The sequence below is a fragment of the Aquarana catesbeiana genome, linkage group LG13 (assembly GCF_042186555.1).
Source record: "Aquarana catesbeiana isolate 2022-GZ linkage group LG13, ASM4218655v1, whole genome shotgun sequence".
Lineage (NCBI taxonomy): Eukaryota > Metazoa > Chordata > Amphibia > Anura > Ranidae > Aquarana > Aquarana catesbeiana.
In genome coordinates this window covers 171,395,328-171,501,941 of record NC_133336.1, presented here as the reverse complement: position 1 = coordinate 171,501,941, position 106,614 = coordinate 171,395,328, and the positions used below count along the sequence as shown (strand labels likewise).

The 106,614-nt window shown below is 45.4% G+C and overlaps 2 protein-coding genes across 2 annotated transcripts in view; both read left to right on the top strand.

Annotated features, from left to right (window-relative positions):
- Positions 1-15,038: 15,038 nt before the first annotated feature.
- LOC141117161 (ankyrin repeat and protein kinase domain-containing protein 1-like) lies at positions 15,039-69,476 on the top strand. The gene is made up of 10 exons (XM_073609830.1): positions 15,039-15,270; positions 22,550-22,883; positions 26,075-26,205; positions 27,985-28,034; positions 28,124-28,282; positions 43,984-44,090; positions 56,244-56,301; positions 63,488-63,549; positions 66,158-66,221; positions 68,596-69,476. Exons 1-10 carry the CDS (start codon positions 15,137-15,139, stop codon positions 68,847-68,849), a joined length of 1,353 nt encoding a protein of 450 aa, XP_073465931.1. The 5' UTR covers positions 15,039-15,136; the 3' UTR covers positions 68,850-69,476.
- Positions 69,477-106,391: 36,915 nt separating this feature from the next.
- LOC141116441 (uncharacterized) overlaps positions 106,392-106,614 on the top strand; it is a 1,633-nt gene continuing 1,410 nt past the window's right edge. The window contains exon 1 of the mRNA XM_073608720.1: positions 106,392-106,614. This exon is cut by the window's right edge and continues 1,410 nt beyond it. The gene's annotated coding sequence lies outside the window, so the exon portion shown is untranslated.

Below are 106,614 nucleotides of genomic sequence, written 5' to 3'. Positions count from 1 at the left end.
AGGTGCTATTTTTAGCGCAATAACGCCTGCAAACCGCCCCAGTGTGAAAGGGGCCTTCCTGTCCCTGTCTCCAAAAGATCTGGATTTCCTTAACTCACCATTTTCACCAAGGGAAGTAGAAACACTTATAAATGCATTGCCTCATAATAAAGCACCTGTCCAGGATGGTTACTCACCTGAATACTATCAATAGTTTCACCCAATATTAATCCCTCACTTGATCCCGGTCTTCAATGCAGCTGTAAAAGATGCCTCATTCCCCCCAGAAATGCTATCGGCCACCATTATAACATTACCAAAACCTGGCAAAACCCCAATGTGCCACAGATTTTCAGAATGATTTCCTTACTGAATGTGGACGTCATATTATACGCCAAACTGATCGCTAACAAGTTATCCATACTTTTACCCCTATTGGTGAAACAAGATGTCCATGTGCTTGTCTGACCTTCTAATAGAACCGCTGGCAGAAAAGATTAGATCTCACCCAGAAATACAACAATATGGTTTACCCATATTAAAAGATTATTACATAGCATCCCTTTTAGATCAGCTGGGACACTAGTTCCTCCCCACTCATCCAAATCACTGGGTCAAGCTTGAGAGAGGGGTAGCACACCCACACTCCCTTGCAATCTCTTACTGATAGGACCTCGTCTAAGCGGGAAATGTCTCCCGGATCATCCGACCATCCGTCCTTCAGTGACAGCTTGGAGTGAGCTTATATCTCACCGCTCCCAAAGATTGCCACTTGATCCAAATACCTCAGGACTCCCTAAAACTGTTATCTCCAGACATCTCTTTCATTAAGTGGAAGGAGCAAGGCATCAGTACCATAGCTGACGTGACAAGAAGGGAGAAAATTATCCCCTTTGAGACTCTAGTCAAGAATTATTCGCTGCCCAATAGAGAACAGTTCATGTATATCAGACTCACACATCTGCTGACCTCCACGCCTCTCTCCCAAGTACTCCCACCATAGGCATGGAAATTTTGGAACCCCCCACACCCACAAGTAAGGGTATTACTTTGTTCTAAGACATACTACATGCTAAATCCATATTTCTTAAAACTCCCCAATTACTCAAATGGGAAAAAGATCTTAACAGCTCATTCTCATATTTGCAATGGGTGAAAGCAATTGATGTAACTATCAATTTTTGCGATGCTCCAACTATTGGGAAACTACCCAAAAGCTGCAACAGAGGTGTTACTTCACCCAATATCTTATGGCTAAATTCTCCAAAGGAACTTCAGACAAGTTCTGGAGGGGATGTGGTCAAGTAGGAACACTGCTCCACATAACCTGGTCCTGTCTCCATCTTCAGAGCTTCTGGGCAGCAGTGTTCAAACTAATTTAGAACATCACAGGTTATTTTCTCAATCCAGATGTAGCCACAGCCATTCTGAGCATTATTGCCCACGATATACATATCACCATTAGGCCAATATGTATGCATATTCTACATGGTGCCAGAGCCACAATACTAAGAAAATGGAAATCAGATGATGTCCCAGAAATAGGAAAAAGTGACCAAGCTAGTAAATGAGGTTCACCTCTTTGAACAAATAATGGCTTCTAAGAAGGGTAAGATGGCTAACTTTGAAGTAATCTATTAATTTTAAAGTGAGAGCGCCAAGGACACCATAGTTGTTCAAACAGCACCTGGGTACCCAATTGATACACTTTAATTCCTTGTTTTTTCTGGTTCATACCCTTTTAGAGCTGTAGATTTAAATGTGTTTTTACATAAGCTGAACAGGTTTTCCCTTTCTCCTTTCCCCCATTTTCTCCTTGTTCTTCCCCCTCTCTTTTCTTATCACCTTTTGAACTAAGGCCAAGGTGCACCTTTTTGTATTTAGTGAGTTTCAAAATATCTAGTGCCTTTAGTTCCATGTAAGCTTAGCTTTTTGACTAGTCGAACAAAAAAGAGTCCGGCTCTCACAACGACAAATAATCTTTGACACTCTCAACAACTTTATTGTGTGTCATGATTAGCTTTGATTACATCATCTTTTTTGTCTTAAAAGTTTGTTACACGCATTGTTACCTTACCTCTAGCTGTTCCCATAACAAATGTCACACCTGCAACATGCATTGTACCTTTCTGTTTATTGAATTGAAAGTCAGCAGCTAATTCAACTACTTAAAAGGGGTTGTACCCCTTTTTTTTTTTAAATAACAAACTTGGTATACTTACCTCCACTGTGCAGATCGTTTTGCACAGAGTGGCTCTGATCTACCTCTTCTGGGGTCCCCCGGCGGCGCTGGTAGCTCCTCTCCGCATCTGGTGCCCACGTTGGAGAAGTGCTCTCCTTGGTGGACACCTGTGCGGGCGTGCTCTTGAGTCCTGCTTTTGCATGTATTCACATACAAAGCAGGACTCGGCCCCGGCCATACCAGACCCTTATCCGAGCACGCAACCTGGCAGGCCACAGGAAAAGAGGGGGGGACGAGAGAGCGCCCCCCCCATCCTGAACCGTACCAGGCCACATGCCCTCAACATGGCGAGGATGTCCCCATGTTGATGGGGACAAGGGCCTCATCCCCACAACCCTTGCCCTTACCCTTGTGGTTGTGGGGGTCTGCGGGCGAGGGGCTTATCAGAATCTGGGGCCCCCTTTAACAAGGGGACCCCCAGATCCCGCCCCCCCCATGTGAAATGGTAATGGGGTACAAATTTACCCCTACCATTTCACAAAAAAAGTGTCAATGTTAAAAAAGACAAGAGACGGTTTTTGACAATTCCTTTATTAATGTCTTCTTCTTTCCCCGCTTCTTCTTCCATGTTCTTCTGGTCTTCATTCGGTTTTCTTCCTCCATCTTGTTCTTCCCCCGCTTCTTCCTCTTCTTCTTCCTTTGATCCTCAGCTTCTTCCTTCGGTCTTCTTGTCCGCATCTTCCTGCGGCGTCTTCTTCCCCGCTTCGTTTTCCGGACGATCCTCATTCATGAGAGGTTCCCGCTGTGTGACGCTTCTGTTCTTCTGACAGTTCTTATATAACTGAGGGTGGGGCCACCCGGTGACCCCGCCCCCCTCTGACGCACGAGGACTTCACGGGGACTTCCCTATGGCTTTCCCCGTGATGTCAGAGGGGGGCAGGGTCACCCAGTTACGTCCCGCTAGTACTTTAGTATACCTGTAAAGCGGCGCATGTTCCCTGTGTTTACAACAGTCCGAGAGCAAAATGACATTTCTAAGAGCCCTTTCACACTGGGGCGGGGGCGGCGTCGGCGGTAAAACGCTGCTATTATTAGCGGCAGTTTACTGTCGGTATGCGGCCGCTAGCGGGGGCAGTTTTACCCCCCCGCTAGCGGCCGAGAAAGGGTTAAATACCACCACAAAGTGCCTCTGCAGAGGCGCTTTGCCGGCGGTATAGCCGCGCCGTCCCATTGATTTCAATGGGCAGGAGCGGTAAAGGAGCAGTATACACACCGCTCCTTCGCGGCTCCGAAGATGCTGCTGGCAGGACTTTTTTTACCGTCCTGCCAGCGCATCGCTCCAGTGTGAAAGCCCTCGGGGCTTTCACACTGGATACACAGCAGCGGCACTTTCGGGTCGGTTTGCAGGCGCTATTATTAGCGCAATAGCGCCTGCAAACCGCCCCAGTGTGAAAGGGCTCTAAAGGAAAAAAAGTCATTTAAAAGTACTAGTGGTAGAGCCGGCAGCTATAATGAATTGTCGGGTCTCTGCAATACTCATAAAAGTCATTGAAAAAAATGCACTGGGGTTCACCCACAGTCCATTACCAGGCCCTTCTGGTATGGATATTAAGGGGAACCCTGCGCCAAAATTAAAAAAAAAATGCGTGGGGTTCCCCCTGTCACGAAGATCCTGCCAGTAACCGGCGTCCCAGGCGCACGGGAACCCGGCCACGGGTCCCATTGCGCATGCGCGCGAGTTCACGGGTGCGGTCACGCACAGGCATGCGCGCGCGCACTCCCGCTGGTGTCAGGCGGGCTATTTAAACCTGCCTGTCACACTCCATCCCCGCTGTCTGCTCTACAGCGTTCTGTGAGTGTTACCTGATCTGATCTGTGTTTCCTGTTATCTGACCCGGCTTTCTGTTTGACGATCCTGCTATCTGCCTGCACCAGACCCTCTTGGCTTGCCTGACCTTCCCTCTGCATTACCCCTGGTACCTCTGCTGTCCGAACGTTACTGACCACCGGCTTGTTGACCCTCCGCTGTGTTCATCAGCTTCCAGTCTGCTATTACTTGCTGTTGTTCCTGGTTCCAGTCCAGCTTCCAGTTTGCCATTACCTGCTGTTGTTCCTGGTTCCAGTCCAGTGTTCCAGGCTATCTTCTGCTGTTGTTCCAGTCCAGCTTCCAGTCTGCTATTACCTGCTGTTGTTCCTGGTTCCAGTCCTGCATTCCAGTCTCTGACCTCAGTCTACTCCTCAGACTACTGACTCCAGAAGGTGCCACCACTACTGGACTTTCAGCAACTGTTGATCCTGCCAGGCACCCATACCACTCTTCACTCCTGGCCCTCTGTCTCCATTCCAGGGGAACGGGAGTGGGAGCTGTAAGGGAGGTCTTTTCCTGCACTTCAGGCTCACAACCTACCAGGTACGTGACACCCCCCAAATTCCATACCGGGCCCTTCAGGTCTGGTATGGATATTAAGGGGAACCCTGTGCCAAAATTAAAAAAAATAAATGGCGGGGGGGTCCCCCTCAAAATCCATACCAGACTCTCCATACCATATAACAAAAAAAGTGTCAAAAATGTTAAAAAAAACAATAGATGGTTTTTGACAATTCCTTTATTAATGTCTTCTTCTTTCCCCGCGTCTTCTTCCATCTTCTTCTGGTCTTCATTCGGTTTTCTTCCTCCATCTTGTTCTTCCCCCGCTTCTTCCTCTTCTTCTTCCTCCGATCCTCTGCTTCTTCCTTTGGTCATCTTGTCCGCATCTTCCTCCAGCTTCTTCTTCCCCGCTTTGTTCTTTGGACGATCCGCACCCATGGGAGGTTCCCGCTGTGTGACGCTTCTGTTCTTCTGACAGTTCTTATATAACCCAGGCCGTTTTTTTCAATGACTTTTATGAGTATTGCAGAGACCTGACAATTCATTATAGCTGCCGGCGCTACCGCTAGTACTTTTAAATGACTTTTTTTTCCTTTAGAAATGTCATTTTGCTCTCGGACTGTTGTAAACACAGGAAACATGCGCCACTTTACAGGCATACTATAGACACCCCCCAGGTACGAAATTTAAAGGAATATTACACTTTTATTGTTTAATTTTAAGCATTATTAAAAGCACTGCTCCCGAAAAAACGGCCGTTTTTAAAACTTTTTTTTTGCACTGATACATGTCCCCTGGGGCAGGACCCAGGATCTCAAACACTTTTTATGACAATAACTTGCATATTAACCCTTAAAATCAGCACTTTTGATTTTTCACGTTCGTGTCCCATAGACTTTAACGGTGTTCACGTGTTCAAACGAATGTTTTGCCTGTTCGCATGTTCTGCTGTGAACTGAACAGGGGGGTGTTCGGCCCATCCCTAGTCCTGTGCGAGTGTGATGTAATTTCAGCCATACGATCTTTATGGCTGAAATCACATTGCACAGAGATCGCAAGTGATTTTCACTGCAGTACGGTGCGAATCACATCCGATCTCTGACATCGCACCAGTGTGAACTGGCTCTTAATGCATAGAATGCATTAAGGTGAAAAACTATGAGGGTTTACAACCCCTGATTAAACTGATTGCTATTTTATTTTTTTTTAAACGAGACTTTACAAACATGTCATACTTACCTTCTCTGTGCAGTTGGTTTTGCACAGAGCAGCCCCGATCCTCCTCTTCTCGGGTCCCTCTTTGCTGCTCCTCGCCCCTCCCTCCTATCGAGTGCCCCCACAGCCAGCAGCTTGCTATGGGGGCACCTGAGCTGAGTCAGAGCTCCGTGTATCCATTCAGACACGGAGCCCCGACCTGGCTCCCCCCCTTTCTCCCCTGATTGGCTGACTGACTTTGATTGACAGCCGCAGGAAACAATGGCGCCTCAGCCAATCAGGAGGAGTGTCCCGAATGGCTAGACATTCGGGGACATTGCTGGAGAGAGATGGGGCTCAGGTAAGTAATTAGGGGGTGCTGAAGGCTTTTTTTATATCTTAATGCATAGAATGCATTAAGATTGAAAAAAAAATTCTGCCTTTAAAACTCCTTTAACTATTTTAGCTCTTTGTACATAAATACCTCCCAACATTTTGAGATGGGAATGAGGGACACCTAATAACAAATGTATGTAGGCATATGACACACCCCCTGCCACACCCCCTTAAAGGAGAATTAACCAAAAAAAAAAAAAGGTTAATTAAATCCAGAAGGGCTTTTTTTTACCACTACTATTCCTTTATATTGGCTTTTAAAATGTACAAATGCAGCAATTTAGAAATCAGATGAAAGGTTTAGTGCTGGGAAACACTTTTTGAAAGATAAAAAGTGCATTTTATATACAACTGTATAGATCAGACCAAAATGAGGGACAAATGGAGGGGAAAGAGGGACAGAGGGACATTGCTCCAAATCAGGGACAGTCCCTCGAAATCAGGGACAGTTGAGAGCTATGTACATATGTAGCACTAACTCACGGTGGAGCTGCTGGTTTAAGCGGGTCTGTTACCTTCACTCTGCTTCCCTCTGTTTCATCGGCACCGGGTCTAGGGTTCCGTTGAGTTTTCAATGCTTTATTAAACAAACGACTTAGGAAGTAGCAGGAAAGAGGTAGAAAGGAAACTCGCAGAAGAAACTCAAATATTCTCTGGTAGGGTTCTCTTGACAAAATGTCCTGGTAGAATTCAAATACTATTTGAAATGCGCTCCCCTCATGGGACACACTCCTTGCTCCCCTAGATAGGCTTCTCTCACCGGTCTAGCAGCCAGCACGCAGCACGAATCAAAGTCTCTGCCACAGACTTGTTTGGGAACAAAATCCGTACGATCAGGGCCGGATTAACATAGGGGCTGGTGGAGCTGCAGCTCCAGGCCCCTCCCTCAATATAGGCCCATGGCAGTGAATATCTGTGTGCCTTCCTGAAGGAAGAGGAGCCCTCTGTGCACACATGGAGGAGACAAGTCAGTGCAGCCGAGTCCTGTCTCTGTGGATGCCTCCTGACTCCTATCACAGGATCTGTTCACTCACACAGATCCTCCTCAGTGTCTGGGAGCTGTCTGGGGGAGGGGCGCTGATGTTCTAACCAGCAGGAGCCCGGGAGGAAGGACATCTTACATGCTGTTGTTGAGATAAGGTCAGTACATTTGTTAGGGAGATGTTTTATTGTGCTAGGGGAAAAACTGCTGCTTCCCCCCATGTAATGTGCCCACCATGTCATGTCATGTGCATTGCAGTGCCCCCATGTAATGTGCTGTGCCCACCATGTCATGTGCCTTGCAGTGCCCCCCATGTAATGTGCTGTGCCCACCATGTCATGTCATGTGCATTGCAGTGCCCCCCATGTAATGTGCTGTGCCCACCATGTCATGTCATGTGCATTGCAGTGCCCCCCATGTAATGTGCTGTGCCCACCATGTCATGTCATGTGCATTGCAGTGCCCCCCATGTAATGTGCTGTGCCCACCATGTCATGTCATGTGCATTGCAGTGCCCCCCATGTAATGTGCTGTGCCCACCATGTCGTGTCATGTGCATTGCAGTGCCCCCCATGTAATGTGCTGTGCCCACCATGTCGTGTGCATTGCAGTGCCCCCATGTAATGTGCTGTGCCCACCATGTCGTGTGCATTGCAGTGCCCCCATGTAATGTGCTGTGCCCACCATGTCATGTCATGTGCATTGCAGTGCCCCCCATGTAATGTGCTGTGCCCACCATGTCATGTCATGTGCATTGCAGTGCCCCCCATGTAATGTGCTGTGCCCACCATGTCATGTGCATTGCAGTGCCCCCCATGTAATGTGCTGTGCCCACCATGTCATGTGCATTGCAGTGCCCCCCATGTAATGTGCTGTGCCCACTATGTCATGTCATGTGCATTGCAGTGCCCCCCATGTGCTGTGCCCACTATGTCATGTCATGTGCATTGCAGTGCCCCCATGTAATGTGCTGTGCCCACTATGTCATGTGCATTGCAGTGCCCCCATGTAATGTGCTGTGCCCACCATGTCATGTCATGTGCATTGCAGTGCCCCCCATGTAATGTGCTGTGCCCACCATGTCATGTCATGTGCATTGCAGTGCCCCCCATGTAATGTGCTGTGCCCAGTATATCATGTGCATTGCAGTGCCCACCATGTAATGTGCTGTGCCCACCATGTCATGTGCATTGCAGTGCCCCCATGTAATGTGCTGTGCCCACTATGTCATGTCATGTGCATTGCAGTGGCCCCATGTAATGTGCTGTGCCCACCATGTCATGTGCATTGCAGTGCCCATGTAATGTGCTGTGCCCACTATGTCATGTGCTGTACATTGCAGTGCCCACCATGTCATGTGCTGTACATTGCAGTGCCCACCATGTCATGTGCAGTGCCCACCATGTAATGTGCTGTGCCATGCAGTGATCCCACCAAGTAATGTACAGTGCCCACCATGTAATGTGATGTGCCATGCAGTGCCCACCATGTCATGTGCAGTTCCCACCATGTCATGTGCCCACCCTGCCATGTGTTGTGCCCAGCATGTAGTGTGTTGTGCCCACTGTGCAATGTGCTGGGCTGTTCAGCAGTGCCCACCATGTCATGTGCAGTTCCTAACATGTAATGTGCAGTTGCATTGCCCACCATGAAATGTGCTATGCCATGCAGTGCCCACCATGTAATGTGTTGTGCCATTCAGTGCCCACCATGTAATGCGCTTTGCCCACCACGTCATGTGCTGTGCCATGCAGTGCCCTCCATGTAATGCGCTGTACCCACCATGTAATGTGCTGTGCCATGCAGTGCCAACCGTGTCATGTGCAGTGCCCACCATGTAAATTACTGTGCAGTGCCCACCCTGTTGTGCTGTGTTGTACCCACCATGTCATGTGCTGCGCCATGCAGTGCTTACCATGTAATGTGCTGTACATTGTCCACCATGGCATGTGCCGTGCAGTACCCACAATGGAAAGCGCTATGCAGGGCTCACCATGTCATGTGCAGTGTCCACCAATTAGGCCTCATGCACACAGGCTGTTAAAATAACGTTATGAAAACGCCAGTATCTTTGCAGTGATTTTTTTTTTACTTTTTTCAGCTTTTTTCAAGGTTTTTGCAATAGCGTTTGAGCGTTTTTGAGCGTTTTTCCGCGTTAGCGTTCTTGAGTGTTTTTGAGCGTTTTTCCGTGTTAGCGTTTCTGAGCGTTTTTTAGCGTTTTTTTTTTTCAATGGACCAAAAATGTCAAAAAACGTTGGTGAATGACGTTTTTGAGCGTTTTTGAGCGTTTATCAGCGTTAGAGCGTTTTTACAGCTGAAAAACGTCTCTCAGAACCCACTGGTCCTGGGTTTTTTTTACAGCTTAAAAACACCTATGCCATTTGCAGCTCAAAAAGGCCTAGGTGGACATGAAGCCATAGACTAACATAGACGGGCCTTTTTAAGCTGAAAAAAAGCTCAAAAAAGCAGCTGTAAAAACGTCCGTGTGCATGAGGCCTTAATGTGCTGTGCTCACAATGTAATGTGCTGTGCTGTGTCATGCAGTGCCCACCGTATCATGTGCTGTGCAGTGCCCACCATGCCATGTGCAGTACCCACCATATAATATGCTGTGCCCACCATATAATGTGCTGTGCAGTGCCCACTTGTAATGTGCACTGCCCACCATGTAATGTGCTCAGCTGTGCCCGCCATGTCATGTGCTGTGCTCACCATATAAGGTCCTGTGCCCACCGTGTGCATGTGCTGTGTTGTGCCCACCGTGTGCATGTGCTGTGTTGTGCAGTACCAACCATGTCATGTGCTGTGCCCACCATATAATGAACTGTGCCTACCTTGTAATGTGCTGTATTGGGCAGTGCCAACAGTGTAATTTGCTGTGCCCGCCATGTAATGTGCTGTGCTTTGCCCACCATTAAATGTGCTGTATCCATGTATCCACCATGTAATGTGTAGTGCCAACCATGTAATGTAATGTGCTACCCCCCCCCCCCCCCCCCCGTGTAATGTACTATGCTGTGCCCCCCTCACTCTCACCCCCCTCTCTCTCTCTCTTTCACCCTGTTCTCTCTCTCGCCCCCTTCAACCCCCTCTTTCCTACCACCCTCTCTCTTTCACCCTCTCTCTCTTTCACCCTCTCTCTAGTCCCCTTTTTCTCACCCCCTCTCTCTCGTCCCCATCTCTCTCATTCAATGCCTTTCTCTCTCTTTTCCCCCTATCTAACTATCACCCCCCCCCCCTCTCACACCCCTCTCTCTCTTTAATTTAATTCAACAAAAAATTGTTTGCGTTTTCATTTTATTTATTTTCATAAAAAGGCCCACCAAAATCCTTAGCACCAGGCCCATGTTGCTCTTAATCTGGCCCTGCGTACGATCCTCTGCCACAGGATGCATTGGTTTTTCTGTAGTGAAAGTCAGCCACAGTGCTTGAACCTTTAAGCCGAGCCGGCAACACTATGCTGTATAGTTACTTTTGGATACGTCCTCCAACCGAGTCACCAGGCCCCTCTATAGACCAGCACACCGCGTGATCTCTCCAAGACGGGTCCTCCCCTGGGATCTCCTCGGCTGTCCAGCTTCGTCACACAGGACCGACAGCTCAGGACCATTCCTCGGCCGTGGTGGTAGGCTCCAGACAAGCCTCTGGACCCACCCCTGCGCCGCTGTATCGTGGGCCTCCCTAACAGAGGACCACGAGGTAGCTCCTTAATGCATACCTGTCGGCCAGGAGGGCCAGCAGGTGGCTGTAAAAACGAACCCCAAAATATGGCGTCTGTCCCATAAATACCCTCGCCCAGAATGCAACTTGGAGGACCACCTCCACCGAGCGTGCCTCCGGGACAGAGGAGCATCCATTAGCTTCAGCACGTTGCCTTTCCAACCCTGACCAGTGAAAACAGCGACACCCACCGGTCAGCACGGAAACACCCACAACGTCAGCCAAGCTGGAACAGAGGCGAACGTTAACCTTCCTAACGCACAATTTACTAAATTTACCTAATCTGCGGTAGATTGCAAATCTACCAGCGCTACACATAGTACGTCCAAAGAGTAAAGGAATAAGCACAAGTAGCAGCCATCAGCTTGAGCCGGTTTTCCTTTAGCTAGCTCCCAGCTGTAAAATGAATGTCATCCAGTGTCTGTAGAGCTGCTTTACAGTGTGGGCAGTGTGGATACCTCCCCCCATGGGGTTCCTGGACTACCTCGCTGTTCAGGAACCACATCCACTGGCTTCAGGATGCCGAGTAGGAGGAGAATAAAGAATATCTGTTCCTTGAACAGTGAATAAAGCTGGAATCGGCGATGATTTAGTCAGTTCTGGTTTCTGAGCCATCATTCTCTGGCTGACACAGTCAGGGAGGAATGGAACTAAACAGATCCCTGTTAGCTGCTTTGAAAGGGCAGAGGAGACATTGGGGTCTATTAGAGGAGGAGTACCTGTCACCTGCCCAATGCTATCACATGGGGGGTTTGTTAACCCCTTGCGATAACAATAAAGTTAACTATTTCACGACTGCCCTAGAGCAGTTTTTCTGGGTCGCAATGCGCACCACCGGCAGCCCACTCCCATTGTGATTGTGCACAGTGGGAGCCGATCAGCAGGTATCACGGACTCGATGTCAGCTGGCACCCACCGATCCTTCTGTACACAGGCAGAGTGGCGATCTGTCTATGTAAACAAGGCAGATTACCGTTCTGTCAGCAGGGAAGGGATGGATCCTGTGTTCCTGCAAAGTAAAAACATGGATTAATGCCTTCCCCTAGTAAAAACACTGGCTAGGCACACAGTTAACCCTTTGATCGCCCCTGATGTTAACCCCATTCCAGTCAGTATCATTAGTACAGTGACAGTGCAAATTTTTAGCACTGATCACTGCATTAGTGTCACTGGTTCGCAAAAAAGTTAGTGTCCGATTTGTCTGCCACAATATCGTAATTCCCAGGGGCGGACTGACCATTCGGGCACTCAGGCACTGCCCGAGGGCCCCATGCCACTAAGGGGCCCCATCAGGGTTGCCAGCCTCAATAAAACCAGGGACAGTATGTAAAAATCTGTGTTTTTTAAAAATCCCAAGATTATAGCTGCCCCGCCTCTCCAGTACCTTTTTCAGTGTGTGTACATGTATTCTGTGTGTGTATACTGTGTGTGTGTGTACTGTATGTGTGTATATTGTGTGGCCCCATAATCTTCTCCTATTGCTTGGGGGCCCCATAATCTTCTCCTATTGCCTGGGGGTCCCATAATCTCCTATTGCCCGGGGGCCCCATGAGTTGGCAGTCCGCCCCTGGCAGTGCCGCTATAAGGCGCTAATTCACCACCATTACTAGTAAAAAAATTAAAAAAAAATTAAAATTCCATAAATATATCCCATAGTTTGTAGATGCTATAACTTTTGAGCTACTTTTGGGATTTTGTTTACCAAAAATATGTATCAGAATACATATTGGCCTAAACTGATTAAGAAATTCGATTTTTTACATTTTTTTATTGGATATGTTTTATAACAGAAAGTAAAAAATATTGTTTTTTTTTTAGCAAAATTGTCGCTCTTTTTTTATTTATAGTGCAAAAAATAAAACACTGAAACAACAGCAACCTCCGCGGCAATGGTGTCAATACTTATAAAAACATGAATGATTCATAAAAAAATCATAGACAAAGTTACCACAAGTGAGAAAATATATAAATTAAAAATTCCCAAAACACATATAACAAGCTGCTCCCCAGATTTGAACAAAAAAGGTCAAATGTGAATAATATTTGATAAAGGGGGCGCTAGAAAACTACAAAAAAAATTGTTTGAGTGAAAAAAACCAAAAAACCCAAATGGATTAGTGTGCTAGTTAAGAAAAATATATATGTAAAAGAGTGACAATCACAATAAGTAAGTGAAAAGACTTATATATACAATAATGCTGTATTGAAAATAATAGTAATTAATTGTCCCAATCCAGTGAACAATACAAAAAAAACACAGAAGTGATATCTTCACATATGTGCCAAATTCTTGCTGATGATATAAAGAGTTCCGTACTTCAAGGTCTAATTTTCCTCTTTGGTGACGGAACTCTTTATATCATCAGCAAGAATTTGGCACATATGTGAAGATATCACTTCTGTGTTTTTTTGTATTGTTCACTGGATTGGGACAATTAATTACTATTATTTTCAATACAGCATTATTGTATATATAAGTCTTTTCACTTACTTATTGTGATTGTCACTCTTTTACATATATATTTTTCTTAACTAGCACACTAATCCATTTGGGTTTTTTGTTTTTTTTCACGCAAACAATTTTTTTTGTAGTTTTCTAGCGCCCCCTTTATCAAATATTAAAAAATAAAACACGCAGAGGTGATCAAATACCACCAACAGAAAGCTCTATTTGTTGTAAAAAAAGGACATACAGTTTATTTGGGAACAATGTTGCACAACTGCGCAAAAGTAACGCAGTGCCGTATCGCAAAAAGTGGCCTGGTCATGAAGGGGGGTAAATCTTCCAGAGGGCAAGTGGGTAAAAAAAAAAGTAAAAAAAAAAAAAATTATATATAGAAAATATAAATTTATAAAAAAAAAAAAAATCAAGTAACCCCTGTTGCCCCGCACACACCCACAAACGCAAATCCTTGCCCAGGCTGCGCAGGTGTTTGTAAACTGCAATCGCACCACACATGTAAGGTATTTCTGCAAATGTTGGAGCAAAAATTCTAGCAGCAGAGCCAGTGGTGGCCCATAATGCAGGGTGCCGCCCCCCCCCCCCCCCCCAATCTATGCGTCTGGCCCCTTAATCTAAATGCGGGGTGGGGTGCCGCTCACGTGGATTCCAATGGGTTTTTTTTTTTTTTTTAGAAACACGTGATTAGAACCAAAGGCTCATATAGGCTTCAAAAAAGGGTGGGCTCAGGGGGCAGAGCACTGCGCTCAAGCCCACTCAGTTGTGTGACAATAGTGAAATAATATTCGCTATTGTCTTCCTGATTCTCCTCCTAGCCAGTCAGGAAGCGGGTCCTGAGACCCCTCACCCGATTGGCTGAGAGGAGAAGCGATCCTATTGGCCACCGAGGAATAGGAGGGAGGAGACGCAGGGGAGACACCATTGTTTGCTGCCCCCCCCCCCCCAAAAAAAAACAAATATACCACCAGCCACCAATGAGCAGAGCTCACAGCTAACAACACTGAACTGATGAGCAGTAAAGGCTTTAAAAGTGTCACTAGTGAGATTTTCAGTATCGCTGTATTTTGTAATATCACAGTTGCACGCAATTTTATATTCTTTTAAAGAATTTTAAATATTGACATGTTTGGTATCTATTGATTCGATGCAACCCCATCTTTTATATTACACGAATAAATTGGGTATTATGTTATACAGTATATCTTAATGTATTTTTTCCTGAAAAATTGCATGTGATAAACAGCTGCGCAAATATTGTGAAACCTAAAAAATTAGAACAGCCATAATTTTCTTCTGCAGGGCCTCTGCTTTCAGGAAACACAACTTTTGTTTTAATGGGGGAGGGGTTACAGTAATGTCTATTAAAATATGCAGATTCTGACACATGCAAAAACCTTGAAAAAGTTTCCCCGGCAGACAAGTGGGTAATGCTTTCAACTTCCAAAATGCTGAGGATTTAATACTAACTTCAATCTCTGTGCTTGTTAGCAAGCAACAGAAGGTCAAGTCGGTTCTATTGGAATTCAACGATTTGGACCAGCCGGCCTCATGCATGCAGCAAAGGTCCTGCAACCAGAATACAGGGGAGCTGGGGCAGCACAGCTCGGAGGAGCTCATAGTGAAAGCATCTTAGAAGAGAAGGGGCGGGGCTGACAACTAGTTTCAAAGCAGTCACGCCCCCTTTCTCGGGCTGTACGTGACAGCTTGGCGTGGCTTGAGCCACAACTCCGCCCCTACTCCGGCTTTGCTCATGCGCAGTTTAGCTGTCCCGGTGGGAAGGGCGGGGCTGTTTATACAGATCTGTCATCTGTCGTTCTGTATCGGGGAGGAGCCCGGCCAGCACACAGCGGAGACATGCTTAGCTTACCGGCCGGAGATTTACAGGAGAAGCGGGTGATCGGGAGCGGGGGGTTCGGTGTGGTGTACAGAGCACGGAGCAGGAAGCTGGGGATGGAGGTGGCGGTGAAGATTCTGAATCGGGAGAGCTGGTAAGAGACCGTCATGTGATCGTACCGATCATTCTATAGACCGATCAGATCTCATCCGATGTGTCCTGTGCAGAGTCCTCCTGATCCCTAAAATACAATAGAGGTCTGATCAGTGGTGACCCCACAATCCCATCACAACGTCCCATCGATTATTAAAAATCAATTGACTTCATTGAAGTCATTCTGATCGATCCAGAACAGAAGAACTGATCATAAGAAACTAGATTGATCAATATGATTGGTAACGGTGGCTGTACACACTCCAATCAATCATCAATTCAGTTTACGATCGATCTCTTCTAACGGAAACAATTTTATCTTTAGTGTACAACCCGTTTGATCGATATGCCACACACACAGGGAAGGGGATTCCGAGCAATCGTTATGATATGATTGTCGTTTACCATCGTTAGTTATTGATCGTATCTCTGTTTCCTCCATGTGATCTCATCGTCTAATCCAAGTGGTCTCCAAACCGCAGCCCTGGGGCCGAATGCGGCCCTTTGCTTGCCTCTATCTGGCCCTTGGGGCACTATTCCATTCACAACAGACACCAATGATGAGGCATCATTCCTCCCACTGACACCAATAATGGGGCACTATTGCTCCCACTAAAACTAATGATGGGGCATTTGAGGCTAGGCAAACTAATGATGGGGCATTTGAGGCTAGGCAAACTAATGATGGGGCATTTTCTACTCCCGCTGGCCACAGTCCGGCCCTCCTAAACTCTGAAGGACAGTAAACTGGCCCTTTGTTTAGAACAGGGGTCTTCAAACTGCGGCCCTCCAGTTGTTCAGGGACTTCAATTCCTATCATGTCTAGTCATGTCTGTGAATGTCAGAGTTTTACAATGCCTCATGGGAAGTGCAGTTCTGCAACAGCTGGAGGGCTGCAGTTAGAGGATCCCTGGTTTAGAAAGTTTGGAGACCCCTGGTCTAAATGATTGAAGCCCCATCGTATTTATCAACACAGGATCTCAGTGCTGGTGATCCATGAAAAATGATCGATACAATTCCACCCCGGTTCATCGAATCCCGATCTGCATTGAGTCAGACACATTTGTGGTGCCCTTAAAGCGGTATTAAAGGATAAGTTCACTTTAAAAAAAATAAATAATAATGCACATTTTGTTGCAGGTAAAAAAAAATTATTATTATTTTTTTTTTTTTTATGGGAGCCTGTAAAGCATTGCACCAGGGATCTGCAGATTGTTGGTGCCAAGCAGGTCTCCTGCAGATCTGTCAGTGTATCTGTGTGCCGTTCATCCCGTACATCGGCAAGCAGATACAATGTCAGTGGTAGTACAGTGATAACTACAAGCCGACAGCCGCAAAGGATGTTGGGACTTGTAGTTCATTCATACACAGAGCTGTGTGAATGAATGACGCGGCTCTGTGGGAGGAGCCCTGCACGGCCACGCTGATTTAAAAAAGCTGACAGATAGTGCGGGGAACTTCTCCCCATACTGCTGTCACAGGGAAGGGGATCGGGCGGCGGCTGCAGCATATCAAAGCTTATATCGCAGCTTATCCAATCATTGGATGATATGGGCTGTTTCCTTTTTTTAGGCTTTTTTTTTTTACTGGTGATCTGGCCAGTAAGGCTGGCCATACATTATACAATTTTCTTGTTCAACTTTCCTTTAGATTTACCAAAACCATATAATATGAGGTCAAACCTAAACACTTTTAATTTGTATGCAATCAGGCAGGCCTTTTCACTACATAGTTGAAGGTAAATCTAAAGGAAATTGAATAAGAAAGTTGTATAGTGTATGGCCAGCCTTATGCTGGCCATACACTATACAGAAAATCGGCCGAACCCATTTTCGAAAAACGAACGTTCGACCGTGACCGCAAACGATCGTGCCATCATATAATGTCCGATAATCTGTTCAGTGGACATGAATAAATAATTTTGTGTTCGTTTTTTTACATATACCTAGTGCAGGCAGTTCGGACGGGAAACACATTAACCTTGCAATTTATCGTACGTTCGGCAGAAATTTTCCAAACATGCCGTTCGTTTTTTTTCCACAAAAACGTCACAAACGATTATCGATTTGTACCCACTAACTTGCCGAAAAACGAACGAAGTGTCCATACGAACGATTTTTCGGCCGATTTTTCGTATAGTGTATGGCCAGCATTAGTCTGTCATCTCTCAAAAGAACAAGCTCTCCAGCAAAATGTATCAGTTTACATGGATGACACAAACCAGGGCTCAACAAACCCCAGGTCACCAATGGCGACAAGAAATTTTGTGCTGGCGCCAGGGGTGCTGCCTCAAAGTCTCCCCGCACCCTGCGTGTGCCCTTGGGCTCCGCTTGCCCTTCGGCAGGCCTGGGGCCGGCATAGCTGGTGCCGTCAGGTAGAGGGGGCGGGAGGAGAGCGGACATATGTCCACTCCTCTCCCCTTCTGGTTGTTGATCCGGAAGAGACATGTGACATTATTTCCGGGTCCCCATTCACAATTTCACTCTGCCAACACTGTCAGTGAAGAAAGGAAAGCCATTAACCAGCTTTCCTGTGATGGCAGACATTTACACTGATTATCAGTGTAGCCTATCAGTGCCCATGAATCAGTGCAACCTATCAGTGCCCATGAATCAGTGCAACCTATCAGTGCCCATGAATCAGTGCAGCATATCAGTGCCCATGAATCAGTGCAGCATATCAGTGCCCATGAATCAGTGCAGCATATCAGTGCCCATGAATCAGTGCAACCTATCAGTGCCCATGAATCAGTGCAGCCTATCAGTGCCCATGAATCAGTGCAGCATATCAGTGCCCATGAATCAGTGCAGCATATCAGTGCCCATGAATCAGTGCAGCATATCAGTGCCCATGAATCAGTGCAGCATATCAGTGCCCATGAATCAGTGCAGCATATCAGTGCCCATGAATCAGTGCAGCATATCAGTGCCCATGAATCAGTGTAGCATATCAGTGCCCATCATCAATGCAGCCTATCAGTGCCCATCAATAATCAGTGCAGCCTATCAGTGCCCATCAATCAGTGCAGCCTATTGTTAAGATTAATATTAAGAGCTTCAATCGAGCTCAAAGGTTATCTGCTGCTGTCTCTAATTGGAAAGTGTGGATATGCATGCATATAAAAGTAAAACTCTGAGACACACTCACAGCAGGATTACTTCTTACACTTCTGATTTAATAACCCTTTCATGACTAAGCCTATTTTTGAAATTTGGTGTTTACAAGTTAAAATCCGTATTTTTTGCTAGAAAATTACTTAGAGTTCCCAAACATTATATATATTTTTTTAGCAGAGAATCTAGAGAATAAAATGGCCATTGTTGCAATATTTTTTATCACACGGTATTTGTGCAGCGGTGTTTTAAACGCAAATTTTTGGAAAAGGGACACTTTCATGAATTAAAAAAAATCCAAACAGTAAAGTTACCCCAATTTTTTTGTATAATGTGAAAGATGATGTTACGCTGAGTAAATAGATACCAAACATGTGACCCTTTATAATTGCACGCACTCGTGGAATGGCGATGAACTACGGTACCTATGAATTTCCATAGGCAACGCTTTAAATTTTTTTTATGGTTACCAGGTTTGAGTTACAGAGGAGGTCTAGGGCTAGAATTATTGCTCTCGCTCTGACGATCGCGGCTTTACCTCACATGTGTGATTTGAACACCGTTTACATATGCGGGCGCGACTTCCGTATGCGTTTTCTTCGCTGCGCGAGCGAAGAAAAAAATTTTTTTTTTATTTTATTTATTTTTTTACTTTATAAATTGTGTTTAAAATTTTTTTTTTTTTTTAACTTTTATTGCTGTCACAAGGAATGTAAACATCCCTTGTGACAGTAATAGGTGGTGACAGGTACTCTTTATGGAGGGATCGGGGGTCTAAAAGACCCCCGATCCCTCCTTTGCACTTCAAAGTATTCAGATCGGCGAAAACGGCAATTCTGAATACTGTATATTTTTTGAAAACCGGCGCCATTGGCAGCCGAGTAAACGGGAAGTGACGTCATGACGTCGCTTCCGCGTTTACAATGAGAAGGCTGGAACGAAGCCGCCCACAGCTTCGTTCCAGCCCGCCCCCAGCCGCCGAAGGCACACGATTGGACACCGGGCACGGTGTGAGCAAGTCCGTTCATTCTGAAAGTCCGGCGAAAGTCCGTCGGAAAGACGGGCGGACTTAGCCCGCCGGAAAGTCCGGTCGTGTGTGGGCAAGTCCGTCCATTTTAAAGTCCGGCGCACCTGGCGGACAAAGTCCATCGGAAAGTGTGCCGGACCAAGTATGCCAGAAAGTCCGATTGTGTGTACGCGGCATAATAGGTACATCTCATTGGTTAAGATAAAAAGAAAATGGAGAATCTTCATGTCAAGGTTTGGCTGCCCTTGATTTTATCTTCAGTTCCGCGTTCTTCTGATGTGTGGGATGTAGGGTGTACCCGCCATCTTGAGAAAATACTTATATAATGAGTAAGGAAAAAAATATGTATGCACATAAGAAAATAGACATTTTCAGATTATTATTATTATCTACATCACATTCCTTCACACTATCAGTGCCCATCAATCAGTGCAGCCTATCAGTTCCCATTAATGCAGCCTATCAGTGCTCATCAGTGAAGGAGAAAAAATGCTTATTTGCAAAATTTTATTACAGACACACAGATTTTTTTTTTTTTTAGTTTGTTTAGCAAAAAAAAAGAAAAGCCCAAGTGGTAAATAAATACCACCAAAGGAAAGCCCTATCTGTCTAAAAAAAAAAAAAAAAAGGGATACAAATCTCATATGAGTGCAGTGTAGCATGACTGCGCAATTGTCAGTCAAAGTGTGACAGCGCTGAAATCTGAAAATCGGCCTGGGCAGGAAGGGGGTGAAAGTGTCCGATATTGAAATGCTTAAAGTGACTGAAGGTTCTCACTTGTGACATTTTAATAAAATTCTGATTACGGCTGCTTGTGTGAATCAGCCCTAAAACTCAGGCAACATTTTTACTATTCCAATGATAAAAATTCTATTATCACAGAAAAATCTGCAGCTTCTCCCACAATCCACAGGCGCTGTGATAGGTTACAGGAAAACCGCACCCAAACTAAAAGGTCCCATTACTTTTCCGGGAACTTGGCATATGAAGCTTGCCTGTGTGCCTTTGTGGGTATATTTGCCATGTCAGGTTAAAAAAGGGAAGCGAAATGATCGTGTTCAATGCGGTTACTCAACAGGAAGGTCAGAATGAACAACATTTCTACTATTTGTGTGGTCTTCCCTTTTTTTTGTGGCAGTGCTTTACAGAGAACAGTGAACAATTTAATATTACCATGACTTTTTAGATGAGCTCAGCCTGTGTACCGACAGCAGCAGTAAACACTTACTTTACATTAAGGTCGTCTTCACATATGTGGTGAATAGAAGGTAAAAACAGATGGGTGGTCCGTGTTTGTGCCACTCACTTGACCTACCAACTGTTAAAAAAATACATGTATAGGCCCTTGAGAGAGGAGGTGTTGTAGGGATAAGATGGTGGAAAGTAGCTGGGGAGGCTAAAGGTCCATGGTAATATCATGAGTGGCTTTAGAACCTAATTTGTATGTTGGCATAGACAGTGGGAAAATGGGCTTGACAATGGGGGAGTGTGCCCCGAAATACAACCTAGTTACTGCACACAACCTGAAAGAAAGCAGGCAATCGGCTTTTTACGAAAAAATTCATGTTTTACTGTACTAGGTCAGTATACTACTTTGGTGGAATTCTCCCATTTTTCAAAGAATCTTCAAGATCATGCTATTTCCATCCAAAGATTTACACTTCATTTCAATTACTGACACCCAGTTATACTGTAATTATACTCTGTAGCGGTCTTTTTTTCAAAAATGTTTAACCTTGAAATATTCAGATCTCAGTTAACCTCTGCTAAAATAAATTAATTGGGGGGGGGGGAACGCCCCTTTTACAGTGACAGAAGGCCACCCTTACATTGGTTATCAGTGGGAAGAATTGCCCCCCCCCTAGAAAGCCACCCTTAAGGACAGGTAAAAAAATGTCATGTCTGCCAAGTGGCATTGGACCCATGTAGGCACCATCAGATGGGAGGTCAATAGCCACAGCTCAAGGAACCCCCTTGCAACCTCTGGAACAGTCTTTCTCAACCTTTTTCATATTGAAGAACCCTTAAGATTAACCTTCTGGCACGGGGAACCCCTGCTAAAAATTACTAAATCTACAGCCCTTGGCACATTATGATGATGGTTAGTGAGAAGAATGCTCTATACCAGGGGTCATCAATCTTTCCAAACAAAGGGCTAGTTTACTGTCCTTCAAATATTAAGGGAACCAGACTGTGGCCAGTGGGAGTAGAGAATGTCCTGCTGTCAGTGGGAGTAAACCTCTTTCTAGGGCGAGGGATAGTGCCCCACCGTTTGTGTCAGTGGGAAGAATAGTGCCTCATCGTTGGTGTCAGTGGGAAGAATAGTGCCCCATCGTTGGTGTCAGTGGGAAGAATAGTGCCCCATCGTTGGTGTCAGTGGGAAGAATAGTGCCCCATCGTTGGTGTCAGTGGGAGGACTAGTGCCCCATCGTTGGTGTCAGTGGGAGGACTAGTGCCCCATCGTTGGTGTCAGTGGGAGGACTAGTGCCCCATCGTTGGTGTCAGTGGGAGGACTAGTGCCCCATTGTTGGTGTCAGTGGGAGGACTAGTGCCCCATCGTTGGTGTCAGTAGGAGGACTAGTGCCCCATCGTTGGTGTCAGTAGGAGGACTAGTGCCCCATAAACTGTGTCAGTAGGGGGAATAGACTGGCACGAACTATGCCCCACTGTTGCTGGCCGGGGGGGGGTGGAGTGTAATGTCCTAAGAGCTGGATAAAAGCAAGCAAAGGGCCACAGTTTGGAGACCACTGCTCCTATACATTTGTGGTCAGGGTGAGGAAGTCACCCTTATACATAGCTAACCATGGTCAATGGTGTCTGTGGTTACTTACCTGAGAGACAGAAACTGCTCCTTGCTGAAGGAACTCCTAGCAACCTCTGGAGGAACTCTGGTTGAGAAAGGCTGCTCTGGAGGAATCTGGAATTATGCAGGCACCATCAGATGGGAGGTCAATCAGCCACCGTTCAGGGAACACCTTGCACCCTCCAGAGGAACGTTAGGGTTCCATGAAACCCTGGTTGAGAATGGCTGCTTTAAAGTATTTCGTAGATGGTTTTATTCGCTTAAGTGGTTTATGGGCAGTATTGTTTGTGTTTTATCAATTTATGCAATTGATACATTATACTTTTTCTTTTACTAGTTTAAGTGCCGAGTTTTGCAGTCTTATGAAAGAAAAAGACATGATGATGAAAGCAAATTCAACATATGTTCTTCGTGTTCTCGCCATATATGAAAATGAGGATAAAGGGCACATTGAGTATGGATTGGTAATGGAGTATATGCCGCATGGTTCTCTCCACTCTCTTTTCAACACATTTAATGAGAAGAAAGTCCTCGTCCCATGGCCTCTGAGATTTCAGATGCTTCACCAGGTGGCTATAGCAATGAGTTTTCTTCACAGTCTCAATCCAGCTATAATTCACCAAGATCTCAAACCCCAGAATGTCCTGTTACGGAAGGATTTAGATGTTCAGGTCAGTTGCATAGACTGTTAATTTATATGTTGGAGATGTTTTGCCCCGCTTACCTGTGACCAAGCCCCGGTGAGTGGGGCGAAACCCATGGGGGGGGGGGTGGCTGGAGCAACGCTGGCTGTGGCCACATTCATCTACAAACTGGGTTGGTGAGCAGCGCCTTCTCTTCTCTTTGATAACGCTCTTACAACTCTGAATGGTATACTGATGCCAGCTCCGTGCACTGCAACCGGCGGGGAGATCTCTGTCTCAGCTTAGAGCGGCACTGCAAGTTTCATTTGGATCACTATATGTTGGAGATGTTATAATGACCAATATGCAAATAAAACTGAACGTGGCTGTTCTTCCCTATGATGGGATGCTGTTTACAAAGATCACTGGTCCATAGATGGAGTGGATTTGTATATTCAAACAATGTGCAGCGCTTTAACAAGGTAATAAAACAATGAAAAATCGGTATAATATAGCCCAATAATCATAATATTGTGCAAGGTTGTGATTGAGAGCAAAAGTCAATATAAAGGAAAGTTTTTCCAATATACAGTAGACAGTAGTACTAAAAGTAGCAGATATTAACGCATAGCATAACATCCATCCATAAGGTGCACTAAGAATGTGAAAGGTTGTAATTAAAAGCAAAAGTCCATTTAGAGAAAAATTCTTCCAATATACAGTTGCCAGCATAGCATAACATCCATCCATAAGGTATCACCAGGTACATAAGGACAACTCCACACGTGAGACTTCACCCAAACAATGCACTCACCAGATAAAGGAAATAAATAAGCATCAATCTGTAGTTAGGACTCAATCCTCTTTGGCAAATGCCATATGTTGGGGGATAATATCCAGAACACCGCACTAGGTAAAAAAGCTCACCAACCAGGAGCCCAAGAAGATTTATATAGTGTAGTATTTATTGAATTTTAAATTTGCAGCAGTATTAAAGTCACCTCGCCTCAGGCATTCCCTTGATAACGTACGTGGCACGAAACACGTCGGGAGAGGCCTATTTGCTGACGTCTTACTGCCGCTTCCATGTGTTTGGAACGGTGGCTAACAATGTAAGTGCACTAACTTTATATTTTAATACTGCTGCAAATTTTAAAGTCATTAAATTCTACACTATATATAAATCTTCTTGAGCTCTTGTTTGGTAAGCTTGTTTTACCTAGTGCGGTGTTCTAGATATCCCCCAACTTATGGCATTTGCCAAAGAGGATTGAGTCCTAACTATCGATTGATGCGTATTCATTTTCATTTATCTGGTGAGTGCATTGTTTGGGTGAAGTCTTACATGTGGAGTTGTCCTTTGCACCTGGTGATACCTTGTGGGTGGATGTTATGCTATGCTGGCAACTGTATATTGGAAGAATTTGTCTCTATATGGATTTTTGCTTTTATTTACAACCTTTCACATTCTTTATACACCTGGTGAACCATATGGATGGATGTTATGCTGTGCGTTAATATCTGCTCTTTTAGAAGAACTTTCCTTTATATGGACTTTTGCTCACAATCACAACCTTCCACATTATTATGATTATTGGGCTGTATTATACAGATTTTTCATTGTTATATTACCTTGTTGAAGTGCTGCACATTGTTTGAATATACTGATTACAAGGGCTGTATAGTCACCTTGGATGCTAGCTGCTGATGTAGGTGGAGCGCTCGCTATTTATATTGCTGTTTGAAGGAAGGAAATTAGCTTGATTTTCCCATCAACACAGAAGTGCTGACAGAGTAATCCCTCCCGCTGAGCTATTTTGTTCATCCAGGTGGGGCAGGGGAAAACGCCGCACCATCCCCCTCCCCGAGAGAAGATGGTGATCATTGCTAGCGGCTATAACAGCCTCTTGCAATAATCGCATGTAAAATCTGGCAGGCTGATTGTACCCAAGTTGATCGCTCAACTTAGGTACATTCTGCCTGCCCATACATGGTTGAAATCTCGGCCAGTTGCTGCTGAACCAACTACTACAGAGATTTTCAGCTTTCCTAGCAACAAGCTAGACCAGGAGTCTCCAAATTTTCTAAACAAAGGGCCAGTTTACAATCCTTCAGACTTTAACCCCTACAAATGGCGGCTGTGCCAAATAAACAACCCCCTGTGGTCCGTGTACAGAAAGGAAGCTGCTCACATAGGACCTAGAAGATTGAATCTATCACTGTAGAAACACTGACTACTACAGTAATTGTCAGCTCTTCCAGTGGCCCCCAGTCATTTGATGGGAATGCACTCTCCTCCTGCTTATAATTATAGCAATATAACATCAATATAATCCAGTATATCATTACTCACTATTTGGAGAATAAGGTTTTTTGATTCTAGGTCAACCTTTTTCTCCTACAGGAACCCTTTAAATAATTTTTACGTCTTAGGGAACCCCTGCTAAAACCAATTCATTGGGAGTGAGTGGGGAAAACAGCCACTTACATTGGTGACAAGTGGAAAAGAGAGCCCCTCGTATAGTGGTGGCCAGAATGCAACCCTTTAGGCAGACAAAAATATCATTGGTGTCCTGTAGCTGGCGCTGCCAAGTGGCTTTGACCGCAAAACTAGCTATACACCATCACATTTGAGGTCAGTTAGCCACACGTCTAGAGAAACCTAGGACTCTATGAAACCCTGGTTGAGAACGGCTGTTCTAGGTCCTCTTTTTGAAGGTGTTCTCCTTGTAAATTGTAGTTAAGTTCTTGAATGCATGTCTACTAAGCTACATGTTGAGCTTTTTATGCTTTGTGAACTCTGCTTGCCCTGACCTAAGCTTCAGCTAAAACTGTCTCCCTCCTGTGCCTTGTTCTTGTGTTAACATCTAACCATTAGGTACCTCAACACTGTCCTTTGGCTTCACTCTATCTGTGTTTGACTACTTGGCAGCTCATCTGACTGGGTAGTTTAATCCTTGGATTGCCGTGGATTGACCTCAGAACTTTCATGCTTTCCTCTCTGGCACCTTCCCCTCTGCGGACTCTTCTCTGTTTAATCCTTATCAGGGTACAGTCACTCAGTTCAGGTTAGTAAACCACTGAATGAGAACCAGTCCCTTGTAATTATGTTCAGAATGTCTTCCTGTATGCTTGGACCTTGTTAGCTCATTTTTTTTCTTATCTTTACTTCTTGTGATTTCTAAGGTCATAACTAATCTTTTTGGACTTTCTAAAACATAATTCCCTGAAAATTTTAGCTAACAGATTTTGGCCTTGCCAGAAATGAAACTTCTGCTTCGATCAGTATGGCTGGGACAGTTTCCTACATGCCTCCAGAGTCCTTTGTATGCCTTGAATACAAGCCAACTAAAGAGTTTGATGTATACAGGTAAGTTTTTTGTAAAGAATTATACTAAACCTTAGACCAGGGATCTCCAAACTTTTGAAACAAAGTGCCAGTTTACTGCTTTTCAAAATTGACATCATTGGCGTCAGTAGGAGTAATAGTGCCCCATCATGGGTGGGAAGTGTGAGAATTGGTTCGCCATCTCTGGTGTTGGTGGGAGGAATCTTGCCCCATCTGCCCCAAGAGCTGAATAATGGCAAACAAAGGGCCACGGGCCTCAGTTTTGGAGGCCCCTGCCTTACAGCCGTGTGCTTCTAGATGTAAGCATATGTGTATTTTCTGTACCCCAATTGACATGAATAGGACTGTTGGCATGGGGATGCATGGAACATCCTGTGCGGGCAAAGATGGCTCTCACACGGGCATACACCCATGTGAATGATGCCTTACAAATTTCCTTTACAGTAACTAGGGCTGGGAGATTTTCTTAAAAAAAACTTGATTCACGATTCGAACCTAGTCCGCAGCGTCCGGCCGAAGCCGCGGACTAGGCCGAAGCCGCGGCCTCGCCTACAAACTCATGCCCGCAGCGCCTCAGGGCCGGCGCGGTGAAAAAAAAAATGTTTAAAAAATCGATTTGCTTAAATTTTGAATCGATTTGACCTCTCAACTCGATTCAAGATTTAAATCGATTTTTTTTCCCCAGCCCTAACAGTAACAGATTTTAAGTTCTGTATATAATTTTATTCTATTCTGTATGTATTGCACACTGCACTTGCCACTAATAATGTTTTCAGTTTGCATTCTTTCGCGTCCTGATTAGAATTAGCCTGCCTATGTTACGCCCCTTGTTACTATAAAAGTACAATTGTAATATTAATGCGATGCCTACATAATCATGAGTATAAAAACCTTCAATTGCGTCAAAATAAAGCAGAATAGTTATTTGGAAAGATGTGGGGTGTATCTTTTGTGTCTGTTCTCTACTACAGTTGTTCTTATTCATTTGGAATCACTAATCAATATGAGGATAGGAGTTGCCCATCTATAAAATATCCAGGACAGTTACTGTGTGTACATGCGAACACTGCTACTATAATCCTAGCACATTATGAAAGACTTACCTTGAGCCCAAGTTCATACTAAGCTGCAGGACTGAAGCCCCGCATGTCAGTCCCGATTTTGCAAAAAGTAGTACAGAAACTACCTTTTGAAATCAGTGCGGTGTCATTGCCGGCAATTGCCGCTGATTTGACATGCGATTTGACGTCAAATCGCATCAATGTGACCAGGGCTAAAATGAAGCTCTCCAGCAGCTTGCTGATTGGGTGAAGATGGAAGCCCAATCTGCAGGCTCCATTTGAATGGCTGAGCTGCAATGACGTTGTGGCCACGGCACAGCTTTCTCAATAGATGGCATGCTGTACATTGAGCGTGCAGTGCACATGTGCTGCTGATATTACTAGCTGCTATTAAAGTAAATATCACATGTTTTGGGGATATTTACTGTACCTACAGGTAAGCCTTATTATAGGCTTACCTGTAGGTATAAATAAAGCAGACTTTGCTATCGCTTTAAAGTGATTGTAAATGCAATGTAAAAAACAAAAAAATAAATAAACACGTTATACTTTCCTGCTCTGTGCAATGGAATTGCACAGAGTGGCCCTGAACCTTTTCTTCTTGGGTCCCCTACTGATGGAATGCAATAAGGTTTACTTATAAGCTAAGTAAAGAGGTGTCCTACAGTATTTAGCCCTAGAGAACATGTCAACAAAATGTGAACTTTTTATGTTCTTATCTCTGTCCCATTGCTTTCAGCTTTGCCATTTTAATCTGGTGGATGTTGTCAGGCTGTGAACCCTATAATGGTATGTCCCAACCTTCTCTACACTTCAAGATTTCCTGAACATCTGTTTATACCCATCTTGGTATATTGATTAGTCTTTTATATCTCCAGCCATAAACCGAGAAATCATTATTTGTCGTATACCAGAAGGTATCCGACCTAACATGAAACTTGTGGATTGTTGGAAGACTGAGAAGATGGTTCCTGAAGCCATAGAGATGATGAAGCAATGCTGGGATGGTGAACCCAGTAAACGACTTTGCTTCGCAGGTAGAAATTTCAAATGATTTATTTGCACACTGCTTATTTTATGGGCCCTTAAAGTGACTTGAGTCTAGAAAAGGTGGACTTGATTAGGAAACCTGGAGCAATATGTGCTCTGGATTTTTATGTGGTCTTGAAAAGGACCTGTACTGAAAGTAAAAGATCCTTTCCTTTCCCATAACTACTTATACTTTTGATCTCTCTCCTTCCAAATACCTTCTGCACTGAACACATCACTACCTAGGAAACACTACCTGGAAGCCTTGGCCATATGTATGGTGGACCACCTGCCTGGAATCTACTGTGGATGGACGGCCCACACAGGCAAAGAAGCTGCCTGCTTCCGGGGCTAGGGTGTGCGCCCCCCCCACTGGCACCCGCTGTGATTTTACACAGTGGGAGCCTATCAGCAAGTCCTGCCCAATGGCCAGGATCTGCTGATCGGCTGTGTCCAATCACTCGCCCAGAGCTCTGTGTTGACAATCCTCACAGTGCTCTGTACAGAGGGAACCATCTCTGTGTTTCTTATCTCTGCAAAGCAGATCTGTACTAAAAAGCAGCAAACTTTCCAGCCAGTGTTATTAGTACAATGACCGTGTATAGTATTCTCACTGATTACTGTATTCATGTCACTGGTGATTAGAGATGGGCTTGGGTGACATTTCCTGATCTGTGTAGCTGCGGACCGAGAAATGTCTCACTGCCTGTAATTGGCGCTGTGCAGTGTCAGCTTCCTGGCGGGATCGGACATGTGGGTTTTCGAACATGCCTGAGCCCATCTCTACTGGTGATGTCAGTGGCAGTCAGTTCCCCCCAGCGTCAGTTCGTTTTAGATTACCCGCCGCACTATCCCAGTCCCGGTATAGGTCTCTGATCACCTCCATTAGTAGTATAAAAATAAATAAATACAAATTCCAGTATCTATACCATAGTTTGTAGGCGCTATAACTTTCAGGCACACCAATTAATATACACTTATTGTGATTTTTTGTTATCAAGGACATATAGCAGAATACATTTTGGCCAAAATGTATGAAGAAATTTGATTTTCTTTTCTTTTTTTTTTTTTATTGGAAATGTTTTTTGTAGCAGAAACTAAAAAAAAAAAATGTATGTACATTATCTCACAAAAGTGAGTACACCCCTCACATTTTTGTAAATATTTTATTTTATCTTTTCATGTGACAACACTGAAGAAATTACACTTTGCTACGATGCAAAGTAGTGAGTGTACAGCTTGTATAACAGTGTAAATTTGCTGTCCCCTCAAAATAACTCAACACACAGCCATTTAATGTCTAAACCACTGGCAAAAAAAGTGAAAATGTCCAAATTGGGCCCAATTTGCCATTTTCCCTCCCCGGTGTCATGCGACTCCTTGGTGTTACAAGGTCTCAGGTGTGAATGGGGAGCAGGTGTGTTAAATTTGGTGTTATGGACACCAAATTGAAATTGCTTCCGCCAGAGCAGCTGGGGACTCCACACCCAGACACTTATGAAAAAATTTGCCCAGGCAGTGGCAACCCTGATCCTCCCCTGCAGAAATTGATCAACTCTGGAAGGAACTGGGAGAACAGACTCACAGACTGACAGACACTGAATGTCGGATCTCAGCGCTGGAAGATGAAGTGTACCAGAACAACGGTACCTTTCAACAACACTCATAAATCTGCTCTATCATCCAAGAGAAACTGGAGGATTTAGAAAATAGATTCCGCAGAAACAATCTACGGATCATTAGATTGCCAGAAACTTATCAAGCAAACACACTGCTTCACATCTGTGCATCTTGTATACTTGAGGCACTGAGGCTCCCTGATCATTGTGTGGCTGAATGAGCACACAGAATGGGCGCACCAACCACCAACCGTAAGTCACCCAGACCAGTGATAGTTCAATACCTAAAGTATGCTGACAGGCTGGCTATCCTTCAAACCTTCCGCAAGACACGCTTGATGAAATTGGACGGACATAGCATTCTGATTTTCGCAGACTACTCAGCCGAAGTCTCCCAGAGGAGGAAAGAATTTCAAACTGCGCTGAACTTTTTATACAGGGTCTCCGCTTCGTGCTTGGCTACCCATCCACGCTACAGCTCCAAGCGGTGACCAACTCACTTTCCACTCCCTGGCAGAAGCGGAATCCTACCTTCGCCCTCTACTACACCGCACGGGAAGCTCATCCCTTCATGCGGAAAAAGCTCACACAGAATCAAGGGAACAACGCAGTCCCAGGAAGGATCCCCCAAGTGCCTCTGAGTTACTCTAACGGGACAAGCAGGAACAAGTAAATCTCACTGGCCCCAATCTCTTTGCTACTAGAACTAAGTCTACCCAACAGTCCAGCCCGCCAGGGATCGCTTGTGTGAGACTTAGAGAACCTGAACGAGCTAGTTTCTATCTACTTGTCTATTGTGGTTAATTCAGTTACTTGTTATAACATTGTCACTACAGCTGAATAGGGGAGAACTGCATAGACCATGGTGGAAGTCCCACCGTATTTACCTTCTACTGAAGGGCTGATGCCTGGCTTCTCTCCTACTCAGGGCACAGGGTTGCACTGTGTGGTTTAGGCGCACACATGCAGAAAAAAGTGAAGTCGACACTGATTGCTGTACATTTTTGTTTTACTTTTATTTATTTTTTTTGTTTATTTACAATATTTGTTCTCCCCTTCCCCTCTCTCCCTCCTTACTGCAGGATCTGACTTATGTTCACTCGCGGAGATGTCAGCACCTTCATCCTCTAAAATGTGAGTCTCCCTTTTACTCAGCACACTGTCAGGATGCTTTTAGAACCAGCCAATCATATCATCCCAACACACGCCTATGTGAATAGTCTCGGGGAATATTAAGGGCCTCCGCTCCCCTTCCAAACGCATGAAAATCTTAAGACACTTATAGCGTCTAAAGACATAGCCCTTCTCCAGGAAACACACCTATCCCAAAAGGACTATTTTCGCCTTCAAAAACTATGGGTAGGAAAGGTAATAGACTCAGACGCAATGGGAAGAAAGGCTGGGGTGATCATTTTAATACATAAACGCCTAACTTGTGACCTTCTAGCGGTATATAGTGATGACTCTGGATGAATGATCACAGCCCACCCTTAATTTCACACCAAAGAAATGTTAATCACCAACATATATGCCCCGAACTTCCCATCGGCAACCTTCTTTCAGGACGGTACTAGATGGGTACTAAAAAAGCCACATCACCCTCATTTGATAGGAGGGGACTTCAACACTGTTCTAAGAAATTGGGAAGACCGATCGACCCGGGATTCCTCCTCCTCAGGGGAACCACAGGGGCGCATCACACTCTTAGAACAATTCACGCTGGGAGCCAACCTAATAGACATTTTACTCCCCCCCTCACAAACTCTTTGCTAGGTTAGATTATTTCTTTTGTTTCCCCTCCCTACTTACACATATCAGGGAAGCCACCATTCACAAATTGGTGATATTGAACCAAAGTCCGATATCAGTACATGTCAGTGACTTCCTCCCAACTAATGCAGCCAAGCTATGGAGAGTTCCCTCCTTTCTAGCTCATGGTGACAGACTGCAAAAAGTTCTCCAAGAAGCATGGGACGAATTTGCTGAAACAAATGGCGCCCACTCACAACAACCCAATCTATTTTGGGATGCAGGAAAAGCCTTTCTGAGGGGCAAGATTATATCCTATACCTCATACTATAAATCTAAAACCCTTAAGCAATATAAACAGGCAGGCAAGCGACCGACTGCCCGCAGCTCAAACCCAACTTACCCAAAGCAATTCCTCGGATGACAGGAAGGCTTGGCACGAGGCCAAGCGTTCCTTTGATACCAGGGCTGAACAACAAGAACGAATTAAGTTTGCATAAGCAGCTCTACACTACACAACAAAGCCGGAAAGCTCCTTTCCAGACTTTGTAGGGGCCGACTAAACCTACACACATTACATCTCTAAAAGACCACCAAGGTCACTTAGTGTCCTCCCATTCGGACATCAATAAAATTCTGCACACCTTTTACTCGACCCTTAATGCCGCAGACACCATAGATAACCTGCAAGCCAAACAATTTCTAGAATTAACCAAACTCCCTCACATTTCCCCAGAAAACTCCTCACTCTAAACGCCCCCATCTCTCAGGAGCAAATAGAGGGAACTATCAAAAACCTAGCTAGCAGCAAATCACCATTTACCAGATGGTCTGTCAGGCGAATTCTACAAATTGACAAGTAGCTTTCTATCTCCTACTCTCCACAAGGTGTTTAATGGGATGTGGGAGGGGTGGGGGGCTACCTCCCTTCAGGTAAGCAGGCCTACATTAAACTAATAACTAAAAAAGGCAAAGACCCGACGGAGCCAGGCTCCTATCGTCCCATCTCATTACTCAATGTAGATTCAAAATTATCCAAAATTATAGCCTTGCGACGGGCCACTATTCCATCCATGATTCACCCGGCACAGGCAGGCTTTTTCAAGGGCCGCTTGGCATCTTCAAACATAAGAAAAGTACTTGCAATACTAGAACACGCCAAGGCCAACTCCTCTGAAGACATTGCCATTGTCACTTTAGACGCCGAGAAAGTTTTCGACAATGTAAGCTTTCAATGGTTGACATTTGGTCCTCGAAAGACTCGGCTTCTCCGGCTCCTTTTGTACACTTCATAGAAAGTCTATACGTGTCTCCTTCAGCTAGGATTGTAGCAGCAGGACACGTCTCAGACCCCATTCCCCTCTACAAGGGCACACGCCAGGGCTACCCCCATCACCCCTACTTTTTAACCTGGCTATCGAACCCCTATTTCGTTATCTTAGCAGTGAGGCATCCTTTCATGGCATCAAAATGGGCAAGGAGGACCTAAGAGTAGCCCTCTTTGCAGAAGACATTTTGATATTTACTGCCGATCCCCAGGCAGACAACCCTTTGGTCCAACAAACCTTTGATTCTTTCCGCGCGTGCTCAGGACTAAAAATCAACTTTTCTAAAAGGGAAGTGCTACTGCTTTGAAAAGGGGCAGAAGATCCTGGATGACCTCCTCACCCTTCCTCATAGCGCCACACCACATCACATACTTAGAGTGAAGAGGGTTCTTTACCTATGTTCACTCCTATCAGCTAAACTATCCTCCTTTTTGATATCTAAAATAATGAGTGAATTGCAAGCATGGATGGACCTTCCTTTATCGCTCTTCAGGAGGTGCCACCTCTACAAGATGGTTAGCTTCTCTCGACTGCTATATCCAATGCAAATTACACCCTTATTAATCAAACACAAAGACATACAAAAGATTAACAGAGCTCTTTCGACCTTCCTATGGCACCGCAAAAGACCGCAAATTGCTTTATCAAAATTATATCTCCCGAAGAGCGAAGGAGGGGCAAGTCTTCCTTTCATTAGATTGTATAATTTATCTTCCTTGCTACGTACAGGCAGTCCCTGAGTTCCGAACACCCGAGTTACAAACAGCCTCAATGCCGACAGCTTGTGCTCCACGCTGGTCCTTTGATACCTCAGAGCAGCTATCTTGCAGCGTTGGACACATCCCACACTGCAGTATTACATGTACTGCATGGCCAGAAGAGCCCCAGATACCGTGCTGCATGCCCAGAAGTGCCTGGAACATCCCACATTCCTGCACAGGCGGAAGTTACACTTACAAATACAGTGTTCCGACTTACACACACATTCCACTTACAAACAAACCTACAGTCCTTATTGTGTTCGTAACTCGGGGACTGCCTCTATTGGCTTAGACTGGATAGTTCAGGGCTCAAAGTTCACTAACTTCGGAATGGAGTCGGCCATGGCGCACCCGTACGAGCTATCATTCCTCCTCCACAGCAACCTAAAATCGCTACCACCTAACCTCCAACAAAATCTACTCATTCGGGATACAGTCATCACCTGGAGAGACACCAGAAAGCGCTTGGGGGTATATATATATATATATATATATATATATATATATATATATATATATATATATATATATAATGTGTGTATATGTCTCATCTACCGATATATGGTAACCACATGTTCCCACAGGCTACCCACCACAAAGCCTTTTACATATGGAGGCTCAAAGGCCTAAACCAAGTTGCCTCTCTCTATGATACAGCCACCGGCCGACTTAAATCCTACCAAACAATAGCCTCTGATTATGATCTTCCTGTCCAACATGTCTTTCACGTCATGCAGCTCTCAACCTTCATCAACAAAGTATGCCCAAAACTACATCTGACGTTTTGAACCACTTGCATAGACAAGCTCATTGCTGCTCAGACCACCTCTACCTCTGAGCTCTAATACCCTCTCCTGCCTTTTTTCACTAAATCGCTTTACTGCGCAACCTCAAAAGCCTGGAGCAAGGACCTTCCTCTAGATGACCTTACGCACCTACTACTGAAGGGGTACAAAACGACCTTGAAACTTACACCAAAAGAATCTTGGAGAGAAACCCAATTTAATTTACTCCACTGGGCTTACATACCCTACATCACCCCCCAGGACACACCAGGAGAGAAGCTGTGCCCTCTTTGCAGAGAAACCCGACCTACACTTTTCCACTGTTTTATGGACATGTCCATCTATATCCACGTTTTGTGACCAAGTCCAATCCTACGTGTCAGGCATGTCCCAAATCATAATACCTAAGGACCCCATGCTGATGATATTCAACTGTGATCGGCACACATCATCAGACTTGGAGGCTCACACTTAACCTCGACATCTCTCACAATGGATTCTCATCTGCCTACTCTCGGCTCGAAGGATTATCCTCAAACACTGGATCTTACCTCAAAACCCCTCTATTATGGAAGTGAAGAGGGAACTGAAGCTACTGCTTTTCAAGGAACAACTAGAGGTATGGACCCCCAAAACAGGCTCTGCAAAACACTTCTCCCACCGTTGGCAGACCTTTTTATAAATGCAATTTTCCCAACTCACAAGAAATGGTCCTTACGATCTCCTTACCTCTACGAGTTATGGCACACGGCCTACCACAAATCTAACTCTAGACACACCCTATCACAGTCACAACTAGACTTTTCACAGGTGGCCAGGCAAAACAATGTCCACCAAGGAGATCCAACCACAAGTGTCCTGCAGGCCCACCCTCACTTCCTGTTAGAAACGGGATTCAGATACCGAACTCGGACAGGTAAAACCCAAAGGTATCCTGTCACTTAGTATTTGTAGCCATAAGCTTTTACTTTATCTTTATCTGGATATGTTGTATTGCTAGTTCCACTGGGTTTGCACACCAAATTTGGAGATTCGGGGCCCCAAAGTTGGTCAACTGTGTCCATCTGCAGCAATGTCATTTCAGGACCCTTTCGGTCCAGAGACCCCAAATTTTGGCTGCAGCTAGGGGGCATCTAGGAACCCTTAACTACCGAGTTTGAAGTTTGGGGGACCTATGGCTGCAAATGGGCACAGTGAGGCATGCAAATGGGAATTGTTGACCCTCTTTTCCACTTACAGTAGCTGTGCATTTCTCACCCTAGACTTATACTCGAGTCAATAAGTTTTCCCAGTTTTTTGTGGTAAAATTAGGTGCCTCGGCTTATATTCGGGTCGGCTTATACTCAAGTATATACGGTAATTTTGATTTGTTTTTATATTTTTGTCACACAATTCCTTTCAATAGGGGTTCTGAGTGCAATAGTCACTTCATACCAGATGTGCTTGTGTATTTATGGACTACTTTTTAAGTATTTTCAATTATTAACTCGCTAAGGTTTCAGTGTTGTATGTGTTAAACTCAATACTGATTTAGATTTTTACAAGGTTGATTGCTTTGCTTTGAAAAAAATTTTTTTTTTTTGATCCATATCTTTTTATGCAAATAGGATATAATGTTTTTTGAATGTCACCATTAGTGCACTAGTTATGTTTCACAACTACCGACTGATTGCCAAAAGCTAGTTCTTTGTCCAGGCTGGGAACTTTGCTTGCAAAAGAGAGAGGGAAAAGATAGGGGCGCCAGGCAGCAGTATAGTGTTAGTAGTTAGTTTGTTTTCTTGTGAAATAAACAGTTAAAACTACACACACAAGCACTCTGTGAACAAAGGCATGTCACTGTAGAGAAGATGTGCAGGATCCAGGATCTGGAGAGCCCGATGGATGGGATGGTGAACTGCTGCAAGCCAGATTCCTACACTGGAGCCGGTGTAAAGATCGCTGGTGCCACTGCAGACTTCTCTTTCGTAGCACTGCCTAGAAGAACTGTCATGAGCACCCTCTGGTGGTCGGAGGTCGGCAGTTCAAGATGTGTTGGCTCGCTCTGCTTGCTGCCAACCCCCGGCTCACAGCATGCCACGGACCACCACCGGTCTGTGGTTGGGGAACCCTGCTGTATGTCTCCATCTGACATAGAGTACATGTACTTTACTCCAATTGTTAATATAGTTTGCTTAGACGATGATGGTCCAAATTAACTATTTACTTCACTAACTGATGTGTTACTGGGAGCATTGTACAAACGGTATATAGCATCAGCTACATACAGTATACAGCGCTGTGTTCCAGCAGTAGAATAAAGATTTCCCATCCTGCTCCCTGAACAAAATCGAGTGGGGCATAGCACTGCACACCCTTTTAATTGAAGCCTTGCATGTTTTGAATGCGTACACGTCTTCCTCTGATTGGCTGAAGTGGAAGGAAAGAAAATCACTCGATTCCCCCATCAACACAGTCAGTATTGATGAGGGAATGCCTCCCACAGCTCTATTATGTTCTGCCGGCAGGGAGCCGCTGTCACAATACAGCATGAAGGATTCATCCATCCACCTCAAATGTGTGAATGGGAAAAATCTGTTCAGCCCGCTGGCTGACTGAAAACATATTAAAGTGGAAGTCCATGCAAAAACTAAAATCCCTACATCTAAAGATACCAGGGATCTAACACTAACCTCTCTATCCTTGTAAAGAAAAGATGAGTATGTATACCTTTTTGGAAGCCGATCTGACCCGCTCCGACCTAATCTCCAGCGCCGGAAGCTCTGCAGAGAACATGGCCGACAACGGCAGTGAAATGAATGGGAAGTGACGTCACCCATAGAGTTACTATGGGCATTCCGTTGTCATCCATCTCCTCTGCACCCGCCTCTAAAGTGAACTCGCGGCTGACAGCTCAGCGTGGGATCTGGTTGGAGCGGGTCAGATTGTCTTCCTAAAAGGTATGTATACTCGTTTTTTTCTTTACAGGGATAGAGAGGTTAGTGTTAGATCCATGGTGTCTATAGATGCAGGGATTTTAGTTTCCACTTTAATCATGTATGGTCAGCGTAAGGGCTCATTCACACAGGCAGCCAGGGGACAGTAAAAGCAGGAGGTTGTACCACTGTTTCTTTATCATACATCACTGGACACAGAGCCTCAGTAATTACTGATGGGTTATATAGGTATCACTAGGTGATTGGACACTGGCACACCCTAACCAGGAAGTTCAACCCCCTATATAATCCCTCCCCTTGCAGGGATACCTCAGTTTTTACACCAGTGTCTTAGGTGTTGGACGTGTAAAGATGTCCTGTGCTGCGCTCCAAAGGGAATATCCTATATCCTATACTGGGGCAAGCCAGGCGAACCGGATCCATTTCAAAGTGTCCTTTTTAGGCCGAATTGGATGGTATCCGGGCCTCGTGTCCAAAGAAACGAGGTTTTACCTGTAACGCTTCCTCCTTTTTAGAGAGCTGGACCCCGCATTTCAGAAAATGTTTTTTCTAGCCTTATTTCTGGCCGGGTGCATTACAGGCCCAGAACTGCGGATCCCCCTATCTGTAGGGGGCCCCAGTCTCTGAAGGTTTTTCCAAACAGAGCCCACCATGAGAGGTGAAGATTGGGTCTGTATAACAGAACCCTGCGGCTGGATAAGGTAAGGGAGATTCCACAGAATTTTTTAATTCTAGTAGGTTTTCTCCTTTAAGGTAAATGCATGCTATGCCTATTGTCGCCACCGGGGGCTGCCAAGAGCACATACCTTCTCATGCTGATGTCTGTCTCAGTGTTTCACGCTGCACAAGCTCCTCCAGCTGGCTCCAGGTAGGATGGGATGGGGGGTTCTCTTCTGGATATTCCCCCCAGAATAGGGGGAGGCCGCAGGTGGCCTGTGAGGCGGTAGTATACCGCACTATCCCTGCCGCCGCCATTGCCACGTGCAGGCCCCATCACTGCCGGCCCCTCTCCTTCCCCACCCCCAGCCTTTCCTCCATGCTTGTCCAGGAAGGTCGGCTCGCTCGGGAAGCGCACGTTTTTTGAAAAACGAGGGGGGCGGTAGAGTGGGGGGGCAGAGCGTCAGCGCGTCCAGCGTGCTTAGACGCTCCCATTGCCGGCTGCATGGCTTAAGAGGCATACTTTACAGGTGCACACAGCCTTTGGAGGGACACAGAGCTGACAGTCGCATGTAAGGTGGGACACGGGCATTCTCCTAGGCAGCATTTACTAAAAGAACACTAGACTGGGCATTGGTAGCAAAGCTGTGGCTAGGACTACATCGCTCAGCAGTCAGTGTTCATTTTGTGATACCTCCACCTTGTTGCTTTGCACTATGGGTAGAAGAGGTTCACATACCCCAAGAACCAGAGGCTCTAGGGGATCTTCTTTCTGCAGCATCCTCCCCCCCCTGAGGGGCTAGGGACAGCTAGCCAGGGAGAGCCGTTGGGGTCAGGGGCTACACCTGCTTCTGGCACTTCAGCCCCTGTATACATTACACAGGAGGTTTTTTCCTCAACCATTAATGGATTAGAGGAAAGATTAATGGCCGTGATCGCATCTTCACTCAGTGGAAGAAAACGCACTAGGCCTTCCTCTTCTACCCAGGACCCTCAGGCTGAGGAGCTCTGGGATAGAGGAGAAGAATCCCTTTTAGAGGATCTGGACGGGATGGATGATTCCTCTTCAGAGGAATCAGGTGGAGAAGGGTCCTCTGCAGCTTCTCAGGACGAGAAAGTCTTAGTGCAGATCCTTACTGGATTGGTCCGCTCCACATTTAAGTTGCCCGTATCTGAATCAGTTAAAGAACCCTCTTCTTCGTTGGGGTCACTGAAGCCTCCTCAAACAACACATGCTTTTCCAGTTCATAATTTACTTGAAAAGCTCCTTTATTCTGAGTGGGATCACCCAGATAAACGTTTTTTTCCACCAAAAAAGTTTTCAACACTTTATCCTATGGAAGAAAAGTTTATTAAGATGTGGGAATACCGGCCGTTGATGCCGCCATTTCCTCCGTAAATAAAAGCCTGACTTGTCCTGTAGACAATGCTCAGATGCTCAGGGATCCTGTGGATAAAAAGATGGAATCCCTGTTGAAAGATGTTTTCGCCTTAGCAGGCTCAGTGGCCCAACCTGCAATAGCAGCGATTGGAGTCTGTCAATACTTAAGAGACCATGTTAAGCAGGTCATCAAAGTTTTGCCTGAACAGCAGGCCCAGGGGTTGGCTAACCTTCCAGCGGCCTTATGTTTTGCTGTTGACGCCATCAGGGATTCTATCATGCAAACCTCTCGTCTTTCGCTTGGGTTGGTGCATATGCGTAGAATCTTATGGTTAAAGAATTGGTCAGCTGAAGCACCATGTAAAAAGCTCCTGGCTGGGTTCCCATTTCATGGTGCAAGGCTGTTTGGAGAAGACTTGGATAATTATATCCAAAGGATCTCTAGTGGGAAAAGCACTCTTTTACCTGTTAAGAGAAAGAGTAAGCGTCCCTCTTTCAAACTGACTCTTTCCCCAGCGCCAGGGGCATCAGCCTCCAGGCAGTCGCGACGGCCTCCTCCGTCTGGGTCAAGAAACAAGAGTCAACCCCAGGGACAAAAGAAGTCCTGGGGGAAGAAGTCTACTAGACAAGACACTAAGTAAGACCTCTTTATGAAGGGGCGCCCCCGCTCGCTCGAGTGGGGGGGGAAGACTGCTACAGTTCTCAAGGCTCTGGCAGGAGGACTTCCAGCACAGATGGGTAATCTCCACAGTAACCTTAGGGTACAAGCTGGAGTTCCAAGAATTCCCCTCTCCTCGTTTCCTCAGATCAAGTGTCCCCAGAGATCCAGAGAAGAAGCAGTCGCAAGAGGTCATCTTGGTGGTTCCCACGAAGGATCAAGGATTGGGCTTTTATTCCAACCTTTTTACGGTCCAAAGGCCAAATGGGGATGTCAGACCCATTCTGGATCTAAGGGATCTGAATCGTTTCCTAAGGATTCGGTCCTTCCGCATGGAATCATTTCGGACAGTAGTCTCCATCCTGCAGGGAGGAGAATTTCTGGCATCGATAGACATCAGAGATGCATATCTGTATGTGCCCATTTTTCCTGCTCATCAGAAGTTTCTGCGCTTCGAGATAGGAGGGCGCCATTTCCAGTTTGTGGCTCTGCCTTTCGGGATAGCCACTGCACCTCGAGTGTTTACAAAGATCTTGGCCCCTCCTCTGGCCAGATTAAGGGCTCAGGGTATAACTCTCATAGCATACCTAGACGACCTGCTCTTAATAGACCGGTCGGTGGCCTCTTTGAATGGGAACTTGAGGACCACAGTCAAGTATCTGGAACACCTGGGTTGGATTCTCAACCTAGAAAAATCTTTCCTAAAACCAGTAAGAAGACTGGAGTATTTGGGTTTGATCATAGATACAAGCCAGGAGAAAGTATTTCTACCTCAGGCAAAGATCACTGCTTTAAAGGAGCTGGTTCTGGTAGTCAGGACCAAGAAGGGTCCTTCTGTCTGCCTTTGTTTGAGGCTGCTAGGAAAGATGGTGTCTTCATTCGAAGCAGTTCCCTATGCTCAGTTTCATTCAAGACTGTTGCAGCACAGTATCCTGTCGGCCTGGAACAAAAAGGTTCAGGCATTAGACTTTCCGATGCACCTGTCTCATGCGGTGCATCAGAGCCTCAATTGGTAGTTAATACCCGAAAACCTACAGAAGGGGAAATCCTTTCTACCGGTGACCTGGACGGTGGTAACAACAGATGCCAGTCTGTTGGGTTGGGGAGCAGTTCTGGAACAGTCTGCAGTCCAAGGGGTATGGTCCAGAAACGAGAGAGCCTTACCCATCAACGTTCTGGAGATCCGTGCGGTATATCTAGCCCTAAAGACTTGGACTCTCAGGCTACAGGGTCACCCGGTCAGGATCCAGTCCGACAATGCCAAAATAGTGGCTTATATCAATCATCAGGGAGGCACCAGGAGTCGAGCTGCTCAAAGAGAGGTGAACCAGATCTTAGTCTGGGCAGAGAAGCAGGTGCCATGTATATCGGCAGTCTTCATTCCAGGGATAGAGAACTGGCAGGCGGACTATTTAAGTCGCCAGCAGTTACTCCCAGGGGAATGGTCTCTGCATCCCGACGTTTTTTGGGCCATATGCCAAAGATGGGGGGTTCCAGATGTAGACCTCTTTGCATCCCGATTCAACAAAAAGATAGACAAATTTGTGGCAAGGACAAAGGATCCTCTTGCATGCGGGACAGATGCGTTGGTGATTCCGTGGCATCGGTTCTCACTGATTTATGCATTCCCGCCTATTCTGCTACTGCCACGACTCCTTCGCAGGATCAGGCAGGAAAGGAAGTCGGTACTTCTGGTAGCCCCCGCTTGGCCCAGGAGGACCTGGTATGCAGAAATAGTAAGGATGACGGTGGGTTCCCCGTGGACCCTACCGTTACGCCCAGACCTGTTATCTCAGGGTCCAGTGTTCCATCCTGCCTTACAAGTGCTAAATTTGACGGTTTGGCTATTTTGAAATCCACATTTTGAAAAATCGTGGGCTTTCAGGTCCTGTGATATCTACCTTGATCAATGCAAGGAAGCCGGCTTCTAGTGTAATTTATCATAGAGTCTGGAAAGCTTATGTATCCTGGTGTGAATCCAGGGGGTGGCATCCCAGAAAATATGTGATGGGTAGAATCCTTGATCTTCTACAATTGGGATTAGAGATGAAGTTGGCCTTGAGTACCATCAAGGGCCAAGTCTCAGCCTTATTAGTATTGTTTCAACGACCACTTGCTTCGCATTCTTTGGTCCGAAGCTTTATGCAGGGGGTGATGCGTCTTAATCCTCCTGTTAAGGCGCCCCTAAACCCCTGGGACTTGAACTTGGTTCTGTCTGTTTTACAAAAACAGCCTTTTGAACCGATACCTCAAAGTCCTTTGGTCTTGTTGACAAGAAAGTTAATTTCTCTGGTAGCTATCTCTTCTGCTAGAAGAGTATCAGAATTAGCAGTTCTTTCCTGTAAAGAGCCTTATTTGATTATACACAAGGATAGAGTGGTATTGCGCCCTCATCCTAGTTTTTTACCGAAGGTGGTTTCAGATTTTCATCTAAACCAAGACATTGTTCTGCCTTCCTTTTTTCCAGATCCCTTTTCTTCGGAAGAGAGGTCACTACATTCTTTGGATGTAGTAAGAGCAGTCAAGACCTATCTGGAAGCAACTGCTCAAATTCGCAAAACGGATGTTTTGTTCGTGCTGCCAGAGGGTCCCAATAGAGGACAGGCAGCGTCAAAAGCTACCATTTCTAAATGGATTCGACAATTGATTATTCAAGCTTACGGTTTGAAACGGAAGATTCCTCCGTTTCAGATCAAGGCACATTCCACAAGGGCTGTTGGTGCTCATTGGGCAGTGCATCACCGGGCCTCTATGGCTCAAATCTGCAAGGCCGCAACCTGGTCTTCAGTTCATACATTCACCAGATTTTATCAGGTGGATGTGAGAAGGCATGAGGATATCGCCTTTGGGCGTAGTGTGCTGCAGGCTACAGTACAGGGTCCTCAGGTCTGATTGCACCCTACTTGGTTGTGGTTCCCCTCCCCTCAGGTAGCATTGCTCTGGGACATCCCATCAGTAATTACTGAGGCTCTGTGTCCCGTGAAGTATGAGAAAGAAAATAGGATTTTTTTATGACAGCTTACCTGTAAAATCCTTTTCTTTCGATGTACATCACGGGACACAGAGGTCCCGCCCCTCTTCTAATACACTTATATTGCTTGGCTACAAAACTGAGGTATCCCTGCAAGGGGAGGGATTATATAGGGGGTTGAACTTCCTGATTAGGGTGTGCCAGTGTCCAATCACCTAGTGATACCTATATAACCCATCAGTAATTACTGAGGCTCTGTGTCCCGTGATGTACATCGAAAGAAAAGGATTTTACAGGTAAGCTGTCATAAAAAATCCTATTTTTACTGCCCTCCACCCGCCCACTTAAACACAGAAATGAAGCCACATAGGGCTGGACGCAGACCATATCAAGGCATCACACCCACAGCAAAAATTAAATGTCATGTCAAAATTGCAGGTGGTACTGCCGCCGAACCTGACCCATTCAACTGAATAGGGACACGCCCAACTGCCCTGCAACCACGTGCAGTTGTGGCACTATGAGTTGGCACTGTGAGAGTTAAAACAGGCGGTGAAAAGGTGACCCCTGTCAAATGCTTTCTGAAAAGCAGATCACTTTTCAGAGAGGCAGCAATAATAGCCGCACGTGTAAACAAGTAGGGAGTTCCCCTTATTTTGTAGATATTTTCCTTCATTTCCTGTTGTGTCTCCGGGGCTTGAACTGAAGTGAAATCTCCCCAATGGGACACACAGCAAAAAATAAACTGACGGGTTTAAATCCATCCTTATTCTAAGTAAAAAAAAAAAAAATGAGGGTTTGGCGGTTTGGCTCTACATTATAAACGAAACCTACCTAAAATGGATTGCCTCTGTGTGTCTTATATAGAATGTATGGAGCAGCTGGAGGAGATGAAGAAAGCGTATGAAGGGGAAATCGAAGATGCTGTTTTGGAGGTTTTGAATAAACTCCGAGCCTTTTCTTCACCCTCTCAGGTATTCTGGGACTCATAATATACCAGTTCTACAAAGTATATGTTTTGATATTTGTGTGTAGACAGTTACCACATGTTCAGTTTTTATGGCAACTTAAAGCCCAACTCCAGAGAAAATATGCCTAGGGTATGGGAAAAGCCATTGTACTTACCGGATGCTCTGATCCCACAGCAGCCGGAGCTCCCCTACGTTCCGACAGTGAACTGTTCCTTGTAAGGCTATTGACTCTCTGCATTGGACTTGAGGGTATCGGAGGATCGGTGACTGCCAGGGCTTAGAGGAGAAGAGGCTGTAGGGACCGGTCTCACAGCCCGGAGGGAGCCTGCAGAAGTGGAGGGTTGGTTAAGTAAAAGTGCTTTTTTGCACCCCCGTAGAACTAAACATGCAATTAAACCCTTCAGAGCAGATGTAACTGAACTCTGCTCATTAGAAGAGAATAAGGCCATTCTGCCTTAGAAATTGACAGACAGCTCAACCCTTTCAGCTTAAAGTAGTTGTAAAGGCAGAAGGTTTTTTACCTCAATGCATTCTGTGCATTAAAGTGGTTGTTAAGCCACTCTCTAACCTGTATATACCATCAGCACTGCCTCCTATTGTAGTATCCCCCTCTGTATGTGATTTATAAAAATAAATGCTGCAAATACCTCATTTCACTGCTGGGATTACAATCACATGACCAGCCAGCTTTCTCCTTTCCTCCTCTAAGAGATGCAGCGGCGTGGCTGAGATTCCTCTGTTAATGTCAGTCTGAAGGGGAGGAGGAGAGAGCTGGCTGGTCATGTGATCGCAATCTCGGCTCTTAAATGAGGTGTTTACAGCATTTATATTTATAAATCATTCACAGAGGGGGGCACTGCAATAGGAGGAAGTGCTGATGGTGTATACAGGTTAGTGTTATGAGAGCAGCAGGAGGGGGTTGAGGGGAGTCACACACAGACAGAGAGGGGAGCGTGGAGGAGGAGAGCAGATAGCCGGTTGCTGATGATGGAGGCACGTAAACTGACCACGGTGTCAGGGCTCAGCAGCCATGATACACTGTGGTCAGTTTACAGAGGGGTGGGGAGAAGCTGGCAGGATCAGCCAAGTTTTTTTAGGTGTTACAGGGGGCCAAATGACACAGGACAAGCACTGTGTCATATATGACATGCTTTAAAGGAACAGGATCCTTTTTTTTTTTTTTTTTTGGATTAACCACTTAAGCCCTGGACCATTTTGCTGGCCAAAGACCAGAGCACTTTTTGCGATTCGGCACTGCGTTGCTTTAACTGACAATTGCGCGGTCGTGCGACATGGTTTCCAAACAAAATTGATGGGTTTTTTTCCCCCACAAATAGAGCTTTCTTTTGGTGGTATTTAATCACCTCTGCGGTTTTTATTTTTTGCGCTCTAAACAAAAAAAGAGCGACAATTTTGAAAAAAACACATTATTTTGTGCTTTTTGCTATAATAAATATCCCCCAAAAATATATAAAAAAAACAATTTTTTTTCCTCAGTTTAGGCCGATAACGTATTCTTCTACATATTTTTGGTACACAAAATCGCAATAAGCGTTTATTGATTGGTTTGCGCAAAAGTTATAGCGTCTACAAAATAAGGGATATTTTTATGGCATTTTTATTAACTTTTTTTTCTATTAGTAATGGCAGCGATCAGCGATTTTTTTTTTTTTCTTTTTTTTATCGTGACTGCGACATTATGGCGCGATTTTGGGACCATTCACATTTATACAGCGATCAGTGCGATTTGATTACTGTGTAAATGTGACTGGCAGTGAAAGGGTTAACACTAGGTGGCGCTGTAGGGGTTAAGTGTGTCCTGTGGAGTGTTTCTAACTGTAGGGGGGATGGGCTAGCTGTGACACATCACTGATCATAGCTCCCAATCACAGGGAACTATGATCAGTGACACTGTCACTAGGCAGAATGGGGAGATGCTTGTTTACATCAGCATCTCCCCGTTCTTCCTCTCCGTGAGACGATCGTGGGTATTCCCAGGGCGATTGAGTCCGTGGGACCCGTGACCCGACACGAAGCGGCCGGCGCACGCGATGGCACGGCGGCAAATTTAAAGGGACGTACAGGTACGCCCATTTGCCTGTCCATGCCATTCTGCCGACGTACATCGTTGTGCGCCGTTCAGGAACCACTTAACAAACGTTTTAAGATAAAAAGCTATCTGTGTGTGCTGCTCCCCCCTCAGCCACCCTAATACCTGAGGTCCATCTCTATCCAGCAATGTACACTCCTGCCCCAGCCATCCAGTACTGTCCCTCCTGATTGGCTGAGACACAGCAGCGGTGCTATTGGCTCCCACTGCTGTCAATCAAAGTCACCCAATCAGGAGAGAGAGGGGGATGCAGCCGAGGTCAGATGCCCCCATAGCAAGCTGCTCGCTGTGGGCGCATTTGACAGGGAGGGGCCAGAAGCACCAAAAGAGGGACCCAAGAAGAGGAGTATCTGGGCTGCTCTGTGCAAAACCATTACAAAGGGCAGGTAAGTATAACATGTTTTTTATTTTTATAGAAAAAAAACGAAACTTTACAGTCACTTTAAGGCTGGCCATACACCAGTCGAATTACTCCATTTCCCCATCCACACACTGGATATGGATGGAGGATTCCCTCCTGCTGAGCCTTTGTATTCTGACAGCAGGGAGATTTCGCTGCTGTCAGAATACACTCATCAGCACCACTAGTTATGGCTTGTGGCACTGATCAAGATGACATTTACCAACAGGTTGGTTGTACACAAGTTGATCGATAGATCGACTGTTGCGGCAGTGCTTATTTCTTTCTCGAACATCACGGGACACAGAGCCACAGTAATTACTGATGGGTTATATAGGTATCACTGGTGATTGGACACTGGCACACCCTATCAGGAAGTTCAACCCCCTATATAATCCCTCCCCCTTGCAGGGATACCTCAGTTTTTACGCCAGTGTCTTAGGTGATGGACGTGTAAAGATGTCCTGTGCTGAGCTCCAAAGGGAATATCCGAAGATCCTATACTGGGGCAAGCCAGGCGAACCGGATCCATTCAAAGTGTCTTTTCATGGCCGAATTGAATGGTACCCGGGCCTCGTGTCCGAAGAAACGAGGTTTTACCCGTAATGCTTCTCTTTTTAGAGAGCTGGACCCCGCAGATCAGAAAATGGCTTTAAACTTCCTAATTTCTGGCGAGGTGCTTTACGGTCCCAGAACTGTAGGATCCCCCTACTGATGGGGGCCCCAGTCTCTGACGGTTTTTTCAAACGGAGCCCACCGTGAGAGGTGAAGATTGGGTCTGTGTAAACAGCACCCTGCGGCTGGATAAGGTAAGAGGAGATTCCACAGAATTTTTGAGTTCTAGTGGCTTTTCTCCTTTAAGGTAAATGCATGCTATGCCTATTGTGACCACCGGGGGCTGCCAAGAGCACAAACCTGCACATGCTGACTCTGTCTCAGGTGTTGTAATCGCTGATTATGTCCCAGCGTCTCAAGCAGGCTGCAAACAGGTAAGGTGGAAGGGGGGATTTCTCATGTTTGAATGTTCCCCCCCAGGCTAGAGAGGGGCCACAGGGGTCTAGAAAGTGGTTATACCACCCGGGCTCTGCGGCCTAATGGCCACCATCTCTGAAGATAGCCATTCAGGCAGATCTTGTTACCAGCCTCCCTCCCCCCCCCCCCCCCATCCCCAGCCTTTCTCCAGAAGCATGACAGGAGAGTCGGCAGTGCGGGAAGCGCTCGTTTTTTTCAAAACTCGAGGGGTGGGGTGGGGGGTGGGGGGGCGGTAGAGGAGGGGGCGGGACGTCAGCACAGAGTGCTTAGACTCCCACTCAGGCCAGCTGCAGGCTATTAAAGGCACTCTGTACAGGTGCACTCAGCCTTCTGAGAGACACAGAGCTGATGGTCGCATGTAAGGTGGGACACAGGCATTCTCCTAGGCAGCATTTACTGAAGTAACACCAGACTGAGCATTGGGTAGCAAGGCTTTTAGCCAGACTACATTGCTCAGCGGGCAGTGTTCATTTGTATACCTCACCCCTTGTTGCTTTGCACTATGGGTAGAAGAGGTTCAAGCACCCCAGGAACCAGAGACACTAGGGGATCTCGTTCAGGTTCTGAGGGCCCCCTGTCGGCAGCATCCTCCCCCCCTAAAGATGGGCCAGGGACGGCTAGCCGGGGAGAGCCATCGGGGTCAGGGGCTACACCTGCCTCTGGCACTTCAGCCCCTGTATATATTACACAAGAGGTTTTTTCCTCAACCATTAATGGTCTAGAGGAAAGATTAATGGCCGTGATTACGTCTTCACTCAGTGGAAGAAAACGCACTAGGCTTTCCTCTGTTTCCCAAGACCCTCAGACAGAGGAGCTCTGGGATAAAGGAGATGAATCCCTTTCAGAGGATCGGGATGGGACGGATGATTCCTCTTCGGGGGAATCAGGTGGAGAGGGACCCTCTGCGACTTCCCAAGAGGAGAAAGTCTTAGTGCAGATCCTCACTGGATTGGTCCGCTCCACATTTAAGTTGCCCATACCTGAAACTGCTAAGGAATCCTCTTCTGCTTTGGGGTCACTGAAACCTTTCCAAGCAGCACATGTTTTTCCTGTCCATACTTTACTTGAAAAGCTCATTTATTCTGAGTGGGATCACCCAGACAAACGTTTTTTTCCGCCGAGAAAGTTTTCAACACTTTATCCGATGGAAGAAAAGTTGATTAAAATGTGGGGAATACCGGCTATTGATGCCGCCATTTCCTCCGTAAATAATAGCCTGACTTGTCCTGTAGACAATGCTCAGATGCTCAGGGATCCTGTAGATAAGAGGATGGAATCCCTATTGAAGGATGTTTTCTCCTTAGCAGGATCAGTGGCCCAACCTGCAGTAGCAGCGATTGGAGTCTGTCAATACTTAAGAGACCATGTTAAGCAGGTCATCAAAGTATTACCTGAACAGCAGGCCCAGGGGTTTGCTAACCTTCCAGCGGCCTTATGCTTTGTGGTTAACGCCATTAGAGATTCTATCGTGCAAACCTCCCGTCTTTCACTGGGGTTGGTGCATATACGTAGAATCCTATGTTTGAAAAATTGGTCAGCCGAAGCACCATGTAAGGAGCTACTGGCTGGGTTTCCATTTTGTGGTGCAAGGTTGTTTGGAGAGGACTTGGATAACTATATCAAGAGAATCTCTTGTGGGAAAAGCACTCTCTTACCTGTCAAGAAGAAGAGTAAGCGTCCCTCTTTCAAACGGACTCTTTCCCCAGCGTCGGGGGCTTCAGCCTCCAGGCAGTCTCGACGGCCGCCTCCATCGGGGTCCAGAGACAAGAGTCAACCCCAGGGACAAAAGAAGTCCTGGGGAAAGAAGCCTACTAGGCAAAACACTAAGACCTCTGCATGAGGGGGCGCCCCCGCTCACTCGAGTGGGGGGAAGACTGCGACAGTTCTCAGAGCTCTGGCACGAGGACTTCCAGGACAGATGGGTAGTCTCCACGGTAACCTTAGGGTACAAGCTGGAGTTTCAGGAATTCCCTTCTCCTCGGTTCCTCAGATCAAATGTTCCCAGAGACCCAGAGAAGAAGCAGTCGCTCCTTCTAGCGTTAGAGCGACTTTTGTCGCAGGAGGTCATTATGATAGTTCCCGCAAAGGACCAGGGATTGGGCTTCTATTCCAACCTTTTTACGGTCCAAAAGCCAAATGGGGATGTCAGGCCCATTTTGGACTTAAGGGATCTGAACCGATTCCTAAGGATTCAATCCTTCCGCATGGAATCAATTCGAACAGTAGTTCCCACCCTGCAGGGAGGAGAATTTCTGGCATCAATAGACATCAGAGATGCATATCTGCATGTGCCCATTTTTCCTGCTCATCAGAAGTTTCTGCGCTTCGAGGTAGGAGGGCGCCATTTCCAGTTTGTGGCTCTGCCTTTCGGGATAGCCACTGCACCTCGAGTGTTCACAAAGATCTTGGCTCCTTCTCTGGCCAGATTAAGGGCTCAGGGTATAGCTGTCATAGCATACCTAGACGACCTGCTCTTGATAGACCGGTCGGTAGCCTCTTTGAATGGAAACTTGAGGACCACGGTCAGGTATCTAGAACACCTGGGTTGGATCCTCAACTTAGAAAAGTCTTTCCTAAAACCAGTAAGAAGACTGGAGTATTTAGGTCTGATTATAGATACAAGCCAGGAGAAAATATTTCTACCCCAGGCAAAGATCACTGCTTTGAGAGAGCTGATTCTGACAGTAAGGACCAAGAAGGGTCCCTCAGTCTGCCTTTGTATGAGGCTACTAGGGAAGATGGTGTCTTCATTCGAAGCAGTTCCCTATGCTCAGTTTCACTCAAGAATGCTGCAACACAGTATTCTGTCGACCTGGAACAAGAAGGTTCAGGCATTAGACTTTCCGATGCACCTGTCAGAGCCTCAATTGGTGGCTCATACCCGAAAACCTGCAGAAGGGGAAATCCTTTCTACCGGTTACCTGGACGGTGGTAACAACAGATGCCAGTCTGTCAGGTTGGGGAGCAGTTCTAGAACAGGCTGCGGTCCAAGGGGTATGGTCCAAGACAGAGAGGACCTTACCCATCAACATTCTGGAGATCCGGGCGATACATCTAGCCCTAAAGGCCTGGACTATCAGGCTACAGGGTTGTCCGGTCAGGATCCAGTCCGACAATGCCACAGCAGTGGCTTATGTCAATCATCAGGGAGGCACCCGGAGCCGAGTTGCTCAAAAAGAGGTGAACCAGATCTTAGTCTGGGCAGAGATGCATGTGCCATGCATATCGGCAGTTTTCATCCCAGGAATAGAGAATTGGCAGGCGGACTATCTAAGTCGCCAGCAGTTACTTCCAGGGGAATGGTCTCTGCATCCCGACGTCTTTTGGGCCATATGCCAAAGATGGGGGGTTCCAGATGTAGATCTCTTTGCATCCCGATTCAACAAAAAGATAGACAGATTTGTGGCAAGGACAAAAGATCCTCTTGCATGCAGGACGAATGCGTTGGTGATTCCGTGGCATCGGTTCTCACTGATTTACGCATTCCCGCCTATTCTGCTACTACCACGACTCCTTCGCAGGATCAGGCAGGAAAGGAAGTCGGTACTTCTGGTGGCCCCCGCTTGGCCCAGAAGGACTTGGTATGCAGAAATAGTAAGGATGACGGTAGGTTCCCCGTGGACACTACCGGAACGCCCAGACCTGTTATCTCAAGGTCCAGTGTTCCATCCTGCCTTACAAACGCTAAATTTGATGGTTTGGCTATTGAGGAGTCGTGGGCTCTCAGGTCCTGTCATATCTACCTTGATTAATGCAAGGAAGCCAGCTTCCAGGATGATTTATCATAGAGTCTGGAAGGCTTATATAACCTGGTGTGAATCCAGAGGTTGGCATCCCAGGAAATATGTCATAGGTAGAATCCTTGATTTTCTACAGATGGGATTAGAGATGAAGCTGGCCTTGAGTACCATCAAGGGCCAGGTCTCTACTTTATCAGTATTATTTCAGCGGCCACTTGCTTCGCATTCTTTGGTCCGAAACTTTATGCAGGGGGTGATGCGTCTTAATCCTCCGGTTAAAGCGCCCCTAAACCCCTGGGACTTGAATTTGGTCCTGGCTGTGTTACAGAAATGGCCTTTTGAACCAATAAGTCAGATTCCTTTGGTCTTGTTGACAAGGAAATTAATTTTTCTGGTGGCCATCTCTTCTGCTAGAAGAGTATCAGAATTAGCAGCTCTTTCCTGTAAGGAGCCTTATTTGATTATACACAAGGATAGAGTGGTACTACGCCCTCATCCTAGTTTTTTACCGAAGGTGGTTTCTGATTTTCATTTAAACCAAGACATTGTTCTACCTTCCTTTTTTCCAGATCCCTGTTCTCCGGAAGAGAGATCTCTACATTCGTTGGATGTAGTAAGAGCAGTTAAGGCCTATCTAGGGGCAACTACTCAGATCCGCAAGACGGATGTTTTGTTTGTGCTGCCAGAGGGTCCCAATAGAGGACAGGCAGCGTCAAAAGCTACCATTTCTAAATGGATTCGACAGTTGATCATTCAAGCTTTTGGTTTGAAACAGAAGATTCCATCGTTTCAGATCAGGGCACATTCCACAAGGGCTATTGGTGCTTCTTGGGCAGTGCATCACCGGGCCTCTATGGCTCAAATCTGCAAGGCCGCAACCTGGTCTTCAGTTCATACATTCACCAGATTCTATCAGGTGGATGTGAGAAGGCATGAGGATATTGCCTTTGGGCGTAGTGTGCTGCAGGCAGCGGTACAGGGTCCTCAGGTCTGATTGCACCCTACTTGGTCGTGGTTCCCCCCCCTCAGGTAGCATTGCTCTGGGACATCCCATCAGTAATTACTGTGGCTCTGTGTCCCGTGATGTTCGAGAAAGAAAATAGGATTTTTTAAAACAGCTTACCTGTAAAATCCTTTTCTTTCGAAGGACATCACGGGACACAGAGGTCCCGCCCCTCTTCTAGTACACTATATTGCTTGGCTACAAAACTGAGGTATCCCTGCAAGGGGGAGGGATTATATAGGGGGTTGAACTTCCTGATAGGGTGTGCCAGTGTCCAATCACCAGTGATACCTATATAACCCATCAGTAATTACTGTGGCTCTGTGTCCCTTGATGTCCTTCGAAAGAAAAGGATTTTACAGGTAAGCTGTTTTAAAAAATCCTATTTTTCATATTTTAAAATGGCTGATGGGTTCACTTAATTGTGCTTAAAGATTATGTTCACCCTTCGAGCTAACTTCAAATATTCTGGCCTCCACTCTGAATCCCCTGCACATAGCAGCCATGCTAACCTGTGCAACCAGTATAAGCTGTCCATACATCGTACACTGCAATACACAGCCCCAGAGGGGGTATCTATCATAATGCTTGCAATGGCAAGCACTCATTGTTCAGCACAGCCACATGGCTATGCTCACCAATGAGAAGCACATCTTATGCCCCGTACACACGATCAACAAAACAGTGGCTTTTTGTTCGAAGGATGTTGGCTCCAACTTGTCTTGCATACACACGGTCACAAAAATGTTGGCCAACAATTATGAACGTAGTGACGTACAAGACGTATGTGTTATCTCCATTACGAACGCTAGTTATATCTCTGGCTCGTACTTTATTCTGAGCATGCGTGGACTTTTGTCCGACGGACTTGTGTACACATGATCGGAAAGTCCGACAACAAACATTAGTTGACGGAAAATTTGAGAACATGCTAGCCAACATTTGTTGGCGGAAAGTCCGACGACAAATGTTCGATGGAGCATACACACGGTCAGGCTTTCCGCCAACAAGCTCACATCCAACATTTGTTGTCGGAAAATCCGATTGTGTGTACAGGGCATTAGGCTTCCAGTAAAGTATCACATGACTGTGCTGACCAACGAGTGCTTGCCATTGCAAGCATTCTGATGGATACTCAACCTGGGACAGTGTCTTCCAGTGTACAGACTGCACGGGTAATCACGGCCGCTATGTGCAGCAGGGCCTGGAGGGGTGGACAGAATACTTGGAGTTAGTTCAACTTTTCATTTTTCGTGAAAAAGTGAACTTAGGTTACGAAAGTAAAATCTGAACATGTGTAATCATGGTTGTACACAGTAAGTCTTGAATTGGAACACCAGATCCTTTTTTTTTAGTTTTGCAAAGAACAAAGATAAGTTGTATCCTTTGTGCTGGATGTGTCTCCAGCTTGGGACATTTCTTAAAGACACCCAGGGCATTGCTGTAATGCCCTGTACACACGGTCGGACTTTGTTCGGACATTCCGACAACAAAATCCTAGGATTTTTTCCGACGGATGTTGGCTCAAACTTGTCTTGCATACACACGGTCACACAAAGTTGTCGGAAAATCCAATGGTTCTAAACGTGGTGACGTAAAACACGTACGTCGGGACTATAAACGGGGCAGTGGCCAATAGCTTTCATCTCTTTATTTATTCTGAGCATGCGTGGCACTTTGTCCGTCGGATTTGTGTACACACGATCGGAATTTCTGACAACGGATTTTGTTGTCGGAAAATTTTATATCCTGCTCTCAAACTTTGTGTGTCGGAAAATCCGATGGAAAATGTGTGATGGAGCCTACACACGGTCGGAATTTCCGACAACAAGGTCCTATCATACATTTTCCGTCGGAAAATCCGACCGTGTGTACGGGGCATAAGAGTAATTTCTAATTTCCTCAGTCTGTAGTGTATCTTCTCCATATGTATTCCTATAAAGAATCTGCAAGGGTGGAGAAAGTGTTGCTAATTCTGCAGTGAATTCAACATGTTAACAAATGGAAATGCACCCCACAGAAGAGGAAGGAACTTGCGCTTAATATATATGTATTAATTTTTTTTTAAAATATTTATTTATATAAATTTTTCAGTACAAAATTACAACAAAGTGTAGCTCTCTTCAAACCGAGAGACTACAATCTCACTTTTAATATCAACATTCCAATACAAAACCCCAATCCAGTCCCCTCCCCCCTCACTCCCCCATTTTTTGCCATCTGTGTCCCATTGGGGAGTTTACCTTTACTTCCTGCCCCATTGCCAAAACAGGAAGTGAGAAGAAATTCCTGTAAATCAAGGGGATCCCTTGGGGACTCCCAGGTCACTAGAACTAGTGTCCCCATTTGAAAAGTTCCCCTCTATTACTTTTCTGGGGACAACCTACATTTTGGATTCTCTTTTAGTTTCACTTTCGAGGATAACGGTAATCAAGACAAATACAGAGGGTGAATCTCTCTACACATACAGCAATAAAAACGAACAGATACAAACAGAAGAAACTGGCATGATTTTCTGATGGCACATAGGACCTCTTAGAGAGAGAGAGAGAAAGAGAGCCTTGAGAAAGATATCCTCGAAATGTCACATTGTTGTCTCACTTTCTGATGGAATGAAAGCGCTTGATCACACATTTTGGAGTGCTGACCTTTTTAACATCTAATTTGGTGCCACCACTAACCAGGTACCCACAAATAACAAGGTAAAGGTTTCTGTGCAGGATAAACCTAGAACACTATCTTCCCAATAAAGACACTCCTTGGATGGAGGGCGGGAGCTGCCTGAGTTAACTGTTCACAATAACCAGCAGGTGTTTGGTTGCTAGGAAGCTGCCCGGTCCTAGCAACCAATCACTAGCTTGTTAATGTGAAAAGTTAACTCCGGCAGCTCCCGTCCTCAATCCAATACCGTGACACCTCTTGTTCTCAGTTCTGCTGCACAGTGTATACCAGTGTAAGGAGACTGCTACCTACACTGTGTGTGTGGCCAGAGGACACTACAGGGGAGGGTAATGTGAAGGGGGGGGACAGTACTGTGGAAGGGGGTATGTGATGTGAAGGGGGAGAGGGCACTACAGTTTGGGGGGGGCAGGACAGTGCTATAGGGAGAGGGGCAGAGGACACTACAGTGGGGGGGGGGGTGATGTAAAGGGGGGGCGGCGCAGAGGACACTACATGGGGGGGTTGTAAAGGGGGCAGAGGACACTATGGGGGGGGGGGAGATGTGAAGGGGAGCACAGGACACTACAGTGGGGGGTGATGTGAAGGGGCAGAAGACACTGGTATTCAGAAGAAGACACTACTGTATGGGGGGCAGCAGAGGACACTACTGTTGGGGGAGATGATGTGAAAGGGAGCAGAGGACACTACTGTGGGTTGCACAGGACAATATGCTGTGTTTTTATTGGGGGCTTAATAGTTATTTATATATTTTTTAAAGGGCGTTCCAACCCTCCCAACTGCTGGGAATCTTTGATTTCCTCCATGTTGTTCAGGTAGATCTCAACCTTTGAAAGGTTGCCTATCCCTAGTCTAGATTGGTATGGATGGCAGTGCCAAAACTGGCTATGCACCAAGAAAATACCAAAGACCTTGAACATTATCTTCCCAGTGGAGACTTGGTAATAAAAAAACCTGTGCCTAACCCTTCCTTATACTATATAAAAATAAATTAAAACTTCTTGACTGCAGATCCTTGACTTTAGGGATTACTCGGTTAGAATTCGATGTTCTCAGAACGAAGTTTTTCAGCACTCAGATTCTATAGACCTAAGTAGCTTGGACTGTTCAAGCAATGCAAGTATGAAATTAAAGACGATGTGCTATTCTGTTTTTTTATTCTAACTTTTCAAGTTTAATCTGTTTCTTACAGAATAATCGGATTGCAGATACTCCTGATGGTGCTAACCACACTCAAAGTGGTGATTCAGGTAAGTGAGTGTGGATGTATCTTTGGCTGTCCAAATCCAAACGGTCTGATGCCACGTACACACAAGCTGACTTTTCGACTGGACTGGTCCGATGGACCGAGTCTGGCGGACAATTCGACCGTGTGTGGGCTTCATCGGACCTGCAGCAGACTTTTTCGGTCAAAAATTTGACGGACTTTAGATTTGGAACGTGTTTCAAATCTTTACGTCGAAACTCCACTGGACCCAGTTCCTATTGAAAAGTCCGCTCGTCTGTATGCTAGTCTGACGGACGAAAAACGACGCTAGGGCAGCTATTGGCTACTGGCTATCAACTTCCTTATTTTTGATCATACATCACGGGACACAGAGTATTCATTACATAGTGGGTTAGATAGGCACCATCGGTGATTGGACACTGGTTAACCCCAATTAAGGAGAATTCCTCCCCTATATTACTCCTCCCATACGGGGAGGACCTCAGTTTTTTCACCAGTGTCTAAGGTGGTTGGTCATGTAAAACATGTGCTGTGAAGAAAGCTCCAGTTTGGTCCCTGCGGGGGCTTAAAGGGCTATGCTGACCGCATCCATATCTCAGGCCGATATTTTGACTCCCAAGATGGTATGGTACCCGGGCCTCGTCATCCGAAGAAGCGAGGTTTTGCCTGTAAGTCTCTCTTTGGAGGACTGGGCTCTGAGAAAACCAGGCTTGGTGTACTATTAAAACAGTGGCACGAAAGTTTCTGGCAGAGTCTTTTACAGGTCCAGGTAAGAGGTTTCTCTGAGTAGGAACCCAAAAAACCCTGAAGGTTGGCACAACCCTACCCACCGTGATGGGTGAAGGCTGGAAACTGTCTGTTCTCAGCAGTTCCTGCGGCGGGGACAGGTAAGAGAAGTTAATCCTATATATATATATTTATATTACAAATGGATTTTCTTCAATGAGTAGTTGCATGTCTTACCTGATTTCCACCACTATAGGGAGTAAGGAGCAAACTTGCGTGCCTTTCAGATACACACTCAGTGAAGCTGGTGTCCAAACCGCTCACTTCCTCCACTGCAGGCTCTGCCATAATTACAGGGGGGTCCCACGTAGCTTGTGGATCCAGCGGGGGGCTGTATAATAGTCCCCCTTTCCCCCCAACCCCCCCGCCCGCCGGCAGTGGTTCTGCGTGCGTGCACACGCACAGGGGGCGCGCTTTACAGCTAGGCAGGGAACAGAGGGGGGGGCGTGGTTGCGGCGCCGTGCAGGTGCAGCGTGTACGGCGCTCCATTGTGCAGACGCCAGGTGGCTAGTTTAAAAGCTTAGAACTTTCAGAGCTCTGTAAACAGATGGACACAGAGTGTGGGCAGTGAGCATCCTAAAGTGGTCGGATCCAGGCTAAACCTAAGACACCTACTCGGCATCAGGTTGTGCAGTATTAAGCATATATGTATATTGTGAGACTTTTAGCACAACAGTGATTGCATATGTACTTTAACTCTACTTTGTAGCTTGGGACTATGTCTCCTCGTAAGAGAGTCTCGGGGGGAGGTAGCAAAGGCACAAGAAAGTCACCGCCTGCGTCTAGGAGTCCTAAAGATGCCTGCAGATTACCCCCCCTGCAAAACTGGAGCCAGCCTCACAGGATGAGTCAGTGCCCCTGTCAGGTTTTGCATCCTCTCCTAATGTTACAGCCCCATGCGTATGTCACAGAGGATTCCCTTAGGGCTACATTGGAGGGTTTTGAGGGAAGAATTATGAATTTTATTTCAGCTTCCTTAAAAGATAGCAGGAAAAGGGGTAGATCCCCTCCCTCTGTTGCACTTTCTCTTTCAGATGATTCTTCTGACGATGAGGAGAGATCCCTATCCAAAGATAGGGATCAAGAGCAGTCTGAGAATTCAGAGGAAGAGGAGAGAACTTCCTCCTCTCAGGCACTCAAGGAGCAGGTTCAGTATTATACTGAACTAGTGCGTTCCACATTCAAGATGGCCTCTGCTGAGGCCGCTACATCCTCTGTTTCTTCCCTGGGGGTCAGAAGGATCCCACAGACTGCCTTTTCCTTTCCAATTCATCCTTTAATGGATAAATTGTTGTATGAGGACTGGGGACATCCCGATAAACTGTTTACTCCTCCTAAAAGGTTTTCTATGCTTTATCCTCTGGAGGAAAGCTTCAATAAGAAGTGGGAGGTCCCATCTGTGGATGCGGCTGTCTCTTGTGTGAATAAAAACCTGACCTGTCCCTTGGACAATGCTCAGGTGTTTAAAGATCCAACTGATAAAAAGCTGGAAACTTTATTAAAAGGCTCCTTCTCCATGGCTGGAGCTGTAGTCCAACCTACAGTCGTAACTGTGGGTTTGTGTCAATTCCTCAAGGAACAGGTTAAGCAGATGCTTGGCCTCCTTCCCAGTGAGGAAGTGGAGAACTATGCAGACCTTCCACAGGTGCTGTGTTTTATGATTGATGCCATTCTGGATTCTGCCCAGCAAGCATCTCGTTTGTCTCTCCTGTTGGTACACATGCGCAGGTCCCTTTGGCTTAAAAGTTGGGCAGCAGAGCTGTCATGCAAAAGATATTTAGCTGGCTTCCCATTCAAGGGGGAACGCCTATTTGGGGATGACCTAGATAAATTTATCCAAAAAATTACAGGTGGTAAATCTACACTCCTACCAGTTAAGAGGAGTAAACGTCCACCATTCAAGCGATCTTTTTCCCCTTCCCCTGAAACATCAGGCTCTATGCAGTGGCAACGGCCTTCCGTATCTACTTTTAGAGGAAAGGCCCAAGGTCACACCCAAGGGCAGAAAAAGGCTTTGGGACGAAAGCCTGCCAAGCAGAGCCCCAAAACATCCCTATGAAGGGGCACCCCCACTCGGCCGAGTGGGGTGAAGGCTCCTACAGTTTTCAGGAGCCTGGCGGGAAGAAGTCCAAGACAAGTGGGTGGTCTCTTCAGTGTCTCTAGGTTACAAAATAGAGTTCCTAGAGCTTCCACCAGCTCGTTTCCTAAGGTCAAGAGTTCCCAAAGATCCAGTAAAGCGAGAACCACTACTACTGGCCTTAGATCGCTTACTATCCCAGGGAGTGATAGTAGAAATGAACCGAAAAGATCAGGGTTCAGGGTTCTACTCAAATCTCTTCACCGTTCCAAAGCCAAATGGAGATGTCAGACCCATCCTAGATCTAAAGGATCTGAATCAGTTTCTACACATTCGATCCTTCCGAATGCAGTCTATTCGTTCGGTGGTCTCCACCCTGCAGGGAGGAGAATTTATGGCATCAATAGATATCAAGGATGCATATCTTCATGTGCCGATTTTTCCCGCTCACCAAAGATATCTAAGGTTAGCGGTAGACCAGCGCCATTTCCAGTTTGTGGCCCTTCCTTTCGGTCTCGCTACAGCGCCTCGAATTTTTACAAAAATTCTAGACCCTCTCTTAGCAAATCTAAGAGCTCAGGGCATAACTGTAGTAGCTTATCTAGACTTATCTAGACGATTTGCTACTGATAGAGCAGTAAAACATTCAAGACAGTAAAACATTTGGAAAGACTAGGCTGGATAATCAACCTAGAGAAGTCTTCCTTGCAACCTTCAACAAGGTTGGAGTATCTAGGCATGATCATAGACACCACTCAAGGCAGGGTGTTTCTACCAGAGCCAATGGTCAAGGCTGTAAGAGCTCTAGTCCGCTTAGTACTAAGCAAAAAGAGTCCATCCATTCGGCTATGTATGAGACTATTAGGAAATATGGTTGCCTCTTTCTAGGCTGTTCCATTTGCCCAGTTTCACTCAAGGCCTCTGCAGAGAAGCATTTTCGCAGCTTGGAACAAGAAGACTCATGCCTTGGATCTTCCGATGTGCCTATCCCCAAAGATACGCAAAAGCCTCAATTGGTGGTTACGAACCAAAAATCTTTTGAAAGGCAAAGCCTTTCTTCCACTACAATGGAAGATCGTAACCACAGATGCCAGTCTGACAGGCTGGGGAGCAGTTCTGGAAGAAATGTGCAGGCAGGGAAGATGGTCTGCAACCGAGAGACGCTTGTCCATCAATATTCTAGAAATTCGGGCAATTTACTTGGCCCTCATGGACTGGTCTTACAGGGTCATCCTATTCGGATACAATCCGATAATGCCACGGCTGTGGCTTACATCAATAACCAAGGAGGCACCAGAAGTCTAGATGCCCAAAGGGAGGTGAATCGCATTCTTGCGTGGGCAGAAAGCCATGTTCCCTGCCTGTCTGCGGTATTCATCCCAGGAGTAGAAATTTCTTAAGCCGCCGGCAATTATGCCCAGGAGAATGGTCCCTACACCCCGACATATTCCAGACCATATGTCAAAGGTGGGGAACACCAGATGTGGATCTATTCGCGTCCAGATTCAACAGGAAGCTGGACAAATTTGTGTCCAGAACAAGGCATGTACTTGCTCAGGGGTCAGATGCTCTGACAATCCCATGGGATCAATACAATCTAATGTATGCCTTCCCTCCGAACCCACTTCTTCCGCGGTTCCTAGGAAGGGTCAAAAGGGAAGCAAAGTCGGTCCTTTTAGTAGCCCCGGCTTGGCCCAGACGACCTTAGTATGCAGAGATCGTAAAGATGGCAGTGGGCAGGCCTTGGGTCCTCTTATTCCGACCAGATCTGCTCACACAGGGTCCGGTTTGCCACCCTGCTTTACGAAGATTAAATTTGACGGCTTGGCTGCTGAAACCCACATTTTAAAAGACCATGGGCTCTCGGAGTCATTCCTTTCCACTCTGGTCAATGCCAGAAAGCCAGCCTTCAGGCTTATTTACTACAAAATCTGGAAGGCATATGTTTCCTGGTGTGAACCCAGGGGATGGCATCCTAGAAGGTATATGATTAGCAGAATCTTGACCTTCCTTCAGTCAGGCCTAGAAATGAGATTGGCTTTGAGCACTATCAAAGTCCAAATTTCGGCTTTGTCTGTATTTTTTCAGAAACCAATTGCTTCACATTACCTTGTCCGGGCCTTTATTCAGGGGGCACTGCGGTTGAATCCGCCAGTCAAACCTCTAGTATGCCCATGGGATTTGAATTTGTTTTTTGTCGGCTTTACAGGGACAACCCTTTGAGCCACTGTACCTGGCTCCTAATCGTTCCTTCTTACCTAAGGTGGTTTCAGGATTCCATTTGAATCAAGATGTGATCCTACCATCCTTTTTTCCAGATCCGCAGTCCGCGGAGGAAGAATCTTTGCACACTCTTTATGTGGTTAGAGCAGTCAGTGTCTATCTGCAGGCAACCGCTCAGATACGGAAACTGATTGTTTGTTTATTCTGCCAGAAGGTCATAAGAAAGGCCAAGCAGCGTCAAAATCCACTCTTTCTATATGGATTAGACAGGTTATTCTTCAGGCTTATGGTATAAAGAGGAAGACTCCTCCTTTTCATGTGAAAGCGCACTCAACTAGGGCTGTTAGTGCTTCTTGGGCAGTGCATCACCAGGCCTCCATGGCTCAGATCTGTAAGGCTGCGACTTGGTCTTCAGTCCATACATCCACCAGATTCTATCAGGTGGATGTAAGAGGGCAAGAGGATACCGCTTTCGGCGCAGTGTACTGCAGGCTGCAGTTTAGTTCCTCTGGTCCGTTTGCGGTCTATATTTTCTGATCTGTGTCTCCCTCCCCTCAAATGAGCATTGCTTTGGGACATCCCACTATGTAATGAATACTCTGTGTCCCGTGCTGTATGATCAAGAAAACAGGATTTTTAAATACAGCTTACCTGTAAAATCCTTTTCTTGAGAGTACATCATGGGACACAGAGCTCCCGCACTTCTTTGGGTTTTACGTGGTTACCTATTGCTTTGCTACAAAACTGAGGTCCTCCCCGTATGGGAGGGGTTATATAGGGATGGAATTCTCCTTAATTGGGGTTAACCAGTGTCCAATCACCGATGGTATCTAACCCACTATGTAATGAATACTCTGTGTCCCGTGATGTACTCTCAAGAAAAGGATTTTACAGGTAAGCTGTGTTTAAAAATCCTGTTTTTTAGTCCGGTCGTACGTCATCACGTACGAATCCGTCAGACTTTGGTGTGATCGTGTGTAGGCAAGTCCGTTCGTTGGGAAAGTCCGTTGGAAGTCCGCCGAAATTCCGTCGGATAGTCCGTCGGACCAGTGCGGTCGCAAAGTCCGCTCGTGTGCACGTGGCTTAAGAGTGCCATAAACTAAGAAAGGTGCAGCTCTAGCCCTGAATTGTTAGCAGGTCAATTTGAGCTAGAGCTCCAATCAGCAGGGAGCATGAGCCTTGCTTGTTGGACCTCTGCAGAGAGACCACTGGTTCCCCACAGACACGTCCTCTGTTGTTGTGACTGCTTTCTAAAGAAAACACACTGTAATGCCCCGTACACACGGTCGGACTTTGTTCGGACATTCCGACAACAAAATCCTAGGATTTTTTCCGACGGATGTTGGCTCAAACTTGTCTTGCATACACACGGTCACACAAAGTTGTCGGAAAATCCGACCGTTCTAAACGCGGTGACGTAAAACACGTACGTCGGGACTATAAACGGGGCAGTGGCCAATAGCTTTCATCTCTTTATTTATTCTGAGCATGCGTGGCACTTTGTCCGTCGGATTTGTGTACACACGATCGGAATTTCCGACAACGGATTTTGTTGTCGGAAAATTTTATAGCAAGCTCTCAAACTTTGTGTGTCGGAAAATCCGATGGAAAATGTGTGATGGAGCCTACACACGGTCGGAATTTCCGACAACAAGGTCCTATCACACATTTTCCGTTGAAAAATCCAACCGTGTGTACGGGGCATAAGACTTTGCACACATTTTTGTTTTGATGCACTTGGGGTTTTTTTAGTGACTTTAAATAAAAATTCACTTGGGCTTTTATGTTTCTGTCTGGTCCATAAGCCTAGGTGTCCATTGTTGTAAGGCCTGATATGTTTCCCTTTTTTATTTTTTTATGGCCTGCTGTATTGTATATACCATTTTTCTGGTACTCAGTGACTCAGTGGCAGGAATGGGATGCCTCAAGGGCCTGCGGTTTGGAGATCACTGCTCTAAGCCTTCAAGTGTTCAAGGGCATGGAGTTCACCATCAGATCCGGTTGAAGTAGTCTGTATCACAGCAGTTTTCTAATGTGTATAGTTAAATTTCTTAAATGTCTTTTGTTATATTTTTGCCACGTATTAGTGGGTAACTCAGTGTAACCTCTGTTTTATTTATAGAACTTGATTCTTCCGAGATAATTAATTTCATGAGGAAGCTCAATCATGGAAGTTCAGACAAAGTAAGTGGAGCATTGCTAAGGTCTAGCAGTACGTAGAAACTTTTTTTAACTTTGATTCAGTGGCCATAGATTTTACTGAGCTTTATTTGTTTGTTATATTGGCATTATTTTTTCTCTGTTGTGCCTGACATGCCTAAACTCTGAACCCGGTTGAGCACTATTCTTCTAAATGGAGGACAAGAAGAAAAAAAAAGCCCAGTCATGTGACCTGTCAGTCATGTGACTGCCTTCCACTCCAATCATGGAGTTATTCCTGCTGCAATGGAGAACACTGTGAGATACCATAAGCTCCACACCACTGCGTACATTTTATGAACGGTCCTTAGAAAGCAGGCCAAGGTGTGGATTAACTTTGCTGTATATAGCACTTATTTACGTAATAAATGTCCCCAATGACCTTACCTAAAAAAAAAGGTTACCTTAATTATTGATTTGTTTCCTCTGTGAAATGGAATATCTCTGCCAAACTTTGACAGTAGGAGTTGCTTACATTGACACTTTTCCTTTTTGTGCAGTCCATCCACTATCTCTCCAAGGGTATGCCATCTTAATTCTTATGTGATCGTGTGCCCACAGCTCTTTCAAATTGTTGATCAATTTTATGGAGAGATACCAACTTGCCAGTCTTATACGCAGATAAAGTTCATTAAAAAAAGAAAAAATATTAATGGTTGTCCTTTTGAAAGAATATACCCACACAAAACAAATACATAAGCCTTGGGTTAGAACAAATAGGCTGGATCACCTGCTGGCTTCTGCAATTTCCATCTGTTCTTCCCACTGTGATCCTTATGAAGCCAAGTGATGGTGACGCACTGTAATGTAGAAACTATCTGCAAGAGTGAAATATCTATACAATGACTTCTACTGGTGAGAGGACCTGTAATTCAACATGCTATATCCATTTGTCATGGATTAACTTCCCCATGCTTAGCCTTATATTGGCAAGTCATGTGACTCCAGTCTAAGCATTGCTTGCAATCAGGGATGATCTCAGGGAAGCTATCAAAGCCAGCAGCCAATCATAAACATTCCTGCATTGGGAAATGTCTGACCTTTTGGCTTTCACAACTTCCCACCTGGATAGCTCAAGGGAGATTCGGACATGTGCCCTAACACACCTGAGCTCACCCCTACTTGTGATAATCATGTATATAGCTGTTAATGACAAAGGAAAAATTGAAGAGCATTCCTATTGCTGATTGTCATTTGTCATTGTTTTCCAATGTGTCGCATATTCTTTCTAGATTATGAGATATTGGGTTTGTCTTTGGGAATATGAGTGTTTAATACATTTTTTTCTTTCAGTGCTGAATCCACCTCCCATGCTATGATCTGTGTTGGAGGAGTCTTCAGCACTGTGAGAAATTTCAGTAAGTACTTGTCTCAAATATTCCAGAGTAGCCTTTCTCAACCTTTCCCAACCTTTTCAATACAAAGGAACCCTGGAAATAACTTTCCGGTCTCAGGGATTACCTGCTAAAAATGACTATATCTACAACTATATTAGTGTGATAATTAATGGGAAAAATGCTCCTTACACTTGTGGTCATTGGGAAGAATTAGTCAGATAGCCAAAAAGATCAGTGGTGTCAGTGGGGACTTATCTGAGGCAGAAATTGCTCATTGCTCAAAGAACCCCTAGCAACCTCAGGAGGAACTTTGATTTAGAAACCCTGATATAGAGCATCTTTTCTCAACCAGTCTTCCGTGGAACCCTAAGGTACCTTCAGAAGCTGCTATGGTTCCCTTGACAAGGGAGCGTTAGTGGACCGATCTGTCTACACCAGCCTTTTTTCAACCTTTTTTAATACAGAGGAACCCATAAAATAATTTTCATATCTCGATGAACCCTTGGTAAATCATTACATCTCTAGCTCATAGTACATTTGCCTGGTTGGTAAGTTGTAAATATAATATTACATTAAAGAATGTAGTGTATCTAGCATATTTGACACCCAAAACTGTTTTTTTAACACTCCCCTGCTCTGTACAAAAAATAGTTTCAGTACCAAACATGAAATGGAAAAAATAATAACGGCCTGATAAGAGACACCAACTGTGAAAATTATAGTGCCCCTTACATAGGTAGCCAATGGTAGAGTGCCTTCTTATGTGGTAGTTGGTGTATTGATCCCATAGCTAGGTGGCCAGTGGGATAAGGTCCTCTTATATTAATGTTCATTGGGAGAAGGACACTCTTACATTGAGGGATAACTGCCCCCCTTACACATAGCTAAAATAATTAATTTATATCAGTGAATACTGGAAAGTAGAAACTCTTCATTGCTCAAGGAACCCCTAGCAACCTCTGGAGCAACCTTGGTTGAGAACCCTGCTCTACACAGACCACCAGCTTTTGACCATCAATGTAAGGGGCAATTTAATTCTACAACTTACTGTTTATGATATTACACCACAAGCTTTAGCTAGATATATAAATATTTAAGCAGGGGTTCCCTAAGCCCTGAAAAGTATTTCAAGGGTTCCTTCTGGATAAAAAGGTTGAGAAAGACTGCTTCAAGGGGAGATCTTATGTGTCTCCGAAGCGTGCAGTAATGTCAAGGTAATTTAAAAGGCACAACCATAAAAAGTCTTCTCTTTGCAGGAAAATAATAAAACCGCTGGCACTAACACTTCCAGTGAAGAAATTTTCATTGAAGACCCTAAAAGTAAGTTTTTTTTTTGCCATCTGTTTGGCTTTGTGTTTATGTGGACACCCACAAAAAATAGAAAAAAGTGAATCTATGCATTTCACATACATAACTTCTCTTTGCTTCTACAGCACTCTGTTTAGTGCCCAGAATATGAAAAATTATCCTGTACTTCAAAGTATGGTGGTGGTGAGGGGGGGGTTTATGTGACTTTTTTTTCCTTTTTTCTGCCTTTCCAATAATAGAGTTAGGACTTTGAAATTGACCCAATGCTATCCTGTGTGAGAGGAGGGTCTTCAGCCCTGTGAAAGGTCTATATTGTAATTAGGATTTTACATAGAGCTTCCTCTCTTCAGTCCTGGTGGAAAAGTAGGGGGGGGGGGGCAAAAGGAAGATAAATATGCGCAGCTGGTGGGAGTGCTGTTAAAGTGGACTTTCACATTTTTCGCTAATTTTTTTAATTATTTTTTTTAATTCTTGTCCACGGTGGTGCAAAACCTAGAACGAAAAAACCCCTTAAGTGAACAAAAGGCATGCATGTGAACACACTAAAAAGTGCACTTAAGGGTGTGCTTTTAGTCCATTCCCAAAGGAGTAGGACCTCTACCCTGACCCCTGGGGCGCAAGGCTCCTGACGGGGACATAGATTTACATGGTCTGCCTAGCCAGAAGGCCTGGCAGACCTCGTTCTTCTAAGACAGCCAAAGCCATCCTCGAATACTAAGTCAGGAGAGCTCTCCTGAAGAGAGACTCCCCAGAGGCAGGAAGGAAGGAACCCGAGGGCCATGTTGCCCTACTTACTCCCCCAGCCCTCTCTCATATTTCAATATTATTTTTCCTTTTTGTATTTTTTGTACTGCAGCATTTGTGAATTTCTCACCTAGGGAGAGAATGATGCTTGCGTTGCCCCAACCTCCCTTCCCAGATTCTGCGCATGCACAGATGTGCCCCAAAGCTTCAGGTTCCAATGAGCTCTGCGGCACATCTGCGTACATGTAGGTTTACCCAGCACCTTTGCAGACGCGTGGCATGCACATAGACAGCTATTTTGGAAGGTTCAAAACTTTGCCTTCTTTGCACATGCACAGGAAATCTTCTGCACGTGTGCAGATGGGCTCTGGCAGAACCTCAGGGCTGTTTTTGGCCCTATAATGGCTGTACTGAGCTACTAAAAAGGGACTCTTTAGGCAAAACCCATTTTGCTGTGCATGAGCAAAGCACAAGTGTATTTCAAATTCCCATTTGAAAGAAGATACTATAAAGTTTCTGTTTATTACCTTTTATTATTTTTTGTGATCCTCTAAAAATTATTTCACTGTGTTACTAGTTATAAGTGATCCCGTTTTGGCCACTGAGGTATTCCCATTGTAGAGGGCAATAACAAGGGGGCATGGCCTAGTCTCTAAAGCTGGCCGCACATTGAGCGACTATTGTCCGGTTCCTGATGTACCAGCCAACATTTGCTTACTGGGTGGCTCGATCAGCTCCTTCCTGCTCCACCTCCTTAAACTGAAAAAATTGAAGGAGCCAGGTGGAAAATTGTTGGCTGAACAGCAGCAGCTGCATCCAATAAGTAGGTCGTGTGGTGCCCTCTAAAGAGCGTTCTGCATTCAGATCTCTTTTCAGAGGGCATTTGATGCCTGATATAACTTTTTTAATGCTGCACTAGCCTGCTGCAATCGCATGCATTGCACGCCTTATGCGGAAGGGCCCATTAAACTCAATGGTGGGTTTGACGGGCTTTACCACGAGTTAAAAATGAAGCAGCTGCAAAACAAAGCATGTGTACAGCCCTGTCCAGCTATATTGGGACAGTTCAGGTGGGCTGCCAGGGGAGACTCAGCAGCCTGTTTTTACTGCTCCAAACACCCGGCCCCTCATTGAAAAAGCATTGAGATTCTGCCTACTGCTTATAATGCAAAAGAAAGTTATTAGCAGAAGGTAGCAAAGTCCCCATCTGCTTAAGGGTCCACTGAAAAGATCACTAGAACTCAGCAGTGAACAGCAAACTGCTCTTCTTCACAAGCCTGTCTGGCTGCTTGCTGCCCATTACAACCCTCTCTTGCAAGTGGATCAACTCTTTCAGGACCCATACCGACAAGTACCCGTAGCCAGGGTTGGAGGTTCTTTCTCACCCAAAATCTCTCTGAACCTCTGAACTCCGGGTCCCATATGATGACTTAATAATCCTGGGAAAGCTGCACATCAGTTTTCACCTATTTCCAGTTCACCCTGAGTACTGTCGTCCCTCTTAAAGGGACTGCAACCTAAACAGTAGTGATGTGTATACACAATGTTTGCTTGATGTTATACTTCTTTTAGCTGAAGTTATAATTCCTGTATATTCTGTAACTCACAACACATTCTTAGTTGTTTTATTTCTTCTTTACAGAGTTTTTAAAAAATAATTTTTCTAAAATCATTCAAGAAAAACCTGCTTGGAATAATATTTTGGATGATCTCTTTACACAAGACATTTTTAAAGAAGAGCAAGTGGACTCCATAGTAAAAGACCATAGCACGGTGCAGGACCAAATCCGAAAGACCCTGCTTGATATAATGAAACAAGGACAGAAGAGCTGTATGACATTAGTGCAGATCATGAACCGTCACCATCCTTCATTGATGAAAAAACTGGAGATCTAGTTGTGATGGTTACATGGGATCTCTCAAAAGTATTCCAAAACAATATTTCCAAAACAAGACTCATCCACCTTACCAACCATTCAGTGTCCTCCACCCCTCTCTGCAAATCCCTCCACTGGCTTCCACTCACCCAACAAATACAATTCAAAGTACTAACAATAATTTACAAAGCCATCCATAACACTGTCCCCAGCTACATCACTAACCTAGTCCCAAAATATCAACCAAGCCGCTCTCTTCGGTCCTCCCAAAACCTCCTGCTCTCTAGCTCCCTTGTCACCTCCTCCCATGCTCGCCTCCAGGATTTCTCCAGAGCTTCTATCCTTTGGAACTCCTTACCCCAATTTGTCCCCTAATCTATCCATCTTTAGACGATCCCTGAAAACCCTTCTCTTTAAAGAAGCTTATCCTGCTTCTAACTAACACTGTTTTACTTCCTCCATCAGCTCATCCCCCACAGCTATTACCTTTTGTATCAATTGACCCTTCCTTTTTAGATTGTAAGCTCTAATGAGCAGGGCCCTCTGATACCAAATTGTAATGTCTGCCTTTATTTTGTTAAGCTCTGCGCAAACTGTTGGCGCTATATAAATCCTGTATAATAATAATAATTTTTCAGAAAATGTAGCCCCACTAGTCCCACGCATTATGTTCCAATTTTGATCTGTTTACTGCTGGCTCTGTGGTGTACAGGAAAAGGTCACTTGGCAGTTTATAATGTGATTGTACAACCCCACAACTATGCCGTGTGGGAGCTTACCTTCGATATCAATTGGATGGATTTTTGTAGGTAAACCATAACAATACATAGTTAATAGTCTATTTTAAAGTATACGGCCATTTTTTTAAAGTCTACCTGAACCGTTCATTCAGGTTATATCCAGTTAGACAAGCCCTCACAGTACACAGTTGATAATATAGGTACCCTTAGATGTGCCATTAAGAATAATAATTGAAAAGTCGCACCACTGTTCAATAGTTCAGATACAATTTTGTTCCAGAAAGGATCAATGAGACAATAAGGGCAGGTTCACACCCCAATTTCTGCGTTCCAGATGCATTTCTGCATGTGCACTTTTGTTACATTCTAGTGTGGTGTTTTTTTTCCTTCTTTTTTTTTTCTTTAATCTCAATTAGGGCATGCGTTCTGGTGCAGATTAAAAATGCACTGGACTGTATGCATTGTTTCCTATAGCAAGCCCCAATGAGTGGGGTGTTTTTGGGTTTTTGGGAGCAATAAATGCGTTGGTTAACTATTTTAAGTCTGGTTCACACCAGATAAAGACTGGATATTGGTTATATGAAAGTACAAGAGGAGTATGCGAAAAAACCTCAGTGGTTTGATCAGAAGGGGCGCCCAAACAGGCCACCAACAGGTTTTATTTTGCAAACTGCTTGTGTACTTATCGATTCCTTATACCTACCTGAGAACCCTACAGAGGACTCAGGATGGGAACCCTGAACCACCTTTATTCTGCGGGGAGACAGGTTGTCTCCACCCACGCAATTGGAAGATTGCGTGTTTCCCACCCCTTGGAGTGACCAGTAGACGTGAAATTTGTTTCGATCCAAATTAGTTTTTCAACAAAATTCGACAAATTCGTTAATTCGGAAATATTCCAATTGACGAAAACCCATTTAACAAATTTTTCTGAAAATTCAAAAATCCATAAATTCGAAAATTAGAATGCAAATCCGTAGCATTCCAAAGAACGAAAATCCGAAAATAAGAACGAAAATTTGAAAATCCTAAATAATGAGTAACTAACTAATAATAATAACTATCACTAACTATTAAATTATAGGTATGGAAATTTCCTCTCAATTTTGTCTGTTAGTGAACGTAACAAATACGAATTTATCCGAAGTTACCAATTATCCGAAATAACGAATGCCGCAGCTAAACGAATGGAACGTAACTAATTAATAATAATCAATAAAAAGGTTTTATTATTATTATGTATTATTGTTAATTTGTTACGTTCCATTCATTTAGATGTGGCATTCAGTTATTTCGGATAATTCGTAACTAAATTTGTATTCTTTACGTTCATAAACAGAAAGGAAATTCCAATACCTATAATCTATTGTTATTATTAGTTAGTTATTTCAGATTTGCGAATTTACCAAACGAATGAAACATAACAAATTTAGAATTTTTCCGAATTTACGAATTTATTCGAAATAACGAATTTCGATCATAAAGAATGAACCGAAAAACGAAAAGGAAAAAAAAAGAAACGAAAACGAACACATTTTTTCGGTAGTGCACATGTCTAGTGACCAGAGCTTCAATTGGTGCAAGTCATCTTCTTTTTTTTTTTTTTTTTCTACTGTGGAACCATCTAGCTTTTTTTTTAAGCAGTTTCTTATGTTTTTTGAACTACAAGGGGTGTTCAAGTCAAACCAGGACTTTTAATTTTACAGGTATAAAAAAGGGATGCTAGCGTGGCGGTATTATATGTAGTAGTAAGTGGCAAGTGTGTCCTATTACTCAACGGCGCAGAGACCATTAATCATGATGGCAGACAACAGTGTTAGTTCGTGATGAAATTTCAAACAATTTAGTCTGCAGGTAAAGTGATGGCAAGTGTTTTCTGGGATAAACATGGCATTATTCATGTGGATTTTCTGCCCTGTAGTGCCACTATCAACAGTGAATAATAATGTCGTGTTCTGAGTGATGTGCATACATGTCTGTGGAAAAAAAACGGCCTGGTTTGATCACTAAGGGCGTCCTGTTTCTCCAGGACAACGCACAAGCTCATACTGCTCACCGCATTACAGCAATTTATCTGGGAGGTATTGCCACATATCCCTTACAGCCCGGACCCCACTCCAAGTGGTTTCCACCTGTTTGGACCCCTAAAAGAGTTCCTCAGAGGTCAGCATTTCAGCACTGATGACAAAGTGGAGCAGGCTGTCCTAGGATGGTTCAGACGAACTGACAAATCTGTCTATGCCGACACTTTCCAGGCATTAGTTAAACACTGGAATAAGTGTATAAATGTAGCAGGGGAGTATGTTGAAAAATAAATGTAGTTTCCACTCCTTGACATTTGTTCTTTTATTATATAAACTTTGACATGAACACCCCTCATATTTAAGTTTCACATCAAGGTAATTAATCTGTTCATGACTGTACTTATAATCTAATTTAATATTATTCGTATTGTTATTCAGATAGTTCATGTACTCAATTAATAAATGCTTAAAGGTTTTTTATGTTATTTTATTAATAATCTGGCTAGCTATGGATGCTTTACATTTTCTGAGCAATCGGCAACTTAGTTTGGATACTTTGTTCTCCTCAAACATAGATACTAGGGAGAACACTGATTTTAATAGTGCTCTTACCTCTTTGGGTAATGTCCTTGAGACACAGGTGAAAACTTGGTGGGACATATGTACTTTTGAGCATTACCTAAAGGAGAAAATAATTATGAGGAACCTTATTGGATGGGTTAGATGACCCTGACTCCCAACAGGAATGGTTGGAATTTTTTAACGGAGTAGGGATTAGATTGCAAGAATTAGTCCTTAAAAGGAAAAAACAGAAAATGCATAAATTGGAACAAAAAACTGATGAATTACAAATTAAATTAGATCCTTTAAACCCACATCACAATTAATAGAATTCAATAAAGAAATTAAAAAGAAGTTAGAAAAAATTGACCGTGATACACAAAAAAAGAAATTGAAAAAGATCCATCGAGATATAGGTGACTTTGGAAACAATTTAATTTATGCATGGCAGAATATAATTCCAAACACAGAGTATGGATACAGAGGGTCCACCAACAGAAGGCCCTCCTGCAGTGAATACACGCTCAGTTCTGTAAATAGATTGAAAGGGACACCATGGATGGGGAATAAGACTACCCAAAATAAGCCAAAGGTACAAAATGCTCCCAATATCCATAATAGGGGAAGGGGAAATAATACAAATACACCGAGAGGAGGCTGGAATGGTCAACAGAATTATTACACACAAAATAATCCTGATTTTGCATATAACAGTAGAGATTATGTAGTCCCATCACCTTTACCGATGTTAAACCATTACGATGCTCTGTATGGTTGTAAGGATACACATAATCCACCATCACCCTATCCTCATATGGCTCTGGTTCCTTTTTTTAGAGAGAGGAGGGCGAGGTTTCAATCGGGGTCAGACCTTCCCCAGGGGACAAGGGGGCCAACCAGGGAGAGGCCAAACATCTCAAGCTTTCCATCCCCCCAGAAAACAGGGGTGGGGGAACCATCCCCCTTGGGAGAGACCTCAGATGGGTCCATCTCAGAACACGGACCCAAGAAGGCTAAATCATACAGAGGATGCAGGGCAGGACGCAGAGTCCAAGAGAAAAAAAAGAGAAGAGAAACGTAATGACGGGGATTTTTAACCTCACTGATGTTGAATTTACCCCTAAAGAAATGAATATTTTAAATATTGGCCTAAAATGTGCAACTAAAAGACCCATGAATAAATTCAACGTTTATATAGACATACACAAATATGTACAAAAAATTAATATAAGAAATTACTATTTGGGGATTAACACTAATCCAGCCAAAAGCGTAGAAACTGAGTTTGGATAGCGGTCTAAAGAACCGTTCTCTATTTAATCCTCCATCTACAACGAATCAACAAATAGATGTGTTCAAACAATTCGTTTTAAGAGACTTAGAAATAATTACTCCCACTAAAAATAGTACTCCAAGATATATATCAGACAGGATTGGCGCTTTAGAAAAGGGGAAAGCTATTATAATACGACCCGCAGACAAAGGAGGAGGAGTGGTCATTTTGAGTACCCCAAAGCACCCTCCCAATGTTGAGGGCATGTGGCCTGGTATGGTTCAGGAGGGGGGGCGCTCTCTCGCCCCCCCCTCTTTTTCTGCGGCCTGCCAGGTTGAGTGCTCGGATAAGGGGGAACCCCACGCCATTTTTTTTTTTTTAATTTTGGCACGGGGTTCCCCTTAAAATCCATACCAGACCTGAAGGGTCTGGTATAGATTTTGAGGGGGACCCCACACCATTTTTTTTTTTTTTTTAATTTTGCCCGGGGTTCCCCTTAATATCCATACCAGACCTGAAGGGCCTGGTATGGAATTTAGGGGGACCCCCCACGTCATTTTTTTTTTAAATTTTGGTTCGGGGGTTCCCCTGTGGGGAATTCCCATGCCGTTTTTATCAATGAACCTTTATGTGTATTGTTGGACCGGCAATTCATTAATAGCCGCGAGTAGTTTTAAATGACTTTTTTTCCTTTGAAATGTAATTTTGCTGTCAGACTGTTCTAAACACGGGAAACATGCACCCCTTTACAGGCATACTATAGACACCCCCTAGGTAGGAAATTTAAAGGGATATTACACTTTTATTGTTTCACTTTAAACATTATTAAAATCACTGCTCCTGAAAAAACGGCCGTTTTTAAAACTTTTTTTGCATTGATCCATGTCCCCAGGGGCAGGACCCAGGTCCCCAAACACTTTTTATGACAATAACTTGCATATAAGCCTTTAAAATTAGCACTTTTGATTATTCATGTTTGTGTCCCATAGACTTTAACGGTGTTCGCGTGTTCGAACAAATTTTTTGCCTGTTCGCATGTTCTGGTGCGAACCGAACAGGGGGGTGTTTGACTAATCCCTAGTGGAGAGATGACCAGGTTTTTAAGAGGGTGGTACACTGGGAGAATGAAGGGATATAATTAGATTTATATAAGAGGTTGTGTTTAGAGGTGATAGTGACACCTAGATATTTAAATGACTGGGGACACCATATGAAAGGAAAATTATTGGATTACAAGGTTTGAGTGTCTTGGGAGTAGTTAATAGGTAGAGCAGAACATTTATTAGTGTTAATTTTAAGACCTGAGACGGCATTAAAAATTTTGAGTTCCTTAAGAAGAGATGGGATAGATGTGAGAGGTTCAGAAAGGAATATAAGAGCATCATCAGCGTATAAGCTGAGTTTGAAAATTCTGTCTCCTTTGGTATATCCTTTAATATCTACGCTATTTCTGATCTTGTGGGCCAATGGTTCGATTGCTAACGCAAATAAAAGTGGTGATAAGGGGCAGCCCTGTCTAGTCCCTCTACTAAGAGGAAAAAAGTCAGAATTGTATCCAGGGATTCTGATTCTGGTTTGGGGGGAGTGATATAATGCATTAAAGCCTTGCAGAAAATTATCCGAGATACCATATTTGGGCAAAAGATAGTTAAGATAGGACCAGTTAACGCTATCCAAACTGAGGAGGCATAGTTGGCGGGATTGTAGATTTATGTCTTGAATAATGTTTGTGACTAGTCTGATGTTATCAACAATCTGTCAACCAGGGATGAAGCCTGTTTGGTCTATGTGAATTAGATTTGTGATAACTGCTGCCAACCGGTCGGCAAGTAGTCTCCCAAAGATTTTTAAATCATTATTAAGGACAGAGATAGGGCGGTAATTTTGGGGGAGGGAGTGATCTTTGAGTGGTTTAGGGATAAGAGAGAGATTTGAGCATCTCATCTGGGAAGTGATTGCCATTGAGGATGTGGTTAAAAAGTTTGGTTAAGTTGGGGGTTAGAAGGGTAGCAAATTTTTTGTAATATGAAGAGGAGAAGCCATCTGGTCCAGGGGCTGTGGAGGTTTTAAGGGATTTAATTATTCTGATAATTTCAATGTCGGTACAAGGAGCATTTAGAGATTCCATTTGTTGTGCCATGCTTAGAGGTTTGATTTTGAGAAGACTGTGGGCCAGAAAGTAGATCTTTGTAAAAAGAGGAGAAAATATTTAATACTTCTTGAGGGTGAGTGATCAGGTTTCCGTTTTTGTCTCTAAGTTTGTATACATGTGGGGGTTTATGTTCATGGTTGAGTCTCTTGGCAAACATGGCTGAAGGAGAGTTGCTATGTAGTAGGAATTTGGCTTTCGAGAACCTAAGAGATTTTTCTGTGTTTGCTGACAGAATAAGGTCTAATGCCGCGTACACACGAGCGGACTTTCTATCCTACTTGGTCCGGCACACTTTCCGACGGACTTTGTCCGCCAGGTGCGCCGGACTTTAAAACGGACGGACTTGCCCACACACGCCGGGACTTTCCGGCGGGCTAAGTCCGCCCGTCTTTCCGACGGACTTTCGCCGGAGTTCCGGCGGACTTTCAGAATGAACGGACTTGCCCACACACGGACAAGTCCGTTCATTTTGAACGTGACTCAGGTGCGACGGGACTAGAAAAGGATGTCAATCTTGCCGCTTTTATCGGCGAGATTGACACCTTACTAGCCCCGTCGCGGGGCATACCAGGCCCTTAGGTCTGGTATGGATTATAAAGGGGAACCCCGCTACGCCGAAAAAACGGCGTGGGATCCCCCTAAAATCCATACCAGACCCCGATCCGAGCACGCAGCCTGGCCGGTCAGGAAAGGGGGTGGGGACGAGCGAGCGCCCCCCCCCCCCTCCTGAACCGTACCAGGCCGCATGCCCTCAACATGGGGGTGGGTGCTTTGGGGGAGGGGGGCGCCCTGCGCCCCCCCCCCCCCAAAGCACCTTGTCTCCATGTTGATGAGGACAAGGGCCTCTTCCCGACAACCCTGGCCGTTGGTTGTCGGGGTCTGCGGGCGGGGGCTTATCGGAATCTGGGAGCCCCCTTTAATAAGGGGGCCCCCAGATCCCGGCCCCCCACCCTATGTAAATGAGTATGGGGTACATGGTACCCCTACCCATTTACCTAGGAAAAAAGTGTAAGTAATAAAACACACTACACAGGTTTTTAAAATATTTTATTAAACAGCTCCGGGGGGGGGGGATCTTCCTCCGGCTTCGGGGGTCTTCTTCCGGCTTCGGGGGTCCCTCCGCTTCATCTTCTCCCGGCGTCCGGTTGGTTCTTCTCCGCTCTCTTCTCCCGGTGTTCCTGTTCTTCGGCCGGCTCCTCTGCTGTCTTCAATTAGCTCTCTTGCCAGCAGAGGTCCGGACTTCTGGGCTTCTGGGCTTCTTCTCTTCTCTTCTCCAGATGTTGACACGACGCTCTCTCCTGCTGGACTGCTCTCCGAGGGCTGCGTTGTGACTTATATAGGCGGAGACCCCGCCCCCTTTTGATGTCACAGTCCCTGGGCATGCTGGGACTGTGACGTTTTAGGGGGCGTGGTCAACATCACCCAGTGACCACGCCCCCTAAAACGTCACAGTCCCAGCATGCCCAGGGACTGTGACATCAAAAGGGGGCGGGGTCTCCGCCTATATAAGTCACAACGCAGCCCTCGGAGAGCAGTCCAGCAGGAGAGAGCGTCGTGTCAACATCTGGAGAAGAGAAGAGAAGAAGCCCAGAAGCCCAGAAGTCCGGACCTCTGCTGGCAAGAGAGCTAATTGAAGACAGCAGAGGAGCCGGCCGAAGAACAGGAACACCGGGAGAAGAGAGCGGAGAAGAACCAACCGGGCGCCGGGAGAAGATGAAGCGGAGGGACCCCCGAAGCCGGAAGAAGACCCCCGAAGCCGGAGGAAGATCCCCCCCCCCGGAGCTGTTTAATAAAATATTTTAAAAACCTGTGTAGTGTGTTTTATTACTTACACTTTTTTCCTAGGTAAATGGGTAGGGGTACCATGTACCCCATACTCATTTACATAGGGTGGGGGGCCGGGATCTGGGGGCCCCCTTATTAAAGGGGGCTCCCAGATTCCGATAAGCCCCCGCCCGCAGACCCCGACAACCAACGGCCAGGGTTGTCGGGAAGAGGCCCTTGTCCTCATCAACATGGGGACAAGGTGCTTTGGGGGGGGGGGCGCAGGGCGCCCCCCTCCCCCAAAGCACCCACCCCCATGTTGAGGGCATGCGGCCTGGTACGGTTCAGGAGGGGGGGGGGCGCTCGCTCGTCCCCACCCCCTTTCCTGACCGGCCAGGCTGCGTGCTCGGATCGGGGTCTGGTATGGATTTTAGGGGGGACCCCACGCCGTTTTTTTCGGCGTAGGGGCTTCCCTTTATAATCCATACCAGACCTAAGGGCCTGGTATGCCCCGCGCTCGCCGCAATAGGAAAATGTGTTTTTCCTATTGCAGCGAGCGTGAGATGCAATACCCTGCCCTCGTGTTGTATCTGGTCCGTCGGACCAGCCTACACACGAGCGGGCTTTCCGTCGGACCAGCACACACACGAGCGGACTTTCCGCCCGAAACTGAGTCCGGCGGAAAGATTTAGAACTTTCTTCAAATCTAGGTCCGGCGGGCTTTTGGGAAAAAGTCCGCCGGAAAAGTCCGCCGGTGCCTACACACGGGCGGATTGTCCGGCACACTCTGGTCCGCCGGACCAAGTATGCCGGAAAGTCCGACCGTGTGTACGCGGCATAAGGCTTTGCGCTTGTCTTGAATCTGTCTGGTAATTTCTTGGGATGGGGTGTGTTGTAGTTTATTATATAAGCGATTTAGATCTCTGGTGAGACATTTAATGTCTTTGAGTCTTTCCTTGTTTCTATTTGCGGCTAGACTAAGTGACCACGTAGGACCGCTTTATGGGCTACCCAAAGTGTCGTAGTAGGGGTTTCATCGTTTGTGTTTTCAGTAAAGTAATTTTCAATGTGTGTTGAAATAGATTGTATTATTGATGGGTCAGTTAAAATTGAGTCGTTTAGTCGCCAATTGAAGGCTGATGGTGCAAGTCCAATGTGTGATGTTTCAAATGAAGTGATGTCATGATCTGACCAGGGACAAGGAAAGATAACAGCTTTAGAGGAATTATCTAGTAATATGGGGTGCAAAATATATAGTCAAGTCTAGAATAGACTTCATGGGGGTGTGAATAATATGTATAGGCTCTAATTCCAACATTGTGAGCCCTCCAGGAATCTATGAGTTGGAATTTGCTAATGGAGCGGGTAAGAGATTTGGAAAATGCTTTGGAGGAGGGGGCCACATTACTTCTGTCTAGGGAGGGGTGAGATGCTAAATTGAAGTCCCCACCAAGGATTATGTTAGGGGAGCTATATCGGTCAAGGGTTTCAAAAAAGTTCGAAAAAAAGGATGATTGAGATTCGTTAGGAGAGTAAATCGACGCTATTGTAACAGCTCTGTTGTCTATTATACCCTTAATAATGATATAGCGACTCTCCACATCCTTAAATATATTTTGTATGTCTAATACAATAGAGTTGCGTATAAAGATGGCTACACCGCGAGTTTTGTTGTGGAAAGTGGTATAGTAAAATTGGTTGTAAGCTTTAACAAAGTAGTTTGGATGATTGGAGGAGGAAAAGTGAGTTTCCTGCATAAGTATGATATCAGCTCCCAATCTCTTATATTGTTGAAAGGCTTTTTTTCATTTGTGAGGGGATTTAAAACCCTGCACGTTATGTGAAATGACCTTAAGACCCACAAGTCAGGGAAAAATACTTGTGTTTAAGACCAAATTTAAACTTATAATTATAAAGCAGTTCGACAACAGAGGGTTTCTGTATAGCTATAGGAGGATCAGCATCAATTATATCTAAAGCCAGGGGAGTAAAATGTGGTGTAAACGGAGGAAACCTTCTGGAATGCTTATCATACCTTGAGGATGGAATGTAGTAACATGTAGTAACATAGAGATAAATACCATTTCTTTTTTGTGTAAAGCTGTAGAGGATTATAACGACTTCCAATTTTCAAATTAAATTCGTCTGTTGCCATAAAGGCAAAAGATGCAAATAAAGTAAAACAGTAACATAGGAACAAGAGGTATCTTGTCACTGAAATATGAACTAAAGTCCAAAGGACAAAACTGTCCTATTCCTGCAGATCTGGCCAGGCACGGACCCCGCACAAATGAGGGAGTCGCGGTTAACCGCAAAAGCAGGAGGGGGGACAAACCAGCGACGATGGATGTATCAGGCAATTAGGTTATATAGATAACAAATAATATGCAAATACAACCAGGGGGACGTAAAGAGCATTACAAAAAGCTCCATTACAACATGTAGGTTAGGGTGGTTGGGTGAATAGATTAATATAAGGTCACATCCTCTGTATGTGACTAACAGCGGAGGATCTTAAGCCGGTATCAAAAAAACAAAAAACAAAAAAAGGGGGGGGAGTAGGGGGGGGGGGAGGTATTTAAGGGAATATAGTCAAATTGGTGACTGACCTATAACAGCGATAAAATATTTAATAGAACCTTAACCACTTGCCGACCGCCTCACGCAGATGTACTGCGGCAGAATGGCACGGGCAGGCAAAGTAACGTATGGGTACGTTACTTGCCTCCCGCGGGCGGGGGGTCTGATCGGATCCCCCCAGTGCCCGAGGGGGTCACTTCTGTCCCGGAGCGATCAGAGGTGAGGGGGAGGCCATCCATTTGTGGCCACCCCCTCACGATCGCTCCCAGCCAATGACATTCTTCCTCTGCTGCTGTAATGTAAACAGCGGCAGAGTAAGTGATGTCATCTCTCCTCGAGCCCGTCTTTTCGTTCCGGCGCCGAGGAGAGAAGACATCAATGTGAGTTGCACCAACACTACACTTACAGTAGAACACGCAGGCACACATTTCACCCCCCATCACCCCCCTGTACCCCCTGTCACAGTGACACCAATAGCAGTTTTTTTTTTGTATTGGTGTCAGTTTGTGACAGTTATAAGTGGTAGGGCAGTTAGTGGTAGCCCCCTTTAGGTCTAGGATACCACCTAACCCCCCCTAATAAAAGTTAACCCCTTGATCACCCCCCGTCGCCAATGTCACTAAGCGATCATTTTTCTGATCGCTGTATTAGTGACACAGGTGACGCTAGTTAGGGAGGTAAGTATATAGGTTCGCCGTCAGTGTTTTATAGCGACAGGGACCCCCATATACTACCTAATAAAGGTTTTAACCCCCTGATTACCCCCTAGTTAACCCTTTCACCAGTGATCACCGTATAACTGTTACGGGTGACGCTGGTTAGTTAGGGCACCCGCCGTTTATTACCTTATAAAGGTTTAACCCCCTAATCGCCCGGTGGTGATATAAGTTAAGTTTTAGGGTCAGATAAGGTCTGCATCGCCCCAGGCAGCGTCAGGTTAGCGCCAGTACTGCTAACACCCACGCATGCAGCATACACCTCCTTTAGTGGTATAGTATCTGAACGGATCAATATCTGATCCGATCAGATTTATACTAGCATCCCCAGCAGTTTAGGGTTCCCAAAAACACAGTGTTAGCGGGATCAGCCCAGATACCTGCTAGCACCTGCGTTGTGCCCCTCAGCCCAGCCCACCCAAGTGCAGTATCGATCGATCACTGTCACTTACAAAACACTAAACACACATAACTGCAGGGTTCGCAGAGTCAGGCCTGATCCCTGCGATTTTTGTTGGTAGCGTTTTGATACAGTCGCTAACAGTCAGGAGCTTTTTTCCCTGTGAATCTCACTAGTGTACCACTAAATTTAGAGCCCAAAATGGCAAATCGAAGGTACACTAGTGAAGAGGCCTACACGTTTCTGAGCATGACAGATAGTGAAGAGGAAGTCACTCATCTGTCAGATTCAGGCTCAGAATACGATCCTGTAGAGGACAGCGGCTCCATGACAGAGCTCTGACGACAGAGTTGTGGTCCCTGCCAAGGTCAGGCGTACCAGACCCCAAACTTCTTCTTCTGTCCTTGATGTGCAAGAACCGCAGGTCCCTCTTATGGAGCAGAGCAGTACCAGGGCCGCTATTCCTTCTGGTAAACTGGCAAGCACCAGCGGCCTAGTACACCCTGGTTGTACATCCAGCACTGCAGTCACACTTGGTGACGTGGCGAGTCCCATAAGTGCAGTTCAAGCTGGAGAGGTGGCAAGCACAAGTAGTGTCCCGCTGCCACCAAGAAGACGAACACAGGCCCGTCGTGCCCATAGTGCCCTTCCTGCTGCATTTGCCAATCCGATTTGGGAACCCACCACTTCTGCAGCACCCGTACTTCCCCCATTCACTGGCCAACCCGGCATTCATGTGGAAACAGTTGATTTTACGCCACTGGATTTTTATTTGCTGTTTTTCACCGAAGATCTCTATAGATGTATTGTGGACCAAAGCAATTTATATGCTGGTCAACACATCGCCACTATTCCCCAGTCCTCCCTTGCCAGAGATTGGAGACCAATTACGGTCTCCGAATTTAAGCTCTTTCTGGGCCTTTCCCTCAACATGGGCATAACTAAAAAGAGTGAGTTGCGGTCATATTGGTCCACTGACCCAATTCACCATATGCCCTTGTTCTCTGCCTCCATGACCAGGGCACGATATGAGCAGATTTTGCGGTTCATGCACTTCAACAACAATGAACTCTGTCGTCCTCGTGGAGACCCTGAATACGATCGGCTCTACAAAATTCGGCCCCTCGTAAACCACTTCAACCAACGTTTTGCAGACTTATTTACTCCCCATCAAGTTGTCTGCGTTGATGAGTCCCTGATTAAGTTTTCTGGCCGCTTGTCATTCAAACAGTACCTTCTCAGCAAGCGTGCCAGATACGGGGTTAAGATGTATAAGCTCTGTAACAGGGCCACAGGCTATTCATGTAGTTTTATGGTTTACGAGGGCAAAGATAGTCACGTAGAGCCAACAAACTGCCCTGACTACATAGGAAGCGCTGGCAAGATTGTGTGGGACTTGGTGTCACCCTTATTCAGAAAGGGGTACCACTTGTACGTGGACATATATTACACGAGCGTGCCACTTTTTTGTCACCTTTTTGATCAACAGATTGGAGCATGTGGCACCGTGCGACCTAATCGCCGGGGCTTTCCCCAGCGGCTTGTAGATTCCCGTCTTAGGCTGGGGGAGAGAGCCTGCTTCAAGTGTAATAACTTGCTCGCTATGAAGTGGAGGGATAATAAGAATGTTTTCGTTCTTACCTCCCTTCATGCAAACACGACGGTCCAAATTACTACGGCGACTGGTGTTGTGGAGAAACCCCTCTGTGTCCACGAATATAAACAAAATATGGGAGGAGTGGACCTCAACGACCAGTTGTTGGCGCCGTACCTAATTGCCCTTAAGGCCAGACCCTGGTACAAGAAAGTGTCTGTTTATTTATTTCAATTGGCATTGATGAACGCTCATGTGCTATACATAGCTTCAGGGTGGTCTGGATCCTTCCTTAAATTCCAGGAAGAGATCGTCAGAGCCCTTCTGTATCCAGACGGTGCTCCACCTCACCTTCCCCAACCAAATGCAGTAAGCCGGTTGCATGAGAGGTGTTTTCCGTATGTCCTCCCAAGTACCCCTACCCAACGAGCCCCCCAAAGAAGATGTCATGTCTGCAGCAAGCGCGGATATAGGCGTGACACCTGGTATTATTGTCCCTCCTGTCCTGACAATCCTGGTCTTTGCATTGGTGAATGTTTTGAATGCTACCATTCACTAGTTGAGTATTAGCGTAGGGTACAGCACTGCACAGACTAGGCACACTAACACAGGGTCTCCCAAGATGCCATCGCATTTTGAGAGACCCGAACCTGGTACCAGTTACAAAAGTTATAGTTGAAAAAAAAGTGTAAAAAAAATAAAAACACAAAAAAAATATAAAATAAAAAAAACAAAAATAGTTGTTGTTTTATTGTGTGTTCTCTCTCTCTCTCTCTCTCTCTCTCTCTCTCTCTCTCTCTCTCTCTCTCTCTCTCTCTCTCTCTCTCTCTCTCTCTCTCTCTCTATTGTTCTGCTCTTTTTTTTACTGAATTCTATTCTGCAATGTTTTATTGTTATTATGTTTTACCATGTTTGCTTTTCAGATATGCAATTTTTTTATACTTTACTGTTTACTGTGTTTTATTGGTAACCATTTTTTTGGTTTTCAGGTACACCATTCAGCTGCAGAGCAGATTTATTTATCTTGACAGCAACAGCGTTTGCTCCCACGATACATAAAGCTGTGACTCCAGCGCTGTCGGAGGTGATTTCACCACCACAGTTACATACTTCAGCATATACGCCGAAGCGTGGGGGCAGCAGTGGGTGGAGGAGCGATTTGCTCCTACCTTTTGCGGGAGGATGCCCCCATGCTTCGGCATATATATATTTTAGGCACAGGTTGCGTTAAATGTTTTATTTTTTACTATTTTTTTTTGTATTTGCTTTGCAGGTATGGTAAGTCTTACTGTTATACTGTAATGTTACTTTGTTTTATTGTTAACCATCATTTGCTTAGCATCACGGATTTATTTATCTTGACAGCAACAGCGTTTGCTGTCAAGATACATAAAGCCGTGACTCCAGAGCTGTCGGAGGCGATTTCACCACCACAGTTACATACTTCAGCATATATGCCGAAGCGTGGGGGCAGCAGAGGGCGGAGGAGCGATTTGCTCCTAACTTTTGCTGGAGGATGCCACCATGCTTCGGCATATATATACGATGCATGTATTAGAAGTGGGTGGATGAAGGGAGGTATTCTAATGGTGGGCATACCCACCGATCAATCTCTTTTTTTTGTTCAGCCCACAGGCTGCATGAAAAAAAAGTTCACAATATATGCCCAACAAGGACCAGCAACATACTGGTATGTTGCTGGACTTTGAGTGGTTATACCAGAATGATGCCTGCAGGTTTAGGTATCATCTTGGTATCATTCTTTTCAGCCAGCGGTCGGCTTTCATGTAAAAGCAATCCTAGCAGCTAATTAGCCTCTAGACTGCTTTTACAAGCAGTGGGAGGGAATGCCCCCCCACCATCTTCCATGTTTTTCTCTGGCTCTCCTGTCCCAACAGGGAACCTGAGAATGCAGCCAGTGATTCAGCCAGCTGACCATAGAGCTGATCAGAGACCAGAGTGGCTCCAAACATCTCTATGGCCTAAGAAACCGGAAGCTAGGAGCATTTCATGACTTAGATTTCGCCGGATATAAACAGCGCCATTGGGAAATTGGAAAAGCATTTTATCACACCGATCTTGGTGTGGTCAGATGCTTTGAGGGCAGGGGAGAGATCTAGGGTCTAATAGACCCCAATTTTTTCAAAAAAGAGTACCTGTCACTACCTATTGCTATCATAGGGGATATTTACATTCCCTGAGATAACAATAAAAATGATTTAAAAAAAACAAAAACGAAAGGAACAGTTTAAAAATAAGATAAAAAAGCAAAAAAAAAAAAAGCACCCCTGTCCCCCCCTGCTCTCGTGCAAAGGCGAACGCAAGCGTCGGTCTGGCGTCAAATGTAAACAGCAATTGCACCATGCATGTGAGGTATCACCGCGAAGGTCAGATCGAGGGCTGTAATTTTAGCAGTAGACCTCCTCTGTAAATCTAAAGTGGTAACCTGTAAAGGCTTTTAAAAATGTATTTAGTTTGTCGCCACTGCACGTTTGTGCGCAATTGTAAAGCATGTCATGTTTGGTATCCATGTACTCGGCCTAAGATCATCTTTTTTATTTCATCAAACATTTGGGCAATATAGTGTGTTTTAGTGCATTAACATTTAAAAAAGTGTGTTTTTTCCCCAAAAAACGCGTTTGAAAAATCGCTGCGCAAATACTGTGTGAAAAAAAAAATGAAACACCCACCATTTTAATCTGTAGGGCATTTGCTTTAAAAAAAATATATAATGTTTGGGGGTTCAAAGAAATTTTCTTGCAAAAAAAAAAATTATTTCATGTAAACAAAAAGTGTCAGAAGGGGCTTTGTCTTCAAGTGGTTAGAAGAGTGGGTGATGTGTGACATAAGCTTCTAAATGTTGTGCATAAAATGCGAGGACAGTTCAAAACCCCCCCAAATGACCCCATTTTGGAAAATAGACACCCCAAGCTATTTGCTGAGAGGCATGTCGAGTCCATGGAATATTTTATATTGTGACACAAGTTGCAGGAAAAAGACAATTTTTTTTTTTTTTTTTGTACAAAGTTGTCACTAAATGATATATTGCTCAAACGTGCCATGGGAATATGTGAAATTACACCCCAAAATACATTCTGTTGCTTCTGAGTACAGGGATACCACATGTGTGAGACTTTTTGGGAGCCTAGCCGCGTACGGGACACCGAAAACCAAGCACCGCCTTCAGGCTTTCTAAGGGCGTAAATTTTTTATTTCACTTTTCACTACCTATCACAGTTTCGGAGGCCATGGAATGCCCAGGTGGCACAAACCCCCCCAAATGACCCTATTTTGGAAAGTAGACACCCCAAGCTATTTGCTGAGAGGTATAGTGAGTATTTTGCAGACCTCACTTTTTGTCACAAAGTTTTGAAAATTGAAAAAAGAAAAAAAAAAGTTTTTTCTTGTCTTTCTTCATTTTCAAAAACAAATGAGAGCTGCAAAATACTCACCATGCCTCTCAGCAAATAGTTTGGGGTGTCTACTTTTCAAAATGGGGTCATTTGGGGCGGGGGGGGTTGTGCTATCTTGGCATTTTATGGCCTTCGAAACTGTGATAGGTAGTGAGGAGTGAATCAAAAATTTACGCCCTTAGAAATCCTGAAGGCGGTGATTGTTTTTCGGGGCCCCGTATGCAGCTAGGCTCCCAAAAAGTCCCACACATGTGGTATCCCCGTACTCAGGAGAAGCAGAAGAATGTATTTTGGGGTGTAATTCCACATATGCCCATGGCATGTTTGAGCACTATATCATTTAGTGACAACTTTGTGCAAAAAAAAAAAAAATTTGTCACTTTCCCGCAACTTGTGTCAAAATATAAAATATTCCATGGACTCAATATGCCTCTCAGCAAATAGCTTGGGGTGTCTACTTTCCAAAATGGGGTCATTTGGGGGGTTTTGTGCCATCTTGGCATTTTTTGGCCTTCAAAACTGTGATAGGTAGTGAGGAGTGAAATTAAAAATTTACGCCCTTAGAAATCCTGAAAGCAGTGCTTGGATTTCGGGGCCCCGTACACGGCTAGACTTCAAAAAAGTCCCACACATGAGGTATCCCCATACTCAGGAGAAGCAGCTAAATGTATTTTGGGGTGCAATTCCACATATGCCCATGGCCTGTGTGAGCAATATATAATTTAGTGACAACTTTTTGTACCTTTTTTTTTTTTTTTTGTCATTATTCAATCACTTGGGACAAAAAAATGAATATTCAATGGGCTCAACATGCCTCTCGGCAATTTCCTTGGGGTGTCTACTTTCCAAAATGGGGTCATTTGGGGGGGTTTTGTACTGCCCTGCCATTTAACACCTCAAGAAATGACATAGACAGTCAAACTAAAAGCTGTGTAAATTCCAGAAAATTTACCCTAGTTTGTAGACTTTATAACTTTAGCGCAAACCAATAAATATACGCTTATTGACATTTTTTTTACCAAAGACATGTGGCCGAATACATTTTGGCCTAAATGTATGACTAAAATTGAGTTTATTGGATTTTTTTTATAACAAAAAGTAGAAAATATCATTTTTTTCAAAATTTTCGGTCTTTTTCCGTTTATAGCACAAAAAATAAAAATCGCAGAGGTGATCAAATACCATCAAAAGAAAGCTCTATTTGTGGGAAGAAAAGGACGCAAATTTCATTTGGGTACAGTATTGCATGACCGCGCAATTAGCAGTTAAAGCGACGCAGTGCCAAATTGTAAAAAGTGCCCTGGTCAGGAAGGGTGTAAATCCTTCCGGGGCTGAAGTGGTTAAATGGATGTAGCTGGGATCATTTGAATGTTGAAGTTTGGAAAAACCAATACAAAGAGAAAAACATAAAACTGTCCAATGAGTATTTAGTGAAATTTGACCAAGGATTATAGGATTATTTTGGATATGAGAATAAGGCATTGAGGTGATAACTTATGGAAGTAAATTCTAATAAATCTGCTGGTTATGCCATTCTAGGGTATGATCCATATCCACGATCAGGAGGGAGGACGGAAGTTACTGTGAACATCTATTTGTGAAATTTCTACCAGCAGAGGACTTCGATCCGGCAAAAGTGAATATATTGAAGACCAGCAAAAATAAAAGGAAAAAAAGGGAAAAATATGTAGATAAGGGTGTGTTTAGGGCTACCCAAAGTGTGTTTAGAGTACGAATCTGTCGATCAGGGTACTACACATAGTCAAGAAGCTTGATCTTGATATGACTGGCACAATCTTCTCTGATCTTTTTGATTACGTCTGGAGGAGGGAGTAGACCAAATTGGAGAGGATCTTGGAGTGGATGGGATGCGATTCGGAAGTTCTGGTTCTAGCAGGCCCAGCTTGACTAGCAATTCTTTGCCCTCAATCACATTATATACAGTGTATGTAGAGCCGTTATGTGGAACTGTGAGTTTGAAGGGGAAACCCCATCTGTATTTTATCCTTGCTGCTTGCAGAACACTGGTAACCTCTTACATCCTGCGTCTTCTGTCTAAAGTGGCAGGAGAGATGTCAAGGTAAATCTGTAGCCTCTTACCATCCAATGCAATGTTAGGAGATTTCCTTGAGGCACGCATGATGTCTTCTTTTACTAGGAAGTCTTTCATGTACAGGATGATATCTCTGGGCGGCTTATCTGGTGTGGGTTTAGGGCGTAATGCTCTGTGGATTCTGTCGCATGTGAATACAGACAATGGTTTATCAGGCAGGAGGTTATGAAAAATCTTGGAAACAGTGGGTATAAGATCTGTGACAGACCCTGGAACACCACGCACTCTGATATTATGGCGTCGATTTCGGTTATCCAAGTCCTCTACTTGAGCTTGCATGAAGGCAAAGCTGTCAGCTAAAGTCCTTAATTTCTTAAATCATTATGGGCTAGTGAGAGCTTATCATGTTTAGTTTCCAAAATATCTGTGCGATTGCCTATACATGCGATCTTATGAGACAAGGCAGTAGTGGATTTGTACCTCACTCTCTATTTTATCAACCAGCTTGTCAAATATAGCTGTGAGACTGGCATCCAAATCCGCTTTAGAAAGAGGAGAGGTGTACTCACAGTTCTTATTGCTGGAGAGGAGGTTCGGCGGGGGTTTCTCTGAGGCCGTATGAGAGCTGGCGCCGACGCCATCTTGGGACATCCTGTACTGTCTAGCCTCGGCGTCCAGAAGAAAGTATGTAGGTTGTGTTGTAAGTGCCGAGATCGCCTAATCTTCCCCGCAGGCATGCACTGATTTACTCCTCAGGGGTGATGAGTGTTTTCGCCTGGGTTAGAGAGGAATGGCCCTGGGAATCTGGCCTGAATTGTCCGGGTCTTACGGAGCTGTTATCACTCACGTCCTTCCCGCATCGCGCCGCGCATGCGCCCCCAATACCAGCATAACTTCTATTGTGTAAGTCATGCAAGTTTTTACAAGGTAGCCACCCAGTTAGTACTTGTTGAATTTCCTCTCGTCAGATAAAATCTCAAAACTAAACCATATTAAATTATTCATCCAAAGCAGCGCTCTTGTCAAAAATTAAAATGGACTAGCTACCAAATGTCCAACAACATAAGTGTACTTAGAGAGAACAACAGTGGTAGCAGATGGTGATGAGAGCAGAAAGTCTAAAACACACACCGCTGGAAATCTTATAGGGCGTACACACGGTCGGACTTTGTTCGGACATTCCGACAACAAAATCCTAGGATTTTTTCCGACGGATGTTGGCTCAAACTTGTCTTGCATACACACGGTCACGCAAAGTTGTCGGAAAATCCGATCGTTTTAAACGCGGTGACGTAAAACACGTACGTCGGGACTATAAACGGGGCAGTGGCCAATAGCTTTCATCTTTTTATTTATTCTGAGCATGCGTGGCACTTTGTCCGTCGGATTTGTGTACACACGATTGGAATTTCTGACAACGGATTTTGTTGTCGGAAAATTTTATCTCCTGCTCTCCAACTTTGTGTGTCGGAAAATCCGATGGAAAATGTCCGATGGAGCCCACACACGGTCGGAATTTCCGACAACACGCTCCGATCGGACATTTTCCATCGGAAAATCCGACCGTGTGTACGGGGCATTAGTGTTATCTGTAAAGCGTGCACCTTCCACCAGATTCCTCTGACTCGTGTATCACACACCCCTCTGGGGTTTTAACTCACCAGACCTCTGTAATAATCGAGCCTTAACCGATATCCAGGGCTAACTCCACACAATGTCCTCGATCGGAATCTCAAACGAAATCCTCAGGTACCCAAAATATGAGAAGGAAACTCCACATAGTCTAGTCCCGTTTTGAAATTTTTATTTGAATATTTCTGATAATAAAAACGTATGCTCTTTAAAGAACAATTTTCACAGTCCTTGCTCCTCGGTTGATCTGATAACCAGTTGTCTTTCATTATTGTCAAGAGCATACGTTTTTATCAGAAATATTCAAATAAAAATTTAAAAACGGGACTAGACTATGTGGTGTTTCCTTCTCATATTTTGGGTACCTGAGGATTTCGTTTGAGATTCCGATCGAGGACATTGTGTGGAGTTAGCCCTGCATATCGGTTAAGGCTCGATTATTACAGAGGTCTGGTGAGTTCAAACCCCAGAGGGGTGTGTGATATACGAGTTAGAGGAATCTGGTGGAAGGTGCATGCTTTACAGATAACACTAAGATTTCCAGCTGTGTGTGTTTTGGACTTTCTGCTCTCATTACCATCTGCTACCTCTGTTATTCTCTCTAAGTACACTTATGTTGTTGGACATTTGGTAGCTAGTCAATTTTCATTTTTAACAAGAGCGCTGCTTTGGATGAATAATTTAATATGGCTTAGTATTGAGAATTTATCTGACGAGAAGAAGTGATCTATTTTGATTAAGCGGCTGCTGAGTTATACATATCTTGTGAACATTTTAATTCGAGTTTGAATATTTTGAGTTTAAATTTTAATTTTATTTTATGTTTATTTTTATTCCTATTTTATTTTTATGCATGTTTTTGGAATTTGTGCTCCATAGCGCTGAGATAAGGGAAATAGGTATCAGGAGAGTCAAAATAAGGTGTTCCCTTTTGTTTTTACAGTACTTGTTGAATGTTTAAAAAGTATACTGGTAAAGCACCATGTGTTTAGATGAACACGTATTGATCAAAAAGTAGACTTTGCTGTAAGAGTGCTGTAAAAGCACATAGTACTTATCCAGCATGCGTTTGTCTAGTGTTAACGATCTGATGGTTGTCCTCCCAGGGTGGGACCTCAAATGCCAGAAGCCATCAGGGCAGATAGCTGGAAGAGAAAACAGGCCTGACCAGTGTCGCCAACCCAGCTTCTTCAGAGGCTACTACTATTTTATATTTGAATAGAAATAGTCACACCTTCATTTGATGCAGTTTTCTGATTTATCTCTTTCCCTTCTCTCCCTCCCCCCTCAAAAGGGGGCATATATATAGGGCACACATATTTCATTAAAAAGGAGGGGTTGAGCCCATATCCACTTTTTTGTCTTAAATTTTTGAGAGTACTCCAAGCCCTTCTGAGCGTGCATGGATTTCATAAAGATAATGAGCTCAATAGAGTGTACAGGGCTTCTGTCAACATCCCAAACACAAATTGACATATGCACAGTAGTGCAAGAAAAACCCCTCAGGGATTCTAGTCACTGAAATTGATGCAAGTGATATAAGTCCCTCTATATTGTATGAAACATACTGTATATACTAAATATGCCTTAAACTGTGTGTAAATTATGATATAAATTGTTCTATACTTTCAAACTGATTATGATATATTGCATTTTAGAGTTTTATATACCCATCAATTCCCATGTCAGGACTCATCCAAAGTTTTCTCCCAAATTGACCAAATATATGCTGACAGTCATCTGGTGTATATCTTGATGTGTTGGGTATACTATGCATGAGTATGAAGTTGTTTGCTTTTATACATACCATGCTTGTTAAATGTGATATTTTTATTGGACTGATGTCCTTTTTACGCTATACTTCAAAATAAAAATTGTCATTCGCCTTTTAATCCAATCAACTTGTTTGTATTCTGCCTCAAAAGTTAAACAGCACCCTGCTGGGCATGCTAGGTACTCTTGAATTAAGCTACCTTGAGAGATCGCATCAACACGTGGGACCTGCTGTATGGGCTTACAGTAATACAGTCCACCAGGCTACGAGCCACCCGCCCTTCTTCCTGATGTTGGGACGCTACAGCCGGATGCCAGGGTACCTTCTACTAAAAGCACTCTCTGCCCTGAACACCCAGTACTGTAGTAGAATTTCATATTAACCAATATATTTTATATTAGTCATATTAATTTGCATGTTTTTTATTGATAATTTCATATTATTATTATATAGTAGTGGTCTTATCAATATTATTATTCAATAGTAAAGCAATAGTTATTAATCTTTATTAATGTATACTATGTTATTCCATAAATATAGCCCTCCTCATTGGCTTACCTCTAAATAGGCTATCCCCACTTCAGTCCATCATGAACGTTGCTGCCAGGCTCATCCACCTCACAAACCGCACAGTGTCTGCTATATCCCTCTGCCAATCCCTCCATTGGCTGCCACTCAGTCACCAAATTAAATTCGAGATACTAACTATAACTTACAAAGCCATCCACAACCTGGCCCCCAGCTACATCTCTAACCTAGTCTCAAAATACCAACCCAGTCATTCTCTTGGCTCCTCCCAAGACCTCCTGCTCTCAAACTTGCTTGTCACCTCATTCCATGCTCGCCTTCAGGACTTCTCCAGAGCCTCTCCCATCCTCTGGAATGCACTACCCCAATCCGTCCGATTTTTCTCCTACTTTAACCACTTTCAGACAATCCCTGAAAACTCATGTCTTCAGAGAAGCCTATTTGGCCCCCACCTAACAACTGTACATTTATCCTCTCAATCAGCACATCACCCACAGTTATTACCTCTTGTATCTGTTGACCTTCCCTCTTAGATTGTAAGCTCTAAGGAGCAGGGCCCTCTGATTCCTACTGTATTAAAGTGTATTGTATTTGTACTGTCTATCCTCAAGTTGTAAAGCGCTACTATAAATCCGGTATAATAATAATAAATATAGAAAGTCTTTATTTTTAAATGTTGAACTTTAGATGACTTCTCTGCTTCATGCTGGTATTTTTTTATAAGACAGTCACATGTTCACTGGGTGAAAGATTATTAGGATAGTACATTTTTAGGTTTTTAAGTCTACTACTTTGAAAAGAAACACTTTGACAGCAGTTGAATTACAGCCTGATAAGATAATCTTCCTTTAGGGTAATAAATAAACATTGTCAAGAACAAGTGACAAAACTTCTAATGCTGGTGGTTTAAAAGTAATTGTGTGGAATATGGGAAAGTTATGTACATTAATTAAGTTTGTCAGGGTGAAAAAGGTCTGCTTGTGCCCTCATTAAAACTGTTAAAATACATTGAATAAGAGAACACGGATGTGTATGTATGTGTCAGGGGCATGTCAGCAGTCGTCGGGTAAATCTGCGTGCACGTAGGTCCACAAGGAGTGTTTCCCAGCGAATTCAGCCAAAATCCCCACCAGGGGGCGCCGGCGCGCTCCCGCGGATGCCTGTACGCGCGTTTGCGGGTGCGCGCGCCCGTTCGCGCTAGCGCCGTTTGGCGCCAAGGGGCCTTTAAAAAGGTGACAGGTGCTCATGTTAGCTGCTGTTCGTCTGCAGCTCTGCACCTGAAAGTTCCAGTATCTGCCTGCTTGTTATTGCTATTGACCCGGCTACGCTTGACCACTCTCCAGTCTCCCACCCGACCCGGCTTGTCTGACCTTGTTTACTCTGCTACCTGTTGCCGAATTCCTGCCTGTCTGACTACCCTTGGATCATCCCTCCTGCTTATACCCTGCCTGATCTCCTGCCAAATACGGACTGTCTGACCTTGCTTGCCTGTGCCCTTTAACGCTACTTCCAGCCTGCCTGTTTGCTTCCAGCTACTGTCTTCGCATCCGGCTGCCAGCCTACCTACCAGCCTGCACCAGTTACCTGCATCCACAGCTCAGCCATCCCTGCGGGACATCCTCCCAATTCCGGTGTCTGCTTCTGCTGGAACCTGCATCAGGCCCTCCTACCCACTGTGCTCAGGAGACCACTGTTCCCACTTCCAGCGGCTCCTCCTCTTAAGAGAGGTCTCCTTCTTCCAGTCAGGCTCACTACCAGGTACCTCACAGTACGAACAGCCATGACTGAGCCTGCAGGAGAGACCTCTCCTATTCAGGAGATCTGTACACACTTGGCGGCCCTCACCCAAGCAGTAAAGACTCTACAAGACAGTTATAACAGACTGGAAGGGCAAGTGTTAAACCTCAGTGGTTCCGGTGGTGTGGCCTCTGCACCCGCAGCTGTTCCAGTACAGGCCGCGGCACCACCCTCAGTGGTCATGCTTCCACCAGAACCAAGAGTACCTGTTCCTGACAAGTTTTCCGGTGACCGAACTAAGTTTGTGGCCTTCCGCAGCGCTTGTCAACTTTACTTTGGATTACAGCCACGGACTTTTTCTTTGGAAGCCACCAAAGTGGGGTTTGTTGTATCCCTCCTGCAGGGGGAACCCCAGACCTGGGCCCATCGCTTACTTGAATCCAACGCCATACAGGTCCAGACCCTACCTGCCTTTTTTGAAGCCATGGCCCAGCTTTATGAGGACCCTCAGCGGGCTGCCACCGCTGAGGCAGCTTTGATCGCGCTCCAGCAAGGCCGTAGACCGGCCGAGGACTATGTCATGGATTTTCGACGCTGGAGCGCGGATACTCAGTGGAATAACGCAGCCCTACACCACCAGTTCCGCATGGGGTTATCTGAGGGTCTTAAGGACGAGCTTGCCCGAGTAGGAATGCCTGACACCTTAGAAGAGCTCATTGCCATCACTATCCAAATTGACCGACGCCTTCGTAAACGCCGGTCTGAACGATCTGCCCAACAAAATCGGCCTATGTGGATGACTGCCAGAGCCCCGCTGCCTGCCTCCCGGTATCTACCTTCTGCCGGGCCAAGCCCAGTCAATCAAGCAACTGATGCCTCTGAACCCATGCAACTTGGACTTATGCGTACTACTCTGACCCCTGAAGAACGGGCACGCAGGCGCCAACTGAACCTTTGTCTCTATTGTGGCGGAACGGGCCACTACGTGAACAACTGCCCAGTGAAGATCCGTAAGTGTTTTTCTTCAGCTCCAACCAGTTTGTCTGCTTTAACAGCCAATGCCACTCAACTTGTTCTCCCTCTCTCATTACAGCTCCAGGGAAGAACAATTCAAGTCAACGCCATTGTTGATTCCGGGGCATGTAGCTGTTTCGTTGACTCCACTTTTGCTACCCAGCAAGATCTTCCTTTAAAAGATAAAACACATAGACTTTCAATTTTTCTGGCCGATGGGTCCCATATAAAATCCGGGCAAGTCTCTCAAGAAACCCTTCCTCTGTCTGCTATCTGTTCATCCCAGCATCAAGAGATCTTAATCCTGGACGTTATCTCATCACCTCTTTTCCCAATCATTTTGGGTATGCCCTGGCTTCAAGCCCACAATCCTCTTGTCAATTGGGCCACGGGCGAGATCAAGTTCCAGTCACCCTATTGTCAAAGACATTGCCTACCTGAACCTGTTAATCCTGCTACCACCCTACTATGTATGGACTCTGACCCAGATCTGCTTCAAAACGTACCAGAGGTCTATCAAGACTTTGCAGATGTATTCAGCAAGAAGGGAGCAGATTCTCTGCCACCCCATCGCCCCTATGACTGTCCAATTGAATTGCTTCCTGGAGCTGAGATCCCTTTTGGGCGCATCTTTCCGCTATCCGAGAAGGAACAAGAGGCGCTTAAGGTTTACATCAATGAAAATCTAGAAAAAGGCTTCATTCGACAGTCCACTTCACCAGCTGGGGCGGGAATATTTTTTGTCTCTAAGAAAGATCTTACGCTCCGCCCTTGTGTGGACTATCGGGAATTAAACAAGGTTACGGTCAAGAACCGTTATCCGTTGCCCCTAATACCAGAACTGTTTCAAAAATTACGGACCGCCATTATCTTTACCAAATTGGATCTGAGAGGGGCCTACAATCTGGTCCGCATTCGGGCCGGGGATGAATGGAAGACGGCTTTCCGGACCCGTTTCGGGCACTACGAATATTTGGTCATGCCCTTCGGCCTTTGCAATGCTCCTGCCACATTTCAGCATCTGGTCAATGATGTGTTTAAAGATTTCCTGGACATCTTTTTAATTGTCTACTTGGACGATATCCTTATCTTCTCCAGTTCCCTTGAACAACACAGGGAACATGTCCGTAAAGTCCTAGCTCGACTCCGCTTGCACAGATTGTACGCCAAAGCAGAAAAGTGCGAATTTGAACAAGAAGAGATTCAGTTTCTGGGGCTAGTCATCTCCCCGACCGGTATTAAAATGGATCCTCAGAAAGTGTCTGCAGTGTTAGAATGGCCAGCACCCATGGACAAGAAAGGCATACAACGCTTCGTTGGATTTGCGAACTTTTACAGAAAGTTTATCAGGGGGTTCTCTGCCATCATCTCCCCCATTACACAGCTAACCAAGCAGAATATTCGTTTCCACTGGAACCAGGAAGCCCAGGAGGCCTTTGAGGAATTAAAAAGGCGTTTCACGTCAGCTCCGATTCTCAGCCATCCAGACCCATCTTTGCCCTTTATTCTAGAGGTTGATGCCTCCGAAGTAGCTGTGGGTGCTATTATTTCCCAACGTCAGGGCAACAAAGACCTGATGCATCCTGTTGGGTTCTTCTCTAGAAAACTTTCGCCGGCTGAGCGGAACTACGATGTGGGGGATCGGGAGTTACTTGCCATCAAGACTGCCTTGGAGGAATGGAGATACTTGCTTGAAGGTGCAGTCCATCCAGTACTGATTTATACAGACCACAAAAATCTGGAGTATCTAAGATCTGCTAAAAGACTGAAACCCAGACAAGCCCGTTGGGCTCTATTCTTTACACGGTTTTGCTTCCACATCACCTACCGGCCGGGTTCCAAGAATATAAAACCAGACGCACTGTCACGCATGTTTGATAATCCTAAGGACTCTTCTGTCCCTGACACTATTTTGCCGGCAAACAGTTTTCTTCTCCTTCAGACAGATTTGCTATCCATGATCAGAGAAGCATCCCCAGAACCTTCAAGTCTTCAGGAGTCTTCCTTAACACCTCGAGATGGACTATTATGGAGGGGAAGTCAAATCTTCGTACCAGAAAACGTCAGAGTCAAGGTGCTGACACTTTTGCATGACCACCCACTTGCAGGACATTTCGGGGTCCGTAAGACCCTTGAGCTGGTGCAGCGCACGTTTTGGTGGCCTAACTTAAAGGAATTTTGCAAGAAATATGTCAACTCCTGCTCTGTCTGCATCCAGAACAAAACCCCCAGGAACAGAGCGTGGGGACTACTAAGACCATTGCCTATACCAGATAGGCCCTGGAGGATGATAGCTATGGACTTTATAGTCGAACTGCCATATTCTGAGGGGTGTTCGGCGATCTTTGTGGTCGTCGACCGGCTATCCAAAATGGCCCACTTTGTGCCCCTAAAAGGAACACCCTCTGCTGTAGAGACGGCTCGTGTGTTCATTAAGGAAATCGTTAGGTTACATGGGATTCCCGCAAATATAGTGTCTGATAGGGGGGTGCAGTTTACCTCACGCTTCTGGAGAGCCCTTTGTGAAAATTTGAAGATTGAACTAGCCCTGTCCTCAGCATATCATCCCCAAACTAATGGGCAAACTGAACGGACAAATCAAACTCTGGAGCAATACATTAGATGTTTTACATCTTTTGTACAAGATGATTGGGTATCCTTGCTGCCACTTGCAGAGTTCGCGTACAATAATGCCAGTCACTCTGCCACAGGTCAATCTCCTTTCTTTGCTAATTATGGGTTTCATGCATCTTTTTTACCAGATTTTCTTTCAGAATCTTCAGTTCCAGCAGTCCAGGACACTGTACAGTTCTTCAGTCATAATAACCGGATCTTGCAGGAGGCGATATCCAAAGCGCAAGCGGATAATAAGCGGTTCTTTGATGAGAAAAGAAGGGGAGATTTAAACCTTCAGCTTGGCGACAAGGTATGGCTGTCTACTAATAATATCAGATTGTCTTGTCCTTCCAAGAAGCTTGCCCCAAAATTTATTGGACCTTTCCCTGTGAAAAGGAAAATTAACGAAGTATCGTATGAATTATGCTTACCTGATTCACTTAAGATACACCCTGTATTTCACGTATCACTCTTAAAGCCTGCTGTAGATGATCCTTTTCCTGATAGGGGCACCAGGGTCCCTGAACCAGTTCTGGTGGACGGCAATGAAGAGTATGAAGTGGAATCCATCCTTGACTGCAGAAAGAGGTCTGGGCAAGTACAGTTTTTAATTAAGTGGAAAGGGTATGGTCCGGAAAACAACTCATGGGAACCTGACTGTAATATTCATGCCAAACGTTTAATTCATGCATACTTTTCTACCCATCCTGAAAAAAAGGCGTATCTGGGCATCCGGAGGCTGCCCGTTGGGGGGGGGGCAATGTCAGGGGCATGTCAGCAATCGTCGGGTAAATCTGCGTGCACGTAGGTCCACAAGGAGTGTTTCCCAGCGAATTCAGCCAAAATCCCCATCAGGGGGCGCCGGCGCGCTCCCGCGGATGCCTGTACGCGCGTTCGCGGGTGCGCGCGCCCGTTCGCGCTAGCGCCGTTTGGCGCCAAGGGGCCTTTAAAAAGGTGACAGGTGCTCATGTTAGCTGCTGTTCGTCTGCAGCTCTGCACCTGAAAGTTCCAGTATCTGCCTGCTTGTTATTGCTATTGACCCGGCTACGCTTGACCACTCTCCAGTCTCCCACCCGACCCGGCTTGTCTGACCTTGTTTACTCTGCTACCTGTTGCCGAATTCCTGCCTGTCTGACTACCCTTGGATCATCCCTCCTGCTTATACCCTGCCTGATCTCCTGCCAAATACGGACTGTCTGACCTTGCTTGCCTGTGCCCTTTAACGCTGCTTCCAGCCTGCCTGTTTGCTTCCAGCTACTGTCTTCGCATCCGGCTGCCAGCCTACCTACCAGCCTGCACCAGTTACCTGCATCCACAGCTCAGCCATCCCTGCGGGACATCCTCCCAATTCCGGTGTCTGCTTCTGCTGGAACCTGCATCAGGCCCTCCTACCCACTGTGCTCAGGAGACCACTGTTCCCACTTCCAGCGGCTCCTGAACCAGCGCTTAAGAGAGGTCTCCTTCTACCAGTCAGGCTCACTACCAGGTACCTCACAGTATGTATTGCTAATTAGACAATATTGAATAAAGCAGTTAGCTTTGTATGTATGTATGTATGTATGTATATATATATATATATATATATATATATATATATGTGTATGTATGTATGTATGTATGTGTATATATATATATATATATATATATATATATATATATATATATATATATATATATATGTATATGTGTATATATATATATACAGTCAGGTCCATAAATATTGGGGCATTGACACAATTCTAATCTTTTTGTCTCTATACACCACCACAATGGATTTGAAATGAAACAAACAAGATGTGCTTTAACTGCAGACTTTCAGCTTTAATTTGAGGGTATTTACGTCCAAACCAGGTGAACAGTGTAGGAATTACAACAGTTTGCATATGTGCCTCCCACTTTTTAAGGGACCAAAAGTAATGGGACAATTGGCTGCTCAGCTGTTCCATGGCCAGGTGTGTGTTATTCCCTCATTATCCCATTTAAAAGGAGCAGATAAAAGGTCCAGAGTTAATTTCAAGTGTGCTATTTGCATTTGGAATCTGTTGCTGTCAACTCTCAATATGAGATCCAAAGAGCTGTCACTATCAGTGAAACAAGCTATCATTAGGCTGAAAAAACAAAACAAACCCACCAGAGAGATAGCAAAAACATTAAGTGTGGCCAAATCAACTGTTTGGAACATCCTTAAAAAGAAAGAACGCACCGGTGAGCACAGAAACACCAAAAGACCCGGAAGACCACAGAAAACAACTGTGGTGGATGACCGAAGAATTTTTTCCCTGGTAAAGAAAACACCCTTCACAACAGTTGGCCAGATCAAGAACACTCTCCAGGAGGTAGGTGTATGTGTGTCAAAGTCAACAATGAAGAGACGACTTCACCAGAGTGAATACAGAGGGTTCACCACAAGAGGTAAACCATTGGTGAGCCTCAAAAACAGGAAGGCCAGATTAGAGTTTGCCAAACAACATCTAAAAAAAGCCTTCACAGTTCTGGAACAACATCCTATGGACAGATGAGACCAAGATCAACTTGTACCAGAGTGATGGGAAAAGAAGAGTATGGAGAAGGAAAGGAACTGCTCATGATCCAAAGCATACCACCTAATCAGTGAAGCGATGGTAGTGTCATGGCATGGGCATGTATGGCTGCCAATGGAACTGGTTCTCTTGTATTTATTGATGATGTGACTGCTGACAAAAGCAGCAGGATGAATTCTGAAGTGTTTCGGGCAATATTATCTGCTCATATTCAGCAAAATGCTTCAGAACTCATTGGACGGTGATTCACAGTGCAGATGGACAATGACCCGAAGCATACTGCGAAAGCAACCAAAGAGTTTTTTAAGGGAAAGAAGTGGAATGTTATGCAATGGCCAAGTCAATCACCTGACCTGAATCCGATTGAGCATGCATTTCACTTGCTGAAGACAAAACTGAAGGGAAAATGCCCCAAGAACAAGCAGGAACTGAAGACAGTTGCAGTAGAGGCCTGGCAGAGCATCACCAGGGATGAAACCCAGCTTCTGGTGATATCTTTGTGTTCCAGACTTCAGGCTGTAATTGACTGCAAAGGATTTGCAACCAAGTATTAAAAAGTGAAAGTTTGATGGATGATTGTTAATCTGTCCCATTACTTTTGGTTCCTTAAAGTGGGAGGCACATATACAAACTGTTGTAATTCCTACACCGTTCACCTGATTTGGATGTAAATACCCTCAAAGTAAAGCTGAAAGTCTGCAGTTAAAGCACATCTTGTTTGTTTCATTTCAAATCTAATGTGGTGGTGTATAGAGCCAAAAAGATTAGAATTGTGTCGATGTCCCAATATTTATGGAGCTGACTGTATGTGTGTGTATATAGATATATATATATATATATATATATATATATATATATATGGCACAGGGGTGTAGCGGGTAGCACTCTCGCCTAGCAGTAAAAAGGCACTACCTGCCTGGAATTTGCATGTTCTCCCTGTGCCTGCGTGGGTTTCCTCCCACACTCCAAAGACATGCTGGTAGGTTAATGTCATGGTTATGCAGTAATCTTTGTCTGTCAGCTTACCTCTCCTCCATGTGTTCACCTTTAGAGGCCAGCCACTCTCACCTGACTGCTTATATAATCCTCCCTCAGCACAGCTCCACCTCAGCCTCTAATTAGGAACACTATATTAACCTGTGCATTGCAAGCCTACCTTGCTGATCAACCATTGTGTGTTTAGCTTTCGTGTGCTACTTTCTGTGTCTCCTATGTCTGATTCCAGTTACCAATCTTGGCCTGTTCTCGACTATCCCTGTCTGCTTGTGACCCTGACCTTTGGTGTGTTCTATGTTTATCCTTGTCTGCTAGTCGCCCCGACCTTTGGCGTGTTCTATGTTTATCTTTGTTTGCTTGTTGCCCCGACTTGGCTTATCCCTTAACTAAGCTTATTGTTCCAGCCTGCTGCTTCCTTCCTCTTTCTCCTGTAGTCTACAGGGAGTGTGAGTTGTGAGACCCTGGCGGCCGCATACTGGAGCCAAACTGCAGCGCAGTCCATTCTCACCTCTAGAGGCTCTGGTGAACATCTGCTGGCTCTTAGACTCCGCGCCCTGGGGAATCTACGCTCTAGCTCCCAGTGTGATCTGTGTTGATGCTCCAGTAGACCTGCTTCCTGAACCTCCCAGAGTTCAATCCGCAGCAGTTAATCCTAGGCTCCACTACCTTAGCGGTGCACTCCTGATTCCTACGGAGTGCATCTGTCACCTGGACTCAGGTGAACTGACAGTTAATTGGCTTCTGTCAAAGTTGGCCCTAGTATATGAATGTCAGTTAGGGACCTTAGATTGTAAGCTCCTTGAGGGTAGGGACTGATGTGAATGTACATGTAAAGCACTGCGTAAATTGATGGCGCTATATAAGTACCTTAAATGATTATGTATGTATGTGTGTGATTTTTTTTTTTTGTGTGTGTATATATATATATATATATATATATATATATATATATATATATATATATATATTTAACATGACTGGGTGCCATACTGTCTCTACACAAGTATTTTAGTGGGTAAAACCATAAGACAAAACCAGTTATAAATAATTTTAATAAGCATATAGGAATTCTGGGAATGAATGCGTTTGTCTGGTTGTATGACAGGTGTCAGATTTATGGTTAGTTACATTGACGTAGATCTTAGCAACCAATCATGTTGTACCTAATATGCTTGCATTGTAAGAAACTGTATAAATTAGACCTGCATCTTGTAATACTTTGAGCATAAACCTCTATGTTCCCAGCTGTTGTTAATAAACCTGCATCACTGAAGTCCTGCCTGGTTCAATACGTCATTATTCTACTTCAGTACCTCGATGCAGGAGCACTTGGGGCTGATACAAATAGCCAAATAGCTGGTACTAGACAGATAGAAAGAACTGGCTCCTGACTCTGCCATAAAGGTACTGCCATTGCGACTCTGTAGATATTCCACCTATGCAGGAGGCCCCCCGAATGGTTCCTCCTCTCTTGCTCAAGCCCCCGGTCCTCACAAACACAGACAGAGAACTTCAGTACAGTAACTATGGAGGGTCTGACAACTCCTTCAAGCTCAGTAGACTGTTCGGACATATCTGAGTACACAGTCCTGGGCTTGGGTGAAGGGGGTATATGGAGATCGCAAGTGACCTCCAACCAACTGCGCCCCCAGAGTCACTAATGGAAGATGATCCCTTGCAACTGACTCCACTGAAAACAATGTAGTCCTTCGCAATTTGCTGTCCAACTGCAGGCAAGCCACTGCAAAGTTTTCCCATGTTTATTGCAGTTTCCATGTTGCTCTTTACTAGGGATGAGCCGAAGCCCCCCCCCCCGGTTCAGTTCGCACCAGAACCTGCGAACGGACTGAAAATTTGCGCAAACTTTAGAACCTCATTGAAGTCTATGGGACTCAGACGTTCGAAATCAAAAGTGCTAAATTTAAAGGCTAATTTGCATGGTATTGTCCTAAAAAGGGTTTGGGGACCCGGGTCCTGCCCCAGAGGACATGTATCAATGCAAAAAAAAGTTTTAAAAATGTCAGTTTTTTCGGGAGCAGTGATTTTAATGATGCTTAAAGTGAAAAAAAGTGAAATATTCCTTTAAATATCATTCCTGGAGGGTGTCTATAGTATGCCTGTAAAGTGGCGCATGTTTCCTGTGCTTAGAACAGTCCAGTAAGCCCGGAGCAAGAGACAGAAAGAATAGGCGTAGGGCGGGCATGACAGGGTTAACAGGGGAACTTGGTGATGAGGAGTTAGTTGTTAGGGGGTGTGTGATTGGACACTTTAGTGTAGGGGTGGAGCAGAGGTATTAGCTGGGTGAGAGATCCCGCCCCAGCTCAGTTGCGTGGAGAGGAGCAAGCGTGATGGCAGCGGTGGAAGATTTGTTTGCCCGGCTGAAAGCAGAGGCGGCGTCCAGAGGGCCTGGATGGCTGGAGGGTCGTTTGGCGGCGGCGTTGGGTGAGTCGAACTCAGCGGCCACGGGGGGAGAGAGCGCAGTTGTGAGGGGTAGGCGATCCAGGCCGCCTACTCGCTTCTCGCCCGACGTCACGAGGTCCCTCCCCGGGAAGTCACAGAGGAGTGGGGCGAGTGCGGGTAGGCCGGTCTCTGGGCCTCCCGCGAAGCGGTTAGCAACTCGGAGCGGGGGGGGGTTCTAGTACGGCCCCCCCCCAGGCAGACATGGCACGCGGGACGGAAGCACAGCGGGAGCAGGCGGGTCAGGCGGCTGCAGGCCCTCCCGCGAGGATGGCGGCGGCACAGCGCAAGAACGAGGATGTAAGGGGGACACAGAATGGAAGAGGACAGTCTTGCAGTCCCCGTCCCCGTTCACCGCGATCGGTACATACAGGACAGCAGGGCAGGGCGGGTCGGCCTGTGGCAAGGCTGCCCGTTCAGCGCACGGCGGTGCGAGCGGGGGGGAGGGCTGGGTGTCAGCCAGGAGTCGGCCGGGGCGGCGACAGTGACGCGGCAAACAGGAGAGCCAGCAGGCCTATTGCGGATGCTGGTGGAGAAGGTTCCAGAGTGAATAGCCAGGCCCCAGGCCACCAGACGGCAGGGGTGGGGTTACAGTGGAGGAAGGAAGTGGCTGCGGCAGCTGGCCGCTCGAGTGCGGCGGTCGGTGGCCCCAAGAGGAGAGACGGGCAGGAAGGGGACCATGGCAGCGGCTGCGGTCGGCACTGCCCAGATGAGGTCGTTCGGCCAAGAAAGGCGAACAAAAAATCGGCAGGCGGATCTTCAGCGCGGAGGAGGAGGGAAGGGCACAGCAGATCCTCGGCATCCAGTGATGAAGCGGCTGGGGGGCCATCAATGATCGGTGAAGAGCTGGGCGAATACAGATCGGAAGGTGAGCTGTCGCAGTCGGACAGCGATGGACAGCGAGAAGAGCTGGTGGCGGTGGAGACGGGACCCTCGGCTGGTGGACTTCCTCCCAGGCAGCGGGGTAAGACGAGTTGTAATGATGCCTGTGTTGTGGGGTGTGCTGGGGGGGCGGGGGGTAGTGAGGGAGGGTTGGGCTCAGCGGGGCGGTCGGCCATGACCGCGCCTGTGTATCCGGCCGCGCAGGTAGCAGACCGCGCATCGGCGGATGCAGGGCTACAAGGGTTTGTATCGGGTTTGAAGGAGCTATTAAAAAGGTTTGAGCCAGGGCCAAGCGGGAGTCAGTCTCCGGCGGCGGCATGGGTTGACCCAGGGGAGGGGCGGGGGAGCCGAGAGGGCTCGGTCCTAGACACCGGGACTCCTTCAAGGCCCGTGGAGGAGCAAGCGGCGCCGGCGACTGTGGTCGCTGGGGTGGCAGTACAGGCGGAGGTTCCCAAGACACCAGAAGGGGCAACGGGTGAGGGTGCTAAAAAACAAGACTTAGTGCGTTTAGCTGATGCTGCAAAATGTGAGGTGTATGTGTGCTTCGAGGGGCCGCTAGGGGCGCATTTGAAGTCAGAGGTGAGGGAAAAAATTTGGAAAGGGGAGTATGTAGAGATTTTTTCGCTCTTACCCCTGGAGAAGTTTAATTTGGATAGAGTTAAGCCGGAGGATAATAAAAAAGAGGATGAGGAAAAAAGGAGGTATAGGCTGATACCTAGGACGTTTGCGAACTGGCTACAGGCTTTTGCGATCATGGCCAGTGTGATAGGAGAGAAGAATCCTGAGCACTGTTCGGCTTTATTTTGCTATTTGGACGCCGTGGGAGAAGCTTACAGAGTCTACGGGGGCACGGCATGGCTGCGTTACGATGAGCAATTTAGGCAGCGGAGGGCCATTCGCCCAGCATTGAGGTGGGATCATAAAGACATCAGCCTATGGATGCGCCTCATGACTTCGGCTAGGCCGACGGGTCAGTTTTTTCAGGGGGGGGCCGGTGGATCAGCCAACCCCGGACAGTCGGCCACAAGAAAGAAAGGGGTTTGTTGGCAATTTAATGAGGGGTCCTGTAGATTTGGAGGGTCGTGCAAGTACAAGCATGAATGCTCCGGTTGTGGGGGAGGGGGGCACCCGGTGTGGCGGTGTTTCAAACAAGGTAAGGGCCGTGCCAGTGAGTCTGTTGCAAAAGGGGACAACGCCGGTGAAAGTGGGAAGGATGGAGCCCTTCCTCGATAGATACCCTGATAGGGTTGCAGCTGGGCTGTTAGCCCAGGGTTTTTCGGAGGGGTTTAGAATTCCGTCTCGCTTGGTCGATACACCACCGCCGGCTCGGAACTTGAAGTCAGCGTTGCTGCATGGGGACGTGGTTAGGGAAAAGTTGCTAAAAGAAGTTAGGTTGGGCCGCATGAGTGGCCCTTTTGCAGCATTACCGATTCCGGAGTTAGTGGTGTCCCCGCTAGGAGTGGTGCCGAAAAAAGAGCCTAATAAGTTTAGGTTGATACACCACTTGTCATACCCGAAAGGGGGGTCGGTGAATGACGCCATTGACCCAGAGGAATGTGCGGTATCTTACACGTCGTTTGATGCAGCGGTATTTTGGGTTAGAAAGTATGGACAGGGGGCGTTGTTGGCCAAGGCGGACATAGAGTCGGCCTTCCGTTTGTTGCCGGTGCATCCGGAGAGTTTTCGTTTATTGGGTTGTTGTTGGCAGGATGAATTCTATGTGGATCGTTGTTTGCCGATGGGGTGTTCGATATCCTGCGCTTTATTTGAAAAGTTTAGTTCCTTCATTGAGTGGGTAGTTCGGGACGTCGCGGGATTGAACTCTATCATCCACTACTTGGATGATTTTCTCTGCGTGGGTCCCCCTGGATCGACAGTTTGTGCGGTCTTGCTGGCGACGTTGGAACATGTTGCGGAAAAGTTTGGCATCCCGCTAGCCCCGGAGAAGACTGAAGGTCCAACTACGGAATTGAGTTTTTTGGGTATTATTCTAGACACCAGAGCGATGGAGTGTAGGCTACCCGAGGACAAGTTGGCGGCGTTGCAGGAGGAAATTCAGGGTCTAATCGGAAAGAAAAAGGTTCAACTAAGGGAGTTACAATCGTTACTAGGTAAGTTGAACTTCGCGTGTCGGATTTTGCCTATGGGGAGAGTATTTTGCAGGCGGCTGTCGGCGAGTACGTCGGGTGTGGTTTCGCCAAGACATTATATTCGTTTGTTGAAAGCTCACAGGGAGGATCTGAAGGTTTGGCACACGTTCCTGGCTAAGTTCAACGGCAGGGCGCTGTGGATGTCAGGGCCTGTGAGCAACTTTGATCTGGAGTTGTTTACAGATGCG

What these genes read in the sequence shown, in the direction of transcription:
- LOC141117161 (XM_073609830.1), top strand. Translation starts at nt 15,137, where the DNA reads ATGCTTAGCTTACCGGCCGGAGATTTACAGGAGAAGCGGGTGATCGGG. An exon ending in GGAAGGATTTAGATGTTCAG is followed by an intron (nt 22,884 to 26,074) that starts GTCAGTTGCATA and finishes TGAAAATTTTAG; the next exon opens with CTAACAGATTTTGGCCTTGC. An exon ending in TAAACGACTTTGCTTCGCAG is followed by an intron (nt 28,283 to 43,983) that starts GTAGAAATTTCA and finishes TGTCTTATATAG; the next exon opens with AATGTATGGAGCAGCTGGAG.